We start from the raw sequence: 144,179 nt of genomic DNA on the forward strand, positions 1-144,179 counted from the left end.
TTGCATTTTTGTGGGCAGAACCTCCTCCCAGCTCTCCTTCCGCAGTTGGAGCCATCCGGTCCCCTCAGGGGGAGGTTGGGAAAGACTTAGAATTTTGTCACGTCAGGAAGCAAAGGGAAATAAGTTTCTGACATCCGAAAGAGGATTTTGCAGTGGGACAAGAGTCTTGGAAACCAGACTTTGTAAAGATGGAGACATTCTTGAACATATTAGGAACGAAGGCTGGAGGACTCATATCCTCAAAATTTTCCCTAATTGTGAAGAGATAGACTTCAGCCAGACAGCTAGTCCTTGAGGCTCACTGTTCAAGGGCAGGGGGAAAGATATGATTTATAGGAAGGAAGAGCTTGAACTCATCCTACCGAGACCTGAATTGTGGGTGCAGAAGAGAAATGAGAAGGAAAAAGACTGGGTCAGGTATCAGGGATCTTGTTCACACACCTCTATCCCAAGGGACTACCAGAAACATCCAGATAGGCAGGGGCAGCCCCAAACCTCAAGGCTGCTGGCATGTCTCCCAAGGTGCCTTAAAGGGAGACTTCAGTCCTCTGAGAGAAACCTTGCTCTCGGCTACTTCCAAAATGGCATGGAAGGACTGGCAAAAGGTTGACAGTGGGAGGGGAGGCAAGAGATCACACCCCAGTCCTAACAGTATTCCCTCCCACACTCACACCCCCAGAGTTGACGGTGGTGGGAGGACTGTTGGGTAAACTGAGGGAAACACAATTTAGGACTCTGGGAGGAGACCATTTTACAGGCTGCCCCTGCACCAGCCTGGGGAAGACATCAATCAGTGGGTCAAAGGGGGAACCAGAGATTGGCTCGCCTCAGCTGTCTGCAACTCCAGTGTGGACGCGCTGGGATGCCCTTGAAGGGATAGGCAGAAGCTAGATAAAAAAATCTGGCTAAGGGAACTTTCTAGTAGGGAGGCTCAGAGATGCCTTTCCCTTCCTCTTCGAGGTCATGAAAACCCCACCTTCCCTCCAAACACTTAGTGGCCATATTGGAAAGGAGCAGAGCAAGAGGGCAGGAAATCTGAGTTGTCCGAAAGAGACGGTTAAGACCAGCCTGATGGGGAACTGAACTTTGAATAAACTGACTGAATATTTACATTGAAAGGAGACCGTTTAAATTGGAAAAGTCTGAACTATTGTTAATTGGCCAGTCTCAGTTGCTCCCACTGCCCAGCAGGGTGGCAGCTCATGAGGAATATCAGATGACGTTATAGAGAAAATAAAGAATCGTTTCTCTGAGGCTCTGAGTTGTAAGGTGAGTAAATCTGTGGGCTCAATATATTGGCCTTCGACATCTCCTCTCCTCCAGCAAATATTTCTGACAGGGATCCCACCCTTCTGCTAGCTTCTTTGAAAACTGGAAACTGCCTGACTGGTGTTTCTCCTCATGGTTAGTACTGTCCCGGGCTAAGGTGAAGAAACTGGCTGATTACGGTTTTCTATTTGAGGTTTCCATTTTCTCTTAGCTGGCAAAGGTTAGCTAGGGCGCCTGAACTTCTCGCAATTAAAGTCACATACTCCCCCAGGGTGGAAGAGAGGGGGACCTTCTGACACCCCTTCACCACCATTCCCCCTTAGCCCATAGATGAGGAAATCCCCATGAGTATGCCCTTCTGCTCACGCCTTTTACCAGCATCCCTCTGATGTGTTTTTTTTAGATCTCAGAAGATTAGAGAGACAATCTTTTACTAGCTGAAGACATTCCTTTGCCTAAAACATCAATGGGACCTGTGTTTCTTTTACTTTCTGTTTATTGCTCTTCCTATTTCCTGCACTTCCTGTTTCCCCTCAGCACTTCCTGTTTTCCCCTCAGCACTTCCTCTGGGCAGATCTGCCATTCTCTTCTATCCCATTCCTGTGGCTGGGTGGGTGGTTGGACCAGGGGCCCCTCTTGGGCATGGACACCTCTTTTCAGGGATTGGAAGTAGGAGTGACCTGGACCAAATGCTCCAGCTGTCAGGAGCCTGTCAGGAGTTTGATAGTCTCTGGGTTTGGGATATGACCCTAAAATTATATGACGGAAGTCAGTTATTCTCCATCCCAGCATCCTGTTTATTTCCTTCACTGCAGTTATCATGAGATATAATTTTATTATTTATTTGTTTACTTATTTCCCATGTAAACTCTATAAGGGAGGGTCCTTGTGTGCCCTGTTCATTGCAGTAACCCTAGTGCCTAGAACAGTGCCAGAATACATTTGGTACTTGATAAATATTGTTGAATTAATGTGTTGAGAGACTGACAGAGGTTTCAGCAAGTGGGGTGGGGAGATGGTGGTGGTAAAGACGTAAGACAGAGGAAGGGAAAAATGCTGAGGTAGCACCCCAACTTGTAGCTTGACTTCACTACTTACTAGCTATGTTATCTACTCAAGGGGAAGTTCCATCTCCGAGCCCCAGTAAAAAAGAGTACTTCTATTATAGGATATCTTTTATAACACATAACAGATATGCAAATGTATATAAAGTATTTGGCATTTGGTATTAGTGGTGCATTTGTTACAATAGATGAACCTACATTGACGACAGATGTGATTTTTACTGCACTATTTGTGTCAACCATTTGGGGCAGGCTACCCTGCTAAGGAAGTGCTGGCAAGAGGGGCTGATCAGGGAGTGGCAGGAAGGACCAAGAGGGGTCACATTGCCCTGATGCTGTGAATCCCAGATGCTGGCAGGTGAGCTTCAAATCCAGCTGCCTGTGCCTCTGTGAGACCCCCATCTCAAGGGGCCGACGTGGGGCATCTTTCTTCAATGGAACTACCATGTTAGAAGGCTGTGGGACTTCCCTCTCCTTCCAGTGCTGGCACTTGAGTGACAGCAGGGAGGCAAGCCTTGGCAAGGTGGCGACCCATCTTGTCCCACCATGCCAAGAGGTATCTGGGGGTGAGGGGGAGAGGAGAGAGGGCCTCCTACTTGCCTGCTTACGGGTTCCCATGTAAGATTCTGTTTGAGGAAGGTTTCCAAAGTAAAAACAATTTTAAAGTTTGAAAACCACAGACTTACATAATCTCTAAAATTCCTTTCCATCTTTGACATGGTATAGCCTTATAATCTTGTATGTCTCCAGCGCTCCAGCAGTCAAGGACAGAGTAACTGTTCTGAAAAGCACTCTGGTGCTATTTAGGGCCGTGGCAGCCACTTTCCCCTCTAAACTCCTGTAGAGTTTTCTTACTGAATTACTTTTCTTTTTCCTCCCAAGCTTCATGCTTGGTGTTGGGGAGACCACGACTCCAGGGCTGGCTAAACTGGGGAGTAAAACAGCCTGTCTACCCTCTCACCCTCCTAGGCCCTGGCTAGGCTTCCAGAAAGGTCCAGGGTGTTTTCTTGGGGTGGCCGCTCCCCAGGGCTCTGCCAGCAGCTGGGAATGCTCTACAGTATATAGATGAGGGAAAGCTAAATCCTGAATTAGTTGAAAGCTTGCACAGGCCTCCCAGGAATGCTGAGGTAAAACAATTTGGATTTAGCCCTTAGGCTGGGATTAAAGGTACAGTTTGTTATCATTCCAGTATTTGTGGTGAGCAGCCCTACCCTGGGCCATCATCATGGATGCTAAGCATAAGGAGTCCCAGCTGGTTGTAGTGCAGGGTTTTGATTTTTTTTTCCTTGTGAAATAGAAGTCTCTTTTGGATTGTGGACATTTACACATACAAAACTTTCAGAACAATGCCTGCCCCTAGCTTGATAGATGTTAATAACATATTCTCCAGCCTTAAGAGGTTTCTGCCTGGGTTGACAAAGTATAGTCGTGGGCCGGTAAAATTCAATCCTTATTTGCAAGGCTGGGTTAAAATGACTTCTGGGTTAAAATGACAGGAATCGACAAGCCTGAAGCACTTTCTCCATAGGCAACTCAGGTTCCCCTTGGCCTAATAAATGGGAACCTGAATAAATATTTTACTGTACTGATTAATGTATGTGGGGCAGGAATAAGTTTAAAATCCAGTCCTCAAGCAAGTATTTTAGAAAGGGCCCCTTGCTCTTAATTCATGTCAAAATGTGCTCAGAAACAGGCCTACCCTGTCTCTTGCCAAAACTCAGGGGCTGCCTTGGAGATATTTATCCCCCTTGGGAGCGTCTGCCAACACGCAGTTGTCTTTACCAAGCAGTGAGAATACCGCAGCCCCTCCGTGTCGCCAGCTCTGGTTGAGACAGACGGGCCTGTCTTCTGCCTCCGGGACTCCTGGGTCTCAGCCAGATCCTGGGGTGAGCTGGGGAGCGAGGGCAGGGTGGGCCGAGACTGCTTGGGGCTGGAAGATGAATGGTTTCATCAGTTTGACAGGGGAGGAGGGAGATGGGCTGAGGGACTTGCAAAACATCACATCTTGGCAAAAATACTTTGAAAAACAGGAGATTCCTGGAAAGCAATAATGCTGACAGCGGAGAGCGAGTTTGGGGCCTGCCAAAAAGTAGAGCAGAGCTTCGGTTTAGATGCCGAATAGGTGCTGAGTCTGAGAACAGGCTGGCCTCTCCCGCTGTCTGCAGGCACTGCTGTCGGCTCCCCGTTCTTTCTGGAAATTGCACCGTTCACACAGCATCCCCATATCTGCATGTGGAAAATTTGCCTTTGCCTCCCTCACTCAGCCCTCAGCACAGCTGGCTCCTACCTGAATTTGGTCCTTGTTCAGGCTGTGCCTCCCCTTTCTGGGGCCTCCCTCTGCCTGTGCTCAGCCTGGTTATTTTTTCCCTTCCAGCCTCAGCTCAGGCACCACCTTCTCCCAAGCCTTTCTTTTCCAGGCCTCTGGCTTTACCCTCCTCTAAACCATACCACACGTAGCTCCATCTTGCAGGACTTGCTCACAAACAGCAGTGTTTCTGTCTGGGGCAGATGTCGGTGTCTTTTTTTCCTTTTAGAGTGGATTTCCTGAAACGTTTTGGCGCATCCGTTGTGAGGACCAAAACAGTTCTCTTCAAACAGCTGCAGGAAGCCCCCAGGAGGCTCTGGCGGTGCCTTGGCCCATCTCCGGGCCCTCTGTCGGGCCTCCTCTGTCCTGGGAGATCACAGACGCTCAGGGCAGCCTGGACCTAGTGCTTGCATTCCCAGCAGTAACTAGAGCACCAGCGACACTAAGATGATGTCTGTCACCTGGGGTGTGTGTGGATCCTCCAGGAAAGAGCCTTCTCCGAAGGCTGGGGCAACAGCTACAAGCCAGAGGAGCTGACGTGCAGTCATAGTTAAAGGCTCTTGGTGACCCCCCGTGACGAAGGGAGATGGGTGTCTAAACAGGTAAGGATAGGGACCCCCCCAGTTATTGATTTCAAATACTTCCTCCCAATGAACTTTCCACCAGAGGTGAACCAGAAGCCACTGACTTTCTGAACTTCCCCTCCTCTCCAACTCTCAGGAGCTTGCAAGGAGTGCGCCGGTGGATAGTCTGGCTCAGAGGCAAGGAATGGGAGGGGTCGGACTTTTATTGGGTACATGCCGTGCTGTGTGATGGTTATGGACTGAATTGTGTCCCCTCCATAAGTCGTAGGTTCTAGTCCTAACCATGAGTACCCCAGAAAGCAATTGTGTTGGAATAGGGCCTTTAAAGAGGTCCTTGAGGTAATGAGGTCATTAGGCTGGGCTCTAACCCAGTCTTACTAGTGTCCTTATATGAAGAGATTAGGACAGAGACTCACAGAAGGACAACCATGTGAAGACAGAGGGAGAAAACGGCCACCTACAAGCCAAGGAGAGAGGCCTCAGAAGAAAGTGACCCTGTTGACACTCTGATCTTGGACTTCCAGCCTCCAGAATTGGGAGAGAATGAGTTTCTGTCTTTGAAGCCCTCCAGACTGTAGGACTTTGTTATGGCAGCCTTAGCAGACTAAGATAGTGACGTATGCATGTGTCAACGTGAATACTCCTGAATTGTCTCAAACAATGACATCCTGAAAGGTCTGTAAACAACACAAGTGCCATTCACCTCAACTCTGCACTCTTCCTGGCCTCCTGGGGGCTGGGGTGCTAGGAGGGGAATTCCAGAAAGGAAACACACAATCCCAGAGATCACAATCCAGTGTGGGAAGTGTGGGAATGCAGCTTGTTCTTCCATGTGCCCCTGAGACCCTGGTTGGGGAGAAAAGATGGGATCAGGGGGGCTTGGACCTGGGAGGTGCTGGGGAAGTGGAGTCACCGACTGTGTTGAGATGAGCTGGACTTGGCTGATGGTGGACAAAGAGTGTCTGGGGGGCCACTGAACCCTGTGTGGCTCCATGAGCTCCCTGAGACATACAGGAAAAACTTGGGCAGCCCGAGAGCAGAGCTAGCCTGGGGACTGATCCCCAGAGTGGATTTTCCATGGCTTCTGCAGAGAGCTCCTGAGGTTTAGGAGAGACGGGCGGAGTGGCTCATTCACAAGGTCCGGTGGGCAGGCTCTGAGCCTTGCAGGTATTTCTTTCCTCGTCTGCGGCCTCCAACGGAGCTGGTGCTCGCCTAGAGTGAAGAGTCTGTGGCCCTCGTATGACACCATAGTTTCTTGTATAATTTACAAAGATTGAGACCATTTATTTTCATTGAAATCCTCTAGATGCATTTCCGGCGGTGATATTCCCCAGATGACCCCCTCCGCCGGCTGCGAGCTAAACAAGAAAATGTGTGTATTTTAGAAAACCTGATGATTGGAGTTTCAAACAAGCCCTCCTCCCCTCGTCCTGCCTGTGTTACTGTGCAGATGAAAGGCCCCGGCTGACTTGGATCTGCAGACACTGTCAATGCTAAAAGGCCTTCGTTTGGTCTTAAAAGGTGTCCTTGAAATTACTCCCAGGTTTTGGCCCCGACTGACTTTCCAGTCAAATATAATTGGCCGGGTTTAGAACACAGCTGTGCAGATTTTGAAGCTGCCTTTGAGAGTTCACTGCTGTGAGCGAGCTCAGTGAGGAGATGCATGAAGTGCCCAACCAGAGCACGAGAGTAATATCAATGGGGCGCATTTTGGGAGATGCCATGGTAAGGTAGCCCTGGCAGGTAGGAGTCTGGAGCTGGATTTCACACAGCAAGGCTGGATCTGCAGGGATCCATTCGTCCTCCTCTCCCCACCTTCGTGTGACTAATGGCCTCTATCTGCAGCTGGCTGTTGGGTGAGGGGTGTTGCCTGTGGCCACAAGCAGAGAAAGCTAATAGACTCCCAGAAGACCTGTCCCCTGGCCTGAGCCTCATTAGTGTCTCTTGGTTTCTAAACCTGCACCTTGGCCATAGATTTTCAATGCCACGTAGAGACATGCTAACAATATATTGTTCCATACACCGGTCAGGGTGTCCTGTCAGTGCCTCAATTTCAAAGTGACCCAATGCAAGCTTATACTATCTTCTCTCAAATTGCTTTTTCTCCTGCCCTCCTGTTTCTGTCAATGACTCTACCATCCTCCCTGCCACTCTGGTCAGAAACCCTGGGCTGCAATTCCATCTCTCCTTTTCCTTCTCATCTAATTATTTGCCCCCTTCTAGACCTCCTCTCCTGTCTCCCTCAGCCCTCGTATCTCCTCTCCTTCCCTCTAGCTCACTCCCTTAGTGCCTCTCTCTGGAGACACTGCAGCCACCTGACTGGTTTCCACATCTCTCGTTTCTCCTCCTCCCTTGCTGATTCTCGAGTTCAGTTTATATCAAAATCTTGGTGGTCAATAAAATGTAGATTCCTGGGTCCCATCACCAGGGATTCTAAGTGGGGGTGTGGGGCATGGCCTGGGAATCTGTATTTTAACACACTCTTGGGGGATGCTAATCTAGTTGGTAGGGGACCACGTTTTGAGAAGTTCTGCTCTTATCTTTTTGGCCCCTGTGTTCAGAGAAGTCTTCCCATGGCCTTGTTGCTCCTCAGCTGTAAGCCACCTAAGGCTGCCCATTGCTTACGGGAAACTATTGGGTCAGGCTTCCAGAGCTTTCGTGTATCAATCCCAAGCAAGATTTCTAGCCTCATTTCCCACTTTCCCCACAAGTGTGTAGTCAACTCAGTAGATTTCAAACTTATTAAAGAGACAGAGTCAATTAAAACAACTATATAATTAGGACAGAGTCAGTGATCTATACTAAATCCTAATTTACCCAAATGAGAGCAGGAGCCAAAGATTTTAAAAAAATTATAGAGGGTACATATGTAAAATTAAGAAAATTCTATTATTTACTGTGGTTTGGGAGAAGAATAGTGTTGGCATTTTTCAGTTTTCTGTGAGTAATACTTGGGCTCAGTTCTTGGGGTACTGTGATTCTGAGATGTAGAGATTGGGGACTATGGCCTAACTAATCCAGGCTACTTGGTTTAGAGTTAACATGCCTGAATGCGAAAGGTATGGGCTTTGAGGCAGACAGTCCTGAATTCCACAATTTACTAGCCTGTGGCCTTTGGCCTGTGACCTGTGACCTGACTTCTCTGAGGCTATAAAATAAGGACAGTAACAGTCACCTTGGGGTAGGATGGGAATTAAAGATAATGTATGTAAAAAGCTGAGCAGACAGTCAGTACTAACGTGTAAAGAGAGGAGGCTAGAGATGGTGAAGAGAAGACCCTGGCTTAACCCTGTAGACGAGGAGTAGCTCTCTGAGCTGGGCGGATGTGATCAGCTGCGAGTCCCAGGGAGCATAACCAGCTGGCAATGTGGAGAAGGGGTTAAAGGGACAGGCTAGAGGAATAGCAACCAGTTAGGAGACTATGGCAACCAGCCCCACCCGAGGCAGCTAGGACCAACCAAGATGGCGGCAGTGAGCCAGGTAGGAGGGCAGGGCTCTGGAGAGACACTTCAAACTATTCTTTCTCCCACAAGGCTCAGGTTATGGGAGACCTCAGGCCTATAGCAGGTCATTTAGTAGATGATAACTGTTAACACAGAGGCAGTTCATGGCTCCGAATTATCCTCTCAGCCTCCCTTCTCTCCCAGGTTCAATCTGCTCTTCATAAAACCTAGAACGAACTTTCTGAAGCAAAAATCTTACTGGAACATTTCCCTGCCGTCGTCTTCCTCTGACTCCCCACTGCTCACAGGATAAGGTCCATCCCCTTTAGCATGACCTAGATGAGGCCTTTTATGACAGCTCACTGGCTTCCTCACCCACCATTTGCCTCACAAACATCCTTACCCTAAATGCCACAACTGTGAGAACTATTTGTTCTTAACTTTTGATGCCTTCAATGCCTCTGCACACGCTTTTCCCGCTCTGCTTGGAATGTCCTTCCTCCTTTCTCTTCTTTGTAAACCTCTTCTTGTCCTCTAGGACTGAACTGAAACTATGAGAAGCCTTTTCCATTTCCTTTAGAGAAATGAAAATGCTCTTTTTGGCTCCCGTGGTACTCTCTGTGTACTTCCATTTAAGTCTGCATCACAGGGAACTATAAGTATTTGTGTCGGGATTGCTTTCTCCCATGAGTTAACACCTACTCAATATTCAGGACTCAGCCCAAACGTCATTTCTTCAAATCCTGAAATCTAAGGTTCCATCCTTTGCTGTGCTCTTTCACAGTCCTGAATCTTTCCTTCAGAGTCCTTACCTCAGTTTGCAATGACGTGTTCATGAGTGGCATTACCTGACTCACGCCTTTCTCCCCTCTAGACTGGAAGCATCGGGAGACAGAGATCAGACTTGTCATTGAGTCCTCAATATCTAGCACAGTATGCCTGGCACATAGTAGGAGTTCAACGAAAAGTCTTGAAATGAGTGAAGGAGTGAGTGGCTGAAGAGATCCTCCTTTGGGTGCTGAGGAAATCAGCAAATCCCTTCTTCTGGAGCTACCTTCTTTACTAGATAGAGTTCTTTTGGTTGCAATTTTTTTTTTGACATGAGAATTTTTTTTCAATTGAGGATATAATAGTTTATAACGTTGTGAAATTTCGGTGGTACATTGTTGTTTGTCTGTCATATACATGTGCGCCCCTTTACCTCTTAGGCCCACCCAAACCCCCTTCCCCTCTGGTAACCACTAATCTGATCTCTTTATCCATGTATTTGTTTATCTTCCACATATGAGTGAAATCATATGGTGTTTGTCTTTCTCTGTCTGGCTTATTTTGCTTAACATAATACCCTCAAAGTCCATCCATGTTGTTGCAAATGGGCTTATTTTGTCTTTTTTTATGGCTGAGTAGTATTCCATTGTATATATATACCACATATTCTTTATCTAATCATCAGTCAGTGGGCACTTGGACTGCTTGCATGTCTTGACTATTGTGAATAATGCTGCAATGAACATAATGGTGCATAAGTCTCTTTGAATTGTTGATTTCAAGTTCTTTGGATAAATACCCAGTAGTAGAATAGCTGGGTCATATGGTATTTCGATTTTTAATTTTTTTGGAACTCTCCATACTGTATTCCGTAGAGGCTGCACCACTTTGCATTCCCACCAGCAGTGGAGGAGGGTTCCCTATTCTCCACATCTCTCCAATGTTTGCTATTTTTTGTCTTGGTGATTATGACATTCTAACAAGTATAAGGTGATACCTCAATATAGTTTTGATTTACATTTCCCTGATGATTAGTGATGTTGAACATCTTTTCATGTCTTTGTTGGCCATCTGTATATCCTTTGGTAAAATGTCTGTTCACATCCTCTGCCCATTTTTTGATTAGATTATTTGTTTTAGGTTACATTTTTCTTTTTAAGTTTAAGCATAAAGGGGAATTTATTGGGAGGTTACTTGGAATATCATGTAAGTCAGGGAAGAGTTGAAAAGTCAACTCAGGAAAGATAGGAACTGGGCTGCTCTATTGATGTGAACCCCAGGAGTTAATAGACCTTCTCTCTAGAACGTTGCTATTAATGCGGTTAGTTCTCATCTCCTGGTCTCTGTTGCCCTTGTTTAAATTCCAAATTCCCAGAAGAGAGAAGCTGACTGACCCAATTAGGGATGTGCCCCTGCCCTAGTTAGCCCTGAGGAGGCAAGCTCACACTTTATAAACATGACTGCCAGTAGTCAATTGCCCTGGTTCCCAGAGAAAAGGGAATCACTGTGAGCAAAAGACGTAGAGTTACTGAGTCAGATGTGTAACTGAATCTCCTGATTCACATCTAATATTGTATCGCCTTTCCTTCTCCCCACCCCTTTATATAATGTATATTGGTGGTGGTGGAGTCCACAGGCTGTAGAACGGGAAGAATGACTGAGATGGAATGGAGGGGCAGCACGAACACCAGTTGGAGTTTGGGAACACCCCGAACAGTGCACCTTTAGCATCACCCTCTGGATTGGTTAAGAAGACACTAGCTCCTGTAAAACCAATACCGAGAATGTATTAGGGATCAAACACCACAGAATTTTCTTTCTTGCTCTCCTAAAATCTCAAATGTGTTCCTGATCTGCTGGTCCCTCTCCTCCAAGAAGTGACTCGGGACCCAGGCTCCTTCCATGTTGTGGTTTTTCCATATTCAATTTACAGAAGTTTCCAAGGTCACTGTGTTTATCTGCATCAAGTCAGTGAATGTGGAAGAGCAAGGAGGATCAGACCTGGAAGTGATGCCCAACACTTCTGCTCATGTTCCACTGCCTAGAACTTGGTCACACGCCGCATCCAATTCCAAGGGAGGCTGGGAAATGGAGTGAATCCGTGAGCCCAGAATGAAAAGGAATCAAGTTTCATGAACTGCTAGTCCATTTACTAACTGTTAACTTAACATGACTTTTCAGTTGTTTCTGCCGGGGAGTGGATAAGTGTGCTTGTGTCTATGTTTTGCGCCATGTTACCCAAGGGTGTATCCGAATGCATAGGAAGGTCAGTGCGTGTTGGGCAGCCAAGGCGTGGAACATCTAGAGACTTGTTCAGCTACAAGGTGATTACCCTCTGTCTAGACATTGTCCCCTCAATCTATAAGATCAGGTCCCCATACACCTTGCTGATACTATATGATCTGGCCACCTTGACCACAGTTGGTTGGCAGAGGGTTAGATACCTGATCAGCCAATCAGATCCTCTCATCTGAGAATTTGAAATTTGATCAGAGACTCGATCTTGGAGGTTGGCTGTGGAGTCATCTTCATGGCAGCCTAGGGACGAAGACCCTCAACCCGCTGCAGGACAAGGCCCTGGAGGAGCTATGGCTCTCGTCCTCCCTGGCCAGTTGCTCATGGCTTCCTTAGCTGAAGAGATCTCTACTATTGAGTTATTTCATGTCTCAGTTATTCAAATTTGTGGCTATTTCTTAGAATCAAAATAATTTTAATCAATAAAAAAATTTGATGTTTATCTTTCCTTAGGCAAATCATTCTAACTGCCACAGATTCCTCCTTTATAAAATGAGGAAAATTTTATCCACCCTGCCTATCTCTTGGGACCGCTAAATGGAACAAAGTACATGAAGTGTTTAAAAAACTGTGAAAAGCCATACAAATATAAGTGGTGTTATTTGTCTATAGCAAGAAGAATTTTTAAGAGCTTTCTCCAAGTATGAAATAGAAGGCTTTCTTTCTTTTCGACTTGACTCTAATTGCTTTGTGGTCAATTCCTCTCAAGTGCAGGAAGTCTCCATAGTTAGAAGTTTACTTTTCCTCTCTTTTGCTAGATATTTAATACTTTGATTATTTCTGACACTGAAATTACCCATTATAGTGTTGCCTTTGCCAAACCAAGCCCAATTTTTGTGTTATTATTGCTATTTGGGGCCGCAGTCAGCAGCTCTGAGAGTCTGAAGCCAGCAGTTATTCTCACCCCCATCGTACTCAGGCCCCTCTTCTTGTAACATATCTCACAGCTCCTCTACTTGTCTGGGATAAAGTTGTATTGGTTTTCTAGGGCTGCCATAATAAAGTACCATACGCCGGCTGGCTTAAAAACCAGAAATTTATCGTCTCACCACTCTGGAGGCTAGAAGTCAAAGATCAAGGAATCGGCATGGTGGTTCCTGCTGAGGGCTGTGAAGGAAGCTCGGTTCCAGGCCTCTCTCCTTGGCTTGCAGATGGCCATCTTCTCCCTGTGTCTCTTCATATGGTCTTTCCTCCGTGTGTATCTCTATGTCCAATCTCCCCTTTCAACAAGGACACAAGTCCTATTGGGTTAGAGCCCACCCTCAGGACCTAATTTAACTTGATTATTTCTATGAAGATCTTATTTCCAAATAAGGTCATGTTCTGAGATACTCGTGGTTAGGACCTCAACCTATGAATTTGGTGAGGTGGGGGACAATGACACACTTCAACCCGAAACAGAAGTTAATCACATAATTTCCTCTATGCATTATGTTTGAAAAGGTCAACATAATGCTCAAACTTAAAAATAAGTGGAAAGTGATTTATAACAAAATAGTATGTGTTTTCATAGGTAAATGCTCAGGCAGCAGTAAGGTAGAAAATGCAATGCCCAAATCAGATCCTGGGGCCTCTGTGAAAGCAGCAGATTCAATGTAGCCTGTCACAGGTGAGCTGTGCTGGCAACTCAAATAGCATGGGGCACTGCCGCTGGTGACATGGTGTCCCAAATGGTAATTGACTCTTGGTAAACAAAATACAGCCTTGCCTCGATTTACATGGGAGTCTCATTCCTGGAAAATTCAATGTTATTTTAAACCTTCCAAGAAATATTTTGTGTTTACACATAAAACAGAACAAATAGAGTTTTTACCTACATGAAGTTCGGTGGAATGTTTGAAAATTAGGAAGGATATGAGACTCTTTACGACAGGGAACTGTCCTGGGCATTGCTGGATGTTGAGCATTCTTGGCTTCCAGCAAATAAATATCATTAGAACACCCCTGGTCATTGAGACAAAAATACCATACAAATTTCTGCAACGGTTCTGATCCATTGAGAACCAGGGAAGAAGAGAGGGCTTCAAACAGCCCAAGTGGAGTGACTGTAAAGATGAGATTGAGAAGCAATGGAGAGTGCCATTCTGAAGGGACCAAATCAGCCTTCCAGCCAGACAGCCAGCAATCCCCCGATCAGGAAGGGCAGGACAGGTTACAGCAACCAGTGCTCTCCCATCTGTCATCTCATATGCCTGTGTGCGACTTGCAAGTCCCAACTCTTCTTTCTCATAATGGTGTTTCCAGGGCCTGGCATAGTGCTGGTCGCATAGCAGGCATCCGATTCGTGTTTGTTGGGTATTGTTGAATGGCAGTCTCAAACTGGGATTACACGAGTGGAAGTGAGGAAGTTCATTTGTTTGTTTGATGTTTGTTGGTTCATTTACAGGTTCATTTGAACAGTTTGTGAACTATGAGTCAATACTGTGCTAATTCATGGAAAAACCCGCTAGCCCAGAGCCAGTCCCTGACTTCAAATTGTGTACAGTCTGATGAGGGAGAGAGACACATATGCAGGTACGTTCCAATTCATACAGAGGGAGTTAAGTGCTGTGGGAACAGGAAAAGGGGGGACCCCACCCAGGCTGGGATGAAGGGTGTAATAAGGGAATTCTGGCCAAATATCTGTGGTGACCGAGGGGTGCCCCGGGGAGTGCTGTGCTGCTGTGGTACTGCTTTCCTTCTCAACGGGAGCAGAAGATGATGGGGAAGTGGGAGGGAACTCCAGTTTTACAGCTGGAAGACAGGTCGTAGGATAGGGATCTAGGGGCGTCCACTTGTGCCTCATTCTAGATCCTGTTCCCACCCAAACTTCAGCCCACATCTGGAGCCTTCAAAGTCTCCTCACTCCAGTTACATCCCCTTTCTTTCTCTTCTTCTTTTGTCACCCTTTTAAACTCTGTCTTCTGGGTATAAACTCCGCCCTGAGCAGCGGAGAACAAGTGTTCAAGAGTCGCAGATCCTGAGGGCTCAATCTGGCTTAAGCTTTGAAGAAACTGAGCCTCTTGGGAGTAACAATAGGCTCCTGACCCCCTAGACAGTCCCCTAGGCCCATCTCCCCAGGGCCCCTACCTATAAGGGTGCTGGTATAGCATGCTGTGCCCTCTGATGTCTCCTCTGAGGAGAGGGCAATGAGCTGCCCCGTTTTTGGCCTGCCCCTGCCTCCCATCTGTCGTCTCCTCAGCTGCCCATGCTCCCAGCTGTGTTCACCATCATGGATGTTTTCATCCATGTCCAACCTTCTAACAAGGAGCTCTGGACTCCGGCTAAAATATGGGAATGGAGACATGCTTAAATGCACTCGTAATGTCAACAAGAAGAATCGAATTAAACAAAAAAGCTTCTGAGTGGGATCCAGAGCCTCAATAAAACATCTTTGTACTGGAGAAGACTTTGATGAAGGGAACAAATGGGAAAAACGTGGTCCCTGCTCATCCTCTGTGAATCTGAAGGCAGTGTAAACACTTCCAGGCCTTATTTCTAGCCAGGGAAAGAGGCTAAGCAGTTGTCTGGAGCCAAAGATTGCCAGGAGTAATAAGAAAACACTTTAAGTGAGTTTTCTCCATCTGTTTAGTTTCTTAATGCTGAAAAAAAAGAAAAACTATAAATAAAAGATTCAGAGAAATGTCACATGCAATCACCTCCACCACAGAAAAATAAACAAGGCTTCATTTCATCAGGAAGGTTCTCATGTGACCAGTATATTCTGATGGATGCGTTTCTTGGCTAGAGGTCTTCAAACTTAGGAATTTCCAAGTTGGGTTGCTCAAACACCACTTTGGCTGAAACTTGGTTCCAGCAGCCAGGCATGGCCATCTCTAGGTATCTATCCCACTGGGCATTTCCCTCCCTCCTCAATCACATTGTCTGAAGATGGAATCAAGTTAAAGAGAGCATCTGGGTATCCTGGAAGATGAAGAGTCGATAAAGACCCTGGCCTTGGGAATATGTTGGTATAGGGAGGTAGGAGCTCACCCTAGGAGTGTCTGCACCAGTCTTCTATCTTTTTTAGCATCAATTGTGCTAACCAGCTTCCAGTCACCCACTGGCTTCCCTGGGATCACTGAGAACAAATTACAGCATGGCCTCAGTTGGCAAACACCTTGATGTGCCATGCCCTTGGGGGTGATTCTGCCCAACAACATCAGAGCAAAGAAAGTTGATTTGGACCTTTAACTTTAGAAGCCAATTTTTCTAGGATGGTCAGAGTGTCTGCTCTTGTAAGCCTCCAGGAGGGCCAGGGAATTTGGTCATTTAACAATCACCATAAAAACAATGTCCTTTAAAAATCTCTCTGTAGAGCAGTGAGCCCAGAGTCTTACATTCTTGGGTCTTCAGTGGACAGGATTTGGAGATGCTGAGTGTTGAGTGGTGATCTCTTCCTGTGCTGAGATCTCTGTCTCCACCTCCACCCCAAGAAGATGACCACAGCATCAGCTTTCCAGAAAAAGCCAAGACCATATACCACCAGCAACCTCAACTTTTCCATTCCATAATATTATAATATCATGGTTTGTCTAGAGCTTTCCTTTCCTTTTTCCTCTCATTCTCTTTTTATCTCAGAGGAAGGGGAGAAGGGTGTGTGTCTTCATCCCTCTCCAGATAAGACTTTAATCTATGTCTCGATCACATCTGCTCCTTTCTCATTTGGAATCTTTCTCCAATAATTTATTTCACTTCCTAAAATTCTCCTTCTCTACCACCTTCCTCGTCTTTGTCTATAAATGTCTCTGGCATTCCCTTCACATCTCACACTTGGCTTATCTAAAAATGTGGAAGTTTTTTGTACTTCACAAAACCGACCCATCCTCCCAGGGGGAGAACATTCTCCCAAGCAACTGAGACCACCTTTTGGAGTCATTTTTGATTCATCAGCCTTCCTTGCGTATCTCTTGCATTCAGCCCTTCTTTTCCATTATCACTGTAACAAACACAGTTCAGGTCCTTACTATCTCATATTGGGAATACAAATAACAATGACTGTTTATTATTTGCCAGGCACTGTGCTTCATGCTTTTTATGCATTATCTCACTCTTCACATCAATCTTATGTAGCACCTTCTGTTATTACCCACTTTGTTCAAATGGGGAAACTGAGGCTTAGTTAATTAATCAGCTTACCCATGGTCAGTATAGTTGACAAATGCAAGAGCCAGGATTCACACGCAGGTCTGCTGACCCCACAGCCTGAGCTTTGAACTGGGACACAAGGCTCACCACTGTGGTTGCTTCTTAATCAATCTCATAAATACACAGGTCTTCCTGTGCTTCCTCTAGTCTACCTTCCTCACTGTTACTAGGGTGATCTCCCTAAAGCACCAATGGCACTGCATCTTCCCCTACTCAGAATTTCTCATTGGCTCTTCCTTGCCTGCAGGATCAAGTCAAAACACCTTAGCTTGGCATTCAAAGTCCTGGTTCCACCAGGAGGTCACACCTCTCTTCCTTGAGAAGACCCCTTCTTACCTCTACTGAAATCTTCTCTGTCCTCTAAAGTCCAGTACAAATGTGATCTCTGTGGAACGTTTTCTGACCGTACTAACTGGAATGGTTGTTGTCTTTGCTTAAACTCCCATTGTGCTCAGTTTGGGCCACTCTCATGGTGCTAGTGCTCTGGATTGATTCATAACGTGATTATTTGCATGCACGTCTTAGTTATATTCTTGAGGTCAGGGATGTGTCTATTTATGCTAACACTGGCTGCTGCAACATACAGCCCAAATATTAGTGGCCCAACAAAACAAAAGTTTATTTCTCACTGATGTCAAGTTCAGTTGATGGTGGAGGGGTGAGAGTGGTGCTCTACTCCACATAGTCATTCAGGGGCCCAAACAGACGGAGACTCCACCACCTTCAACATATGGCTTCCAATTTTTCTTTGGGCGTGGACATTCAGACAGCAGATGTAGCACTAGAAAGGAAGGGGAGAAAGACTGCATGGGAGGTTTCATGGTCCAGGCCTGGAAATGACACATTCCGTTGGCTAGAACTCCGTCTCATAGCCATTTAAGCCATATAAGATTGGAAGTGTAGTCACTGTGTTAGGAAGGAGAAGAAATGGGTTTGGTGAATAGCTAACCGGTCTATATTTGTGGAATGAATGACCAAGATATTGCTACTTATTTGTCAGAGAAGTGGGTTAGGAAAGGTGGTCTCCAAAGCAAGGTACACACACCCCAGGTTGTACCAGACGATCCACTGGCATAAAGAAAGGTATATTAGAACGTCTTTTTAAAAATCTAAAATAATAAGAAAGAGCTTCAGCGTTGCTGATATTCAGAATACAAAATGACACTGGTGCCTAGATTTGGTCCTTATGTCAGACAGTCTCAAGTCTCATCCAGCGTGTGAGTTATCTTGAGGGAAGAGTGGCATCCCCAGTACGTGAGGTTGCCAAGAGCCCCTGCGTTCATTTGAGTTCAGGGTGATACGACAAATCGCAAATTATGTGAGCTTAGCTAAGTGGATTTATGGTTTATATTATCACACTTTAACAAAACCAACCCCTGCAAAGTAGACAAGTGGTTTTAAATGAACCTGTTGTGAAATTGCTGGTTACAGATAATACTGATAATGTGACCAGTGAGGAACCACTAGAAAGATAGCAGGGCTGACCCTTCTCCCGACGCAAGCACTTTTTTGGCCACATTATAAGGCAAAACAATGATAATCTAATCAGTTCTGGCAACAAGTTACCAAAAAAAATAAAACATCGAAATGAGAAAAACCTGCTTGAAATATGAATTTTCATCATCTACCATTAACTATGAAACTCAAGCTAAATACACATTGCAACTTGGATTATTAACTAAAGCTGGTATGAAGCCAACACTATTTACAAAACATTTAAAAACCTATTATCTAGAATACGAAGGTAAATTTTTGCAATTTTTTAACTTTTAGAGCTATGCCCTTCCCAATCCAGTGCTTTACAAAAATCACAATAAATTTGATGATAAATGTTTAGAAGCCCCTATGGAAGTTTCTTATTTAATAGTAAATGAGAAAAAGCTACATATTATGAAGGAAACACTTCATTATTCCTTTTTTGGTGACAACAGCTGGAAAATAATGCATGGAACACAAATTGGTGACTAAACTAAAATGCTTTCCTTTGTCAGCAAATACTGTTGGAAGATGCCTTGAAAATATCATTGAAGATCTGAAATAAGTACTAGGAGAAATTAGACAGTGTGGGAGGTTTACCATACAGTTGGGTCGAAGTACAGATGTTTCTAACATGTCTCAGCCTATGGAATTTGTTAATTCTACTCAGTCATGGAATACATCCAGGACTACTTTCTTTGTAAACTTCTAGAAAAAAGATGGACTGGAGAAGCTATTTGTAATTCGAAGTGACTTCTGTAACAAGAACAATGCTTTATGAGAAAGCTGTATTAGTGTAACACTTGATGTGGTGGCCAATCTGACCAGAATATAAAAGGAATCCCAGGGTAGCCTCACATCCAAAGGTGGCTTTCATTTACTGCTCCCTTCACAGACAAGGCTTCATCAGGAAGAATTTGTCACTGGAAGGTACAAAGTTTTAGAAAATGACATTGAGGCTAACTTTCAAAACAAAATATAGCAATAAAACAAACACAAAAAACACTCTAAAATATACAAGAATCTTTATTCTGTAATGGAAGGGGAAGTAATTGTGAACATATTTGGTATCACATAGAGGTTTGCTGGCTGTCTGTTGTAAAATCCTTAAAAGAGTCGTCCAACTTAGAGAAGAGGCATCTCGTGCTTTTACACAGATGAGTGGTGCAAACTTAGCCTCTGCCAGATGTGGCTATCAGTGGTTTGCAAGCTGGCAGATATTTTTGAAGTAATACATCAACATAATCTGTAAAGGTAAAGATTGTATTTTATTTATTTATATATTTTTAAAAGATTGGCACTTGAGTTAACATCTGTTGCCAATCTTCCTCTTTTTTTCCTCTCCCCAAAGCCCCAGTACATAGTTGTATATCTTAGTTGTAGGTCATACTAGTTCATCCATGTGGGATGCCGCCACAGCATGGCTTGATGAGCAGTGCGTACGTCCGTGCCCAGGATCCGAAACTGTGAACCCTGGGCCGCCGAAGTGGAGTGCACAAACTTAACCACTGAGCTATGGGGCCGGCCCCTAAAGACATGCTTTTAAGTATTCTTTTGTTATCAGGCCACATTCTACGGGAGAGGAGTGACAGAGCTTAATTCAGTTTATAAAACGCTTCCAAGCATGTGACCACATGTCTTCGTGGCATCACTTACCAGGTAACCGTGGGGTCACAAGCGAAGACAAAGTTTCTGAGAGATTTGAGGAATTTGAATGATAGACAGGCTTCAAACCAGGGACAAGAAGTTGTCATTTAAAAAAAGCCACCCACTGGCTTACTTGTGCTGAATTAACATTCAAATAGTGCCTGAAATGGTAGATGAGCTGGTTAAGAAGAAACACTCAATGAGGCCTCCTTCATTCATTCAACGTTTATTGGTTCTCTACCATGTGGCAGACACTCTGTAGGTACAAAGCCACTATGACAATGTCCTCAAAGAATTTGGAGCCCAGATTCCACCGATGACCAAACGTGACAGCTGTGTCAAATGCTAACTCAAACTCTATCCTCCTTTTTCTCCACTTTCCTCTGTCAAGCTTCTTTCAGAAAATGACTTAACTCTGTCTCTCCTCCAAATTCCTGCCATTGTGGTCTTGGTTTCCCTGACGAGAACCAGAGAAAGGTCTGTCATTCTAGAATCTTGAAACTTTGCCCTAATTAATTAAGGATCTTCCAACAGCTCGATTAATCCCATCTGCTTTCAACCTGAATCTTCTTTTAATCTCGAGATTTGTATTTCCGGCTCCTTTGTCACTTTCCTCACAGCTTCTTATTAAAACCCCATCTTGGAGCTGTTGACAGCTTCCTCTTATTTTCCCCTAGTAAGAAAATAGAGTGACACATTAAACTGACATAAAGGGCTATGATAGTAAACAACTATGATGCCCGAGTATTGATTGTGTTTTAGGTAGTAGGATGCACACTTTACACACATTGTTTAATTTAATCCTCACTTCGACCTTTGAACCTCATGGGAGAAAATTCAGACTCAGAAGGTCATCTAACCGGCCCAAAGTTACACAGCTAGAAAGTCATATCCCACATTTCTGAGATTCTAAAACCCACGGTTGGACCACTACACTACCCCATCTTTCCTCTTTAATTGTACACCAGCCCTAAGATAATCCCACAAATAACACTTAAATTAGTTAAATCAGGCAACAAATATTCTCAATAACGAGCTGCTCCCAGACTCCTCTATCATCCAACCAGTGGGTCAAGGTTTTGCAATTCAAATGTGTAGGAAAATGGGCTTCAGTTTTACAAACGCTGCCCTTGACGTTTCTGTTAGACTCTAAGGGGCTGTGCCATTCTCGCCACCTCCTCTTGTCTACTTCCCTTTATCCCCTTTGCGTTTGGCGTTGGGCCAAGTCAGTCCGTGATGTCTGGTCTTTTCAGCGGCAAAACTTATTCTCTGCCTCTGCCACACTCCTTCCCTGCCTGCTTGTTAAACCCTGTTGATCCTCACGACCTAGCTGAAGGGTCGTGTCCTCTCTGAAGCTGTCCCTGAGACTGACTCCAACCAGCTCTCGGCAGAGTGGATCGCCCTCCTGTGGGACCCCACATCTCTGTTAGAACACACTGACCACGCTTTTACTGTCCATCTCTGCTGCACAGAGACAGAGGCTGTCTTGTTCAGCATTTCATCCCCAGTGCCTAGCACAGCATCTGGCCCTGGGAGGTGGTTAATTAGTGTCAGTTGAATGAATGAATGAATGAGAAGAAATATGGAATGGGGACAGGGATGCGAGGATCTGGAAGTCTCCTGGCCACCTCTGTGGCTGGAACGGTTATGCATTCCAGAACTCTGTGCAAACACTCAAGTACGACTCAGCCAGCCAGTGTGGGTGGTGTGTCTTGGAGCAGGGGAAGAAGAGGAGAGAGATCTCCCCTAAGTATCTGCCAGAGTTGGGACCCCCCACAACTTGGCCTGATCCACCAAGTTCAACCCAAAGCCAGGAATTCCAGAAAACATCCCAGTCCCCTCTACATGGTTTCAGCCCAAAACAACAAGGCTGTTGTTTTTAGGATCTAGGATGTTATAAAAAACTACAGGGGAAAAGTGAGCTGATCACACACCTAAAAGTAACACTTTCCTGGGGTAGAATGGGGAGCTGGCTAGGTCAATGAGCAAAATATCATAGTGTGCAAGAACTGGAGATGGTGCAGGGAGGGGGGTGTATTAGTTTCCAATTGCTGCTGTAACAAATTATCACAAACTTAGTGGCTTTAAAACAACACGGAGGTCAGAAATCCTAAATCAGTTTCCCTGGGCCGAAATCAAGGTGTCGGCAGGTCTGCATTCCTTATGGAGGCGCCAGGGGAGAATCCGCTTCCTTTCGTTTTCCAACTGCTAGAGGCCACCTACATTCCTTGGCTGATGGCTCCTTTCTCCATCTTCAAAGGGCGTCACTCCTATTCTCCTTCTCTCCTTACATCTTCTCTCTCTCATTCTGGTCCTTCTGCCTCCCTCTTATAAGGACCCTTTTGGTTATATTAGGCCCACTCGGATTATCTTGGAGAATCTCCCAGTCTCAAGATCCTTAATATAATCACAGCTGCAAAATCCCTTTTACCATGTGAGGTAACATTTTCATAGGTTCCTGGGATGAGGACGTGGACATCTTCAGAGGACCATTACTCTGCCAACCATGTGGGTAAAGAGGCAGATTCAGGAGTCTGTGCCCTACGTCCCCAAGGGATTTTTTGTATGTGTGTAAAAAAAATAAAAGGAAGAACAGTCACACTAACAAAACAAATGCAACTCTCAATATAAAAGGAAAATCAAGTAAATATTTATTTTGACTTAGTCCTGAACAAAGCAGAGAAAAATTCGCTTAATGTACAAATAACTGAATTAATGTACAAATTAACTTTGGTTGAACTGCAACCCTTCCATTGACTAGCTCTGGGACCTTGGGTGAGTTACTTAATTTCTCTGATCCTAGATTTTTCTGTTGAAATAGGAATACGCATACTTATCTCACCAGCTGTTAAAAAGATAGTCTTTTTAATGAGATATTCTTTTAATTTTAAATGAGATATTCTAAATAAACCATACAAAGCATAAAAAATGAATTGCAGGGGCTGGCTCCGTGGCCAAGTGGTTAAATTCACGAGCTCTGCTTCAGTGGCCCAGGGTTTCGCTGGTTCGGATCCTGGGCGCAGATATGGTACCACTCGTCAGGCCATGCTGAGGCGGCATCCCACATGCCACAACTAGAAGGACCCACAACTAAAATATACAACTAAGTACTGGGGGGATTTGGGGAGAAAAAGCAGAAAAAATAAAAAGAAGATTGGCAACAGTTGTTAGCTCAGGTGCCAATCTTAAAAAAAAGAAATGAATTGCATTTCTTCAACTGTAATACACCTTAATTCCACTGATTAAAAAATATAAAAATGTGTATCCACTTGACTCACAAGTCAAAAGATGCACACAAAAACATAAAGGGCCTAACCAGCTACACAACTGGGACAGAAATACAGCAAATATACTCAGTGACATTGTCCATATAATAGGACAATTCTCAAGAACATTTCCTGATAGTTAAAATACACACCTTTTTTAAATTTAAAAGTGTTTCCAGCTTTATTGAGATATAATTGACATATAACGTTGTGTAAGTTTAAAGTGTACAATATGTGGTTTTACACGTGTATTGCAAAATGATTACCACAGTAAGGTTACTTGACACCTCCATCCTCTAACATAATGACCTTTTTGTTTCGTGTGGTGAGAACATTTAAGACTCCTCTCTTAGCAACTTTCAAGGATGCAATCCAGTGTTATGAACTGTAGTCACCATGCTGTACATCACATCCCCAGAACTCAGTCATCTTATAACTGGAAGTTTGTGCCTTCTGATCAACATCTCCCCATTTCCCCCTCCCCCAGCCCCTGGTAACCACCATTTTACTCTCTGTTTCTGAGAATTTGGCTTTTTTAGATTCCACATGTAAGTGAGATCATACAGTATTTGTCTTTCTCTGTCTGACTTATTTCACTCAGCATGACATAGGAGTCCACTTGGGTATCCCTAGTCAATAGAGAAAACTCAGGCAAACCTAAGGTTCCTGGACAGGCAGGCATGGGTTTCATGGCTGGGGTGGTTGTGGTAGATGCGCTGCCATATTTTGACCAAGGTTCTGGAGCGCCTGGTGGAGGAGGAAACTCTTGGACCTTTCCTTCTGGGCTTGGTGGTGTCAGAAAAAGCAAATATGTTAAGGGAGAGTTGTTGCCTGGGAAAGGCCAGCTAGTTTGCAGCCTAGGGGTCTTCCAAAGAGATACCTTGTTGAGGAGCTCAAGCCTGGGAGAATGGCGTGCATTCCTTGCATCGTCATTCCAATTCATCTCTGGATCTACAGCATTTCAGATAGTGCCCATTCCCTGTGGCTTGTTGCCAAACAGCTCAGTCCATGGGAGAGACACCCACCTTCAACGTAAGTGGTGGTGACATTGTGGATGAGGGTGGGACATGTGCAGCTCACTCGCCACGGGTGTGGACAGGTGAGAACACACACATCCCTGCGGGGAGCCTGAACATTTCTTCTCCCTACTCTTGTCATCTCCTGTCATTTTGTGCCTCCCCATTGGAGGACAATATATGGTGATTAGTCATTGTTAAATAACTAAATGACTTACATAAAATTAGCATTTAAAAGCAATTTAGTGGAAAAGTAATAAATAAAGCCAACAGTTACTATTCTTTAAAGAAATAGTGTGAACAAAGACTCAAAGACTGTCAAACACTGGACATTCACAGGACAGCCTTTCCAAAAAAAGAGAAGAGAGAGAGAAGGATCAGAGCCAGGGACCCTCCCCAAACCAATTAAGTCAGAATCTCCAGGAACGAGGCCCGGGCACTGTGATTTTTTTAAATAAGCTCCCCTGAATCATTCTAATGCCCAGCCAGGGTGAGAACACTGAGCCTTGTCAGTTTGTATTCCAGCCTCCCAGGGAATGCACTTCCGGAACTGAATTCCCAGTCCCCACTGGCCACATCCCCATGATGTCCACTGCTTAGTCTAGCCCACTCCCAGTCTGTACCTGTCTTCCCTGCCAGGTCTTCATCAAATGCCTTGAAGAGGTACCAGCCCTTGAGAAACAGTCTAAGGGAACTCCCAGTCCGTCCATGATGGTCTGGGCTTCTTTGAGCCCCAGAGAGAACAGACTTCTGGTGGACTTGCCAAGGAAAGTGCCTAGTCTCCCAGGGACAGGTCACCTGCAGCTGGCCTCCCCTGGCATCAGTGATCCTTGGGGACAAGTCCCAGCTTCTGCCTGACCAGACCTTGTGCAAGGAAGCTCCTTACCCACCTTCAAGCTCTCTCTCTTTACACTGCTCCATACACTGGGCATTTCCCAACCCTGACCCAGTGAATGGTCACCCTGCATGACCCCTACACCTCCTGCAGTTGTCCTGAACTCGGCCTTAGACAAAAAGACTAGTTTGAGATCGGCTTTCTGACCTCAGTTTCCCTGGCCTCCTGGACCTGAGTGTGACTCCTGGTGTGAAATCTCCAAGCAGAGATCCTTGGCTTCCACCAACCCTGGGGGTCTGCCAACCTTCCGGTTCTGGTTTTCTCCAACCCTCTCATTCCCTCTGCTGCCCAAGCCTTGCTTATGACAATTATTTTTCTCAATTGCCTCATGTAAGGTTTCCATGGGGAGCCAAATCTGGTCCGCATAAATGTGTGGTGAGCTTTCAACAAATACTCACAGTGGCGTTGCAACAAGGTCCACCAGATATAGCTCCAAGGGAATGGGTGGAAACTCAGAGTAGATGAGAATGTGGTTTCCAGCATCGGTCTTTTAAGTGCATTAGTATCTTGGTGAGTGGTAAAAGAACCCCAGCTGTTTATTTTACTTCTCCCTCAACTCAAGTTGAAGACTTCTTGCCTATAAACCATGAAGATGCAAATTACTGTGGCCATTTTGTGGGCTTTCCTATTATAAAAAAACCACTTGTTTTCATGGTAGTTCTACATTATGCTATTTTGAAATTTTATGTGAAGAATTTGATCAACTCTCAGCATTCCTTTTTATGCAAGTGGAATTTTGCCAAGCTCGGGAATGTCAATCCTTTTTTCCTTTCTCCCTGAATTTTACTGTTGTCTATCAAAGAAGCCCGTGGTCCAAATAACCCCTTTCAGGCAAAAGCTAAGAAGATGATGGTGATTTGATGTCACCTGGTTCTCATGTTGTGGCCCTGCCTGCCAGGAGGGCTACTCTTGCTGTGACACTGTAAAGAGGGTGAGTGTGGGTGGGGCAGGCCTTCAGTAGACGCCATGCCCAGGGGGCGGGTCCTTCAGCATAGGTCCATGTCATCAGAGGTGAATAGAGAAGATGTCGGCCTTCCTTTTCTGATCCTCCACATTTGTGAGAACTTTAGCATGAACGTGTCCCCTTCTTGTCCTCTTTTATGGACCACACTACAGAAGACTCTCTGGGTTGAGGTTTCTTAACTCATCAAGTCTCAGGTCCTTCTTCTCATGTCAGTGTAGTTGGGCATTATCAAAACTCTTCATTATCCTGACAAAACTGACTGTTTGTGAAGCTTGCTTCTCCATCCATTCAAATGGATTGTTATTTGGTTATTTCAGTTATACATAGTTGCTCTTCCAGGAGAGACATGAGGGGCATGAAAGGAAGAGAGGATAAGACTTAACTTCAGCTTATTTGGCTGGTCCAAATAAGTCAGCAAAATCATTCCTCCCGATCCCCAAGTGTCCCTTGTTCTTATTTAGTCTGCATAATCAAGAATACCATACATGACATGGACAAAGCTTTGGGAATTTGTCAGATTTTCTCCATGTCCACTTCACTATCAATAAAAGAAGGAAGGCAGCAACATGTAATTCAGTGGCTCTCACCTGAATGAAGGTTGGACTCACTGGGGGAGGTTTTAAAAAAGGCCAATGCCCAGGCCCCATCACCATCCTATTAGGTGGGAATCTTTGGGGGCGAGACCAGGCAGTGGTATTTTTTACAAGCTCCCCAGGTGCTTCTAATGTACAGTCAGGGTTGAGAACCTCTGGTCTAGTAGATTAGTCAAGACCAGTGGTTCTCAAACATTAGCATGCATCTGAATCTTTTAGAAGACTTGTGAGCTCAAGAAGTTGCATTTTTAACAAGTTCCCACATGATGCTGCTGGTCTTTATTCTAGGACCAACTCTGAAAACCATTGGTCAAGAGATCTGAGGTAAAATCCTAGTTACTCTGCTAATTCACCATAAATTTGAATCATCATTTAATATGTTCTCTTTGCTTTGATGCTCTACAACAGGAGTAGGCAAACATTTTCAGGTAAGGGCCATGTAATAAATATTTCCAGCTTTGCTGACCATATGGTCTCTGCTGCAATTACTCAACTCTGCCGTTGTAGCACAAAAGGATTTGGCCCATGGGCCGTAATTTGCTGACCCCTGTTGCACGGTTTTACTACCAATGTACCTAAGTGAGGATTTCTTTTCATTTATCTTGTTTGGTGTTCTTTGGGCTTTCTGAATCTGAGGATTGATATCTTTCATTGATTCTGTAAAATTCACGGTTATTATCTTTTAAAACATTGCCTCTTCCTCATCATTTCTATTGTTCATTCATGACGATCTGAGATGATAGTATGTTAGAGCTTCTCACTTTATCCTCCATACTTCTTAACCACTTTTATATTTTCTACCTCTGTTTCTCTGTGCTGCATTCAGATCAATTTTTCATTTCTAATAGTACTTTTTGGCTCCTTATCAAATCTGTCTCATGTTTTGATAGTCTCATATCTTCAATCTCCTCATTTATTCTTTAAATATTTTTATGTAAACTAACTTCATACTCTGGGTTGATATTTCCAATTCCTGTGATCTCTGCAGATCTGATTCTGTGGTTTATGATTTCTCTTGATTTCGTTCACGACAGCTTAGTTTATCATGAGTTTGGTGAATTTTGTTGCTGAGCTCATATTGCTTAGAACTTTTTCTGTGATAATTCTTTGAGGCCTAGGTTCAAATAAGGTATTGCATTTGTTTCTGTCAGGTGCCTGGGAGTACTCCCAACCTGGTATCACTTTAAATAAATTTCTGGCTTTAGGGCTACCCAAGTAATATGAATTTCAGCTCGCTATTAAAAATTCTCAGGGGACACTACTTTCTGGCTGTTTCCTGGAGAGAGGAACACACTTCCTGGGCTCCTGTGAGAGTTTGGCTCTTTTCCTCTGGTCCAATTTTCAGGGTGATGTCCTCTGGTGGTCTTGGCCTTATGTAAAGGGATCTCCCAATGATCTCTTCACCCTAGCTGTCCCTGGTGCCTGCATGACCATTAAAACCTGGGTTAGGCCACCAAGAAATGGCTCATGCCCTCATAGGCAATCACGGCCTTGAGCATTAGCTTTCCTTTGTGGATTCACGCTTTCTCAAGGTTTCTGACCTTCTAGGAATCACTTGTTCTGATGCCAGATCAGCTGTGCTTTACAGAAATTAATTTAATTAATATCATCTCTAGTATTTCAAGTGGCCTATTTAAGAGTGCTGTTACCATATTGCCAGGAACACCAGTAGGTAACTACTTCTTATCTCTATTTCCTCATCTGCATGTGGAGAAGTTCAGAACCAGGACTCAATTCATTTTTTAAAAAAAGAATGGGTCAGAGATTTTTATATTGTTCCCAGCCTTCTTGTGTTATCCTGTCTTTATGCTGCTGTGCTATTCGAGGACAGACTAATGAACTAGTCCTCAGATTGGACCAGGTTACTAACATGAATCTATTTCATAGGACCCTTTTAAAAAGGAAATGCATGGAATTTGTGGACCCATCCCTTGAAGTTTTGAGTTTCCCTGTGTGATTCAGAAGGCCCCCAGAAAGCTGCAATTTGTCATTTTGCTGAGGCACCAATATGAACCAACTATGCAGTGAGGCTTGTATTGGGAACAAATAAGGTGGCTTTGTGAATGTGCCTAGCCCACCACCAGCATCCTCATCCCAGGGCAGTGTGTGATCGCTGCTCCTTGACTTATACTACAAAGTAAGTCTTTTGAAATCATAAAACAAAAACAAGTAATTTTCTTGCATGTGAAAAATGGTTACCAAGTGCAAGCTAGAAGTTTTGTAAAAGTTGAAGAGGCAGTTGGATTGTGGTGTGCATAGACGCACAGGAAGCACTCAACTCCCGATGGAAATGTGATTCGGGAAGACGCCAGGAGCCTGTACAAATTTTTCACATTCTTGAGTTGGGGAATTCTGGAAGAACCAAGAGTGCCATCCCATGAGGATTTCAAGCGCCTACTGCATATTAATAAATCGCTTTGTGAAAAATAAAGTTAGGCAGAAATGCTAAATTTAAAAAGAATCTGCACACTCTGGCAGTTTCTTACAAAACTCAACATACTCTTACCATATGATCCAGCAATCAAGTTCCTTGGTACTGACCCAAAGGAGCTGAAAACTTATGTCCATGTAAAAACCTGCACACGGATATTTATAGCAACTTTTTCATGATGGTCAAAACTTGGAAGCAACCAAAATGTCCTTCAGTAGGTGAATGGATTAACTGTGGTACATCCAGACAATGGAATATTATTTGACAATAAAAAGAAATGAGTTATCAAGCCATGAGAAGACATGGAGGAAACTTAAATGCATATTATTAGGTGAAAGAAGCCAATCTGAAAAGGCTACATACCATATGATTCCAACTGTAGAACATGCCAGAAGAGGAAAACTATGGAGACGGTAAAAAGATTAGGAGATGCTAGGGGTGGGAGGGATGGAGGGATGGCTAAGTGGAGCACTGGGGACGTTTAGGGCAGTGAAACTATTCTGTCAGATACTACCGTGGTGAATACATGTCATCATGCATTTGTTGAAACCTGCAGACTGTCCAACACCAAGAGTGAAACCTGATGTAAACTATGGGCCCTGGGTGATAATGTTGTGTCAGTGTAGATTTATCAATAGTAACAAATGTACCACTCTGGTGGGGATGCTGACAGTGGGGGAGGCTCTGCATCTGTGAAGGCAGGGCTTATACAGGAATTCTCTGAAATTTCTACTCAATTTTGATGTGAACCTAAAACCACTCTAAAAATTAAGTTTATTAATAAAAAAATTTTTTTAAAGCCTGCAGAATGTAATGAGTTTGTATCTTACCTGCTTCTTCAGAGTGGCTATTACCCCCTGAGAAAAACAATCCACCTGAATTAATACACAGGACTCAGGCCAAAGTGTCTGCTCCTCTTATGTGTCCCTATCTGGCTGGGGACGTGATCTTGGGCCCTGGGAAGGAGATATGAGCAATGGCATCTTGGGGCTGGGGGCGTACAGAAGGAAGTGAGCACATTCTCCCACAAGCCCAGAGGGCATGTCTTCAGAGAGGTGAGAGCAGAGCCATCTGGCGTTTCCTGCCTTCTCAAGTGTTGTGGAGTGGCTTTCTGGGAAGGCTGGTGTGTTGGGCACAAGCATGCGCTTCGGGGAGAATCCGAGTGAGCCGGGAGAGGCTGGAACGGCAGCTGGAAGATGTCGCTTCTGACCTCCCCTGATTTTTAGTAAAAAGCAGGACTTCCACATACACCTACACACACTAGCATATCCAAGAACAAGTGCACAGATGTAGACAGATGGACAGGCATACATTGATGCGCACATAGCCAGTGCACACTTGCACAGTTACATGTGTGTGCACATTCAGAGTTCATATCTGTTAACGGATACACACAGACGGATGATCAAGGCAGCTCGCCATTCTGCAATACAAGCAGTAGCAGCTGATAAACATGCTCTCGCCATAGCCTGGGGAGTTAACTGTTCTAACACACGTCCCCTGGGATTGCAACAGCCTTCCAGAACAATCAGCCCTCCCTCCTCCATCTCTCAGCCGCACGTGGTGGAGCTCCATCTGTATGGGAGCCTCCCAGGATGGTTTCTGGCAGATGCACATGTGTGTCCATCTCAGTCTGCTTGCAGGTGGCCTTCCCACCCACGCATCTTCAATGTCTGAGGCAGCTTGCAATTTAGTGCTGTTGGTTGATGACACTCACTTCACTCATATGACTCTGGAGGTCTTGGGGGGGCAAGAACGTGCTGCCTGCGGCTGCCTGAGGGGACCAGTGGCAGGAGATGTGAGGGAACTGAATCATGTCGGGCCAGAGGAGCGTTTCTTCCTTGCCGGCCCCAACAGCTCTGCCCTTCTCACTTGGAGCCTGCCTCTCACGGTTGCATAATCTGCCTGGAGAAACCAGCGGTGGGAAGGCGTTTGCAGTACTTTGGGACACTTCTGCCTCGAGGCTGCTCCTGGGAGCCATCTCCTAAGTAGAAACAGGCGCATTTGCACATTGGCACTGGAATCCAACTGAATGTGGAAAAATGCTCAACAGAGGGCTCAAACCAAACAAAAAATTACCCAAAACAACACCTTTTAAGTTTAACAAGGACTTAACCATTTTGAAAAACTTCTGGTACTAATAGACAATTTTTAAAAAATTAATTTAAAAACTCTTCTGTTGAGTTCAGAAGCAATGAGCCTTTCAATACTTCTATTCTTTTAAAATTATATACTTTTGAACATAATAGAATTATTTTCCTTTGAAATCATTGGACTGAACTATTTTGCAACCATGGTAGACAAAATAATGGCTACCCAAAAATGGTCACCTCCTGATCCCTGGGACCTGTGAACATGTTACTTGACGTGGCCAAAAGGGGCTGTGCGGATGTGATGAAGTTACAGATTTTGAGATGGGGAGATTATCCTGGATTATTCAGGTGGGCCCAATGTAATTATGAAAGTTCTTATAAGAGGGAGGCAGGAGGGTGGGGGTCTCACAAGGAGGGGTGAGGACAGAAGCAAAGGTTGGAGTGCTACACTTTGCGGATGGAGAAAGGGGCACAAGTCAAGGTGTGCAGGTGGCCTCTAGAAGCTGGAGAAGGTGAAGAAATGGATTCTCCCCTGCAGCCTCCACATAGGAATGCAGCCCTGCCAACACCTGGATTTTAGGCTTTCTGACCCCCAGAACTGTAAGATAATGAATTCGTTTTAACCCCCAAGTTGGTGTCAGTTTGTTTCAGCAGCAATAAGAGACTAATACAACCTATTGTGGTTGGTTAGATCCTGCCTGCCAGCTTGAAAAACGCTTGACTAATTCACACATAAATTAACCACTCCCTGGGGACCTGCATGCAGTTCTTGGCTGCCTTGCTTTGTTTGGGTGAGACTGTAGGATGAATTGTCCACATACTTTTCACTATGCTAAGTGAAAAATCCTTGTTGAGAAATTTTAAATCTAATTACAAGCACCTTCTCCCATCTTTGTTGGGGATTATCCTACTGTATGAGTTTTCTAGGGCTGCCAAAACAAAATGCCACATATGGGGAGGCTTAAACAACAGAAATTTGTTTCTCACAGTTCTGGAGGCTGGAAGTCCAGGAGCAGGTGTCAGCAGGGTTGGTTTCTCCTGAGACCTCTCTCCTTGACTGGCACATGGCCGCTTTCTTGCTGTGTCCTCACATGGTCTTTTCTCTGAGCTAGCACATCCTTGGTGTCTCTTTGTGTCCAAATTTCTTCTTCTTATAAGGACACCAGTCATATTAGATTAGGGCCCACCCTAAAATTACCTTTTTAAATTTAAAGATAAATTATCTTTTTAAAGGCTCCATCTCCAGTTACATTTGGAGGTACTGGGGGTTAGGGCCTCAACAGATGGATTTTAGGGGGACACATTTCAACCCATGACATCTACAGTGCATACAGGTGGGAGAGAGTCTGTGCCAGTGAAGCAGACAGTGCATACCACTTAAGTGATACGTCAGGACTGTTCTCTATAATTCCATGTTTACACTCGTGTGTACCATTGTGTGAATCAATTGAATCTATATCACCTTGTCACCTTCTGGCTCACAAGGAAATATGTTCCAGAGATCATTAAAGCAAGATGAGAAGAGGCCAGCTCTGGAGTGGCAGAAACAACCCCAGAAAAATCTTATGGGATTGGGAATTAGAGGAGGAGGGGAAAGGGTGATATAAATGAAATTAGATCCCTACCTCACACCATACAATTTACACATACATCAGATGGATTACAGACCTAAATGTGAAAGATATACTTCAAAAACTATTAAAAGTATATACATGATCTTCAAGTAGAGAAAACCTAAAAAAAAAAAAACACAAGAATGTATAAAGTCCAAACAACAAAGAAAAAGATAGATATATTCAACTACCTCAAACTTTAAAATTCTGTACTGAAAAACTTCTTTTACTTCCGTACAGTAAAAACTTCTGTTGGCAAAAGATTAAAAAACAGACTTGGAGATACATTTAGTAGACTAGGAATTAGTATAAAACAAAACACACAATAAGAAAAATAAAAGTAGAAAAAAATGAATTAGCTGCCCAAAGAGGAAATGTGAATGGCCAACAAACAAGCAAACAAAGATACTCAAGCTCAGAGAAGACAAATAAAAAGAACAAAGAGTGACCATTTCGCACCCACTGTATTTGTAAAATTAAGTAGTTAGTCTATCTTAACTCTTGGCAAGGGTGTAGGGGAAATGGTACTCTCAAAAATTGTTGCTGGAAATGTGAATTGGTAAAAGCATCTTGGAGAGAAATTTGGTGGCATCTAGAAAAATGGAAAACGTGCTTACTCTGTGTCCTAGAAATTATGCTCTAAGATACACACTGGACAACCTCTTGCGTAGTTCCCCATGGTCCTATATATAGCCGTGTCTGTTACAGCATTGTTTCTAATAGCAGAAAAAAAAGGGAAATGACTGAAACCCTCAATATAGGGATAAATAAATATAATATCGTATTCTCTTATGATGAAATACCATACAACAATTAAAAAATAAAATTGATATATATCAAGCATTAATAGATCTTAAAAACACAAGGTAGAGTGTAAAAAGCAAGATGCAGATTGATAGGATATATACAGATAATGTATTTGTATATTTTAAAACAAAACTGTGCAGTGTGTGTGCATGTGTGTGTGTTTTAATGGATGCATATGCATCTAGAAAATTTTTTAAGAAATAGAATGATACATGATTGTTTTAGGCTCTAGGGAGATGAGGAGAGGAATGAGTGGGAGGTTGGTGGTTCAGAGGACATTAGCTAATGTCTCTCCTTGACCCACCCCTCCACTCTCCCACTCCTCCCTCCTCCCCTCCTCCCTTCCTTCTTTCCTTCTTTTTATCTTCCTAAAAACTGACAAGAAACAGATGATGAAAAAGTTACCATTTGTTGATTCTACATTGTGGGAATATGGAAATGTAAGTTAGTCCTTTATTTCACTGTAACTTTTAAATCTCAGAAAGCAGAAACCAAACCAAACGTAGGATTTATACAAATAAAATCAGAAACTATAAAACCCTACTAAGAGAAGTAAGGAAGACTTGCAGAGATGAAGTAAAGTATTATTTTGAGTACCCTGTGTTCCAAAGCAGGTCAACTTCCTAGTAGCATAAACTGACTCCTCAAAGTTGGGGGCTCCCACTGGCTTTTGAGCTGGAAGGAACCACAGTAGTCATTTGGTGATGAACCCTTCTTTTTACTTCCCTCCTGAATGGCTCCAGTCTCTTGAAATACTGTGTTAGGAGTATCTTGTTCTAGTGCCAGTAACTGGCCCCACTGTCCTGAAGTAAGTGGTTCCATTTTTCAGCAACTCAAACTATTAAGGAAAATTCGTCCTTACTTTGGAGAAGAAGTATATTCCTATAGACTCCACCTCTTGGTTTGGTTTCTTCTTTCTGGAGCAACAGATTAAATCTAGTGTCCCTTTAACAGGAATGTCCTTCAAAATGTGAAGGTAGTTATCCTGCATTTATAAGTTTTTTTTTCTAAAAATATAGAGGGCTTCTTAAGCAAATGCAAACATGTGAGCATCACGTGGGAACATCACCATGAAATATCAAAAGGGCTGTGACATCGCTTTTAAAATTCTCTTGGATAATATGGAAGAAACTAACCACAGAGCTCGGCCCATCTCAGGTAGTGGATTTTTCTCTGGGCTTGAAGGCAAAGGAGTCCTCCCTGGGAGGAAGTACATAATTGATGAGTAATCCTTATCAGACTTGAAAGGGCAAAGACACAAAGTGGCAATGGATGCCTGCTTAAGAACTGATACCTCAACAGACATAGGAGGAAGCTACATTATCCCTTATTAATGACACTGTATATTTTATGAGAGTAGCAATGCCTTGCCAATTTCAATGACAATGTGGGCTAACAAAGGGATCCAAATGCTGATACAGATAAGTTTATCTTAAAGATAAAGACCTCCAGAGATGTGCCCCTGCCCCTGAATTGATGTTTATTGGTTGGTTTCTTTCTCACCTCCTCGAAAAGTGACCAATGGACAAGAAGTGCTGTTGGCACTCAGCTGGAGAGGTTATTGGTTTATCCTGTTGGAGCTACCTGAGAAGTTATGTGTCACTGTGGGTAAGAGGAATGGGGAAGGGAGGAAATTGAAGCTCTAGCTCCCACCGTTAGTAGTGCAACAGGGATTCACATTCGGCTTCCTGGAACTCAAATGTGCCTCACTTTGCTTTGTTGTGTTTTATACCTTACCACTCTGAAAGAGACTGTGAAGGCATCGATAACAATACTAAAAGTACTTAAGGACTGGTATCAACCAATCAAAATGGACCAGATTTCTATGCCTTATGAGTATACTCTGGTGGGGTATCTGCACCCACAGCTCTAATCCATCAGGCTGCAAGAAACACTTGGGAAGGTGAAACAGAGAAGGTGTTGCTCTAGTATAACCAACTGTGTTGTCTTTGTCTTCTTTGATAAAATGGCTTTATTTCCACATTAGATCTCTCGGAAAGTATATTCTATGCTATTCTATTAAAACACTTTCTTTTAAAAAGTTCTCTTTCGAAATCACTTCTATCTGACTTTGAATGCAGAGGAAAATAAAAGAGAAAGGATATGGTGAAGGGATGGCTTAATTTTTCTGCACTTTGGGGTGACTGACATAGCTCGCTCCTTCTCAAAGGTCTTTGGGTTCCCTGAGCTAAGAGAGGGGATGTAGCATCCTTTAACCCCTCTCCTTATAGCCCTCCAGGCCCCATGGTTCCATCTTTGGAGAGCGTCCTCTTCTTAAAGCTCCATCCCCCATCTCCACCTGTTGCCATCTTACCTCAAATCGTTTCTAATATGGCTTCCAGCATGCAGCCTTCCTTTATTCCTTACCAGATTCCATTCTCCCCTCCTTTCAGTTGTGAGTCCATTTTCTAATCCTGACATCTCCCAAGTGGGTAAGGAAATCTTCAGATGGTAGTTCCCAGACAGTGTCCTTAAATTTAGGGGTGTTGACCACCTACGATGGAAAACAATTATTTCACAACCTTTCCCTCTCCCTCCTCCCCACTTGCTGTGTGTTTATTTGTTTTTGACTAGAGTGAATTAAAATCAGTTTTGTTTGGAGGATTTCACAACACTCCTTGACATTTTTGGAGATACGATAGAGAAAGATTGAAGACGGAATGAAAACCTCAGGGCTGTGCAGCATCTCACAAATTTGTGGGGCTTTTCTGTTTAGTTTTGCAAACTCAGTCCAGTGGGATGCAGACACGAATGCTGCAGGGAAGAATTCTTCTGTTTGCTAAAAAGCAGTGGTGTTGAATGGCTTGAAGGACCACAAAATTACATCTCTCCAGTCAACATTGGGAAAATTTTAATGGGAAAGCATATTACCAATTTGTATCACCTGGGTCTACTATAGCCAGAGGACAAGAGATTCCAACCTAGTCACCAATATGCAATGGATAAACCCCGTGTGAGTGTTTTTCTGGGTCTTTGTGCTGTCTTCTCATTCAACCACATAATCGCCTAAATTAAGCAGTGAGACTGCATGGCTTCTTAGTTCTTGGGCTGCCACCCCTTGAACCTGTATCATTCAGACTGAGGCAAGATGAAGACAAGCAGGAAAGTTCTGGATTGGAATTGCCGTGGACATAACCTTTAAAGTCAGCCCCAACTCTGCCCAGCATTTCAGGTGCATGAGGACTGGCTGGTTTCTCAAGAGTTCCATGGTCTGATGCCCACTGGAGAAATTTGCTCTTCAAAACTCAAACCTCAATAATTGTAAAAACTTACTGGAAGTGCTTTCAATATTTTCAAGCTGAAAATATGCCCATATATTTTAAACAACCCCAAAGGGATCAAGAATGGGGGAATGTCAGGGCTGGGTAGGAGGCAGCCTCGTGCTGAAGGCCCAGGTGGGAGTGTGCCAATGTCAAATTATTGGATGGGATTTCTGAGCAAGAATCAAATATTTCAGTCCTCCAGCATTTGTGGAAATTATTTTAACAGGGAACAGTGGTGGCACTAAGGCAATGATTTGTTTTCTTAAAGTCCAAAGTAAGAAACTGTATGGCTCCATGTTTACCTTCTAACTGTGAATTTAACCTTTTCTTTAAAATATTGTACCTGAACTATGAGAACTCAAGAGACAGAGCTGTGTATTTTAAGGTGACGGGGCTCTGAAGCTCCAAAGAATTCCTTAGTAAGAGATCGATGGTCTCCAGCCTCCAAAAACTTCCACATATATAAATTGCAAGCCAGAAGGAAACACTAAGGAGAAGAACAGAAGGGTCTGTTTGGAGAGTACCACAGATGATTATAAGTCATGGGAACAGAGAAGAAAATAAGACATGTTGATTAGAAACATCAGGATGAATTGGCATTGATTTTGCTGTACAATAGAAAATTGGTTTCAAATTTTCTTCCAACAGATGCATAGCATGGTGAGTGAGGAATTAAATTTTATTCCAGGTTCAAATTTAAGTTTGGAAGTGAAATTTGGGAAGGTATGCCTCATTTCACAGAATCTAAGCAAGTTGCTGAATCCTCTTACATATGGTATCCAATAGAGAGCTGATCTGATTATCCAGTGTCTGTAGGCTCAGAAAAATTGTTCTCTTGCTCTTGAGTTTTAATATATGTGTAGCTCTTTCTTGCTCATGTACTGATGCATTTGAATATTCTTCCTGGTGAATCTTTGCAGGTTCTCTTACAGCCTGGTTCTAACTGCTCATCTCTTAAAAACACAAGAGTATCAATAATGTCCCTGTGTGTTAAGTTGCTACAGAATATTAAAGCATCATTCTGCTCAGTTAAGCTGCAGCTATTAATTTTCGTTCAGGTCCTTAATCATTGGACTAAATACAAAAATCACATATTTTATTTCTCCTTCTAAATGGAGAGATGGTTAGCATCATCAGTTCTGTTCCATTTTCTTTTTATTTCTTTTTTTCTTTTCTTAAAGATTGGCCCTGAGCTAACATCTATTGACAATCTTTTCTTTTCTTTTCCCCAGGGCCCCCTAGTACACAGTTGTATATTTTAGTTGTAGGTCCTTCTGGCTCTTCTATGTGGGACGCCACCTCAGCATGGCTTGATGAGTGGTGCCATGTCCACACCCGGGATCCCAACCAGCAAAGCCTGGGGCCACAGAAGCAGAGTGCGTGAACCTAACCAGTGGGCCATGGGGCTGACCCCCTGTTCCATTTTCTTAAAGTGTAATTTGATTCCTTGTGGAGCTAACTTTTTTCTCAGAGGTTCAGGCCTGCGGTATCTCACGACTAGGTAGACCCATCACTTGGCCAGCCAGGGGTGCAGACACAATCCTGGCCATTGGCAGAAGTGGCAGATGGGATGGCCTCTGGGCCAAGTCATATCTGTTCCTCCAAACCTCCTGAGAGGAGCCTGTGAGCCAGAGCATCTGTCCCTACCCTGGGCTCCACTGGCTCTCTCCTGGAGCCATATCACTTAAAGGCCACTCATCCCTCACTCCATTGGCCTTCCTTTGCCCTAATCTTCAACCTAGCACCGTGTTAAGCCTTCCTTGTCGCTGCTCCCGAGCCTCAGAAGGCCCCTGCTCTTGGGTGCCTTCTTGCAAGGTCATGCTCGGCAATCTCTGCAGGGCTGGTGATCAACTCCGGAGAGCTCCCAGCCCACTGCCCATGGTGGTTACTCCTACCCTTGTGACTCCCCTGGGCCCTCAGTGCCCTCGTAACCTCCCATCTCACTCTCAGCCATACCTGGGCCCTACAAAGAAGACAGGCAACCCACGGGAAGGCAAGTACCATGAAGGATCATGATTGGGCTTACTGATGCCCCCGTCCTGGAAGTGCTCCTGAACAATGGCTGGCACAGAATCTGTACTGAACAAAGTGTAGTTTCACATTGATGAAGCCCCCTGCATTCTCCTTTCCTCCTCCCCTCCTTCCCTCCAGAAGACATGGCCTCTCTCCTAGTCAAGGATGACTTCCACCTGCCTTGTCATTCTTCTCCCTTCTAGAACCCTGGTCCTTCTCTGGCTTCCTTCCCAGAACCATCAACGTCATCTTCTTCTTCCCCTCAGCATCATTTCTAAGTTTCTATTTCTCATCTTTTTTCCCATTCCATACCAAAGGTTGAAAACTTGTTTTTATCAGGGTAAATAAAAGTAATACCACTTAAAGAAAGGCAGGAGCTCTCATAAGGAGATAAGGGGAAACTTTTTGAAGAAGTAACATCGGGCGATGGCTTTGAAGTGTCCTTAAAATGCTTAGAATTCATTGCCAATAGCAAAAAAATAAGAGATTTCTGATAACAATCAAGATTTTTGCAGGCTACCCCTGAAAAATTATATCTGGTAACACCATGCCAATATATCCACATCTCAACAGGCATCAGCCATTCTCTTCCGGAAGGCCTTGCACCAAAGACAGATGCAACACACATCACATCCTGCCTGCTCTTCTGTAATGTGGCCTTGCCACTCTGCCATCAAGGGATAGTGCCTAATTCCTCTCACCTTGAATCTACACTGGCCTTGGTGATTGGCTTGTAACCAATAGAATGTAGTGGAAGAGACGCTGCATGACTTCTGAAGCTAGGAAAGCTGACAATCCACCAGAGAGGGGAACTTCTTTTACGGTTGGCATGTAAAAACAATGCTTTTAAATATTGTTTACAAAGATATTCGAGGCTACATCATCCTTATGGACAGACGCCCACTCTGGTCCCTGTCTGTAGAGCTGGAGGGTTTTGTGCTGAACTGGGTTGTGGACTATTTGCGCTATAGGTGGAGAGAATAGAATGAACTACTACTTCATTCTTTTCAGTCTGTCCTTCAATCAATGCAACAACCTCTAGCTGCTGTCACTTTTCCCCACAACGATATCCCAATCATCTGAACAAAACCCACCTGAATTTCCCCAATACCCATTAAAACCACACTCCAAAAGGTTCAGAGCCAGGCAGAGACACAGACGCTTTGCCTTTGAAGCATTTCCTGACATATTTCTGAGAGACTGATTGGCATCAGAATATGAAGAGGGGCTGGGTGCAAAATACTCTCTATAAAAAATATATTTGAAAACATGCTTACAAACAGAGTTCACATTCATTGCAGAAAACAGAGAAGCACAAAGAAGAAAATTAAAATGACCTCTACCGTCACAGCAGGAGAATAGCATTATAAATATTTAGGCTACATCTTTCTCATTTAGTTTTTATTCATATAAATGGAACAAATAATGTTCCAAAGATCAGATCTTATTGTAACCCCCGTCCTGTACCATATACATACATTTATACATTATATACATTTTCTCATGTTACCAAATACTCATCTAAGGTGTGATTTATACTTGGTATTCTGTTGTATGAATGTATCATAATTTATGTAATCATCTGCTATTGTTTGATATTTAGGTTGTTTCCAGTTTTCTCCTGTTATCCATAACATAGCAGTGAACATCCATCCTTGCCCACAAGTTTTTTTACTTGTCCATGATTATCTCCTGGATAAATGTCCAGAAATGGGATCACTGAGTCACAGGTACAATAGTTTCAAGGCTTTTGATACTATTGCCAAATTTTCCTCTAGGATCACATTCTCTGCAACAGTGTATAGGCATGGTCATTTCACCAAACCCACACCAACTGGAAAACATTTCCTTATGGTTTGGCAAATCAACAGTTGTCGTACTTTGGATTCAACCATAATATGCCAATAGACAACTACAAACACTGAAAATGGTCAGGAGAGCTCAAGAAATCTCTGAGAATGCGGACTGGCTCCTTAGGGAGGAGGAAAGTGAAACCCAGAGAAGTAAGTGATTTGCCCAAAGTTATCCAGGTTATTAGTAGGTGTCTCATTGACAGTGGACTTGAGTATAGTCACTGGCCTGGTCAACGCAGTGAGCGATTCTGGTTGCAGTATTGGATCAATGAGTTAATGATTCCCTAGGCTTACCCGACTCTTCTTGTACCACCAGTTTAAAGCATTATGTTTAGGCAGCTGCCCATACTGCTCGTGATGGATCACGATGACTAGAATTTCTCTGGGACTCCAAAACTAGGCCAAATCCTCTTCATGTTTCCTTTTTAATATATATTCTGAGTCTGGTCAAACTTGCTGACAATGAGCCTTGTATCAGGCTCAAAGGAGGGCTAAACGGTCCTCGAGGACGAGCAGCCACTTTGCTAGAGGAGAGCGCTGGCCTCTCTGAAGCAGAGCACATGCAACAGGATCTCCTTGAGTTTAAGGTGCACGACATGCTGCAGACAGAGGCAGCTGGAAGGTGGAGAGAAGCACGGTATGTGTGGCCTCCGTCCCTTGAAAGCTGACAGCCTATTTCTCTCACAACATACTTACGGAAATTGTGGCTCATCCCTGGCTCTTTGGGAATTTGACACTCCACACCACCACCCATGCTTTGTGGCTCTCTTTTCTCCCCTGTCTTCTGTGACACCCATTCCTCCCTATTGGTTTTTGTCCTACTTTCTTGTGTCTATTTCTGTGTCTCTGTTTTTCCTTTTAGTCTTAAAGATGTGGCACAAATCTCAGATCGTGAACTCAGAATTGTTCGTTATTTTAATTTTTAAAACAACTGATTTTCTGTTGTATTTCAAGCTCTTACTTTGCCAGATGGTAACAACTGAAATGTCAGTGAACTCAGGGTCATCTCGAATTTTTCCACTGCCCTGCTCTTCCCTTCCCCTGGGATTCTTGTGCTTCTGGGGGGCATGGTGGGGGCTGGCATCTGGTTACCACTCATCATCTTCCACACACACTGGCACACCCTGTGGCTTCTGTCATTCCTATCAGGTCCCTGTCCTAAGCAATGTATGTCATCACAGTGTCCTCCTGGGCCCCACTGAGCTCTTGCCAGAGCTGGATCTCTCTCTAATACTTCTGTGCAACTCTGGGGAACACGGGAAACATCTAGCTACTCTCTGCAATGATGTGGGTGCAGGGAAATTGTGACATGTGACTGGACCACCTTCCTGGTGACATGCCACTGAACTTTTGCTTCTCTAGTACCCATACTTGGCATGGAGGCAGCCTCCCAGGCTTGCCCTCTTTCAGGAATCCTTGTAAGAAGTAATTCTTCCTAAAGAGAGTGGTGTCTGGCTCATAAACTCCCCGTGTCTTGGGCATTTCTGTCATTCCTATTCCCACTGCATGCCCCACCCTCACCATCACATAGCTCCACCTCCTTCCCAGTTTGGCTGGATCAGATTTAAAAAATTCTAACTTTGGAATGTCCTGATTTATAGACTAAGAGAAGTAGTTGGTGAGCAGAAAGGAATGTCTAGAACTAAAAACACTACTTTTACATATCACACTATTATTGTGCTGCCAATGGATCTATTCTGAACCCTTGACACCTTGACATTCTTTCTGTGGTTGCCCTCATTCAGCTCTGCTCTACTTGTATCATCTCTGAATAATTCTACTCTCAGCAGTTACCCCGGGTGTGGTGGTGCCTCACACGTAACATGGCCAAAACAGAAATTAATTTCTACCTCTCTTATTATGTTGTTCAGCCCAATAGAATAAGAACACATCCCCTACCTCCACACATCTTGACTCCCTAAGCTCTATCCTGCCACCCTACCACTTCTTTCATGGAACTTTCCTTGATCACTTTGTTACTCAGTGATGGCTTCCTTCTCAAGTCCTAGAGTGTGTACTGTCACTCACTCACATCTCACTGAGCCCTTGCTGCTTGGTATTGCTGTTTTGTGAGATATTGACTAGATCATGACCTTCTGAGGGGCGGGGACTCTGCCTCTTTCACCATTGTATCCCCAGGACCTGGTATAGTGCTGGGTACACAGTAGGTACTCATCAGATGTTTTCTTAACAGATGAATTCTGTTAACAAGGTTTGAGACTCTCCAAAAGGAGAGATTTGTCCTTCTTTTCTGAAGAACCCCACAGCCTAGGAAGTCCATGGTGCTGAATGGGTGTTTGTGCATGCTGGTGATGGGCAAAGGGTACAGTGGTCATTCTAGAACTGAGAAAGTATTTTTAAGTTGTAGAAGTTCTGATAAAACATTCCCCCTACTAAATACTCAAGCCAGCCACATCTGGGTCCTCTAAAAGATACCCAAATTCAACTCCTTCCTTGACAAAAACTTTGATTTCATTTATTGGAGTATCTGTAGTGTAACAGAACCATTCCATGCATGTCTAAAAACAACAAACCAAATAACGAGCATGCATTGAGGACCTAATATGTGTCTAGCACTGGCCTTGGAGAAGTGGAGGATGGAGAAGAAATGAAGATTGTTTCAGGAGAAGGGCTCGTCCCCCAAAGAGTTTACAGTCCAGTTGGGAAGTCAAGGGATATACGCCCCAAAAAACAAGAGGACAAGAACCAGCTGCACAGCAGAGACACAAAAAAAGGATCAAGCAGCTAAAGAATTAAGAGATGAGACAGCCCTGGAGGGATCAATGAAAGCATCCTGGACATGATGGGGCTTGGGTTGGACCTTATGTTACAAGGTCTATAGTAACACGAGGACACCCTTGCGAATGTCCCAGGGCTTTAAGCATAAAGAGCAACATTCAATACTACGGGTGCTTAATCTAATGCACCATTTATTAATCTCATAAACCTACTAAATATTGCTCTTCTTCAAACACCACTTACCTAACCAGTAACACAAAATGTAGGAATTTACAAACTTAAAATTTTCCTGATATTTAAATATTGATTACAAACCTCTTTAATTAAATTTTCTTAATCATTCAATTAAAATCCCAAGTCTACTATGTTGGATTCTTTTACACGTTTCAAAAAATGTGCATATTATCACAATGATAGGGATACTTTGCTATAATTACACTTAAAACAATGATACAAGCACTACTGTCATCGACCTAATTTTTTTCTTTATTACCTTTCTACGTATTTTTATTTGTATCCATTCCTGAGATGGCAGTGACCGTGGAGACAGTAATTACTATACCTTCCTAGGGTTATGATGATTATCGGACCCAAAGTGAAAGTATCCTCTGGACCTAGTCAAGGCAGCAGATTCTAGGTTCTTCACCAACTGATTCTTGTTGGGATATAAGGTGTGATTATAATGCCCAAGCAAATTCAATTCTGAACTTCCAAGCTGGGTACGTTTTAATAATTGCATTTTGATTGTTTTGTTTGTGGAATATCTTCTCTTCACCCTGCAATATCCACGCTCTCCCTTCCTCCACCCTGCTGTCTGTCCTGGTGGCCTGACTTGCATGAGCTCATGGATGGGATCCTGAAGTCTCTGCCTTCTCTTTGGGTTCAGCTAGAGGGATGCCCAGCCTGAGATCAGAGCAGGCGGTAGGGTGGCACCATGGTCTGACTCCCCCTGACCCTCCCTGTAAAGTAGTCTTGGCTGGTTGTGTCCCTCACAGCTCCTCCCAAAGTGGCCTGCTCTGCACGACCCTCAGGTCCCATGTTCTGGGGGCCTCTCCTTCCTCCATCCAGTCAGGTGGATGGAGGGGCTGTGACAGCACCAACACTACAGGCTCTGGATTCCTGCACTACCCAGTGGGGCTCCGCTCAGCCGGCCCACACCTTTGTAATTATTCTCTCCTTAAATGGTCCCATTTTGCCATGCCACTTGCTTCCTCCTGGGGTCCTGACTGTGGCTTTGGTAGTGGTGGATATGTGCTCATATGCTCTGGACACCCCAGGGGGTTAACTCTGCCTGGATAGCCGGGAACAAGGAACAGGAAGAGTGTCAGAAGAACTGCACTGACTTTGCAAGACGGTGTCCAGTTGGGTCAATCTGGCCCAGGTGGCTGACCTCAAGAACTGATCTGTGTTAGACACCCCAGCAGTGACAGGACGGGAGATCTCCCGGCAAGGGGAAAGACATCCAAGATGACAAGCTTGGGGATCAAGATGATCTTCAAGGTGGGAATTACACCTTCCAGAATTATCATGGACAACTAGCAACAAGAACATTCATCAAACCCATGGCCAAAAGGAAGTCCTTAAATGCAAATCCTTAACCACCAGGCTGTTGCTGCAGCCAGAAGCTCAGCAGAGCCTGCGCCTTCTTTTATTAAATTGGCATCATGACTATCGTTGCCTGAGTTTGAATGTGCTTGCTTAGGTGAGCTGGCCATTTGCGAGGTCACATCTGCATGGACAAACGGGAGACCTAAGGCAGTTAAGCAGATAATTCAAGCAAGAGCCTGGCTTTGGTTAAGTTCTATAATCACCTGAAGAGCCTGTTTTTCAGAGTGTCTCCAATGGCACATTCAGACAAAAACAATTTTGTTTTCTGGATGATTGCCTCATTCTCTTGGCCGTGTGACTCTAGCCCCAGTGGAAAAGTGATATTCATCATGCTCTGATCCTGGAGCCTGTGGAATCAATAAACAAGACGTCACGATTGGGACTGCTAACAGCTCCAACTGTGCATGGACAAAAAAAGGGGGGAAAAACCCAAAAAACCAGAGCTGTTCATTCTCCGTCTGCATAGCTCTCCCCTCGCCCTGCTCCCCACCCCGTGGCCAGAATTCATGCAAAGCCTAGCAAGCCGCTCTGGGGCCAGGCCCTGGCCCTCCCTCATTTCTCCTCTGGGGCGATGGTCACCCCTCCAGAGGTAAATCTTCCACTGAGCTCATGTAAGTAGCACAAGAACGCCCCCTGCACATCTGATCAGTGAAACCTTGAGTCAATGGTGGCGAGAGGCGATGGGCCACTTTGTGCAAATCGACTTGGTGGCTGTTACTTGGGCCATGAATATGGTCAGGACATGTGGGCAGCTGCCTGGGTGCTATGATTTAGAGGGTATGAAGAAAGACTCTTGGCCTTCCAGGGTGCTTGGAGTTCTCCTGTTAGAGATGTATTTCTTTAGCTTTTCAAGTGGTTTCCACCTGTAAGAGCCTTCTATTGAAATATTACCTCTAAGAAAAGGGCTATTTTCTTCGAGTGCAAATAATGAGAGCAAATGCTTATTCAGTGCTTACTCTGTGCCACTTCATCCTCACAGCCTCTGAGGGAAGCAGGTACTGTTAGCAGCCCCATTTTACAGATGTGGAGTTTGAGGCACAGAGAACTTTAGTAACTTGCCTCAAAGCAGAGAGCAAATAAGTAGAGGAGCCAGGATTGAACCTGGACAGTCCACTTTGAGTCCGTGGCATAACTGCTCCTCTCTTCTGCCTCTTGGGGACAAAGTCAGGTGCCTCTCTAATGGTGACAACTCAGCAGAAGTGAGTGCAGCATGGCCGGCTTGGAGTAGGGAGGAGATGGAGAAGGAGCAGAATCCAGGAGGGAGAGCAAGGTGTCGGGGCTTCAGCTGCCAAGGTCAAGGTCTTCTGCAGATGCTCGGGGCTCTCTGGAAAAGGGCAGAACCCTCTGGTCTGGGTTGCCCTGGGCAGGGGCGTCTTCCTTGCCCAGGGGCCATGCAGTGGACACAGAGAGCAAGAGGGAACAGATACAGACATGAGGCAGGACATGCTTGGTTCAGCCTGATCTCTTGAGATTGAGTTCTGGTTCCCTTAAAAAGGAGATCCTGCAAATACAGTTTGGCCTCTATGGGACTCAGTTTCCTCACCTGTGAAATGGGAATGAGGATGGCAACCATATCTAACTCATAGAATTGTTACAAGGACAGAATAATTAAGTGATGGCCTGGCCCATGTTAAGTATACAGTGGTGCTCATCAGTGCAATGGGTGGGGGACTGCGGGGGTCTCTGAGGGATGTGGAAAGGTGCTGGGGGAGGGACTCGCTTAGACTGGGGGAAGAGTGGGGAAGACCCAAAGGAGATAGGAGATGAGTGGGGTGGCCTAGCACATTTGGAGCGGGGTGTTACAGGTGGCAGAAGTCATGGACACAGAGAGGGAAAGGAGGGGACACCTCCAACAGGTAGGCAGTGGACTAATGGGTGCAATCTAGACTGCCTGGAAGTTTGCTGTGTGCGATTCTGTAACTTTCTGACGAGGAATGTCTCAGCCAGGCCCGGCCACTGCTCCTCCTGCTCGTAGCCTTGTGCTTCTTCTGCCCCCCTCCCCAGAGTGTGAGCTCGTCTAGGGGCTCCCTCTTTGGCCTTGGGACTGAGAGTTTTGTTTAGTGGACTGGTTGGATGGCAATCAGACTTCAGAAGTTCAGGAGTGAACAAGTGGCTATGAGATGTGGTGGTGAGTGAGGACCTTGTGATCAAGAACCTTGGTGTGAAGAAGACATAGCATATATACATACAGTGGAATATTATTCAGCCCTGAGAAAGAAGGGCATCCTGCCACTTGCGACACCATGGATGGAACTTGAGGGCATTATGTTACGTGAAATAAGTCAGAAAGAGAAAGACAAATACTGTGTGATATCACTTATATGTGGAATCCAAAAAAGCCAAACTCATAAAAACGAGAGAGTAGAATGGTGGTTACCAGGGGTTGGAGGTCAGGGGAGTCGGGGAGATGTTATTGACTGCTACAAACTTGAAACTAGTAGATAAATAAGTCTTGGCGGTCTATTAGATCAGCAGAGAGATTATAGACAGCAATACTGGATCATAAAGCTCAAAGATGCTAAGTGACTGTCTCTTAATTGTTCTCACCACAAGAAAAGAAATGATAGAGGTGTTGGCTAACACTACAGCGGCAATCACATTGCAATATATAAAGATATCAGATCAACATGTTGTACACCTTCAACTCACACAATGTTATATGTCAATTATATCCCAATAAAAATTTAAAAATCAAAGTAAATTTTTAAAAAAAAGAATCTTGGCCATGAGAAATCGTCGGCTGGGGAAGGGTAGTAGTATGCTCAATAGAAGAGGGTTTTGTGGTGTCAGAAAGGAGCCTGTGTGTCGGGAGGGAGAGGCTGAGAAAGGTGTGAGAAGAAGGTCCTTTGAGGTGAGGGCGGATGCTGGACAAGAGTTCCGGCAGGCAGCTGGCCCTAGGGAGACTCAGGGACGCTGCTCTCCTGAGGCCGAGTGGAAGGAGGAGACATCAGACATGGAGGGAAATCGTTATCAAAGACAGATAGCAACAGCTGGCATAAATAAACACAACTCACTTTTCATGACCACAGCCTTCTTCACAATCCAGGGGGGTGAGGTTATCAGCCAGGAATGAGAGAATATATTTAAAGTTGAAAAATAGTAATTAAACATAAAACCGTACATTTATCTCTGATGTTACGGTTCACCGAGGGCATGTTGTCCTCCTGCTCATTTAAATAGAGGGGAGAAATCAGAAATAGCCCTGGTGGTGAGCCAGCTTTGCAGGGCCCAAGGGTGTACAGATAGATTTGTCTAAAACAAGAACCCAGGCGGAGAACGTCCTGCCATCAGAAACTGAGGGCTCAGAGGATTCCTTCATTTAGAGACGTTAAGGTAGAGAAACGGTATGTGGCCAACCAAGATCCGTGCCAATGTTGGTTGGGAGAACCTTTAGGGAGAGTCTAATTTATCAGATTGGAGGTTTAAATTCAGAGGTGGTCAAAGTGCAGTATTTTCAAGGACTAGCAAACTAAATGGAGATCAATGGCCAGGACTGTTGGTGAAGGATGTAACCCATCATTACATGTGGTCATAGTGTCCCTGGAAACCCTATGACATAAAAGAAAGCTCAGTGTACAAGCCTGCCTTCTCTTGTGTGTCACACAGGAGGGGTACGAGAGAAGACAGAATCACCAATACTTTAAAAAAAATATTTCTTTGGGGTAAAGAAAACAGATTACATCATGGCAACACTGTGCCTGACCAATTTATTAGAGTTTGACATGAAAGTGAGTAGCCTTGTGGGTATAATTTATATAGACTTTCAACAATGCTTTGTCTTGTCAATGGATACTGTGAAATACTGACTTTCTGTGAAGTTTGGGAGTGTGTAAAGTCATGAGGAGGGAGTTGGCTTAGGGGCAACAAATGCGGTGAATGTAGCCCCTGGAGTTGTCCAGCATGGTGGCCCAGAGAGGGTGAAATCTCCAGAGTTGCCAAAAATACTAAATTCTTTGGTACTAAATCATCAAATCAATGGAGAGAGACTCTAGGAATGACATTTGGTAAGGAGTCATAAATAACATATAAACGTTGATTGGTCTCTAATAAGCACAATTTTAACCTTCACAATTACGTAGCGAGTGCCTGCTTTGTCAGACCCTGCTCCAGGTGCCCTGTCTTCTGTAATCCTGACCCTTACAGGAGCCCTGCAAGGCAGCCATTTCTATTTCACAGAAGGGGAGACAGAAGCTTGGAGAAAGCTCCACGGTCTCTGTTCTTCTGACAGTGTATTAAATTGCTAAGGCTGCCATAAAAAAATACCACAGACTACGCTGCTTCAACATCATAAATTTGATTGTCTCATGGTTCTGGAAGCTGGAAGTCCAAGATAAGGTGCCGAAAGGTTTGGTTTCTTCTGAGGCCTCTCTCGTCGGCTTGTAGATGGCTGCCTCCTCCATGTGCCCTCACATGGTCCTTCCTTTGTGAGTGCGCTTTGCTGGTCTCTCTCTGCGGTCCAGATTTCCTCTTTTTATAAGGAAACCAGTTAGGTTGGATTAGGGCCCAGCCTAAAGGCTTCATTTTAACCTGATCACCACTTTGAAGGCCCTGTCTCCCAATACAGCCACGTTCTGAGGTACTGGGGGTCGGGGTTTCAACATACGAATTTTGAAGGGCCACAATTCAGCCGGAAGCGGACAGCAAGTAGGGCGAACCAAGGGAGGACAATGGGATTAGCATGGTCGTCGAGTCTAGTTAGACCCCCTCTTGGAAGCAGGGAAGGTGTATTTTCCTCATGTCCAGGCCTGGGGGACAGATGGAGGGGGAGAGGTCAAAGGAGGACTTTCACAATAAGCTACGAGGAGAGACAACACATCTCTCGCCCTCCTTCCTGCACGCCCTCCCTTCCATCCCTGAGTGAAATGTCTCTATGGGTCAAAAGTACCGAGTTGTTCTATTCATTTCCTTCACCCTAGGATCTAAAATATAGTTATTGTGAGAGACCTGCCCATCCCACACCCCCACCCCCACCCCACCTCAGGGCCAAATCAGAGCGAGGGAGAGCCGCTCCAAACACAACATCATTCCATAGCACATAGTTGAGGTGGAGTCTGTGGAATGGGGCTGAGGTTACTTGAATTCTTTTCGAGACTGACATCTCTGCAACCCTAGGCACAAAAAACCCTCTCTCTGCATTCAATTTGTAGCAAAGTAAACAATTTGTAGCAAGTAAACAGGGTGTCCATTGTGTCCATGTTCTGCGGACTGGGTTTCAAAGAGGCCTTTTGTTCTAAAGGATATTTTAAAATTCTTCATTAGCTATAAAAAGTTATTTTAAAAACTCTTTCCCAGACACCCAAATACTTCTCCTATGAAAAAAAAGCCCCACAAAATTTATGAATAACAAGGAATGGTCATTTGCGGCCCTCACTTCTAGTCTGGTCAAGTTGGCGGGGTTTGTGGAACATTTTGGGATGTCCAGTCCTGTGCAATGCTCAGAGAGAGATGAAGACAAAGGAGATGAGCTTCTCGCTGTGAGGGAAAAGGAGTGCCCATGAGGAAAACGAAATTGTCTGCAGGGGACTATAGAACTCTTGGATGCACAGAATATTGCTTGGGAAGAATTTGAAGGAGAAGGCAGGGCCACTTCCTGGCACAATCCAGGGTGCGTCCTTCACCCTGGCAAAGCGCAGCCATTTGTCTAAACTGCAGTGTGAGTGGTACCCCCGCAGGAGAGTAAAACTGAGATATGCCTGGGCCAGGCACCCAGAGAGACATAGAAGGGAGGAGCGGGGCTGAGGGAATGCCTTGTGGAGGAGTTAGGAGCTGAAGGAGCGGCCTTAAGGAGTCTGGGGAGGGTAATTTACTGTCCCGGGGACACGGGAGAAGCCCCAGCATGTGTACTATCAACGCATCCGTATGACCCTAAAATGTTCCCCAGGTACTGTGAGAGTGACAGCTTGTGCCCTCTTCCTCAGTAGACCCCCACGGTCAGCTTTCCTGAGGACTGTGGCAGGCTGTTCCACAGAAGTGGTGCAACATCTCTTGGGATTGAAGAAGCAGGTGGAATCTCTACATCTTCATAAAACATGCCCGGTTACTTTTAGGGGCTCATGAGAAGCTCCTGCTGTACCTGGGCCGGTCATGATCAAAAGAATGTTGGTGTCACCTAAGTCATGTTCCTTCTTACACAGAGGAGGAAACTGAGACGCAGAGAAGCAAAGGGCGGAGCTGGGTGGTGTCCCTCCTTTCTTCTCCAAAGCATTTTTGGATATGTCCTTGTGACTCTTGCCTCCTCCTGCTCTCGGCTAATCCCTCAGTTTCCACAGTGAGAATTTGAACCCTTTATCTGATGGCGTTTACTCTCATTATGATGTAAACACATTAATGCTTGACCTGTGATGGGTGCAAAGATCGTTGTATCAGATCCTTTCCTAGGAGCAGATGTTGGCTGGGGAGAAGGGAAGACCCTAAGCTGTTCTTGGTGGTGGTGGTGGTGGTGGAGCGGGGAGGCATGGAGCAGCAGGAAGATGGGCAAGAAGCAGGGGCAGGACAGAGAGGAGCCCAAGACAAGTTTGCACGCTACACAGTATTGCCTCCATCTGGCCCGGCTTGGATGGTCTGAATGATTTTGATATTATCCAGAAGACTTAGGATGCTGACCAAAGACTTCTCCAGATGCTCAGAAGTTGTACTTCCAAGCATAATTCTTGGCTCTCCGAGAACCACAAGTAATTGATGACACCCCCCGCCTTTTCCACATCCTATTCTTTCCAGCTCCTGGACAGATAGATTTTCTTGTTTGTAGGCTTGTTCATTCCAGGCTCTGCAGTCATCTCAGATTTGACAAATGCAAGCGAGTGTGGTCGCCTTCATCCGTGGTCACCTGGTCCTCGTTAGAGCTGCGGAGGAGGCCGGTGCCTGGTTTTGTGATTAGCCGTTCCTCCTCCACGTGGGCTTGAAAGCGCTCAGCAGCCTTTTGTGTTTGCGTGAAGGCCTTGGAGGACTCTGCCAGGCTCAGCTCAACATTTTCCACATGACTGATGGCATTCAAAGCTTTGCAATCCCAATAGGCAAATTTCTTGACTGGCTTTGTTTCTCGTTGGTTCAGGTGGAATAATAAGGCTTTTCTCTGCCAGGAATGTCGGTGTTTGGTTGAGAAGTTGGCATTTTTCTAGAAGGAGGCAGGGAAGCTGATGGGTAAGTGTCTGGCACCAACAGTCAGAAAGGTGGTTTCAGTACTTCTCCTTCTGAGCGAGACAGAGGTGGTGTGCCATTGGGGTAGGTGGGCCAACAGAAGGAGTCTTCTTGGGGGTCTTGTGAACGCCTCATGCTGCCAGCCAGGCTGTTGTTAAGCCCTGCTTCATGCACTCTCCTAAGGCCCCACGGGGGCTGGGGTTGGGGTGGGATGACGGTGATCTGGGATTCGTCTTTCATTTCTGCAGCTGTGAGAATGGCTTGGCCTCTGCCAAAGCCTTTTGTCCCATTTTTTTCTTGCTTCATTGGGACATTTCCGGAACCAAATATATTCAACTAGTCCTCAGCTTCAGGAGGTAATTGAATATCCAAATGCTGGTGCTTCCATTGTCCGATGACCAGAACCAGCTGAAACACCCAATTTTGCAAAACATTGTGTTCCAGTCATTTCTCTAATTATCTCATCCAATTATAATGTCTTCACATCCTCTTCTTATTGAGGTGTTTGAGGCCCACATGGATTCTGAGAATTTGTATGATAAATTGTTCTTCATGCACCAGAGTTATTAAGCAAAGTCGCTTTTTCTTAAAGTGTTTTATTCTACTGTACTTTGACATGGATTCCAAAGTCTGCATCTTACCGAAGACAGGCTATTGTTATAATTATTATTTTGAAATGGACACATTGCTGAGCTCCTGGATCTGAGCCTGAAGATAAATATGGGTACTCAGGGGCCTTGAAATCCATACTTGCGACTTGCTGATCCTTGCAGGCCTGTGAGATCAGTGCCAGACTAAACAGAAAGCTGGCACTCCCTCCGCGGGCCAACACTTTGGGGCTTTTGTCAACTGGGCAGGAGTGCAAATCCTTGAAGATACTCTCCATGGAAAGGCTGTTTCTTTATGTCCTTTGGCTCAGACCTTGGCCAATGCTGGCAACATGGCCTTGAGCTGCCCCGGGGTGCCTTGACATTTCCTCATTTGGGCCTCTGGGATCTTTGCTCCAACTTAACTGCATATCTCAGGGAACAGGAAGGAGGGCTGACCCATGGTCTTGTTTCTTGGCCTCTGGAATTGAAAAGAAAGAAGCTTTGGGGTTAAGAATAGTCCCCAGCCCCAGGCCTTGGCCAGTTTCTGACCAGACAGGTAGAGGGAGAATCAGAGAGGCAGGCTTTGGAATGGCAAGGAAGGGAGGAGAAATGGCAAACCAGCAGGGAGTGTGTGTTTATTACCGTGTCGAAAGGCCTATCTGGTGTCACTCAGAGTCATTGTGCATCTGGGAAACTGTACCCTTTTACTCAACCAGGTGCCCCCAGACATGCGAATGCATTAGCTCTGAGCCACATATGGTGATTGGAAACCCTACTTTGTCCAATACAGTGACATTCCAGCCCCACTGAGTATCACTTGCAGCCCTCCCGAGCTGTCCCCTGGCAGCTGGCACTGCAGTTCAGTGTCCCGGGTGGTGGCCCTCCACAGTTCTTCTATAGAGGTCACCTCTTCATTCCACCCTGCCACTTCCCCTACTGACTTCCCTTTCCATTTCCTGATCATTCTCCCCTTAACAGAAAGTCACCAGAGAAGAGGGGAGAAACCCTCCTACTCAGGGAGCTCCCTCTTTTAATTCTCTCCTTGGTTTTTAACCTCAAGCAGTCCCTTGTCCCACTTGGGTGACACTGCTTCAAGGTGGCCTGCATTTGGGGACTGTTTTCCATTGTCTTTGGAAAGCAAGCCCGGGGGCGAGTTGATATTCAGATATAGAATGTGTTCCTGAGAATAAGGGATCCCCACATACATTGTGACTGAGGTGATACGGGGGACATATGTGGAGGGTGGGAGCAAGGAGAGGGGAATGGAGCTGGGATGGGTGCGGGGCGGCCAAGTCATCCGTCTTGTCTCAGAAGAACCTGAGCTGGGTCACGGGAAATGCCATGCTGGGGTTGTCATGGAAACCACAGGGATATAGTGTCAGCCCACCTTCCTTTGAAGGAGGTCCTAGGCAGGCTGATGGAAGAATTGTGCATGATCTTTTATGATCTCACCACATCCCCTGGGCTTGACCAGGAGTAAACTCAGCTCAATCCTGACTTATGCTCCTTGAGCGTAGGAACCATGTGTATTCATCTTTGCATTTCAGTGTCAAGTACAGTTGCAGGCTCAAAGTAAAGGCACAAGAAGTGCTTGCTGGTCTGAAGGAACTCAGGCTGGCCAGGGCCCAGGTGTGAGGAGCAGAGCCAAGAAAAACAGGACAATTAGGAATTGGGTCCAGATGCTGAGCTAAGAGGGCCCATAGACAAATGAGAATCACGAGAAGGCATTAAAATATTTTTCTTTGTCAATTTTAAAATAGTGAGTAATCATTTTTACTAGTGAAACAATGTAAAGACGTAGCAAGAAAAAGTTGCATCTCCCTTGATATCTCTTCCATCTCTCTCATCTTGGTAAACAATTTTCTTTATCTTTAGAATGCCAAGATTTCACTGAGTTATATCAAGGTGTGTCTGTCTTTAAAAACATAGTCCTGCCTAGGGCTTGAGCCTTTCAATCTACAGTCTTAAATCTTGTGTCAGATCATGGAAATTTTCTTCTGTTATTTGTTTGAATATGACTTCTCCTCCATCTGTTCTTTTCTCTCTCTCTCTCCCCTTCTGAAACTTCTATTATTTGAATGTCATATCTCCTGTTTTGTCCTCTACTGTCCCTGCCTGTTTCCTCCTGGTTTCCATCTCTTTGTGTTTTCCTATTATGAGCTATCTCTTTCACTCGATCTTCTAGAATTCACTGTTCAGCAGTGATATCCTCCTTTTGGTTTATTTCTTAAGTTTTTAAAATAAAAGGAAGTTTTCTTTTAGTTTCAGGAAGTCCTTTTCTCAGATACCAGTCATGTCCTCTTGACCATTCTTATTACCGTTTTGTTGAAACCTCTTTCATGAGTCCTGCTCCAATAAGGGCTGCTTGGGCTGGAGGCTTGGTCTTTCCCCTCCTCACCACAGAGACCCTTAAATGCTCCTGATTTTGTAGTCTGCTGGCAGGGAGATCAGAATGAGAACATTTATCAAGCAGTGGCAAAACCAGCAGGCAATGGAAGGTTCAGCAACTTCTGCTCTTAGGAGCCAGCAATAAAACAACTGGTCAAGCACTTCTCTGTAGATCTCAGCAGGGCATCCTCTCTTTGAGCTCCTGGAATCAAGATCTAGATCTTGAAGAAGGTGGAGGGAGGGAATTATGAGCAAAGGTGGGAGAATTAGCTTCAAAGAGGAGGGGATGTACCTTCTTCTGATCCGCAAGACTGGCAGGGAGGGGTTTTAAACAAAGACCCTGGATACTTGTCAGTTTGTGGGAAGTAAGTTGGGGGAGTTCATGGTCAATGATGGAGATGGAAGTGGCCATTTGAATTTCTTCTAATTCAAAGAGAAATAGCCATGGAGCTATTGCCTTTAACCTCCCAGGGTTTTCACCTCTCATGATCAACTCAAGCAATGGATGGCTTGAGCACCTCCTCTTTGTCTAATACTGTGTCAGGTGCTGTGACGAACAAAGGAGACTCAGATGCAGAGTTCCCCCCCGAGATGCTTCCTCTATCCTTCAAGCACCGATTTGGTTGCCACCTCCTGCATTCTCCCTCCTCTAAACCACAAGAATGCTGTCACATCACCTTGGGTCTCTGGGAGGATGCCACCTGGGGGCAATTCCTGTGTGCAAACATGGTGGTGCGGGCTGGTTCGGCAGGATGGCCCTGAGGCTTTAGCTTTCCTGAGCTGTCCTTGGTTTACCTGTGGTGAAGCTGAGACTCAGGAAGAACCAAGCTTCTGGCTGGGGTAGGGTGGGATCTCTGCGAGGAAGGCACAGGGGAAGTCACAGCCAGATCTCAAAGGGGAGGCTGAGTCACTGGGGACAGGTGCTCTCTGATGGAGCCAACAGGAGAAGACTGACCACATGACCACAGCCTTTGTCTTGGTGAGGGTCAACCAGCTGACAAGAGACATGGCCCAGGAGTCCAGAGCAGGCAGAAGTCACCACATTAAGGATGATGCTCCTCTGCCTAGAGGTTACAACCATCATCACCCCATACTCTCAGAGGCCATGACCACCTTGGGGCCAGGGAAGAGACATCTCAGAGCCTTATAATTTGGGTTTGTTTTGTTTTTCCAGAAAGACTGAGCATAACTGGGAGGCAGTTTAAATTTTCAGATATAAGTTATAAAGCAGATCAGATTAAAAATTAATCTTTTCCCTATTAACGAGCAGTAAAGACCCAGAAGGAAGACAAATAAGCTTTAGATAAAATAAAGGAACTAGCTTTATTCCTTGCACATCCAAATTGTACAGGGAGTTTCAAAACACACACACTTTCATGTCTTTTGATTCTTTTTCCTGACCTCATTGGTTAGAAAACGACCTAAAATTTATAGGAGAAACCACAAAATGACAAACAACCTAGTTAAAAAAATGAGTCAAGACTTGAATAGACATTTTTCCAAAGAAGATATACAATGGCCAACAAGCACATGAAAAGATGCTCAGTGTTATTAGTCATCAGGGAGATGCAAATCAAAACCACAATGAGGTACCACTTCACACCCACTTGGATGGCTAGAATTTAAAAAAAAAGGGAAAATTGCAAGTGCTGGTGAGGATGTGGAAAAATTAGAACCTTCATCCATTGCTAATAGGAATGCGAAATGATAGAGCCACTGTGGTAAACAGTTTGGTGATTCCTTAATAAGTTAAACATAGAATTACCATATGACCCAACAATTGCACTCCTAGGTATATACCCCCCAAAATTGAAAACAGGTGTTCAAACAGAAAGATGTTCATGAATGTTCATAGTACACTTTTCACAATAGCCAAAAGATTGAAAGAACCCAAAACCCTTCAACAGATGAATAAATTAACAAAATATGGTATATCCATCCAATGGACTATTGTTTAGCCAACACATGGAATGAAGTACTGATACATGTTACAGTATGGATAAACTTTGAAAACATTACGCTAAGTGAGAGAAGCCAGTCACAAAAGCCCATGTAATGTATGAGTCTATTGATCTGAAACATCCAGAATAGGCAAATCCACAGCCAAAGAAACCAGATTAGTGGTTGCCAGAGGCTGATGAAGAGGGATTGCTTAGCAGGAACAGAGTTTCCATTTGGGGTGACAAAAAATTCTGGGGCTAGATTGTGGTGATGGATGCACATTGTGAAGACACTTAATGCTGCTGAACTGTACACACTTCAAAACCGTAAATTTATGTTACATATTATTTTACCACAATTTTTAAAAATCCATAGGAGAGATGTCATAGCTGAAATATCTACTCTGTATTAATAATAGCTTGCATCCATTGGGTGCATACTGCATGCTAGGTATTTTGTGTAGACTATCTCATTTGGTCTTCATAGCAATCCTAGGAGGTGGTATCATTATTCCTTTTTTTTTTTAAGGAAGATTAGCCCTGAGCTAACATCTGCCGCCAATCCTCCTCTTTTTGCTGGGGAAGACTGGCCCTGAGCTAACATCTGTGCCCATCTTCCTCTCCTTTATATGTGGGACGCCTACCACAGCATGGCGTTTGCCAAGCGATGCCATGTCTGCACCTGGGATCCGAACTGGCGAACGCCGGGCCGCGGAAGCGGAACGTGCGAACTTAACCGCTGTGCCCCTGGGCCTGCCCCCTTGATTATTCTCATTTTTATAGATGAGGAAGCAGACTTAGAGAGCTAAAGTGACCACCCAAATCCCAGGGAGTATGACCAGCAGTGAGGTGAGAGAGAGGAGGGGACTGCCAAGGTCCCCCTCCTTCTTAGGGCAGTAGAAAGAGCTGGGGACACAGCACCCAACTTGAGATGGCAGAAGAGGCTGGGCAACAGGAGACGCCATTGTCATTGCTTCAGGCTTTGGTCTCTGGCCTATGGAAAAACAGGAAGGCAAAAGGGAAACGAGAAGCCCATTGGAATGAAACCCAAGGTCACAAGGACAACTGTCCATGAAGGAACAGTTGGTGTTACCTGGAGCCTCCATGGAGAATGTGGGCCTGACCCCAAGGGAAGCCACTTAGTCAACATTTCCCAGCCCTGGAGCCGGAGTCCTCCCACACCAGCACTACACGCTAGTTTTCTACAGAAAAGGGCCCAAACAGGCCTTCTGAGAAAGTGCTGGGGAGACACATGCTCAGGATCCACGGTGGATGGGGCAGCTGGCCAGCTCTCCCTCTACTGTAGCAGATTGGTGGCAAAAACTCCCATTGAAGGACAAGCTTCAAGAGCAGGTGCGATGAGCAGAAAGGATGTGCCCTTGGCATTGGCTGTCTCAGCCCTGGGCCACCGTGCCTGGGTCTCCAGTGAAACCCCATCCAGTGTTCCCCTCCCCCAGCATCATCATCAGAGCCTGCTCTTCGGAGAGCATAGACAAGGACTCTCTGTTTGGGCAGTAAGTGGCCTCAAAGCCACAGCCCTGCCATAGGACATCACTTGACTCCTGTCTTCGCAGAAACCTTCTGATGAGATTATAACTTTGGCCTCTTCTGAGTTACTAAAATAGAAGTGGCAAACACGTTTCTGCTCTCATGCCAATTCTTATTAATTTGTAATGGCTTCCTTGGGTACAGTGTTGAGAAGGATTCTGAGTCCATGTCTGAGGCTTGGTAGGAAAGATAACCACTGTTGACTGGCAATGTCTGCCATGGGCAAATAACAGGAGTACAGCAGTAGAGGTGGCTTTTTCCTGTCCTGTGGGCAGTAGATGCTATGAAGTGCTGGCTCCGTTGTGAGCTGGGATAGGCACTCCCATTATCATAGGTATTCATGTAAAGAATTACAAGAGCATCAAGCCCTGGAAAATCTCTGGAGGTGGTGATCACTCCCTTTCTTCCAAAAAAGAGAAAAAAAGCTCCCAGAAAGACTCCTTTCTTCTCCATTATCTTGTGCTCCTGAGAAGGGCAGCAGGTCAAGGACTATTTCCTCCTCTTTCCCCAAGGAGCGAACTGATTCTTGGCCAGAGGGGGCCTCTCTCTCCAAGCCGGTTCTGGAGCTCTTGTTTGCCCAGGGCAGCTGCAGCCACACAGTTTGTTTCTTGTCATGGAAAGCTGAAGCTGCTCAGAGCCCAAGCTAAATACTGGCTGCGGCGGAACATCCAGTTTTTTTTCATGAGCCCCTGGTGAATTGAAACCCAGAAGCCAGCAGCCCACCTGCCAATTATTACAGTTAATTCTGTGCAGGCTTGACTCAGGAACCAAGACAGAGAGTTCTGTTTGCTGCTGGAGGTGCATGGGGCTGGCAGGAGGGGCCGCGGCCACCGGGCTGTGAATGCCCGCTGTGTGCGCCCGCGCTGTCCTGGCAGCCTCGGTGCCCTCCCTCGCACCGTGAGTCTGGCATCCAAGTGTGACTTCACCAGGGCCTCCTTCTCCTTGAGTCTGCATCTGAGATCGGAGATGTTGACTGTTGAGAACGTTTCTTCCTCCTGCTCCGTGCCACAGCCACCCACTTCTCCCTTAAGAACTCAGTGAAGAACACTTGTGTTTATTTTTTCCAAAGAAAAAGAGAAAACGACACACCACTTAAAACTGTAGGGTTTTTCTGTTGCCTTTTCTCCTCTGACCATTGCCTTATAAGATCCTGTTGATTTGCGCAAAGAACGGTTACTCTTTGTTCTCTGGAAACTCCTCTTATGGTGGGCTACCGTCGAGTTCCAGCTTGGTCTTGCCTCAAGGTGACCTCGATTCTGGTTGCTTAAGGCTCTCTCTCCTAAGTTATTCCGGGCCTCCTCTGGTTGATCAATGAGTTCATCCATTCATCAGTTCATTCATTCCCGTTAAGCCAGACAACTGGGCTGGGCATTGAGAAGTCAGCGGAGAAGAAGATGGATTTTCTGGCTTTTTGAGAGTGAAAGAGGAAAGCAGGCAGTAAACAAATAATTACAGAATAATCGAGTACTGTCGTGGTAAGTCTTAGGAGGGGATACACGGGGAGCCACAACCAGATGCCCCGGGATAAAACCCAGCTCTGCCCCTCACTAGGGGAGTGAGCACACACAAGATGCTCCAGCAGCTCCTGGTACGTGGTACAAACATATAAGAAGGGGACCTAATCTAGATTGGGGGGAGGTGCTGTCAAGGAAGTCGGCCCTAACTTCCTTGGCATTTAACCAAGACTAACTTCTGCTCCTGCTCTTGTCCTATGGCCCCTGGATGTCGTCTTCCCATGACTTAGAAAGACAAGCCATTTACCACCACGACTGCCCATGCTGGGTTCTATGCGAGGGTCAAGGCTGGTAGAAAGATGACGAGACACAGACCCTGACTCCAAGGGGCTCCTCTGCGAGTGGGGTGGGTGGGTCTACAGATGGGTGGCCTCCATGTCTGGAGGAGGCAGTCACGACTTCTTCCAGGTGGGGAGGGGTTAAAGAATGTTTGCAGAGGAAATGACACTTGAGCTGCGTCTTAAAGAATGAGTTTCATGGAGGAAGGCTGTTCCAGTCACAAGGCTGGGGGTCCAGGGTTGTGACGGGCATGGTGAGTTTGTGACTAGGGTTTGGAGGGAATCTTTTATTGGGCTGTACATCTCCTGACCTTAGAACATTCGAGCCTCCTTATTGACCGAAGCAGTGGGTGGCTGATTGGAACCACATGTTGGAACAAGTCTTCTCCTGGTGGTGAAGGATGGAAGCTTCATTCCAAACACCATGCTGAGAAAGAAGCTGGCTGCTCTAGGCCCTTTAGTGCCCCCAGCTGGAAGGGGACAGTGCTGGACTGGTCCCTTTTAGATGAAGAACTCCATCTTCTGAGGCTGACAGTAAACGTAGGATGTCCGGTTATGACTTCTCTTGGCTCTCCCTGCATCTTAGACATGCCTACCCTGGGAGATTTCTGGACCAGAAAACTAGTCCAAAAAACTGCATACCTGCTCAGGGTCCCAGGGGGTCCTGTGTCCTGCACTCCTTTCTGGCCTCAGCTGCAGCAAATGGCTCCTCACTGTGACCCAGCTCCCAGTACCACCTTAATCGCACGGTATAAGCGTCTATTTTAGTTACATAAACAGAGTTGTCTACATTTGGATGCCGGGCCTGGCTGCAGGAATTTGTAAACAGCGTGGTGTACGCGTTTCACAGAAAGTTGCCAGGACATGCTCCTTCCCCACGGTCTGTTGTCCAGTTTTCCCTTTTATAGAGAGTCTGGCTGGGAAAGACAGACAGAACTTATTTGGGAATAGAGGACAATCTCTCAGGAAAATTCCTCTCCCCCACGCCGGCAGCCACTACCTCCTCTTCTGAGATTTTGAGGTCTGGGGCAAAATGAAGACTGCTCCCGAGTTATGAGTCCCTCCTAAATGCTAGCTTCTCATCAATACAAATATAAGCCTCACAGAAAACAAACTGGAGAAGATTTTATTCCCAGAAAAGTTGACAAGGAATTTTGAAGTTTGAGGCAGGTTCTAAAAGCTGTTGGACGCTGCTGCCCCTATCAGAGCCAAGACCCCGTGTGACATCATGATGTCTCCTTTGCTACTCCCTCCTAAGAACTTTCTTTAGCTTCCAGGAGGGGCTTATAAGGTCCTAGGCTGATGACATACTTAGAACCAGAGAGAAGCAGTAGCCATGACGGAGAAGGGATGTTCATTGTTTTCCTTTCATTTAATAACCGTTAATGAAGCATCTATGGAATGGATTAGATGCTGTGTTGGGCACTGTGCGTCTTAGCAGATGTGTAACACAAATTGTCGGTGTCAAAAAGCTGCAGTGAAATGTGGGAACCTTAAGAGTTACTTAGATGGATTTGGGATGGCAGAGGGAGTTGAGTTTTCTTTTTTTTTCTTTTTTAATTAATTAATTAATTAATTTTTAAAGATTGGCACCTAGGCTAACAACTGTTGCCAATCTTTTTTTTTTTTTCTGCTTTATCTAACCCCCCCCCCCGTACACAGTTGTATATCTTAGTTGCACGTCCTTCTAGTTTTGGGATGTGGGACGCCGCCTCAACGTGGCCTGACAACTGGTGCCATGTCTGCGCCCAGGAGCTGAACCCTGGGCTGCCGCAGCGGAGCACGCGAACTTAACCACTGGGCCACGGAGCCGGCCCCCTGAGTTTTCTTAATATATGTTTGCTGAATGAATAAATGAACGAAGAATAGGTCTATGATTGAGAATGAAGCTCGCTACAGTGGTCGAAGTTAAATCTTCATCTTAAATTCAATGCAAGTTAACTTTACTCAAACTTAAAACTGTACTCAAGTAAAGTTTTACTGAAACTAAAACTCACGAACTGCCCCACTCTGCCTGGGAGTAAGAGGATTCCCGGGATGCAGGATGGAAAAGAATTCCCAGGGAATACAGCACGAGTTGGTCACCCAACGTGAAACTTCAAAGAAAGGAGAACTAAGAAGAAGAAAAATTCCTGCACGGGAAATATCTGAATTAGGAAAACGGGAGGTTGTTGGGATATGAAGCCTGTATGAAGTAGTAGCCTTTCTGCTTTCGTGTTTTAGTACAGGCATATGAAGAAGTAGAAAAGAATGTATCCACGTAGAAAGAAACAGGGAAATTAGCAGGTTATGAGGAGTTCGGCACTGACAAGCAAAACAAGAGGTCTTCAGTTCTTAAAATATTCTCCAACAAACCCAGTTGTAAAGAAAACTGCGGCCATGGTTTCACTTCATCTCCACAGGGAACTGCAAAGAAATTCGTGGCTTTTAATCACTCGAAGTGAGGGTCTGAAACATTTTTCTGTTTTTCAGGAGCATTCACATACAGAAAAGTCCAAGTTAGAACAAACAGCGATTTGAGACAATTGATGCTTATTGGAAAGGTTCTATGTTCTACCTGGCTGTTGTATTTCTTTACTTTTTGCTGTAAAGTGTAGCCCTTTTAAAAGATGTGTGGATGTTAATATTTAGCGATTTGATTTTTAAGAAAGCAAAAATGCCTGCTATTTTAATAAAGAGCTTAACGTGCTAGAAAATCCTATGGTTGCGATGGAAGCACGCACGGCGATATGAGGACTCAATCCGGGGCTTCTGGGAAAGGTCTAGCTGGTCCGCGCCATGGAAAAGCTCAGCTTTGGCGCCATCTGGTGTCAGCTACCTAAGTTTCGGGTACAAAACCTAGGAAGAGAGGCACACTGCACACTTCAGCTCAGAAAGTGACAGGAAAGGCCTCTTTGATCACCAAAAACAATATTTTATTCATTTTGTACTGTGAATGGTTGTGCAAAAGAACGACTTAGACCCAGTTCTTTTATTCTCAAACTTTTGAGTCTGAGATTATGACTTTTGTAGCCATTTTTTCTCATCGGCAGATGAGCTCATTGTACTAATCTTGCAGATAGGAGTAAAGATGGGAAGCTTGGTACACAAAGTGCCTCCCACATTGCCTGGCACACAGCAGGTGCTCAATAAATGGGAGTAGCTGAGCTAGTAGCAATGGCTGTTGACATTATTGACGGGCAGGGGCGGGTGAACCTGGGGAAGCTGGCCACAGGCTGCAATTCAGATTGTATTAGAACTTTGGTGCTGTTAGGAATTTCCTGAGAGAAGATGATGCAGCGGTGCACTAAGAGCAGCGCAAGAATCTGAAAGTGCAGCGGGATCCTGGTTTCTTCAATGGCAGCAAAGCACAAGATCAAATTCCCCGGTAAGATTTTCCCCTGACACTTAAACAAGGCCCTTCGGTCCAGCCTCACCTTTGACCAGTTTTCAGAGACATCAGAAAGAGGAGACGGCTCTGCCTGAGGCCAGCAAACAGGAAAGGTAGCAATAATAACAGAAGAATTGAGTGAAGAGAGAAAATGACGGTCAGATCTCTTCTCAGCATCTTGGGCCCTCCCCGGGTAATCAATGGGCTGGACTGGATCATCTTTAAGGCCCCATGTCGGTCTAACGTTTTGAATCCTAGGGGTTCCTAACCACGGATACAAAACATGAAGCTATGCTGGTGACAAAATGAAGCAACTGGAGTTATCACTCATTGCTGAATGTAAACTGGGACAGTAACTCTGGAATCTGGCAATTTCTTAGCAAACGAAACATGCATCTACCGTATGACCCAGCAATTGTGCACTTGAGCATTTATCTCAGAGCAATGAAAACTAGTGCTCACACCCAAACCTGTGGGTAAATGTTCATAGCAGCTCTGCTCACCATAGCGAAAAATGGAAAACTCAAATGTCCTTCAGCAGGTGAAAAGTTAGACATTTGTATAATGGAGTACTGCTCAGAAATAGAAATAAACTAGCTATTGACATACACAACAATTTGGATAGAGCTCATGGGCATTATGCTGAGTGGGAAAAAAAAGCCAGTCTCAAAAGGTTCTGTGCTGCATCATCCTATTTATAGAACATTGCTGAAATGACAGGTTAATAGAGAAGGCGACCGGGGGATAGAGAAGGGGTGGGGGGGTACAAGTGTAAAGTGGGGTAAGAGGGAGTTCCTCAGTGGCTAGGGGGCAGTTCTGTACCTTGATTGTGATGGCTCTGTGAATGTATACATTAGATGAAATTGCATCAAACTACACACACACATGCAAATGAATGCAGGTAAAAACAGTGAAATCTGAATAAGGTCTGTGGTCTAGCTAACAGCATCATATCAATGTCAATTTCCTGGGTTTGACAGTACCTTATAGCTCTGTAAGATGCCACCACTGGGGGAAGCTGGGCGAAGGGCACGTGAGACTCTACATTTTTGCGATTTCCTCTGAATCTATAATGATTTCAAAATTAAAAAAATTAAACTATATAGAATGGTTGTATTCATCACTCTCTTAAAAAAAAAGAAATTAAAAAGGAAATAAGCTGGCAGCCTTGCTAAGGGCTGTTGGCAGCTAGAGCAGGTGGGGGGAGACTCCACCTGCCAATAACCCTGCAAAGCCACTTTTACATGCAGAACTGACACCTCCAGACTTGGCTGCTTTATGAGCCGTGCCTGATCGACAGCCCTGTGGGGACACAGTGTGGTGGCTTTGAATACCACAGCCTCTGGTTTAGGTTTTCTTTCTCTAGCCCTGGCAGAGGGGAACCTATAATAAAAACCCTGAATAGTCAGGCTTGAAAGACCAGAAACCAGAAAGTGGTCCTCAGGAATTCTCCAGAGAGGGCAGCAGGTCCCCCCTGGCCATCCCTTTTCTGGATACTCAGTAAAGTTGTGCTGTCTCCCTGGGGTTGTGGATCTGAAGCAAAGTCTTTTGTTTTAATTTCATTGCATTGTGGCAAGAACGCTTAGTGTGAGCTCTACCCTTTTAAGAAACTTCAGTGTCAAATACAGTATTGTGGACTCTGGGTACGGTGTTGGACAGCAGATCCCTAGAGCTTATTCATCTTGCTTGACTGAAAGTTTGCCCCTGTTGATTAGTAACTGCCCGCGTCCACCTCCTCCCAGCCCCTGGTGACCACCATTCCACTCTGATTTTCTGAATTTGACTATTTTAGGTATCTCATAGAAGTGAACTCAGGCTCTGTTTGTCTTTCTGTGCCTGGCTTATTTCACTTAGCATAATGTCCTCCAGGGTCATCCATGTTGTCACACATTACAGAATTTCCTTCTTTTTAAAGGCTGGATAGTATTCCATTGTATGTATATGCCACATTTTCTTCATCCGTTCATCCACTGATGGACATTTAACTTGTTTCCACATCTTAGGTATAGTGAATAGCACTGCAATGAACGTGGGAGTGCTAATATTCTTCGAGATCCTGATTTCAACTCTTTTGGATAAATACCCAGGACTGGGATTGCTGGATCATATGGTAGTTCTAGTTTTAACTTTTTGAGGAACCTCCATAGTGGTTCCATAGTGACGGCACCATTTTGCATTCCCACCAGCAGTGTGCAAGGGCTCCAATTTCTTTACACCCCCATCACCACTGGTTGTTTTTTGTTTTTTTGGTAATAGCCATCCTAAAAGGTGTGAGGTGAAGCAAATTCTTAAAGCTACCACACTTTGAACTCAGGAAAGACTTGGAGATAGTTTTCTCCAGGACAAGGCAAGGAACCATGGATTTGTTTCAAATTTTCAAGGAGAGGGAAATCTTAGAGAAGATTTCTTAAGGGAGCAGGTGCTTGGGTTTGGCAGATGTGCCCCACTGAGGCCAAACCTGAGTGCGCCAAGAGGGCTGGGAGCCCATGGTGATGGAGTTGGGGGGTGGGTGTTCCCAGGGAGCACACAGGACTCTTCCTGCCCCGGACACTCTCCATCCCTGGCTTCTGTCTTTGAATCAGACACAGACGCTCCAGAGAAAACCCACTCAACCATCTGCCCAAATGAAGGGCTCAGGAATGAGGAGAGCTGTCAAGAATACATCTGGAAAGAGTTTCACTGGTTGCACTAACAGGAACCTGGATTCTGAGCAAAGACCAAAAGGCAGGCCTGATTCTTGGCAAAACTAGAAAGCAAAGTTTGCTTGTGACCCCTCCTCTGTTTCCCTGTCTGGGTTGATCTTCTTTTCCCTACAAGGGCCCATGGGCCTCCCACAGCTCCTGGGGGACAGGAAGCCCCACGCTGTCCCTTGAGTTCCGGGCCTCCCTTCTCATCTTTCCATCCTGTTTGAATCCCCACATGCCTGTAGCCCTCATGCTGCTGATTCTCTTTTGTTTGTTTTGATCCTTTTCTTCCTTGAAAATCATCTTTATCAAATGGCCTCATATAATGGCAAGGTCTCATTCACTCACTCCAGATTAATGCACCTGTGGAGAAATGCTACCAAGATAAACAGAAATTAAGACAATACCCTGCCAGTAGGTTATGCCATGTGTCATTGTGCACTTTGGTCCTTGCTGGAGGAAAATAGAACATGATGATGCTGAGATGTCCTTTGGCTTGCCATTGCAGAATAGGCCTGCTGCTTCTCGGTGGCAAGATTCTCATCCCCAAAAGCATGAAGCCAGAAAAGCTGGGGAAGCACCTCGGGTGAAGGCTCCATCTGAAGAGGATAAACTTTAACAGAATTTGGTTTGCTCTACACTAAAGCAGCGTCTCAGAAGCATCCTACAAGGTTGCTTCTTTCATTGATAAACAAAAGAAGCCCATGTGTCTGGGGGGTCCGGGTGAAGCCATATTTGTCAGAAATGGTTGAGCCTGAGGGCCAGTCCCATAGCTGAATAGTTAAGTTCGCATGTTCTGCTTCGGCGGCCCAGGGTTTTGCAGGTTTGGGTCCTGGGCATGGACATGGCACCGCTCATCAGACCATGGTGAGGTGGCATCCCACAGAGCACAACCAGAGGCCCTCGCAACTAGAATATACAACTATGTACTGGGGGGCTTTGGGGAGAAGAAGAAGAAAAAAGAAACAAACAAAAGATTGGCAACGTATGTTAGCTCAGGTGCCAATCTTTAAAATAAAAAAGAAATGGCTGCACTTGTTTGTGGCTTAGAGAAGAAGACAATTCCGGGAGTTCCTCAGTCAGATAATGTCGTCCACTCTAGAATCATTGTCATCTCTTCTAATATTCTAAAGCTGGGCATAGAGAAATTAGAAGCTCAGTGTGCAGTTGCATGAAACTCTCAGTCCTTCCCAGCACAGCCAGCTCCAGCTTTTCGCAAAACCATCATGCTTATGCTAAGACCGTCAAACAAGCTTCCTATTTTATGAGCCCCATTTGGAAACTTCAAGTGCTATTAATGTTTTTGAAATGATGAAAGTTTCTTTTCCAAGCATGTTTTTGATTGAAAGAATAATCTCAGTACCTTGTAAATCGATGAGGTTGTTGATTTCATCAGAACTGGAATCTAGAATTGCTACCTTTCCCATGAATTTGGGAAGCAGCGAGAGCTTTTGTTTCACCAGACTCAAAAAGGGCAACGCAAAGTTTCTGCTGTCAAGAAGCTCAAGTTCTCCTCAGAGATAGGAAGAAAAAAAACCAAGCAATAAAACATGATTTTGGAATTCAAACATGCCATGTATGGCAGTGCAGGCTGCACACAGACTCCATTCACACTCTAGTCCAAAGGAATAGTGGTCCCTGGTTGTGAACTGTCCAGCCTATGCAACCGTATGTGGCGGCCCCGCACAACTTAGATAATTAAAAATGCTCTGAGGAAAATAAAACAGTGGCTGGTCACTGGGGTGGACACCAGTGTTACAAATTGAATAGGCAGGAAAAAAACCTTTCTAAGAAGATGTCATTTGAAGTAAAGAAGAAGTGAGTTGTGCTAAGATGTGTAGGAAGAGCATTCCAGGCAGAGGAAACAGCTGATGCAAAGATGCTGTGGTAGCTGAAAAATGGCCCCTCAAAGATGTCCACGTCCTAGTCTGTGGAGCCTATGAATTAAGTTACCTTATGTGGTGAAAGGGACTTTGCAGTTGTGATTAAATTAATAGCCTTGAGATGAGATTATCCTGGGTCATCTGGGCAGGCCATGTACAATCACAAATGTCCTTATAAGAGGAAGGCAAGAGGGTCAGAGTTGTTAGTAAGAAATGTGATGATGACAGCAGAGATTGGAGTGATACAAGGAAGGGGCCATGAGCCAAGGAATACAGGCAGCCTTTAGAATGTGGAAAAGGCAAGGAAACAGGTTCTCCTCTAAGAGTGTCCAGAAGGAACCAACTCTGCTCACACCTTGAATTTAGCCCAGTGAGACCCACTTAAGACTTCTGACCTCCAGAACTTTAAGATAATAAATCTGTGTTGTTTTAAGCCACCAAGTTCACGGTAACTTGTTACAGCAACAATGAGAAACGAATACAGTTGCTAAGGCAGAAAAAAGAGGAGCAGGGAAGCAGGATCAGGCTAGGACCGGAAGATGAGATTAGAGAGGGCACCAGGGGCTACGTCCTGGTGGGCTGCACTAAAAATTCTGGATTTTACTCTGAAGGTGCTGGGAAAGCCATGGGGAGTTTTAAGTAAGGGATTAGCATGTTCTGGCTTATGTTTCTAAAAGATCTTGCTGGTTGCTCTTAGAGGTGGATGAATGGGGACAAAGAGTGGAAAGCTGAAAGCAGTGAGCAAGTCATGACACAGTCCAGCCACGAGCCAGGGTGGTTTGAAGAGAAGCAGACTGAGTTGGGATGTGTTTTGAAGTGTCAAATGAAGACAGAAAACCACCAGAGCAGTCGGAAACAAAGCTGAATTTATTGCTTGCCAGGCGAAAAAGACAAGTCAAAGGGCCTGCCTGTGCAGAAATGGAAAGAACTAGGTTAAGGGCAGCAATGAGAAAGTACAACAAAGAAAAGGCAAGATTCTGAGAACAGGTGTCTAGTTGGCTCATGAGAAGGATTGTAACTCTTCTTTTCAATTGACCATTATGCTAATTTTTGACACAAAAGCGTAGGCACAGTTTTCAAAGAGATTGGGGTAGGTTCTATGGTTCTGGTAGGTTCATTGCCAGTGGGAATGCTCAAGGCTTGGAGAGATTTCTCTTTCATGAGAGGCAGTCAAAAGTATTTTCTAGTGGATTAGATGTGGGAGGTGAGGAAAAGAAAGAAATCAAAGCTAATTCTTAGGGTTTTGGCCTAAGGAACTGGGAGGATGGTGAGGCCACTTTACTGTCACAGAGTACAGAGGAGGAGCAGATTTGGTGGGAGAATTGAGTTCTGTTTGGACTTTTGAAGTTGAGATGTCCATTATACATACAAGTGGAAATGTCAAGTAAGCATTTGGATATTTGAGTCTGAACTTTAGAGGAGAGGACCGGGCTGGAGATGTGAATTTACAAGTCACCTAAATAAACATGGAGTTTTAAGAAATCAACTCTATCGTGGTATAGTTTACATAAAATTACATGTACCCATTTTAAGCGCATAGTCCTGACAAATGCATGCCCCCAGGCAACCACCACTAAAATCAAGCTCTAAAACAACTCAGTCACCCCCAAAAAGTTCTCTCTCAATCCTTTGCAGTCAACCTTCCCCTCATCTGGCCCCAGGAAACGACTGATCTGCTTTCTATCATGATAGATTACTTTTGCCTCTCTGGAATTTCTAGAAATGGAATCATGCGGTACGACCTCTTTTCTATCTGACTTCTTTTGCTCAGATAACGTTTTTGAGATTCATCCGTGTTGTTGCACGTATCGTTAGTTTATTCACCTTTATTGTTGAGCAATATTCTATTGTACGGATATACCATAATTTGTTTACCCATTCATCTGTTGAGGGATATTTGGATTAATCCCAGTTTTCAGCTATTACGAATAAAGCTATGATGAACATTCATGTGTAAGTCTTTGTGTGGACATACTTTTTTCACTTATCTTGGGTAAATACCCAAAAGTGAGATTATTGGGGCCACGTAGTGACTTTCTAAGAAACTGCCAAACTGTTCCCACGTGGTTGCACCATTTTACATTTCCACCAGCAAGGCATGAAAGTTCCAGTTACTCCACATTCTCATCAACACTTCGTGTTGTCCGTCTTTTTAAAATTTAGCCATTCTGGTAGGTGTATAGTGGGTATCTCATTGTGGTCGTAAGTTCATTTTCCTAATGACTAGTGATGTTGAACCACTGAGGAATATAGAAAGAGATACCCCCTATCAAAGGTAGCTTTGATGTCTAAGAGATCAAAGGTAGCTAAGCAAAGATGAAATAACTATTCACTCCATGAAAAACAAAAACTTGTATAGGAGAGATGTAATTACAGCTCACTACTTGGGACATCAAAGAACAATATTTCTATCATCATAGAAATGCAAACTCTGAAGTTGGACTGAACCCTAAATGGTGACACAACTATCTGGGAGGGTGCGGAGGAGGGATGAGGATATGGATGTAGCGTCATCAATTCTGTTGCCTTACGGTAACAGTAGGTCCGTGGATAGAGCCCATGCGGGGTATCTCGTAGCAGGATTCGCTTGAGGCAGAGAGACCCTAACTGATTTGAAGTTCTCCAAAGGCAATTACCCCCAGTTTCTGCATGCCCCATCATTTATCATTAGCTGCTGTGTTTCAATTAAGGAGTCTCGTTAGCCTGCTGGTTTGTATCCATCGTGGGGCCCTAGGAACAGTTCTGGCAGCTTGAAAGGCAGACTCGATTTTAAACAAAGTCTCCCACAGCTCTTCTCTTTTGAGGGAGTTTTGGTTTTTGTTAGTGCCGGATGTCAGAGTGAATAACATCCAATTTCAATCCAAAGGCAGACTCGGCTCTCTGGGTTTGAAAGACATATGCCACGTGTAGGCAGAGGAGCTCTGAAAAGACGCGGGCTGCAATTTGATTTTCAGAGAGAACATTTGCCTTTATCTACCTTGCTTTCTGGGCAGACACCATTTTACTTTCCGGCTGGGGGCGATGCAGAGTGAGTCTGAGAGCCTTCTGCAGAGGTCAGGGGGCTGACGCCTGTCAAGGGGAAACGTGAAACAGTCCATTCCCCCTTCCGTTCTTCTCCAGCTTGTAACTATACTTGGATCATATGTACACTTGCTTATGCATCCATTTCCTCAGGTCCCCATCTCTTTCCAGTCATGTGAATTGCATATCAGGGCATGGGGAAGAGCTATCTAAAAATAAACCATCAAGGACCTACTCTTCACCCGGCGCTAGAACATTCTTTTCCTCGGTGAGGTCTGGTCAAGCTCTGCCTCTCACTGCCATGTCCTCTTGCTTATTTCTCTTAAAAATAATAGCAAAAATTAATATGTATGGGGCACTTACTTCCCTACTATGTGTCAGGTTCTGTAATAAGTGGTTTATATCCATCATCTCATCTAATTTTTATGGCTATCCACTAAGGAGGATTCTTACAGATGAAGGATTCAAAGATCAGAAACGCTAAGTAATTTGCTCACCTGGTTTTTCAGCCTCCAAAGCCGAGCTCTTAGCCTCCAGGACATATCGCTTTCCAATTCTGCCTCTAGTCACCGAAGTGTAGACTTGTGCACTCTTTTGATTCTCCTCACCTTTGCCCTAGGAGAATTCAAGACGTGAAGTCAAACAGCCAGGGCTACTTGAAGAGTGAGGGAGATGGGCCTCTGTTCCTTGTTTCCACCAGCAGGTGGCATAGTCACCCCAGTAGAACTTCCCACGGAGCCATTTGAATGTCTTCCTTCCATTTCTGAGGAGACACCTTCAGCCCAACTGGACCGTCAAACCATTCCTTTCTTTCCGGTTGGGTTTGCCTTATCTTGTTCAGTGAAGACAATCGACGAGGACAAATGGTGTGGAGTTATAGAGGTCCTTACTTCTTCAGATCATACCTACCATGTTAACTACCATAATTTGGAGATAATTTAAAATCCTAGACACCCAGTGTTCTTCAAACCACATTGTTCAGAGCACCACTTAATGAGGAAATCCAACTGTAAAACAAAGTCAACCTTCCTTTACACAGCTTCAAGGTCACGGTCATGGCCAGCCCTACGACCCTCCAGTGATTTTAGAGAACTGTAACTTCTGCAGCCGCCATGCAGGGTTGAATTCAAATCCTGGCTCTACCTCTATCATCTTGAGCTCTTGACCTCTCTGTGCCTGGATTGCCTCCGCTGTCAAGGTTATAGTACCTTCTCCAGCGGGTTGTGGCAATAACTACCTGAGGCTAATACAATAAAAGCATCTGAGAAGGCCCTGGCACGTGGTAATACTCAATAAGTGTTAGCTCTTATTAAGCACCGCTCTGCCAAATTCCAAGGACTCCCACCATGATAGAAAAGGATCTTTTGGTAAGTAGAGTTTGGTTAGCTCTTTTGAGGTGTTTACATACTTTGCTGGACTTGCTTCCATTTCCTCCGTATAGTAGCCAGTTTCTATTTCAAAAGATGATAATGTTCTTATAAAGTCATTTGGAAATTGTCCAAGAGAGGCATATTTAAACAAAATTTGCCTTATGCAGAGGTGGTCAGAACAGGGTCACTTGCCTTGAATCATACTGGCCTTCCTCTCAACCTACGCCAACCACCCAGGGATGCCCACGTTCGTCTCATCTCTCTGGGATGCTTTCCCTCCAAGCAAGTTCTGGCAAGAAATGGTGCTGCCCATTGAGACTTTTCCTGGGAGGGTCAGTCACTGTGCCCAGGCACTGTGCTGGATGGAGCTGGCATTACGGGGCCTGAAGAGGGAACTCGTGCTGCCTCTGCCCAATGCCAGACTCCAAGCAGGCACAGCCCATCAGGCTCCAAGGTTAATGCCCAAATGCCGGTCAGTGTTTGACTCTCCATATAAGATTAGATTAAACATTTGGGTTCATAAAAGCCTAGGATTGCCGGCTGCATCTAGCAAGGGCTTAATTGGCTGCGAGTTGAGAGTGCCCAGCCCACTGAGATTTATGCACAATCCTAAGAGCTCGACAACACCAACAAGAAGGTTCAGATCAGCCTAGCTTTTAGCAAGGAATTTCCCACTGCCCACACACTGCCTCGGTAAGTTTCCATTGCAAATTCTTTATTTTTTGAGGAATTAAGTAATGAAGCTCTCTATTTTCCTTTTCCAGAAAATTATAAAAGGAATGATTTTTGTGGCATAATACCTAGCCCTTCGTTTCTTCCTCCCACCCTCCCTCCCTCCTTCCCTCCCTCTCTTTCTTTTTCCTCTTCTTCTTCTTTTTTTTTTCAGTAGTATTTCCTTACTCATTCCTTCAGTAATTGCCTTTGGATGAAATTTTGGAAGTTTTTTTATGGGAGTTTCATGGTAAATGTAGATAAGTGTATCTTTTTTCTATTCTTGATATAAAAATGAAAGACTTTGCTGCCTTCTGCAGGCTCAGGTGATGCTAATGATCCACCATGTTTCGAGAAGACAGAACTTTGGATCTGGGGATCAAGTGGGTGTTACTTTCCTCATAGTGTCCAGATTGCCCTTGTTATGAATTACACACACTGTGACAGGCACAGCTGGAATAAGGGAATTATTATGTGTCCAAAGAAAGGGCAGAACTAATTGACGTGCATGAGCTCACCCATGGTCTCGGTCTCATTTCTTTTGCCCAGTTGAGCTCACCAGCCACAGGCTATATAAACAGGGAGTTATTGGAACGTGTGACCTCTGCTAGGACAGAGAGGGTGCTGGGTGCTAAGCTGGGTGACTTGGGTTTCTAGTCCCCAAGTTGCACGTGGCCAACATGCAAACCTTGTGACCTTGGGTCAGTGATTGAAGCTCTGTGGGCTACAGTCACTCCACCTGGCAAGTGAATAGTCCAGCCTAAATAATCTCTTGGGGCCTATCCTGGTTTTCGAGCATGAATTATTTATTGAAAATGCCCCAAAATATAGGACTATATATATTAGGTCAAACTATATGAAGTTGCCAGTATTTGACCATTTTTAACTTATATAAAGAGCAATTTAATATGGTTTAATGGAACATTAATAATAGTTGCCTTCACATTACTGAAGTAAACACCAATTATGGTATTCTCTCTATAGGAGGGAGAAGTATGTATACCAAATATGGTCAAGGTCTACCAGCTAAACAGTTACTCTAGATATCAGAGATGTAAATTTATTTGAATATGTTTTAGCATAATGTCCACCAATGAAACTGCTTTCACACACTGTGGTTTGCTTTTTTGTGTGCTCCTGGAACAGACAATGGACTGCTCAGTCATGTCTCATGCAACAGAGTTCAAAAAGCGAATCCCCCTTGGACTTGACTTTTTCAGCCTGGCCAGGGGTCAGCACTTGGGGACTTAACCCCCTTAGGACCTTTTCGGCTCTGTGATTAAGCCTCTCCTGATCTGCCTAGCAGGGGCCTTTGTCCACGTTAGAAGAGCTAAGAATCAGCGGTATTAGCGCCAACAGGTCGGTGAATGCTACCACACCCGCACCTTCAAACAAACCCAAATGACTCCAGTGGAATTGGGCACTGACGTCCCTCATCTCAGCGAGATTTTTTTGCAGAGATTCTGGAGGGGCTTTGGGAGGCCCAGGAGGCCCCTGAAAGTGAATGTAGAGCTTCGTATGTGCATATGTACACTTTTCAAGGGATCTGTGAACTCTTCCTCTCCCCTCCCCTGAAAATAAGTTAAGAATCACTGTTCCCATAGTTTCCAGTCGAATTCCACAGGACGCGGAGAGAAACACTCATTCATCCACCAAACATTTAGTAAAGGCCACTATGTCCCAACCACGACGTTGGGCCCTGGGATTCAAAGACAAATAAAACAGTCTCAGCCCACCATCAGCTCAGGCTCTCGTGTAATGATGATTCTAATGACTGACGCTCTCTGAACATCAGTTTCCTTGTCTCTAGAGTGGAGGTAATAACCCCAATGTCATAGCGTGGTTCTGAGCATCACATGAATGAGCACACAAGAAACAGGTAATTGAAAACAAGCAAGCAAACATGGCAGTTTGCAGAAGAAGCATAGACAAGGGGTCTCCAACCCAGACTGGGAAGCCAGGGAAAGGCTGGGGGGTGAGTTTTCTGAAACTACAAGAGCATACCACTTTCTTGTGCATGTGAGTCAGGAAACATTCAGCTCCTTTGTCCTGGAGAAATTGTATTTCCTTCTTCTTCCGCGGGACAACACAGGCAAAGTCATTCAGAAGACCAGGGTTACTTCAGTGCTCCCTCCCTTCTCCTTTGGGACCCAATTCCCTCCCCCTCAATATTTAAAGTGCCCCATCCTCATTCTGGCTGTGGACTCTCAGCCTTCCCTTGAGGCACCCAATCCCAGATGGGCTTGCTAAGCATCGAAACATACCTCTCCATGTCCCCATTCCTCAGAGCCCTGAAGGAAGGGGACTAATGACTGAGCACTTCTTATGAGTCAGGCACTGACCTGGGTTTTCCACAGGTGGTGAAAAGCTAACCAGCTGCTTTGATGAAAACATTCGCAGAAGGATGTTGGCAGTGAGTGTGGCCTGTCCTATTGCCCATCCCCTATCACACTGGGACCTTTACCTCCTCCACTCAGAGGAGCCACTGGTGAACTCCAAGCACAGCTCACAAAGGAGACACATGGGAGGTGGGGTGGGGAGAGAAGCTCAAGTCACTTAGGAGCTTGTAGCGCCACCCCCTCTCTGGGGGAGCCCAGATCCAAGGCAGGGCCTCATGAGGCCCAGTGCATACTGGAGTTGCTTCAAAGAAGTGCTATCCAACAAGTGAAAGTAGCTAGAATAATTCCAATATTGACAGGATCTCAGAAAGAACCCTACAAGGGATCTGAGTCTCTACCTGGAAGAGGTTCGTTCTTCCCCTTCTTGGTTTCTTCCTCCTCCACAGTTGTTCAGGACACGCCCCCACACCAGCTTCCCTCAATGCCCATCCCTGTGACTTTCCTCTGCCCCATTACCAGCCCTTTATTTTGTAAACTTAGATCTTCTGGTTCTTTTCCAGTTGTCTCTATGTTCTACCCATTTTCCAATTTGGCTTCACAAAAGGAAACTGAAATCTCTCTGGAGGGTGAGCAGGGGGACAGATAAGCTGGCAAAATCACAATTTGCTTCATCGGATGATGAGGTGGAGAAGGGTTGGCCGAGACGGAAGGTAGGAACGCTCGCAGGTGAAGTCATCCTGCCCCGTAGCGTTTGTAAGACCAGACCCGACACAACACAGAGGGTGTGGGTAGTTGCCTTTCAATTGATGAAACAAGGGTGAACTCCCCCAAAATGAGTAGACTTTGTCTCTCCAAGGGTTAGGAGCCAGTGGTGAAGTCTTGAGTAGGATTAAAGCCACTTATCTACACTCTTTCAGTGAACTGTATTATTTTAAGTGGGGAAAAGCATGTCTCTATTACATTGCTTGGAATATGAGCTTGGCCTGGCTTTGAGGCAATCATCTACTTGTTAAGTTTCTTTTCAACCCACTAGGCTTTGCGTGGAGGTGAGAAGGAGAGGAAGATCTTAGAGTTCTTTGAATAATAGAACTTAAAACAGACTGAGAAACATATATTATCTTAGTGACAGTAACTCTCAATGTGGGAAATGTTGGGAAGGCATGTTCTGTGGGAGAAAGACCTGGAAGTTTGTCTGTCCCCCTTTCCAAGGCAGGGAGGTCTGAAACATCTCTTTTCATAGGAGGAAAGGAAGACACATGTTAAAGAGAGGGGACACTCCTTTCAGAACAGTATCAGGCAAACCTGTGGTTGGGTCCTTTGGGCTTGTATTGACTGGGTGGACCTGCAGGTCCCAGCCAATCACAGGTTTCCTTCCTGCCTGTAGTCCTTCTGGTTCTGTTCACACCTCCATGCCCATTTATGAACCAGGTTCAGCTCGGTCCTCTGAGCTCCTTTATCACTTGTTCATACCTGTCACAACTCTTGGCACTTCGCATTGTCATCTGTTTGCATCTCTCCCACTACACTGAGCTTCCACAGACAGAATGCTCGTATTCATCATCTCGGCATTTCCAATGTCTAGCATGTCCCTGGCACATTAATTTATTCATCAGACATTCATTGGGTGCCAACTATGTGTCAGGTTCTGTGACCGACATTGGGCTGGGCCAAGGTAGACAAAGGGGATTTGAGGCCTGTCCTCACGGAGATGACAGTCAAGAAGGAAAGATGAGACCAGAAGCCAATAATCACACACACACAGACACAGACACATACCAGTGATAGATATGCACAACTGCCACATATTGCAAAGAGTGCTTTGAGGAAAAATAACAAGATGCTCTTGGAGAAAAGCGGTGGTGGTGATGGTGGTGGTGGGAACCAACTGAGAGCAGGGCCAAGGAAGTTTTCTCAGAAGTGACAGTTAAGCTAGGACTGTAAGGGGCAGAGGGTAGCAGAGGGACGAACAGGGCAAGAGTATTCTACTTTGAAGGAATAGAATATGCAAATGTCCTGAAGCAGGAGAATGTTTATCAACTTGCAGGAAGGAAGGCCAGTATGACCAGATTTCTGTGAGTGTGGGGTAAATGGGGAGGTGGTCAGGGGTCAGCTCAGGCCTGGCCAGGTACACCCCGATAAGAAATTAGGATTTTATTTTAAGAACAACAGGAAGGTGTTGCATTGTTTTAAAAGCAAGGGAATGATACCACCCTATTTCTGTCGTAAAAAGAGCATATTGACTGCTGTGCAGGACAGACGTGCCCCCCATAAGATGGCTTCGGGGAGAGCTGTGTTGGATTGCGTTGTATCATCCCTGTGAGAGATGTTGGCAGCTGGGCAGTGATAGTGAGGATGGAGAGGAGAGCTGGATTTGAGAAATACGAATCATCTCTCAGGTTGTTTCTTTGTATCGCTTACCTAAAATACTTCTTTCAAATTTGGATGTACATACTCATCTCTTTGGGATATTTGGAAAAAGAACTGCCTAGACACAGGAGATGAAACAAACCACAAAATCTGTCAATGCTCTTGCAATCTTCTGCCCCGTAATTCTCTAAAAACACGGGACATACATGAGTCACTGTTTCATTCAACTGGTGTTTGTTGAACGCCTGCTATGAACAAGGCATTGTGCTAGCCATTGTGAGGTTACTGATCTATTTAAAAACAAAGTAATGCAAGATTAGTGATGAAAATTTGGAACATTAGAAAAGTATAAAAAAGAAAAAGAATTTTCTTTAAACATACCTCCCACTATCAACATTTTGAAACGTTTATTTCCAGTCTTTTCCATTTTCATAGGCATGTACACATTTATTTACGTATATAAATTGGGAGCATACTATATATAGTTTTATCTCTTCCATTAAACTTTTATTGCAAGATGTCAAGTATGCAAAAAATTCATAAAATGCATACGAAACATTTAAAGGATAACAAACTATGCACTCAATCAATCACCAGCCAGGTTAAGAAGAAATAATATTACTTCCCCACGGATGCCCCTCCCTCCATCCCTTAAGGTAGCCAAATGCAGAAAGGATCCGTTTTCTTAACCTTGTTCAACTATCTTATGATTTAAATTGCAGCAGAAGGGCAAGATGCCCACTTTATCCAATTTGACACAGACCCTGGAAGATGTCTTCAAAAAGATTTTTATTACCTATATGAACAATTGGCGCAGGAACACGACAGCTGAGCAAGAGGCCCTGCAAGCTAAAGTGGACGCTGAGAATTTCTACTATGTCATCTTGTACCTTATGGTGATGATTGGAATGTTCTCTTTCATCATTGTAGCCATCCTGGTGAGCACGGTGAAATCCAAGCGACGAGAACACTCCAACGACCCCTACCACCAGTACATCGTAGAGGACTGGCAAGAGAAATACAGGAGTCAAATTTTGAATCTAGAGGAACCAAAGGCCACCATCCACAAGAACATTAGTGCAACCGAGTTCCAGATGTCGCCTTGATAAGCAAGAGAGCCATAAAGCCAACCTGTGACATCCAGGCACGAAGGGATGCCCGTGCCATGGAGCAAATTCAAATTGTCATTGCTCAGAAGACATTAAGTTCCTTGGTCTTTGTTGAGAATTTCCATGGAGATCATGTGGTTGGTCAATTAAGACAGATGACATTTCAATCTCAGTGATTCGTGCTTCTCGGCAGAGCAAAATATTTGATGCCGAAGACCTCTTTTACTTTCTGTACAATGTAAATGTCATTTTAATCAATGTCAACAGTGAAAATAAAGCCAAATTTGAAGTAAAGTGCCTGGGCAGTGGCAGTGAGGGTAGAAAGGAGAGATTAACAAATCACTGGACGTTCTTTCTCATGAAACGTTATTTTGTCTGTGACTAATTCAATTTATAAATAACCCAGATGTATTACCCAGAAGCTGAGGTTCAAAAATCTATCACTTGCTACTGGATTGACACAGGAGCATTTCTTTATTAATTCATGAACGTATATTTTGAAATGATGAATGAACAGAATCATGGGGTTACTTTATGTGTATTGTTTTCCTGGCATTTAGTTTATCTGGAAGTCCGAAGATAGGACAAACATTTCACAAGGGAAAATAGTCCACACCAGAGATGCAGAATCTTTAAGAACTACCCAGTGCAACAGAAACATATTTTTAAACGAATACTTAAAGTTTTAGAGAAAATTAACTTTTAAAAGTTCTCATTATTTTAGAAAAAATATGAAGTTGTAACATTACTTTATAAACAACCTATTCTTTTCACTCAATTTATTTTCTATTTACAATTACTTATTTCCACTTATGTTTTGAGAGACGAAAGGTATAGAAAGTGTCTAAATTGCTGATGTCTGTTGAAAAGCTAGACAGTATCTTCTTAATATTTTGCACCTTGGGGTTCACGATATCATAGGATGTCAGGGGGGCACCTCATATTCTCATCATATCATTTCATTTATAAATGAGGAATCAGCAGTCCACAGATTAGGTGCCTTCATTCATTAATTCGATAAGCAACATTTAACATTTGTCTACTTGGGTCACTGGCCTAGACCCCAGAAATCTAGAGATGAACGAGACTCCCTGAGCTGGAGGAACACACTGAGTAGAGAGGGAGTCCTATACATAAACACCATGATGACATAACGTGACAAGGTTATGAGAGAGATCAACACAAAGTGGGCAGAACTATTGCAGGGAAACGAGGGGAGGCCTAAGGTGGGTCATGGTCTACTCAGCAGCTGAGAGTAGGAAGTCAATGCAAGACAGGGGTATGTGGCTATAGCTTCGTGCCTCCTAGCTGACCCTTTTCTCTTCCCCCATGTCCTCATCTGCTCAGACAAGGCAGAGCAACCGTGAGCAGGGCCTCAAGTCTTAGGGCACTAAGACAAAATTCAAAATTGGAGCCCTTCTTCAAGGCATGCTTGTAGGACATCTTACATCGACTACAGGCTTTATCTGTTGAGAGTTGAGAGATTTACAGTATCTGTTTCCTAAAAACAAACGTGCAATTATACTAACACAAGCCTTAAATACAGCGTTAGGGAAAGTCATTCATATTCCAAGAGCAGATATGGCAAGAGTGGCTTCCTTAGATCAGAAACCCAGAAATGCAGTTCCACAGGGAAAATTCATCCCAGTGCGCCCCGAGCAGCAATCCAGGCTAAAAAATCCAGGCCTTGGGTTGGATCCCAGACAGGGATCCGAGGTTTCCACCAGCTGACAAAGACTGTCTTCTTGACCAAACTTAGTCACGCTCCTCTGAGCACTCTTCTCCACTAGGCCTCAACCTTGGCCTATAAAAACTGCAGACTCGGGGCTGGCCTGCTGGTGCAGTGGTTAAGTTCGCACGTTCCACTTTGGCGGCCTGGGGTTCGCCAGTTTGGATCCCAGGTGCGGACATGGCACTGCTTGGCAAGCTGTGCTGTGGTAGGCATCTCACATATAAAGTAGAGGAAGATGGACACGGATGTTGGCTCAGGGCCAGTCTTCCTCAGCAAAAAGAGGAGGATTGGCAGTGGATGTTAGCTCAGGGCTGATCTTCCTCAAAAAAAAAAAAACAAAACTGCAGTCTCTTGGCACAAATGGTTTCATCCTCCTCCCCACACTAAGAGACTGGAACAAATACTAGCATAGTTTCTAACAGCTCAAGGTTACATCTCTAAGAGGATCCTGCCCCCCTTAGAGTATCTGCCTGAGAAAGCTCCATGCTGCCAGAAGAATTTACAGTTCATTCCAGCCAAAACCTGGTGGTAGGCAAATCAGCCCCCTAAACCCCCTCTTGGAGCAGTTACTTTAGAAAGCTTGCCATTATAAATCCTTTCTCTCCCACTTTTGAGACGTAAATCTTTTATCACCCAGAACCATCTTGTCTCTTCGAAATGCCCGCATGCAAGGAGGGAACTCTCCCTGCCCGGTGGGCACCCTGCTCTAACTTGCACCACTGCCTCTGGTCATAAAGACAGAAATTCCTTTCTCCTCCAGGTAAGTGCCTATTAACAAACCCAGATGAGATTGACCAATTCCCCGCTTTTTGTAAGTTTCCACTTCCTTGATTCTGCTCAAGTGCCTCCACTCCCTCAGTCTCTCTTTAAAATTCCCAATTACTTCTGCACAAATCAAAGTCGAGTTTAGTTCATGCTGGACCCTCCTTCCCGTTGCAATAGTTCCTGAATAAAGTCTATCCTTAACACTTTAACTCGTGCCTGGCTTTGTTCATCTTTGACACACGAAAACAAATTGAGGGACAAAAATCTAGCTTTTCCCAATTAAGTTCATTTTATTATCATCACTGAAAGCATAGGGAGTGACACAGATGGTAATCAGCCATTTTACTTTTGGGGAATAGGAATTGCTGAATCTTTACAAGCATGTTGGGTATACAGTTGTGGAAACCATCTATCCTAGTTTGCCACTCCAGCATCAATTCCCCTCAGACCCAGGCTTGCCACTTTCAACTCGGCCACTAAGGATGCCAATTCAAACAACTTGCTGTTTTTCCTTTCCATCCCGTTTGCTTTCAGAGTTACTCCTGCTTGGTCTACTGGCTCCACAGGACCTGAGTTCTACCTAGTCCTTACAGGGTAGCTCAGAAGCGATTTGACGAAGTGCTCATGGTAGTGGCTGCCCTGATGGAGTCTAGATCCAGATTACTGAGACAGGTCCCAGTTCCGGCACTTGCTGACTTTAAAACCCTGGACAACTCCTTTAATCGGTGTCTCCATCTCCTCACCTGTGAAACGGTCATAATGACATTATGTCCTTTACAGGCTTGTTATGAGACTTCAGTAAGACAAGAGCCTCCAAGTGCTTAGAACAAAGCTATTTTTGTCACTTTCTCCAGGAAAACTTCGCTTGTTGACAGAACTAAACCCCCTACCCCTCGGTCTGTCCTTTCCTTTGCACTCCCTAGCATTTTGTACCTCATCATCACACAATGTCATAACGGGATCGGGAGTTAGACCGCCTGGGTTCAAACCTAGATTCTGTCGCTGCAATTCGCGCGTTGTCTTGCGTCAGCCACTTAACCTCCCTTTGCCTCAGTTTCCTCATCCACAGAAGAGTGAGCCGAGCCGTGGTAAGAGCTCTGTGAACATTCCTGCTCGTTCCCTTGTATTTGGGCGTCCAGTTTGCGCTCTCCCCGAGCAGGGACTGAGTATGCTCAAACTCCGCATGCGTTTACGAAACTTTTGTTGAATGAAGGTATCTGAGAACAGTACCAAGCACCTTGCCGCTATCCCAAAGGAAAATGCATGCATTTTGTCAGCGAAGATGAACGCTGTTTGGAAACTTCTGGGGACCCACGTGTGCTCAGACAGCTGCGAGGAGCACTCAGGGAATGAGGGACAGGCGAGGACCGAGGGGCCCCGCGACGCCCCGCCCTCCGCCAGTCCTCCTCCAGCTCGGATAAATTCGGAATGAGAACACACCCCAGGAGCGGGCTCAGGTACCCAACCCACTCCCAGCAGCTGCTCCCCACCGGGCCAATCCCCATCCGCAACCCGCGCCGCAGCTGCATAAAGGCCGCCCAGGCTACTGCGCCGGCGCGGGGTGGTGTGCCTACGAAGGCCGCTGGGCCCACTGCGCCGGCGCAGAGCGGTGCACTTCGGGACTGGTAGTTCCCCGCGGCATTGTGGGAGTCGTGGTTTGTCTGCGGGCCGGGCGCTGGAGCCTCCGCGGCCTGGAGCTGTAAGTGGATGCCGTCCGGGTCAGCGGGATCCTGACCCGAAGCAGAACAGCTCTTTGGGGACCTGGGGAGTCCGGCTGGCGGCTCGCGTTCGCGCTTTCTCTCCAGGACGCCCGCCAGCTGGCCCCCGGCTGTGGGTGGGGACCTGGGGGTTGACGGCCACCCCGGCCCGCACCCACGGAGCGCCCCTGCCTGGCCGGGTCATCCAGGCGCCGTGAGATCCGCGGACCCGGCCCCGGGGGCGGCGTGTTTAGGCCGGCACGCGGTCCGAGCGGGGCCCAGAGGCAGCCAGAGGGTGTTGGTGTCCGAAGGGTTTTGGGGGAGGAGCGAATGTTCTGGACGCCGTGTTCTGTGGAAGGGTGAGGGATGCGGTGGCCGCCCTTGGCCCCCATCCTGGGGTCTGAGCAGGGCAGGTGTTCCTCTCCAAGTGTCGGGCTGAGGCCCAGCCCCTCTGGCCCTGGGAACCCCGGCTGACCGGGCTGTGGGGCTCAGAGGTCCACCAAGTGATGCCCAAGCTTCGCATGGAACCTCCCCTCCCCCAACCAGCCCTACCTCAAATGATCAGGTGAAGAGTTGGGGAGAAAAGGGTAGAGACTGGGAATGAGAACAGCTTCGCAAAGTTCACACTAAGGACACAGCCTAACTAGTGGCTGGAATGAGCTTAGACACCAAGAGACAGACGGATCCTTGAGTTTGTTAGGTGTGCCAAGAAGAAAACATAGTTTGTGGCCAATCCATTCTCCGTATTGCTTTAATCGGCCTAACCAAAATGAGTGAATAATTTTTTTTCTGTTTTCTAGGCGAAATCTGGCAAAGGAAAAAATTAGGATTTTTTGCAGTAAAGGAAATAGAATGATTTCTATCTAAGCCATTGGTTCTTGAGTTTAAGCTGAAACTGTGGATAGTTCTGGGGAAGTTTAAAATTTCCTGCACTTCATAGATTTTATGCCTCGCCAAATTGTCCCCATGTTGTTGGTTTTTGCAGTTCAGCCCTCAGATGCCAGCTGCCTCCTGTTTCTAATACTGCATCCGGTGTACATATGGCAGCCGAGCAAATAGCCCGCGGATATTTTTAGCTTTCTCAGTTGTCCTCATTTGCTGAAGTCCTGCGGGGTGCTACAGAAATGGCTGAGTTGGAGCATGTAATTGAAGGGAGGTGGGGAAAGGTTATAATTTGGAGGCAGTGGGTGGAAATGAGCCAGCTTGCTCTGCCCTCTCGTCTCCTACCCTCACGGGACCCCTTTCACTACTTGGAGGTTGATATTAAATGTTTCTTTCCTGAAGAGCTTGAATTTATCGCTCTAGGTATGACGTCGAGGCAGCTGCCAGTGTATTTTTCCAGTCAGGTTCTGTGATATCAGAGACAGTGGTGACTTAGGAATTTCAGAGTTGTTCTTTGGATTCTGCTTTTAAAAATAAGAACGCTTTGTTTTAGAGAGATTAGTGACTTGCTCCAGGTCACATGCCCTGCCGTTGGTGTCACCAGGAATAGAGTCCGCATCTGCAGTTCTCCGGGTCCACAGGTGGTTCTTGATACCTTGTCCTTTTGTCTTGCAGTGACTGCTGTTTGCCGTGCATGCCCCTCATGTATGTTCTTCAGCTTGGCATGTCCATTAGTGGCAGGAGGGATATTTGTCATAACAATAATGGTTATTTATTTAGTGCTTTCTGTGTGCTGAGTGTATACAATCCGCTCTCTGAAGGAGAATTTACAGATGGGGAGCTGAGGCTTAGAGAGGCCCAATGGCTTGTCCAAGGTCACACTAGCAAGCATAGTACATGTTTGCCCAATGGCTGGACCACTGGGTGTTCTTTTAGTTTATTTCCTCCTCTAAGCTTTTTGGACCTATTTGTTGTCCTTGACCTTGGGAATTAATCTCTTACCTACTTCAGTTCGCTAGATATGTAGTTTGGCCTCAGAAAATTTGTCAGGAACAGCCAAACTCACTTATTGCATTTGTACAAAACTCAAAATAGAAGTTTTAAAAATAAAATTTCCATGACCTTAAACATTTTATTTTGATTTACAAATGGGTAAACCCTGAGACTATTAGAGATTACTCGAAGTGAAAATTCCAACAGCAGCTTATAACATGTTAGGAAAGTATTTCTCCAGTGCGCATCAGCATCTGCTGCTACTTAAAGATGAACAGGCCATTTATACACAAAGGTAACAGGCACCTTCAATCGCCGTCGTCACATTCAAACAGGTGTATGGTGTAAATTCCTGTCGTTGGCTTATCTGACTTTGAAAAAGTTATGGGGAAAACCTGGCTATCTCGTGCCACCTGCCAGTTTGTTTTCATGATCATGTGTGACCTTGAATAGATGAGGTATGACCTTTTTATATTCAGATGCTTTTGTAAGCGAAAGTTTTTCTACAACATCTTTCCTGAAGTTCATCTCATCCCCATTCTAAAGGTCTGTGGAATTTTCTGCTGCTTTTCTGAATTCTAAGTGCATTGAAAGAAGCTCCCTGGTGATTGTTGAATGCAGAGCTCTCTGCCTGCATCAGGTTAAGACTCTGGAGCCGCGTGGATGGGTTCGAATCCCGGTTCCCACCGTGTGACCCTGGATGCATTATGTAATCTTTCTGTTCCCTCGTCTCGGAAGTGGAGACAATAAACTCTCCCTCGTAGGACTGCTGTGAAGGCAGAACGAGTTCATGCATCTGTGCACTTCAGCATGCCCGCACGACAAAGGGAAGCTGTGATTATTGTGCTGTAAGTGCCGAATTTCAGAAAACCTAGGGGCCTTCGAGCCCATCTAGTTGACACCCCTTTCTTCATTTACAGATGGGACCGAGGCCCCCAGAGGGAAGTCACTTTCCAGAGTGTGTAGGTTCTCCATCCAGAGCTCGAGTCTTCTGAGTCTTGGGGTATGTGTCGTATTCTAAAAATGGTGGCATACAGGGCCTCAGAGCAGATCCTGTGCTCCGCTGTGTCCCTGCCGTGTCACTTCCTGCCTCACCTCCTCCTCGGTCTCCCTCACGTTTTAGAGGGAATCCTAGATAGGAATTTCTTTCTTAGGACAGTTTTTTCCCCCTGTCGTTTATTCCCTTCCCTCCAGATGTTTTTTAAATACCTAGATTAGCTTAATTAACACTCAGAGGACCTGAGCACCAGAAAGGCACTCAGCCACAAACCGGCTCGTAGGGCAGGAGTGGGTGGAGGAACAGATTCTGGACCCGGGCTCTCGTGTCCTCAGATGGATGGGAAGGAGCATGTGTCGCCTTAGGAGCAGCGCTGCCCCGTCCACTTGGGCCCAGGCTCCCAGCCCTGGTGAAGGGCAGCGAGGAGATCTTTCTGCCCAACAAGGGCCAAGGCTGTCTCAGCCCTCACCTGGGCCATCTGCTTTCCACCGGGCTCTGGGTCTTGTGGGAACCCTTAACCCTCCTCTCTACAGAGCTTGCTCTCTTTGCTCATCTGCCCTCTCTCCATCAAAGAGGAGTCTTCCTAAGGTGGTCTGCTCTAGAAAGCCCAGACTGACCTGTTTCTTCTCTTCTCCACCAGAGCAGTGGGTCCTGGTCTTCCAGCTCCCTCTGCTCGTTTGCCTGTCTGCGTGGACCTCATTGATCGGGAGTGAATTCACGGCTGGTCCAACATGAACTGGAAGGTGAGAATAGTTTTAAACACTTAGGGCTTGGCTTTGTTCTTTCTCCTGATTCTAAGAATTCAGAATGATAGTTTTGTAGAGGTAAGTTGATTAAAAAGATTAAAGCAGGAATCATAATAACATTTAATCTTTTAAGTTAAAACATATAAATGTACATTTGTTCATCAGACTTTTGGAGGCAGGCGAGGCCTTTTCTTTGCCAGGGTGTCCACTGCCTCCAGATCTGCCTTACTTCACTTGCAAAAACCACGCCTTTGAAGTTTCACCTACAGTGTCACATTTTGCTTTCTTTAAAGTGGATTAAGATCTTACAAAGCAATCTGTACACAAAGTCTTTCCAGATTGTAATGCTCTTCCCTAATCTTTTATATTTGTGTTGCCAACAGCATTTTTTTTCCAACTCAAATTAAGCCTTTCAAAGCATTCGGTTAGTTTTCATGGAAACAACTTTTTCTTTTATGTGGTCATATTGCATAAGTGTCAATGTTTAAATAAATTATCTGTTATAACATCAGGTACACTTAAACTGGCTGGGGAATAAACACCACTGACCCTTGTGAAACATGAGATCAGCTGGTGGGAGCAGAAGTTCAAGGGCAGCTGATGAGGTTCCCATTAACCATGGGCAGCAGTCTGCGGGTCTTAGAGAGGGAGAGGAGAGTGCCCCGTTAGATCTCTGAAGTAGCAGGGTGAGCTTGGGAAGTTGGCTAACAGAGCAGCCCCTAAAATATGTGTTTATTGTAGATTCTTTGAAAAGTATGAAATCAAATAAAAATCATACATCGTCTCACCATCCAGAGATGGCTGCTGTTAACAATTTTGGTGTATTTTCTTCCAGTATTTTTTTCCATATATATAAGTTTAGTGTGTGTACTTTCAAATTTAGGTTCTTGTTGTACATGTTTTTTCAATTATTATAAGCGTTTCCTTGTTCAAAACATCCACCTGCTTTCTGTTGCAAGAACTGGAAAGGTCTGGAAGCAGGATCCGGGAGCTAGGAGAGTACAGACCCTCCCTCCTTCTCCAGCTCCTTGGGGCACGGGCTTGGGGTCCCTGCAGGAGGGCTGTGGGGACTTCTCCAGAAGAGCCTGGTTGAAGTGAAGGAGGCAGAGCGAGGATTCTGTGAAGGGTTGAAAATTAGGTGCATTTGTTAATCAGGTAGTGGGGTTCCAGAGCTCACAGTGAGAGGGTGGGAGAGAGAGGGTGTAAGGGGAAGAAGCAGAAGCACTGGGGGTGGGAGTTAGGGCGGGACTTCTGCCCTCTGCAGCACCGAAAGGACGGCAGGCAGTAACTGTGCTACAGGCCCTGTCAGCAAGGTCAGAGCGCTGTGCTTGGTGCCGCAATGGCTCTCACACTTCAGCATCAAAACCACTGTGTTAATAGGCCTCTTGTGGCTCCCACCCCTGCGTTTCTGATCGCGTAGGCCTGGGGTTAATGAGTTCCCAGCTGATGCTAATGCACACTGGTCTAAAGCAATGCACAGAGGAAGCTTTCTTTTTAGTGGTGGAGTGACATCAACCCACTTGACCCCCCAGTCCAGTCCTGCTTGTGACAAAAGGACTCCTTTCTGTATCAGGAACAAAATCCACCTGGACCTTCCCAGCTTTAGGCAGACACACAGCACCATGGCTGCCAGGGAGCAACGTCATGTTTAAAAAGGGAGACCTTCCCTTTAGCATCGGAAAGGAGTGGCCTCTCCTTATGCCCTGACTGCTCGGAGCCCCAGGAGGCTGGAGGATTATGTAGCCCCCGGTGCATTCCCTCTCTGCCTTGGGGGCCTGTGGCCGTCAGTCAGCACTGCCCGTGCATTGGCAACAGAGTGTAGCCTCATTCTTTAAAGGGTCAGCCATTCTCATTACGCAGGTGTTGGGGTTTTGTTTAAAAAAATTGGTGTAGATGTAGTCCACCCCAACAATATTTTATTCATTTACCGCCTTGAGGGTTTGCATGTTTTGAAAGTTAATGTGAGAAGGGGTTTGTTAGAAGGAAATCAAAGGAAGAGATTCAACACCACTGAAGCCTGGTACCCCAAAGGGCAGGACCGGGGCCCCTTAGTACGCAAGAAGGCCCCTTTGCTTCAGCCCTTGTAGCATCCTTGACCTCTCCTGCCTCTGCTCTGGCCCCCTCTCAAACCTGAAACTTCTGCCTCTTGTCACCTCCTCTCCATTACCTTTAAAAAGAAAGTAAATACCAAAACCTCTTAGCTGTGCCCATCTGTGGATGTGTTACCATTTCAGTGGATTTTCTAACTTCTGATTGAGAGAGACATTACTGTAGCTGCTAAAGCTAAGTTTCGTGTTTAGCTCACGCGGGCGACACCCTGGGCTGTGATGTGGGCTCCATCACGGTAGGACTCTCGTGGCTCATCCGTAGATCGAGAGACTTAGAAGATGGTAGCTCTTCCAATATGAACAGGGCTCAGTTAGCCTAGAAAATCCTAGTGAACATAAAAAGAGGTGTATTTCAACAAACTCGTGATTTTTGCCTCCAAAGAGACAAATAACATTTAACATTCTTTTCTTTCATAGCTGATTTATAAACGTGGAGTCAAGCCTCTTCTCTCTAAAATGAGAACCTTCCAGAAAGTAAATGACTTAGAGGATGATTTGGAGGAGGTGGGGAGGTTGGCCATGGGTCTCAGGAGGAAGGACCTGGAAACCAAATCAGCGTTCTAAGCTGCTTATGTTTGTCGAGATAGAAAGTTTCACTTTTGTAACTTTTTTAGTCTTTTGTATTGTTGCCAGAGTGATCTTTCTGAAGTGCATATGTTCTGTTTATTCTCGACTGTTAAAATGATTTTGTGGTTGAAAACTATTACCTAGTGACTCCGAGTGTTCTTGTGTTCCTATTGTTTTAGTTAAATTAAACCAATTTAAGTATTTGGAGTCCTCCTTTTGATACCTGTTACGTTCCTACTGCGTCACATTGCAGCCTTCCTCAAATGTCGGTAAGGAACCCGTTCAGTAACTTCAGAGGTGGTGGTTCCAGCTGCCTTTGGTAGGGTCAGTAGCCACGCCGTCGTTGATTTGCATAATTTACTTGTGAAATTGGTGAGGATCAGGGAGAGCGGCATGTCTTACAGTCGTGTGTGGTGATGACGACTTCAGGCTTTGGGGCAGTCGGAGCACAGTCAGACCCTCACCTTTCTGGACTTGACGTTCTCTCAGCCGTAAAATGAGGACAGTCTGTCCGCCTCGTGGGGACACTCTGAGGATTAAAGGGAGAAGTCTGTGTGAGGCGCTTAGAGCACAGGAAGCTCCCAGTGGGTGGTAGCTGATGCTACAGCTTCCATATGTGAAATCTTCGTCTAGGTCTGAGTCATAAAGAATTAGAATAAAACTATAGGAACATACGTGTACATAATTTCTCATTTCATTAATGCCATTTCATTGAAAATCAGGAATCAGTGGAAAGAAGCCTGGCACGGGGGTTAGAATGTTCTGTCCCAACTCTGGCCTCATCAGGAATTAGCTGTGTGATACTGATTGATGTCTCAACTGCCAGGAGCTTTACTTTCCTTGTTTATAAAACAAGGTGGTAGACTGAGTCATCTTTAAAATCCTTTCCTGCCGTTCAGGTCTGTGAGCATATTGTTCTCAGCTAAAGTTTTCACTAACTAGTTTCAGATTAACTGGAGCTACACTGTTAGGGGGAGGACAAGTGTACTCCCTGTAGTAGAATCTCATTCTGTGGGTGTTACATATCATACGTGGTGTTTGGCAGTTTAACTAATGATTTCATTAGAATAAGTCCTACCTAGTCCTTTAGAATAATGATCATTCAACAAAAGTGTACCTTTTTGCTTTATTTGGGAAGGTTTTTTTTTTTTTTTGCTTTAGGAAGATTCACCCTGAGCTAACGTCTCTGCCAGTCTTCCTCTATTTTGTATGTGGGCCACCACCACAGCACGGCTGCCAACGAGTGGTGTAGGTCTGTGCCTGGGAACCGAACCCAGGCTGTCAAAATGGAGTGCACTGAACTTAACCACTAGGCCATGGGGCCAGCCCCAGGTAGGAATTTTTAATCGCACCAAAAGCTCATAATTATCCTTCAGGTCATACTAATCATGTTGACAAATCTAGCATAGTATTTGCCTTGAGATACTATTGTGGTAGATAGAATTTCATAAGAAAGCTCACTCGCGCAAAGAGGAATTCAAATCCCTGCTTGTTCCCCAGACTTCATGTTAGCCAATGGCTTAAAACTTCTCTCCAACAGAAAATTACAGGAACAGTAAATAGTGGCCATGTTTTAATGTTTTAAGTTTTATTGTATTTTATTTTTGTATTTATTTTACATTCAAGTATGAGTGCTGATGGGTAGCTGGAACCAAGAGGAAATTGTGTACTAAAGTAGAAGAATCCAGAAGGAAGGTCTGGTCCAGCCTTCCTTCACAGGTGAAAAGGAGGAAGCTCAGAAAAGTCAAGTGACTGACCCAGGTCGCACAGTCAGTTGGTGGCAGAGTGGAGCCGTCACCCAGGCTCCCTGGCTCTGGCTCCTTGCACTGGACCACGCTGCTGCATCAGAAGCAGAGGGCCTGGGTGATGGGCAAAGTACATGGTCAGGTCGCGAGAGACCAGCGTTATGACGTCTGTAGTCTACTGGTGGTCCTCTCGGTGAAGCCAGCAGCCAGGGGGTGATGAAAGGCAGAGCTCAAACCAGACTGTCAGTGATGTGGGGACAGGCACCGTGTCTGTCCTGCTCACCAGTGAAGCCCCAGCACCTGGCCTAGTGCCTGTTACATAAGAGGTGCTCGGTAAATGTTTGTTGACTGACGGAACATAAAAGAAACACTCCTTATCAACTGCAGAACGTTGAGAGTGGTTTCTTTCTTCTTTAAGGTGCTTGAGCACGTGCCCCTGCTGCTGTATATCTTGGCAGCGAAAACATTAATTCTCTGCCTGGCATTTGCTGGAGTCAAAGTCTACCAGAGGAAGAGACTGGAAGCAAAACAGCGACAGCTGGAAGCTGAGAAGCAGCAGCAGGCGGAGAAGAAAGACAACTAAAGGGAAATCAGAGGTACTGGGACTTTGCAAGTGTGAACTGTACGGTGGGTCAGGGTGGGCCGTCCTCGGATGTGAGAGCTCAGAGAACCCCACGTCCCTCGGGTCTGGAGGCGGCTGAGGGCTCGGGGCCCCGCCTGTCGTCTGAGGTCGAGCTGCTGTGGATGAGGGGAGTGCAGATCCCAGCCCTTGAGCCAGGGCACATGTGTGATCCGTCCGCACCTCGGCTCTGAGCCTGCCTGGTTCTCCCTTAGCGGGAGTGCTGGTGCTTTCCAGCTGCTGGGCCACAGCACTCCTGGGAATTTCATGAAAGCGGTGGACCTTCTCCTCGGAGAAGTGCACATACTAGAAATACCTACAAGTGTGTGTAAAATTCCTCCCGGGTCATTTGAAACCCCTGCCTGTGCCTGAGATCAGAAACCCTCTGTCTTCAGGATGAAGTCTGACTCCCGGGTACGGCGTGTAAATCCCTTCCCAGTCCAGGTCACATTTGCGCTTCTGCAGCCCTCTCCCCGTGCTCCTGCAGGCCACTGCTTCACCACAGTAGACTGCCAGGCCCCTCTGCCACTGCTTGTTGGCTCCCTGGCCTAGAGGGCCCTTCCCAAAGACGACCTCACCAGGCGCGAAGTCTTACTCCTCGTCGTAGCCCAGTGCCCACAGCGCACACAGGGTGCCCGGAACGTGTTTGTTAAGTACATCAAGGCACCAGGAAGTTGTTATTAAGCCCAGTGAGAGAGTTATCATATGACAGTTAGCGGTCTCCTTAATTCTGGTGTGCTGTCCAATTTTTTCATTTATCAGGTTGAATTCTGTGCTTCTCTAAAAGTTAGAGGATTCAAATATCATGGTAGGTGGTTCCAGATCAGTGATTCCCAAACTTGGCTAGCAGTCAGAATTGCCTAGGGTGCTTGCTAAAAATTAAGATTCCGGGGCTGGCCCGGTGGCACAGCAGTTAAGTTCGCACGTTCTGCTTCCGTGGCCCGGGGTTCGTTGGTTCGGATCCCTGGTGCAGACATGGCACCGCTTAGCAAGCCATGCTGTGGCAGGCGTCCCACATATAAAGTAGAGGAAGGTGGGCACGGATGTTAGCTCGGAGCCAGTCTTCCTCAGCAAAAAGAGGAGCATTGGCAGCAGATGTTAGCTCAGAGCTAATCTTCCTAAACAAAATAAATAAAAATGAAAATACAGATTCCCAGGCTCCAGCCTCAGAGAGATTCCGTTTGCCTGTGGTTGGGTCTGGACATCTGTTCTTACGTAGTCCTCTTAGCAACAGGTCACTGTAGGAACCACAGGGCTGGTGACATCCAAAACCCCACCCACACTGAGCTTCCATGCTTCTGGAAAGGTGACCTCCCTTACAGTACCTGCAGACTTGTCGAGGGTACGGGCAGACTTGTTAGTCGTAATAGTGGTACTTACTGAATGGTTATTCTGTGCTGGCGTTTTGCTGAGCGTTTCATACACAGCGGTGTTGTGTCGTATCCTCCTCCTGACAACTCTGTGAGGTCCATGCAGATTGAGAAAGTGGCTCACACTGTACACGGTGAGGAGCAGAACCAGAACTGGCCCAGGTCACACACCCCACCACCGGGCCGCACCCCTGGCCGCGCCGCCTCGCTGAGCGCAGGGCCGTGAGCTGTGAGAAGGCCCGTGGCTCCCTGGTGCTCGCCGCCTCTGTCACCCGCCCGGCGCCACTCCCTGAGCCTCGGGGAGCTGCACACTTGTGCCAGGCAGAGAGGTTACTGTGGTGGAATCTCGCCTTTCTTTGTTTTTAAGATGTGTTATGGACTGAAACTCAAGAGTAGGCACTAGGGTGATGGAAAAGGGAGCAGTTAGAAATTAAGAAGGGTGAGGGAAGGCGGTTCTATTGAAATCTTGACTGAATTTCCGTTCCAGACATCATTTTGTGTGTTAACCCAAGAAGAGGAACAAAGATTGGGTGTGTGGTCATAAACGCTTCTTCCATCCCACAAACACCCACAGAGGCCTGCAGTGACATGGGGACCATGGCTCACACAGCTGCGCTTGGAGCTGGCCACGGGCTTCACATTCCCTCCCAGGGGGCAGCTCCTCAAAGCCTGGAGCCTTGTTTTAAACAAAAGGATTTCTAGATGGAAGGAAATTATGACACTAAAAATCTATTCATTAATAAATGAACTTCAGTGGTTTCTGTTAGTTAATCTAAATGGCTGAACACAGGGGCTAACGCTGAGCAAGTGAAATGTTCACTATTATTTTATTAGACATTTCATGCTATCCCTTTGGTCTTCCTTTCTAGATTTTGTAATTTAAATGTCAGCTTGAGGGGACTCCAGCTGAGAAGAAAGAGAAGAAAGACTTAATTATTGAATCATGGGTCAGAGGATAAACTCCCAAACTATAGCTCTAACTTAAAATAATGTGAATTTTTATGTGCTTTTGAAAGAAACAGTATTTTGTTTACTGAAATAAAATACCTTTGTAAAAAAAGGTGTCTCTGGTCTTTGGAATAAACCAAAGTCTGTCTCTCTGTCTGTCTGTGTGTGTCTCTCTCATACACACACCCCCCTCTATGTTGTGAGAGGAGGGACTTCTGCAAACTCACCCTCTTCCAGCATTTTCTCACTGTGGGTCCCAGATCACAGGTTCGCCTCCACAGAGGACTGGGCCGCAGGAGAAGTGGCGTTGGCCACGGGGGATGGAAGCCTCGGCCTGCTCGCCGTCCCCCACCCCTCCGTCCCTCTAGTCTGCCCCCTGCCATACACCCCTTTTCTTCTCTTCCCTCCCACAAGCACTGTCACCCTTGTGCGCGTGTTTTCATTGTTGGGGGAAGGAGTTTGTCCAGGAGCGTTGATGCCTCTGCCGATCTGTGAGGGTCTGTATGGAGGATCACCGTGTGCCCATCTGCCACGATGGGTCCCAAGTCTTGAAGAACCCCTTGCGCTGAGTCCTGTGGTGAGGGAACAGGAGGAACCCATGAGCTTTGTCCTCTTCCCGCCGGTTTGCTTGTTGGGGTTTGCTGAGAAGAGAGGAAGGGTGGACACACCGAAGGGACTTTCAGATCGGAGAGCAGGGGGCCTGATAAGACTTTTTGACTTGGCACCTAACAGACTGAGGTCTCTATTAAAAGGTTCAAGTTCTCTCACTTTTCGAGAAACCAGAGAGGATGGGGAATGAGAAAGCAGTCACCAAAGCTGTGAATGCAGTGGAGTGTTGGGTTCCATTGCCACTGGCCATGTGGAAAATTTGTGTGACTGTGTATTAATAAATGTCTACTGTGTCCCGGCCCAGATTGGTAGAAGGTGGAATTTTAAACGTGAGAAGTAGAGGGAATTTTATCTTAAATTTTCCTGTTTGCTGGATGCTGTTAATCACAATTTAGAGAGCAGGATTCACATGGAGTCAGAATTATGAGTGCAGAATAGACCCTGACCCTACAAACTGCAAATCCCAAAATAGTCAAAAGGGGGCTTTCCGTTAAGCTTGCACCCCAGCCTCCCCGCGGGTCTTTGCCCGGGAGCCTCCGTCCGCTGGGGGTCTCGTGGAGTGTGAACGAATGGCCAGAGCAGAGGAGTAATGCCCTTGGGTTTCTGTGACCTGGCCCCCAAGCTTCCCTCATCTGCTTAGGTGGGGCCCAGAACGACCCTGGGTCACGGCTGACCCTCCTGTCGTCGTCAGAGCGCCCTCTGCAGCCTGGCAGGTGACCCGCCCGCCCTGCTCTAGAGACGCAGCCTCTGCTTCCTCTCTCTGCGGGACTAGGGCGTCACCGGTTCCCAGCACGCCTGGCATAACCCCCACCTCTGGGCGCCCTTTCCTCCCACTGCGCTCCTGCCCGTGTGCCTCATAAATCCGAAGGGGAGGGGCTGTTGGCTTTTCACGAAGAACCTTAATATGCCTAACCAGTAGATGTTTATGTTTATTTTAAACACAGGTGCTTTTCTAGGCTTTGGGACTTAAAACTCAGTTTTGGAATTTGCGGAACACCTGGCCGTCTTGGAAAATTTGTAGAGGATGACCTAAGAATGGGACTAAACCGTTGACCACATCCGTGGGTTTCCTGGAAACAGTGTGTGGGGGTTTTTAGTTACCTTTCTTATACGCTTTTCCACCACTAGGGGGAGGTGATCAATCACCAGTTGGAGTTATTGATAGCATTCCACTCCATAAACATGAAGTCAGTCGATTTGCAGTTGACTTTAAATAATTGGTAGGATACACGCATGCGTGGGTGGATGTAGGTGGGTAGATAGATGATAAAGCCCACAACTAGGACTCCATCTGGACTGCACCCATCCGGCCACTCTCTGACCATAATCGAGCATAAGTCCACAAGAAGGAGGAGACCCTGGGTGGCTGAAAGGTGTTTCAAAGACATAAACGGAAATCCATGTCCTCCATCCACAAGAGGGGCCTAGGATCCCACATCCTATTCAATCTTAGTGGACACGTTCCTAACACATTTTTTGGATTTTCAAGCTTACAACATACTAGAAATAAAAAGGAAGAAAGGCTGTTGGCAGCAGAAATACCTTAGAGCAAGAGAGACAGTCTTTAAGCAGCAGACTAAGAGAACTCATGGCGTGATTGCCCAGTGCCGGATCAGGAACACCACATATTATGACGTGATGTTCGTAATGATGAGCTTAGTCATTAAGAAAAAGGTTAGGTTGTGTTTATATACTTTGCTTAACAAGGCAGAGACACATGTAATGTATTTCAGGAACTGAATAGTTCCAACAAAAAATCTGGGGTGCTTTAAAAAGGGTCACCTCCCCCCAAGCTATGTCCAAATTCTCATTCTAGGGAAATGTGGCTGTCTGCAGGACGCATTCCTAACGGTTTTCAGGCCAGTCTCCCTGGCTGGATTCCGTGGACGTTCGTTGAGCTCGGCTCTGTGGAGCAGGTCTTGTCCTTGTTGGACTGAAGCCGGGGGTCACAGAGTCTAGAGGTGATGAGGATTTTTAGGCTGCTTAATTTTAAAATGGTTTATGACGAGGATTTTTAGGCTGGTTACTTTTAAAACTACAGATAAGAAGCAGGCTCCGAGGAGTGGAATTTGTTTGCCCTTTGATCAGAGACAATTGCATTTGTGAAGGAAATCTCCATGCCTCCCTCTCTGCCCCAGGAGGAAGGGGGGATGGCCTTATCTCTGGAAACTCTTAATGGGGAAGGCAAGAACTTAAGTTGTTTACTGTCTGGCAACCTCATGTAACTGACCCCCCACCCCAAAATCCTCCTTTGTCTTTAGTTGAAGATAATATTTGAGCGGTGACTTCTGCCATTTACTCAATCCGGTTTGATTCTTATCTAAAAGTTGTGGGACCGCCCAATGTCCGGACCCTACCGGCACTGGTACCATTTTAACTTTTTTTCCTTTGTCTTGTAAAGAGATGACTCACATACCCATGCCTTAAATTTAGCCCTAACCCTCAACTCGGAGCTGCAGCAGGAGCTCTGACTGCCTGTGGGTCCTGTCCGCACGCACCAGCTCTGCCTGCCCATGGGTCCTGTCCCCATGCCAGCGGGGGCAGCAGAAGCAGCAGCAGCAGGAGCTCTGACTGCCCGTGGGTCCTGTCCCCACGCACCAGCTCTGCCTGCCCATGGGTCCTGTCCCCATGCCAGCGGGGGCAGCAGAAGCAGCAGCAGCAGGAGCTCTGACTGCCCGTGGGTCCTGTCCCCACGCACCAGCTCTGCCTGCCCATGGGTCCTGTCCCCATGCCAGCGGGGGCAGCAGAAGCAGCAGCAGCAGAAGCTCTGACTGCCCATGGGTCCTGTCCCCATGCTATTCCACACTATTCTCTAAATAAAAGAGCACTACTGCCAGATGTTAAGAGTCCAAGAAATCTTTCTTTCGACTCCTCGGCTCACCGACCCCGCATCAGAGGGAGAAGAGAGTTGAGGCTGGGGTCTAAGGCGAGCACGCACGAGAGGCTGTCTAAAATGCAGACCCCTGGGCTGGATTCCAGATCCACTGCATCAGAACCTGTCGGGGAGAGACCAGGAATTTGCGATTTGATCACCCCCAGGGGATTCCGACCAGGTGGGCCTTCGACCTCCTTTTGAGGTTTAAACAGAGGGCAGAGGGAGATGAACCAGAAGCTGAGAGCGGGAGGGTGCAGAGCAGGAGAGCGTGAAGGTGGCGTGAATCCTCATTCTGCCCTTGTCCTTCCAAGCACTTTATACCTGTACCTCCAACAGTTGCTTCATCCCTTCTCACAAGTAAGGAAACTGAGGCACAGAGAGCTTAGTCACCCTGTCTGTCGTCCCCCAGCTGGCGAGAGAAAGAGACAAGATGTAGGCCTGGTGGCCCAGCTTTTCACTTCTAAGCACTGAAAGGGAAGACGGGCAGGAGTTCTTGTTCTTCCCAGTTGTGAGTCATCAAGTCTTCAAGATGGCGGCGTGAGGGCCACAAGGACAGAGGCCAGGCTGGGGCGAGCCGAGGACCTGGGAGGACATGAGGAAATGGAAACACTGCCATTTGCGTTATTCAAGAGTGTGTGCATGTGTGTGTGTGTGTGAGTGCACGCGCAAGTGGTTGTGTCTGCAGAGGCAGGAAACAAACTTTTTTTCCTTTATTTTGGTGAGGAAGATTGGCCCTGAGCTAATGTCTGTGCCAATCTTCCTTCACTTTGTATGTGGGATATTACCATAGCATGGCTTGACGAGTGGTGGTAGGTCCAAGCCTGGGATCCGAAACTGTGAACCCTGGGCCACTGAAGTGGTGCATGCAAACTTAACCACTATGCCACGGGGCCAGCCCTGAAACAAACTTATTTTTGAACACTGTGTTAGTTGCAAGTAACTGGTTAGTTTTCAAATGATTGGCTTAATAGTTTCCTTGTGTTTCCAGATGATTTGGACACTCTCTAACGTATCAATTGTGCTTTTTTCAGATTCACAATCAGCCTCATTGAATTAAATTTGGAGGTACTTCACCTAGAAACATAATGAGCTGATGATTTGAGAACTGTAGGAGAAGTTATCCTGTTTCCCCACTTTGCAGACGCTGCAAACCTCACAGGAGGGGAGAGACTTTGGTGTCTCAGGGGAAGGCAGGATGGAGGGCAAGGTTTACTCCAGAAGGCGGGAGCTTGAGCAGGATCTTGAGCAGAATCAAGGTTGAAGGCAACAGCAGAGGAAGGGAGACCGGCTGCCGGAGGAAGTGGGGAGGGAAGCTGGGGGCCATCTGGGGCCCGGGCACTGAGGCCCCTGATAAATGCAGGGCAAGGGGAAGTCGAGGGAAGCCGTGCTGGTGGCCTCAGTTTCCCTTTTGGCTTGAGGCAAGGCCTTCTGCTCCAAATGGGAGGGGTGTGGGTGCGTTGGGCAGAGCCCCTGGGGCTTGACCAGAGCCTCGAGGAGCCCAGCTTCTGCAACCCCCTCCCCTCTCCCTTCTCCCGTCAGGTGGAGCACCGTCCTCCCAGCCCCCTCCAGTGTCCAGTGTCCCCCCGCTTCCAGGTGCTTGTGAGTGTCAGGAGGCTGGCTGAGCTGGGAGAGAGAGAGAGAAAGAGAGCCGAGCCATCAGGTGTCAGAAGGAGCAACAAGCCAAAAACGAGGGTTAAGCCTTTAGCCACTTGCTGCCAGGGCACAAGACGGTACAAGCAAGAATCTAAACCTGAGGACACCCCGGCTCTTCCCATCCCACTTCCGTGGAACAGCGCACCTGTCCAGGTCAGGGGGCTCCGTGCAGACGGGGGTCATCTCCCTGTTGACTGACTGCAAACAGAAGGCCCTGTTTTATGGACCCTGGCATGGGGGTGGGAGGCAAGGTGGAAGGACTGAGACTGGAAAAGTACTGGGTGCTGAGTCACAGCGGGGCAAAGTGTCTTCCAGGTGTCCCCTCCCCTCTGTGAGGAGGTGTCAGCAGAGGAGCCTGAAGACCCAGCCTCAGATGGAGATCCAGGAAGGAGGGCGCCGGGCTGGGTGTGCAGACGTGTAAGCGCTGGGCCAGCCAGGGGCCTGAGTCCTGACTGCCCCTCCCATCAGAAACCGCAGGGCCCTGGCTGCCGCCACATCTGCTGGGGGAGGTAGCTTGTGTCCCTGTGGGTCCCGTTCACTGCCTGTGGTCCAGCCTGAAAACTCACCCAGAGGGTTCAACCTGGAGTGGCCTCCTTGTGGGAAGGGCTGTGATTCCACAGCCGAACTGAAGGGGCGTCTTCCTGCTCAACACCCTTTGGGGTTCCTTTCCCTGCAGAAGAAAGCCTGGCCCCCCGCACAGGACGCGCTATCGTTTCCTTTTCCCCTCCCGTCCCTGTCCCACTGCCATTCTTCCTCTCCTTCCGCTTGCCTTTCTCACTCTGCTCCCCACTCTCCAGCTAACACACACACAACGTTCACACAAGGTCACACACACACACACCTCTCACAGTCTCACACATGCAGTCTCTCTCACACACACACTCACACGCCTGTGCCCCAGGAAGCGGGGAGACTTGAACGCTTGCACGAGCCCCTGCCTCGAGGGCCCTCCTGTCCCCCTCCTTTGCCCATGATGAAATCCTCGCTCCTCCTCTGACTTCTGCTCCAGTCTCTCTCTTCCTGTGGCTCTGACCCCATCTCCCCAGCACCAGGCACTAGACTGGGAGCCCTCACCACCCTGACCTCCAGCCTCCCACTGACCGAGAGATGCCCCGCCCCCCAGACCCTGACCGCTGTGAGGGCCTGAGCTCATCTTCTTTGGTACATCTGTTCCTGGCACACTTTACCAGGCAGCTAGAAAGTGCTCAAATGTTTGAGGAGTGGATGAGTGGTAACACCAAAAGGAAGGAGAGCAGGGAGTGTAGCCGAGACTGCCATTGCCACCTAAATATTCCTTCTCCTCTCCTCCCGACTATTAGAACCCTGACTTTTAGCTGGGGTCACACTGCCACCCAAAATAAAAGACTATATTTCCCAGCTTCCCTTGCAACAAAGTCTGGCCAATGAGATTTAAGTGGAAGTGTTGTGTGGGACTTCCTGGAAGTTCCCTTAAAAGGAAAGGAATGAGCCCCTCTTCTTCCCTTTCTCCCTCTCTACTGCCTGGAATGCTAATGCAATGGCTTGTTCAGCAGCCATTTTGGACTATTGAGTGGCTTTGAGGATAGAACCAATTCTAGGACAGTGGAGTAAAAGATAGGACCCTGGGTTCTTGATGAACCTGGATCCATCTCATTAACAGTGAACTGCCACTTTAACACTTCTTGTTTTGGGTCTATTTTGCTTAAATCTCTGTAGTTACATCTCCAGTACTCATAGCCCAACCCAATCCTAACTGCCCATGGAGCCAGCTGGAGAGGGGTGCAAGGGCTTCCCAATAGGAAGTCGTGGATTCTAGCCCTGAGCCACCTGTCAGTACGGGTATGCGTGCCCCAGGTGAATCAGTTATGCCTGGCCTTGTCTTCATCTGTAAAACGAGCTTAAAGGTCACTGCCCTGCCCATGTACAGAGTGGTCGTCTGAACCTAATGAGATCAAGTATGTAACAATGATTTGTATAGCGCTGGCCTGGTGGCGTAGTGGTTGAGTTCGTACACCCAGGGTTCGCTGGTTCAGATCCTGGCCGCAGACCTACACACTGCTCATCAAGCCATGCTGTTGCAGGATCCCACATAGAAGAACTAGAAGGACATACAACAAGGATATACAACTATGTACTGGGGCTTTGGGGAGAAAAAAGAAAAGAGGAAGATCGACAACAGATATTAGCTCAGGGCCAATCTTCCTCACCAAAACAAAAGCATACCTTGAAAAAAAATGATTTGTATACATAAAACCTTCACAAATAGAAGGAGTGTGAACTGCCTGGATGGGCAGCTCCACCCCCTGCTGGGCCAGACGCGGCTCCATCAACCCTGCTGAGCTTGGACCTTCCTTGGATGGACAAGGCCAGAGCCAGGGGTATCTGGCTTCACTTGACACATTTGGGCTCTTTCCAGGGCTGCACCATTTTCCAACTCACCACCGACTTCTCAGGAGTCGCCCTGGCCCACGGGAAGAGAGTGGGATGTGGTTGTTGGTGATGGCGAGGGCCAGAGAGGGCGGGAGTTCCGTCAGCCAAGGTCTCGGGGGAATAGCGCCGCCGACATCGTAAAGTCTCTCCCAGAGGACGTGTCCAGACATGCGGGGTTGCTGGGCACTGTCACCCACTTTTTATTTCATGCGAATGCCACACATGGCTGCTCCCCAAGAGATTCTGGGCTGCACGCACCATCCTCCCTGTCCACTCCACAGGAAGAAGCCTCTTATTGTCATTGACTTCCTAACCCATCACAGATGATCTCAGAAGAAATGCCAGAGAACGGAGTTTCCTTTGATCACAGTATCTTAAGATGTGTCTGCTCTTATTATGCCCTGATGATAAAAAGAAGCAAGAATTTTCCTCAAGAAGAGAAAAGGAAATGAGGTCAGCGACATCAGGTATAATTGTAGCCATACTTGCTGGAACCTGGAGCTGGACAGTAAGAATAGGAGCTTCAGGCTCTTGGGCCCTCGGGAGGCGCCAGACACGATGAGGTGGGTTGGCGTGTGCTAAGAATTTTAAAGGCCTCAAGACTAGTTTACCAGTGAGTTAACTGAGTCTCCGGGAAGGAAGGTAACTTGTCCAAAGTCTCAAAGTTAACGAGCTGGAAACTTGAGATTCCAACTAGGTCCACCCACCCCCGCCCCTCCAAAGCCCAGCGCCCTCTCCGTTACTTTCTGCTGGAAGTTTCCATGCTTAGTATAAAGCAGCGTCTCTTAGTTGTGAAGACAATCCAAATTGCACATTAAACATGGTCCTTTTGGTCTCTCTGGTTGTATGGACCTTCTCTCCCCCTACTCGCCTGCCTGACAGTTAAACAAGGCCTCAGAGGGTTGGAACCCTAAATTCGTCTCACTAGATCGTTTCGGTTCTCAAACAACAATAGCTCCAGTTGGTTTATCTTGTTCATCTGAGAACCTAAAGACATTCCATTGTTTCCTCACCGCCAAGTAACGTGTCTTCAAGAGGTATTCCGCCTCTGGCTCAGTGTCCTGCTAGAATACGTTTCTGTTGTGGTGTCCAGTTGGAGATGGCTGCTTTGCCAGGAGGTCTGGTCTGATGTCAGAGGCGGCCCTTCCGCCGTGTGAACTGTAGGAGTGAGAAGGGAAAAGCTGGCCTTCGATAACTAAGCCAGGCTCGGTGGGTAGGCTCCTGGGCTCTGGAATCTGACTGGCCAAATGAGCTCCTGATGTCTCAGTTTCCTCTTGTGTAAAATGGGAAGATGGTAGAACATACCTGATGGGGTTGCAATCAGGATTAAATGAACCGCTTGTTAGTAGAGAGGCAGTGTGAATAATGGCTCTAAGCATGAACTCTGGCCTTGAACCACAGCTCCTCTGCACAGGAGCAAGTTACATAACTCTGTGCCTCAGTTTACCCCATCTGAAAATGGAGATAACAGTAATTCCTACATCACAGACTATTGCAAAGATTAAATGATTCAGCAAGTGTAGCTGTGAGTGCTTTACTCTGGGTAGGTGTGTGATAAATGTGATGCTGGGGCAAAATGCACTCATGTCCCCAAACCCGGGCCACCCACACTTGGGCCTGCACAGTGCCAGTGCAGTGAAGTCAGCAGGGAGGGTTGAGACCTCCTACTTGCTCTCAGGGAACTTGAATTCTAAAACATACGTGACACAGGTGGTGAAAAAGCCCACACAAGTGTCCCACGCGGTGAGGGTTATTTCACCCGGTTAACTGCTGATGGGGAATGTGGTAGTTCAGTTGGGAGAAGAAGACTTTCTTTACCTGTGGTCAGCTGAGAAATGGTCCCCAAAGGTACCCAGGTCCTCATCCCTGGGCCCTGTGAATGTGACCTTATGTGGAAAAAGAGTCTTTGCAGATGGGATTGAGTTGAGGATTTTGAGATGGGGAGAAGATTCTGGATTATCCAGGTGGGCCCTAAAATGCAATCACGAGTGTCTTTATAAGAGGGAGGTTTGACACAGAAGAGGAAAAAGTAACATGGCCAGGGAAGCAGAGGTCGGAGTGATGTAGCCACAAGCCAAGGAATGCCGGCAGTCACCAGAAACCAGAAGAGGCAAGGAATGGCTTCTCCCTTGGGGCCTCTGGAGGGAGCGTGGCCCTGCCCACATCTTGGTTTTGGCTCAGTTGAACTGATTGTAGATTTCAGGCCTCCTGAACTGGGAGAGAATAAGTTTTGGTTTTTTCGAGCCACCAAGTTTGTGGTAGTTTCTTACAGCAGCCACGGGAAACAAATACAACACCATGGGCTGTAAAGTGGGCTGTGCAACAACTGACATGGCCTGGTTCCATGTGGTCGGCTGTTGTAGGCACAGTTCATCCCCAGATAAAACACATAAGGACAAGATGCTACGGAAGTCCACCACTTGGTGGCCGAAAAGCATTGAACATCTATTTTCATTGGACAAAGTGTTTCTGAATAATGTGGGGAGGTGCAGAAAGGAAGCAGGGCAGGAAGACAAGCAAGGAATCTGATGCTTTCAGCACTGGGCCAGCAGGAGCCCCGCTCATAATCCTGTAAATGGGCAAGTCTGTTAGGAGTTGGGTAGAAATGCTCAGAAGTTATTTTTATTTTTTTAGAGCCTCCCCTTAGATCGTTTATCAACTAGTCACCCTCTAGAAGAGATCTTTAGTTGTTTTTTTTTAAAGGTATGCTTTTTCTGTTGCTGAGGAAGATTGGCCCTGACCTAATACCTGTTGCCAATCTTCCTCTTTTTTTTTTCTCCCCAAAGCCCTAGTATAGTTGTACATCCTAGCTGTAAGTCCTTCTAGTTCTTCTATGTGGGACACCACCACAGCTTGGCCTGACAAACGGTGCTAAGTCCACACCCAGGATCTGAACCAGCAAACCCTGGGGAGCCTCAGCGGAGCGCACGAACTTAACCACTATGCCACCAGGCCAACCCCAGAAGTTACTGGGGAATAATTACACCCCAGAATAATTACTTCCATTGTAAACTTACTATCTGAACAGATATAAACAAGAGTGAACTTCATGATGTGTTTAATAGGAGGCAGGCCTTTTTCTATAAAAGTGAAAAATATCACCATAAATCCTTACAATCTACATCAGCAGCAGCCCCAAACTGGAACAGGGTGCTGCTGCACCAACTGCACGTGGCTTAGCTCTCAGGGCGCTGAGATGCGACTCCATGACAAAGTTTTATGACCTCCTGTTGGGATTCTTGGGTTGGGATGGGAGATGAATTGGGTAAGGGGGTTCCACAGACCCCGTTCCCTCCACCTGTTCACCCATCAAGTCCCCCTTGAACCAATCACTGTGATAGCTTTCCAGGTTCTTATTGGGACCACCAAATTGCCTTGGAGCATCTGGATGGGATTTCACCTCCATGGATGCTTCTTGCCTTGCTTTCACGCAATGGGAAGGAGAGAGCCTGTCTGGACCACATCTCCAGCTGCTGGCAAGCTGGCTTCCTGTGGATTACGTTGGTGGGCTGAAACTGGTTGGCACACTACTTAATTTCAACTTTTTTGTGATTACGCACTTGGTTCTATTTGTTTCTCAGACCAAAATTTTGAACACACAACCTTTAGCTCTGCTCACTGCCAAGCTGGTTTAGGCTGGATTGCCTCTAATCCTCCCTGTGACATAGCCCTCAGAGAGGCCTTAACGGGATGGAAGTCGAGATCCCTAATTTACCAATGACCTTTAATGAAACCTCCAGTGAACCTAAAGTACTTTGCCAATGCCTTTAGGAGCCTCAGTCCTCACAGCATCCCTGCGAGGTCACTGTTGGAGTGTCTTTGGCTGCAGTGGTCCAGAATCGAGCCCAATGGAGTTGGTAAAGACCATGCCTGTAGCATAGTCCCACCACTTGTTGGAGGAATCACCCTCAAGAAAATTTACCAAGATAGTAGTTTTCCCATCTCCGCACTTTGTTAGTTAGTGTTTTCCATTTGCTTGGGTTTATCCTGTCAATCCCTTTGCTAATTAAATCACTTAAAAGTATATACTGGTAAGAACAGACACTGTCAATGGACTGCAAACAAAACTCCTTTCTGTTATTGATGATAAACCATTTCAGAAAAGACCAGGCTGTGTCTAAAGGGTTCAGGTAATTGTAAGGGGAAGGCAGAGAGAGCAGTTCATGGCCACAGGACTTGGCCACCTCAGGGCAACACATGATGCTCGTTAAGTTAATGACTGACTCTTTATCTTCCTTTGGCCCCATCTCATCCTGCAGCCTTCTCTCTTTGACCACAATGGCGCACCTCCCATAGGCCTTCTTTGCTGCATCACAGAACTCGAAGAAGAGGTTGTCTTCTTGTTTGACGCATAACTCATCTCTTAGGAACATCCGATATTTCCAGGGCACCCATCCTTGACTACCACCGGCATGCACAATACACCAAGTTGGAGTCTGAATGTAATATCCGTCATTAAAATCTTCCCCAGTGACAAGGCTTTCAGGGATTTCAGCTTCCCCCAAATATATGGTCTTAAATCCATCGTATTGCAGCGTTCTCAGGGTTTTCAAATACTGCAGGCATTGCTTCCTCTTGGCGGTATCAAATAGATTTCTGCTAATGATGTTTCTCAAAAGAAGGTTTGTGAAGTGAGGCATGATGGCTCCTCAAGGGTCTTTAAAAGCTGGCATGTCTCCCTCCGTGGAGATCTAGCCAGAGTGGAATGATGACCTCACAAAGGGCACTCTTACACTGGGCCAGTCCCATAGATACACTTTGGATTTCCAAGCATCATGGAACACATACTCGGAACTATTCTCTCATGGCTTATGCCGTATGGGAATGGAAATGCTATCCACATAAAATGTTTCTTTGACATCACTTCTGCAGTAAGTCTGGGACGGAGATTGGCGATTGTATTAGTTTGCTAGAGTTGCCATAACAAAATACCATGGGGTGGGTGACTTGAACAACAGAAATTTATTGTCTCATGGTTCTGGAAGCTGGAAGTCCAAGATGAAGGTGTCAGCAGGTGTGGTTTCTTCTGAGGCCTCTCTCCTTGGCTTGTAGACGGCTGTCTTCCCTCTGTGTCCTCACGTGGCCTTTCCTCTGTGTCCATGTATGACTCAGCCCTAATCTCCCCTTCTAACAAGGTCACCAGGCCTGTTGGATTAGGGCCAACCCATACGACGTCATTTTAGCATCATCACCTCTTTAAAGCCTCTCTCCAAATACAGTCACATTCCGAGGTACTGGGGGTGGTGGTTAGGGCTTCAGCATATGATTTTCGGGGGACACAATCCAGCCCATAACAACAATCTTTTCAGAGTGATGAGCCAAGTTTCTGACTCCTCTCCATGTGGTTCATGAGGATGGAGAGGAATATTTGCATCCATCCATCCAAAATATATTTACTGAGCACTTACTAAGCGCCAGGCATTGTGCCAGGCACCAGAGGTACAGCCATGACATGTCCAATGAGGCCTGAACATGTGTGTGGCATATGTCTGTAAGCATGGAGTTCACACCAGCTGTCTGCCCACTCTGACAAGCAAGATAATTTTTCCAGGTGGCAGAAGAAAGTACAGCAAATAGCAAAAGAAAATCAGCCTGCGTACCTACTTTCACTGGGGCTGCGAATTCTTGAGCTAATTCAATACCCCATCTGGAAAGCAGGTTTAATTTCACGTACTCAAGGCCAAATGTCAGTTTGCTTGAAATGCTAGCAGTCTCCTCAATTTCCTTTGTTTGTATTTTCCTGCCCCCTTACGCAAAGTTAGTGATGTTTCATAAATGTGCATAATGGATTCCCTCAACTGAAGATGTGGACAAAATGATTGATCAGGTCCTTTGCCCAACTGTTGAATGGATGAGAACTTTTCCTCCCACAAGGGCTTTCTTGGGATTAAGGTTTAGGCAACCCCAGACAGTAGGACTTCTCCAGCACAGCAAAGTTAACACGAGGCCTGTGCTCTCCGAACAGCCTCTCTCAGAGGCCAGGATCAGTGGTTTGGGTTGACAATTGGCTTGTGGCCATTTTCTCTTGGGATTTTTCTTTTGGTAGCGGGAATTCTTTTTCAGACCAAATGAGACATGGACGCCAAATATGTAGAACAGAAGTGGCTGCTTCTGTGGCTGCTCTGGCTGGAGTGGTAATGGTGGTCCCAGAGGCCCCCTGTTCAGTCACCCCCTCCTCCCTCTTGCCCCAAGGGACCCTGTGGCCTGGAATGGCAGTGTGAAAACACCATACAATACAACGAAGTCAATTTTTTTGCATGTGTGTGTGTGTGTGTGTGTGTGAGAAAGATTGTCCCTGAGCTAACATCTGTGCCAGTCTTCCTCTATTTTATATGTGGGCTGCTGCCACAGCATGGGTTTGATGAGCAGTGTGTAGGTCCATGCCCAGGATCTGAACCCGTGAACCCCAGGCTACTGAAGCAGAGCACATGAACCCAACCACCACACCACCAGGCTGGCCCCAAAGTCAATTTTAAGACAACGGTTTTTTGCTTCTCTCATCCAATTTTTAGTTATGTATGGATATGAGAAACATGTTCAGAAGTATAGAAGGGAATGTATAATATGTTATCCTTTGTGTAAATATATATCTGTATGTAAACAAAATATACATATGAAAATTTGCTATATTTTCAAATATAAACAACGGAAGAATAAACCACACATTACTTAAAAATGCTTACCTATAAGAAGAGGGCTAGAACAGGAGAAATGAAAAAAGCAAGAAATCTAGACTTTTCTTTGTTTTTTTTTTTCAGGAAGATTAGCCCTGAGCTAACATCCACCACCAATCCTACTCTTTTTGCTGAGGAAAACTGGCCCTGAGCTAATGTCTGTGCCCATCTTCCTCTACTTTATATGTAGGATGCCTGCCACAGCAAGGCTTGACAAGCAGTGCATAGGTCTGAGCCCAGGATCCGAACTGCGAATCCTGGGCCACGAAAGTGGACTTCACTGCTGCACCACTGGGCTGGCCTCTCGGCTTTTCTGAATGTATCTTCTTTTACAGTTTTGACCAGAAAATGTAAGAATTTTACATTTTTTTTTTAAAAAAGCAAAACAAGAAAATGATCTCTAAGATACACAAATAAAACTCAAACTAATGAGCCTAACTGCTTATTGGGTCAGTAACAACAACAACAACAAAAAACCCTCAATCCAGTAGCAATGTACACTCCTACCCGCTAGGTTATGGTCTCTAAATATTGTTTCCTACTATAGGAATCAGAGATCCTTTCATTCTAGGCCTAGGGTAGGAAATGTACAAGATGAGGTTGGGACATCAAAGACTACCAGGTCTGTTGAAAGGAACTAAGAGTCAATTAAAGAAGGCTCCCATGGCCAAAGATGGAAGAATTTGAGCATCAATCAATCAATCAACCAATCAATAAACAATGTGATAAATTGAAGCAGAATGTATGTATAAAAATCTTTGCATTCACAATGGTACTCAAACAAACGAATACTCAAAAAACTCAGTGACTGCCTTTGGAGGTGACTATGAAGAGCACCATTGCATTATTTTGCCAATTAATAAGTAAAAGAATCAAATGCTTGTCCGGCCTTTCCTTGTGTGGATTCCATTTCAGAGTGGGTATCAATGACCTGGAAGAGTGTCCATGACTTATCGTTAGGTTTACAAAAGCAAGTAGACGCAGAGTATGATTCATTTTTAAAAAATCAAACATCTATTTAAGGATCTGTATCTACCTTTGCGGATCCAGATAGACAAGCGTCTGGATGACACAACAACTCTAACAGTGTTTCCTCTGGTAAGTGGAACAGAGGTGTGGATGGAGGAAGAGCCAGTAGCTGGAAATTATTCACAACACACAAGCGTTGTGTTTATACCTTAAAAGGTAACGAGAAAGTTTTTTTTAATTTAAATTCTGACAGGTTAAGAGATCCTCTGTTTCCCACTGCCCGCCCCTTCCCAGCCCTGGAATAGGAGGAAGTACTCTGACCACCCAGGTGCGTGTAGAGGTTTAATTAACAGACCACTTAGCAAACAGGAAGTGTGCAGATAGCATATAAACAGTGTCCCCGTGACCCCACTCTCAATGCCGTTCTCCCACGCAGTCATCGGTTCCTCCTCCTTCTCCTGCTTTGCATTCACGTCTTTGTGTCTCTGTTCAGCCCATCCATCCCCCTCAAGAGAGAAACTTTCGGATTTGCCAGGTGCAGTTCTTCTGGAACCGCTGGGAAAGGCCCTGGCCCCTTTGCATGAAGCATCTTAGTTAATCCTCGCTGGGACCCGTGGGGTTGGAAGGATTGTCGCCCCATTTGCAGGACGAGTTGCTTAGGGAGAGAGGGCAGAGGGGCCCCTTTTGTCTCCTTGCCAAGCAAGAGAAGAGTCCCCAGTCACCTCTTTCTCTGCAAAGGAGATTCTTTTAAAAAAAATCCTTCTAATGTGCTTTCTAGAGCCACGGAGAGTTGACCAGGACAAGGGGGCTTCTCACATTCCTTGACCCTCTCCAGAGCTTCTTTTCCTTGCGTGCAAGATGAGAGAATTGGACCAGGCAAGGGCTGAGGTTCATTCACCCTAAAATTGGATTTTTTTCTTTCTCGTGGAACAAAAAAGATATATATATATAAGTGTGGATGTAACTGTGTGTGTTTGTGTGTGCAGACTCATGAGAGTGTGTGTTTGTGTATACGTGTGTGGGATGTTGCATATGTGTGTGAGTTTGCATGTTTGTAAAGGGTGTGCAAATGCATGTGTAAATGTGTGTGTACATATGTGTCTGTATGTGAGTGCATGTGGCCTGTGTTGTGTGTGTGTGTGCGCACGTATGTGCATGTGTGACTTTTGAATACCTGGGACCTGTGGGAGGACATCCCTCTCCAGATGTGCTTCCTGTTTGCTCAGCAGCCGAGCTCCCAGAGAACGCCCTCCTCAGGCCTGGCCCGGAGTGACAGCACTTCCCACTGGGCCCGGAGCTGGAACCATTAGTCAGAGTAATTACCAAATTCTCTTCAGTCTCCTGCGGCTCACTTCTTGCCTTGTTTGGCTGAGCCAAGACTTCCATCTCTGGCTTCTCCTACGGCCCTCCCCTGGGAGGTAAAAATAACCCACAGAGCTCAAGGCTTCTTCCGAGCTCTGCCTGGGACAGTGGACCCCAGCCCAGGTGCATCCGGGAATTGCATGGGGAGCTTTACCCCATTGCTTGTGTCTGAGCTCCAAGCTCGGAGGTTCTGATTGAATTGGCCTAGGGTGAGGCCTGTGCATCATGGAGATTTTTACAAGCTTCTTCGTGACTCTGGGGTGAAGTCAAGGTGAGAACTGTTGTCTTCAAGTAGGTTCTAATCAGGGCCCGTGGGGACCTGTAGGTGCAGGATGTTAGAGCTGCTGGGACCTCAGAGTTAGTCTTAAAAGGAATAGAACACAGGGGCTGGCCCCGTGGCCAAGTGGTTAAGTTCGTGCGCTCCACTGCAGGCGGCCCAGTGTTTCGTTGGTTTGAATCCTGGGCACGGACATGACACTGCTCATCAAGCCACGCTGAGGCAGCGTCCCACATGCCACAACTAGAAGGACCCACAACGAGGAATATACAACTATGTACTGGGGGGCTTTGGGGAGAAAAAGGAAAAAAATTAAAAAAAACAATCTTAAAAAAAAAAGGAATAGAACACATTCTTCGTGTAAACATATATAGACTTTTTAATATAGAAACATTTGAGTTTTATATAAATAAAGATAGAAGGTAGGGAATGGGGTTGGGCTTCTCCTTGCTCCCTGTGGTGGCCTGAGGAACCTTCATGGAACATGGCGTCTTAGTCCATTCCAGCTGCTGTAAGAAGTTTCCAGAGACTGGGGGAGCTTCAACAACAGACATTTATTTCTCACAGCTCTGGAGGCTGAGAAGTCCGACATCAAAATGCTGGTGGATATGGTATCTGGTGACAGCTGTCTCTCGAGTTTGCAGACAGCTATCTTCTCGTTGTATGCTCGCCTCGGGGAGAGCAGAGGGAGGAGGCAAGCTGTGAGTCTCTTCTTACGAGGGCAAGAATCCCGTCCTGGGGGCTCCACCCTCATGAACCAATTACCCCTCAAAGGCCCCGCCTCCCAACACCATCTCACGGAAGCTGGGATTTCAACATACGAATTTTGGGGAGACACAGACATTCAGTCCATAGCACCTGGTCTGAGAGCCTCACATTTGCTTCAACTCTGGTAGCCATCACTCCTCTGCCCCAGATGTTTTGGCTCTGGGCCTTCCAGGCACATGGTAGGTAGGATGGCTTGTGATGGGAGCAGCCATGGGCTCATTCTAGCCAGTGAGCGGCCAGCGGAAGTGATGGTGTCCCTTCCAGGCTGGAACATTTAATTATCCGAGTGAGACCCTCCAGAGTTTTGCCCTCTGGCACTGAGACCAGCGATGGTTCCCAGAGTGGCTGCTCCGGAAACCTGGCTCTCAGGGTGCGGACAGCAATGACATGGAGCCGAGCCTCAGCCGACCTGCTGTGTACATGTGGCCTGAGACAGCAATCAACCCAGCCCAAACTTGTAACCTTCCCTCTCCTCACCTTGAATGAAAATAAAAGTATATTTTAGACAAAGACTTAGTGGAAACATCACGTGGACTTGAGAATCTGGTAGACTCAACTTTGAACATCTTGCCAGCTGTGTGACATTATACAGATTTCTTAACCTCTCTGAGCCTCAATTCCCTAATAGTACCCACCTCGTGGAGCATATAAGGGGATCACCAGGCTAGTATACTCCAAAGCACTTAGCATTTGGTAGCGTTCATTAAATGTTGGTTTTCTTGCCTTCCTATCGCACTTTTAATGGACATATGTTGCCTACCCTGCTTCCATCGCCCTCCCTCCCTCCTGATGTTATCCTGAGTTTGGTTCAGGTGTTCACCTGTCTCCCGTGAAGCTCAAGTCCTCTTGGAGGAAGCCATGACCACTCCTGCTCCAGATTTAAGCTGATCAGCGCATTCCACTGCTGGGCCCACCGCATGGTTCGGGGTGCTGTTGTGACATAAAGAGACCCAGTCAACCTCGGGGTTCTTGCTTGGACTTCTGAGCACTCAGCCTCCAAGAGAGGGGGCCAAACTTCCTTCCTTGCCTCTGTCTTTCCCTAGGAGGAGAGCTGTCCTCTGTCCTTCATACAAAAAGCCTCTCCAGCCAACACTTGTTCAGACACATCCAACCCCCGGCAGGGGACACAGCCTGGGTTCCAGCTGGGACCCCTACTTATTTGTTTTCTGCTAATTAAACTTCCTAATATAACTCTGTGCTAAGTGGGTTTGCAAGGCAGGGGGTGTGGGATAAAGGGCCCTGCCTGGCTTGGAGAGGAGGCAGTCCCCTCTGCATTTCGTACTAATAAAGAGACACATGAGTGACAGTACTTGTCTGGGCCATGGTGGCAGCTTCCGGCAGAAGGGACGAAATAATCAGGATTTCAAACAACCAGGAAGACCGTGACTGGGGGTCAGACAGCTCAGCATCTCCCTGGCAAGTAATAATTACAATAATAATCATCTCCAAAGAAGTTTAGGATTTGTGCCCACAGGAAGGCAACGCAGAAATCCATGTCATGGAAATGATGTGGCTTAAGTTGACATTTATGACTTTTATTGAAGACTCATCAACATAATCCCGCTAGTTGGTTTCACTTCATTAAATTTGCCAGTGTGTCGAATTATATTGCTCTGTGCGGATGCTGGATGACATAAATCTCTTTTTCTGCCCTGACCTGCGGTTTATCCATCCATTTTTCAGTACTGTTGTAACATATTGTTCCGAATTTCCAACACTTTATGCATGCTCTTCTTACAAAGAGGTCACAGACCGTGGAAGGTTTTCCTTCTGTCACACACTGAGTGGTCACCCTGCCAGGGCTGGGAGGAGGGGTCTAATTGGAGGGGATGTCCATATGCCACAGGGAACCCAAGAGAGGTCATGACCCCTTCTGAAGGTGATCCGCCCTGAATCTCTCCCTTTATAGGAGGTGTTTATCACAGGCCAGGTCCCTGAAGGGTGGTTCTTCTCCTGCAGCCCATCCTTACTTCATCCCCCCAACACACTATATCTGTCCAGGCTCACTGCCCCCCTCCCTACTCCTACAAGACCCTGGCTCACCTCCAGCTTTGCTCCTTTTGCCCTGCTCCGTAAGTGCTCCCTTGACACTGTCTTCACCAGGAGACTGTGTTTCTCTGCATCTCTGGCCCTAGCACAGTGCCTGGGCCTTTGAGTGCCTGTGGTAGAATAAGGAACGTATATTTAGTCTTTGTCCCCAGTTCCTAGCACAGAGCTTCTAAAACCCTTGGAATTTCCTGAGTGGTAGGAGCATCTTTTATTATTCATCACAAGCCCCTTTCAACCATACCCAAGTTTATGCTGATAAGGTGACTCTTGGTGGTCCCCTAGATAGCTGCAGGATGGGGGCTGGTTGCCAGAGGAACGAACCCTGTGATCAGAGTGTTGGAAATTTCACCACCACCCCTCAATCTCCGGGGAGGGGAGAGGGACAGGAGAGCGAGTTAACCAGCAACGGCCAATGATTTAATCAACCATGTGTGTGTAATGAAGCCTCCATGAAAACTCCTAAAACATGGGATTTGGAAAGCTTCTGAGCTCGTGGACACACAGAGGTGCTGGGAGGGTGGTGCCCCAGGAGAGGGCATGGAAGCTCAGTGCCCTTCTCCCATTCCTTGCCCCGTGGGTCTCTTCCCTGTGGCTGTTCCTGAGTTGTGTCCTGTGTAAGAAACCAGTAATCCATTAAGTCAAGTGTTTTCTGTGAGCTGTTTAAGCAAATTATGGAACCTGAGGAGGAGGTCGTGGGAACCCCCAATTTATAGGTGACAAATAAAAATGGCAAGCAATAGGATATATTGGAGTATATGAGGAAGCCATTTGGTATAAACCTAATTTGGCCTGACCTTGTCTTTCCAAAAGGGCCTGACCGAGGCCCTTGAGCGTGCATTGCATATCTGCTTTAGAGATTCCCTATGGCAAGAGCAAAGGCCCTTGAGATAAAGATGCAACTTCCCTCCCCCTGCCAACGTTGGCATCTCCTTAAAGATTAAGCATCTTTCTTTAGGCTGGCAACCGATTGCAGCACTCATCTGTGACCCCCCAGCCGGAGGCAACACACCTGCCACCCTGCAGCGTTCACTGAGACAGCAGACCTATCTGCCATTTCCATCAATTGGTGTGCTAACAGAGCAGCCTTGTGACTATTGTAAAAGGGACATTTCAATCATATGTGAAACACCCTCTTTGAGGATATATAACCACCTTGTGTACCCCCACTTCTTTGGAGTGCTCTGTTCCTTTGTGGAAAGACTCTCCCGGGTTATAATCCTAAGATTTAAGCTCAGAATAAACTCACCCAAATTTTCATTTATAGATTGGTTATGGATTATTTTCGTCGACATAGGCAATTGGTCAGAAGTGCAGGTGACAACCTGGGACCTGAGACTGGCATCTGAGGTGGGGGCAGTCTTGTGGGATGAACCCTTGGCTTGTGGGGTCTGCACTCACTCTGGGCAGTCAGTGTCAGAGCAGAATTGAATTGGGGTCTGGAGAGTGGGAGAACTGATTGTTGGTGTGGAAAACCCACACATTTGGTGTCACAAGTGTGAGTAAAAACAGCTCAGAATTTCCTTTGAAAATGTCTGGGGAATCATATGACCTCAGGACAAGAACGTTGTGCACCTTGCCAATATGCAGTGTTACTTTGATAGGCCTGCTACAAAAAGATGAAGTTAAGACGAAGAGCAGAAAAGAGAGGGAAGGAAAGAAAAAGGGGTTATAAGTCGTTGCTTGGGAAGCAGCCTTAACACAATAGATGTGTGGCTTTTCCCCTCCTGACCTCTGAGCACTCACCACCACCCATTTTATAGTTATAAATATGCTGTCACGTAGCACCTCTTGCCTGACTTTTGTATTTGTAGTTAATCTTGTATGATTTATACCCTCCGGGCTTTAACTACGTAAGAGGAAGCTGTCTTAGGCTTTATGTAGCAAAGCGTCATGCACAAAGTAGGTGTTGTGTACATAGCAGCTTATTGGTCGATTTAACTAGAGTAATAGAAAATGAAAAAGAAGTAAAAGGCTCACAAACGTGGAGGCTGTCTCTTGGTTTCCATGACAATGTTTTATTGTCATGGAGCCAGTCCCACACTAAACATTAATCCTTGGCCAAGGTCAATGAAAGAAGTGGCCCATTGTCTGGTTAAGGCTGAAGGATATATTGAAGTCTCCCGGTAACCACGGGGTCCAGAAGCCTGTTGAGCTTCCTTTCGTCCACCATGGCCCAAGTTTGCTTGGCTGTGGACTTTCATTGTTTGTCAGACCTTGTATCACTCTGGGTGCAAAGCCCCTTAATGAGCGGCGAACATTTAATGTATAGAATTACTATTACTAAACAGAGAAGCTATAAAGATGTAAAGAGAACTCTAAAGGTGCCCAGGTCTACGGGAGAGTGCCCAGGGAAGGACAACTCTGAAGCGGGGGGGTCCCCACCCCAAGCAGGGGTTCAGACCTGGTTAGAGGAGGTGTGGTTGCAGCCACAGGGTAGAGGAGAAGTTTGTGGGGTTGCCTGGGCCAGAGCTGGGCCACAGTCTTCCGACAGCAGGAAACAATTTCCCAGGGCACAAGAGGGCCAAGCTGGTGGGCGGGGCAGGGATCCCTCCGGGGACGCTGCCGCTGTTTCCCGTGGCCCTCCTGATGGGGAGACCATGCGCCCCAGGCTGCACGGAGCCCTGCCAGCGAGCCGGCTCCTGTGAGCTCCGAACTCCACATGGCACAAAGGACGCCCCTGAACTCTGTGCTAAGAGGTTCGACCAAACCGTAGCCTGGCTTCCACCTGCTCTAGGCAGTGTCCATAAAGATGACCGCACACCCACGCTGAGTCTTGGCTCAAGAAAACACAATTCTGCGAAACCACGAAATGTACATTGTCCCACAACATACACGTTGTGTACAACCCACCTTGCCAAACCGTTTTCAGTAATTCTCCACCTCCCCCTTCTGGAATCTTCCACTTCCGCCCAGCCCCCAGTCCCTTATTGTGTCTTCTCTGTTCTCCCTTTAAAAACCTCAGCTATTTGTCTCAGTTGGAGTGCAGCTCAGTCTACACCGGTGTCTCCCTCCCCTACTGCCCTCATCTGAACATGATCTGTCTTGCCTCCTTTAACGAGTGTCCAGTGCTGGCTTTTCTTGGACACTCCATCTTCGTCAGCTGGGACTGCCATAACAAATATCACAGACTGGGGGCTTACACAGTAGACGTTTATTTCTCACAGTTCTGGAGGCTGGAAGTCCAAGGTCAAGGTGCGGGCACATTCAGCTTCTGAGGGAGACTCTTCCCGGTTTGCCACCTTCTTGCTGTATCTTCACAGGGTGGAGAGAGCGAGCTCTGGTGTCTTTCTTCCATAAGGACACTAATTCCATCATGGGGGCTCCACCCTCTTGACCTCATGGAAACCTAATACCTCCCAAAGATCTCGCCTCCAAATGCCATCACACTGGGGCTAAGGCTCCAACATATGAATTTGGAGGGGCCATAAACACTCAGTCCACAGAACACTACCAACCCCTGACCCCTCTACCTGACGTCCACCAGCCTTGCTGGCCTCTGTCCTGGATGGTTGTTTTCCGTAGCCTTTCCATCCTGGGCACAGTGCACACCAGACTATGTATCACCCTGCCAGCAAGTGGGCTTCCTACATCCTGACTCTCTCTGAGCCCCCGCCCACCAGCCTTGGCTCTCCAGGGCCCTGAGAAATTGTTTTCTGCTGCCCTGAGACTGTGGCTCAGCTCTGGCCCAGGCAACCCCATGAACTTCTCCACCAACCAGTGGCTGCAAACAGAACTTCTCTGATGAGGTCTAAACCTCAGCCTTAGGGAGCGGACCCCCTTCCAAGTCTGTCCTCTGGACACTCTCCCTCAGCCCCGGGACATGCTTTAGAGTTCTCTTTACATCCTTGTAGTTTCTTCCCCATCACAATTTAGTAATTCTTTATGTGACACTCCCTCTGTTCAAATGACTGCGTGGTCTGTCTCCAGCTTCATTTGTGGGTGTCACCAAAGACGCAGCATAGGATATAGGGGTACAGAGGATGGGCAACAGGCAGCTGAGATAGCGCATGTAGCACACTCAGTGCCTGGCCCTACCAAGTCCTTTCATTTTGGCTTTTATTGTTTTTAAGTGAATTTTTTTTAGCACATCTGCAGGAGGCTGGGCAACAGAAGTCTTTCTGGAGGAAATGATGTCTGAGGTGCTTTGAAGACAGAGAAGCGAGCTGGGCACATGGGCGGAAAGGGAGGCGCCAGGGCCAAGGCTGGAAGCTCGCCCACCTGCCAAGGACTGAAGTGAGATAGAAAGATAAATGTACTTTGTAAACATAGAGAGAGACTGTAGACAGTAATAATCCAACTATCTTTGCTTTCTGGAAGTGGACCTAACTCCAACCAATCCCCTTGTTCAAATTCCATGCTTATTATATTTTCTGGGGACTAGACATTTCCACCAGAAAGAAGTGCCTCGTGAAAATCATTAGGACCTACCATCCCAAACGAAAGAGCACCCACTGTAAACAATTTACTGACGCACTAGTGTTACATCCTTCATTCATTCGGCAAATACCTATTGTGAATTTCGTAAGCAGTGGGTCATGTCAAAATTAATAAGATGTTGTCCTTACTCTTATTCTCTTCCCTACACCCATTCTACAGATATTGGGTTAAATCTGGTACCATCCTTCCAATGACTTTTGTGACCTTTAGATAGTTTAGCTGAAACTAAACTTAAACTAGACTACAGCATTTCTGTCCCCAACATCCCGTGTCTGCCATCTGCTTCAAATTCACTGGCCACTCTAGGAAAGGCTGAGCAAATACTCACAAATGTTTCGTCTCTGAATTCTTTCTTTCAATCTTTTTTTAAAATGTTATGATAATTATATCACACCAGACAACGATAATGCAGCTGAGCCGATTAGAATTTTATTTAGAATAGACGTGTTCCAATCACAGAGGAAGTCTCCAGTAACCTTGACTCGATTTGGTACAAATCCTGGTACCATCAGCCACAAGTCCCCAGAGGAGCCATTCCCGGAAACAGCCAACTGGATCCATTCTGCATTGATCTTAAATAATTTCCATTTCAGAGGAAGGCCTTATCTGACCTGATCCCCTAACCTTGGGGGAAACTTATAGGGACAAAGAAAGAAAAAGTGTCTGGAATGTTGGGAATCAGCTGCCTCTGTTCCTGTCTCCACCAGGGTTGGTGGAACAAGCAAATCTCTCCCCCACTCTCTGAACTGAACACACGCTGTGCCCAGGCACCCTCCCCACCAGTCCCACTACATGGGGTTTGCCAAGACAGCGGTTAATTGCTCTGCACCTGAGCATATTAGATTTAAGGGATTTTGCATAAACTATCCATATAACTTGAGATTGCTTCCCACGCGTCTTGCTTAAAATGGAGACTATGCAGATGCAGTTCCCATCCAAGAACACATCTGCCAGGCAAACTCTCAAACTAGCTCCCCAGAAGGTGGGGGAAGTTGGATCAAGCAACAGTTAGGTGACTTGGAAAAATGCCCTTGGATCTCATGTAACTGTCTGGGTGTCAATGGGAAGACAGTGGCTTTTGCTCCTTAGGAAAGACCTTTGGAGTTAGGCCTTGACCACGTGTCTAACATGACAAGCCCTCCTTGGGGTTTCCATAGCAGTTTATTGACAGAGTCAGGGCTTGGGGATTAAAGAGAACAGATTTCGTTGAATGCTTTTTGAGAGGTCAAGCAACAAGAAATCTCATAAGTGATCACTGAGCTGACATAAGAAGCATATGAAATCTATGTTTTCCCTATAAATACTAAAATCCTATAAATATGAAAATCTTGATGAAAGAAATATCTCAACTTACCACATCACATAGCTTTTCTTTTCAAATTCCACTCCAGAGCCCATTTTTTTCAGGAAGTTATTTATCCAGTGGTATCATTTAGGATACTCTTGGTTGAGGGGGACAGAAAGCCTGCCTCCAATGGACTTAAGAAAGGGAATTTATTGGCTCACAAACTAAAACAATCCAGTGGTAAATTTAAGGCTATAGGCACAGTTTGATCAGGACTTTAGTCTCTAGAATTTTCTCAGCTCCCCTCTCTGTGTTGGCCTTTGCCCTCAAATTGGCTTTTCTCATGGTGGCAACATGGTTCCAGCAATTCCAGATCTGTGTTTAACACCATCCAGAGCAAGAGAGTGTTTTCGTGTCCCAGAATTCCCCCTTAAAGTCTTCCAGGTCATTCCTATGGGGTGGGCTTACTTAGGTCATGGGTCTGTCTTGGACCCGATCAGTGAAGCTGGGAGATGGAACGCACTGATTGGAGTAACCTAGGTCTCTTATTTCAGCCCATGAGCTGGGAGTAGTTCCAGCTTCCCTAGAGCCACATGGATCCCCAAACGTAAATTAGAGGCTGTTGGGTTAAAGAAGGGGGAAATGCATACTGGGAAAGCGACCAACAGGAGAGGATCATATCTTTAAATTCACTTAAGTTCTGGCCTTTCAGTCTCATTTTAACACATTCTGCATTCTTACTCATTATGGATTACATTTTGTCTATCTTTGTGTCTTCTGTTTTGTCCTGCCCTTTAACCAACTCAAACATATGGAGAAAGCCCAGCCATAACCATATAAACAAACCAACACTTTGTTGGAGAACCCGTGAGATGATGATGTAGAAAATATGGAAACAAAGAAAAATACTTGGAAGTCTATCCCACCTTCCAAAAACAAAAGCTTGGGGCTTAAGTTTGAACTTTATGAAATCACGGGGCTGGTGTAGACCACTGTCTGCAGGCAGGGAAAAAAATATTTCACTCGTAGGGAACATCCCCAAAAGCCAAACTGGTTGAACTTCACAGAAGTTGGTATAAGATTCAATTTTTCTCTTTGCTTGCTGAAAGCCACTTGTAGAAATTCAGCTAATCCCAATTGCTCTAAGTTAATCAGTCATCTATGCCAGATCTTATTTCTTTTTTTTTAGGCAGAGACACGTATATGAGTAATAGATATTTGTAAAACATTTGAGTGAATCATACTGCGCCTAATGTAACAAACCTAAAAGTGGCTGTTCTGTCTACACGTAAAACTTGAATCTCACGGACTTGATTCAGAGCACAGGTCATCACCTGTTATGCAGATGGGTTCTCCTGTAGGACAAGGGAAGACAGCCATTGCTTACAGACCAATTGCCAGTGGACTAGTTGTTTCCTGTTCCACAGTAGCATTACCACCGCCACCAACATCAACCATTCCAACACCACCACTGTCAACATCAACCACCACCAACCATCAACTATCACCATCACCAACCATCAACATCAACCACCATCAATCACTACCAACACCACCACCACTAGCACAACCATCCCTACCATCACCACCAACCCCAATACACCATCAGCGTCAATCATCATCACCTCCACCACAACAAGGCTTATATTTACATATTTATTTTACTTTTCAAAATATATTCATATGCATGATCTCATTAGCTCTTATCTACTTTGTAAGATTGGCAGAACTGGCATCATTATCCTCACTTTGTCTGTATGGAAACGAAGGTCCAGAGAGGTGAAGTGGTGTGCGCAAGGACACCAAAGTGGTTGACAATCAAACACAGACTAGAGATTGGTTCTTCTGACTGCAAAATGAACCCTTTTTTTCAGTGGACCCCATCCTCCCAATGAAAATGAAGAACTTCTGACTAAATTCTGATATTAACAACTTTGGTTCTATGCTCCAGTCAGAGTCTTTGAATGAAAGGTCATTTGAGACCATATATTGCAGCCCTCATGTGTTCCAGGTGAGCCACTAGCCACTCAAAGTTCATATGACCCCCTAGAAGTTCAGTTTTCATCCAGGGCATTTGACTCCAAATTCAGCCTTCTTTCCACGACCAGAGGCCACCTTTCCATATACCCCTCAGGAGTCTCCTATGTTCCTCTGGGAACACTGAGTGCCCCATGCCCTTCCCTGGAGCACAAGATTTTCCAGTGAAGAATGAATATGACTGAAAGCTGCTGCCCCTGCTTTCTCTTCTCAAAGTGCCAGAAAGTCTGAGAAGGAAACGGGATGCTGGCTTTCAGTCACATCCCTATCAGCCAGAAGTGCCCACAGCTCAGAGATGCTCTTCCAGCCCCATTCAAGGACCTTGACTCCTCTCTCAATGTTCCCGATAAATCCAAAGCTGTTCCCCGGCAAGAAAGTTGGCCCCTGTGGAGGCCTGCCTGTCTTGACTTTCAGGGGTCCCTTGGAGTTCGGTTTGGGGCCCGCTATTTCCACGCTCTGGCCCCACGCTGCACTGGCTGGGCGGCAGGACAGCTCTGTTGCTAATGGTCAGTGTGGAGCGTTTGGCCACCTTGCTCTGGAGCCCTTTCTTTTTGAGTTCAGAGGTCAAATTTGAGTAACACACATCTTCCAAGCACTTATCATTCTTTCTGAGGATGTCGCTGGCCAACTGGAAGAGGAAAATCACTCCGTAGATGCCAATGATGGTGAGGATGTACCAGGCAGCGCTGGTCCCATCTGGAAGGTTCAGGGCCCTGGTGGAGTTGGTGCTGTTGCTCCCCTCCATGTGGGCCTTCAGCAGGTGCCCAGGACAGTGCTGGTCTGGGTCTGGATGGGGCCTCCCGGAGAGTCCACTTGATCACTGAGAAATAGAGAGGTCTGGATGAGACCCAGCATCCTGGGCTGAGGGCTGCCTGGCTCAGCCAATGCCAGCAGGGCCTCGCAGTAGCAGGAAACGTGGGACTGCTTAAAGACACTTTCTCTATTGAATTGGCAGGAACCTAATAATATATATGTTGATAAATTCTTAAAAATCAAGAGTTCAAAACACCAAGTTCTTGAACAGGACATGCAACATCATAAATATGTCAATTGTCCCTAAAATAATCTATGTAACTAACAAAATTGCAATAAAAATAGAGTTGCTTTGTGAAATAGACAAATGATGCATATTGAAAAATCAACCATCAGATTAACTATGAAAACTCTGAAAAAAATAGTGATGGATGGAAATGAGCCAAGCCAAAGATTTAAAACTAGCCAGCTAGAAAAATAATTTACAGTTGTCGGAATAAATGAATGCCTTATTTGCCCACAGCCCAGCTGTGGCTCATTGGACTTTGCAAAGGGTCTGGGGGCTCTTCAGAACCAGGTACAACTCTCCCTAAAAAGTCTCCCCATAAGACTGCAATAGCTAAAAGAGTGTGATGCTGCTGCATAGACAGGCAGACCAATGGAATAGAGGAAGACACCGTCGGAAAGCTAAGAATTGGAATTGGTGGATAAGAAAGAGGCATTTCTGCCCAGTAGGAAAAAGATGGATTATTCAATAAGTAACATTGGAGCCACATGCTGTTGGATTCACATCTCTCACTTTATGTCCCAAAACAGTCCAGATAAATCAAAGATTTTAACATAAAAAAATGAAACAATTTAAAGTACTAGAAAAAAGCATGGTAGATTTTTTTCTTTCACCACCTCGGAGTGGGACATCCCTTTCAAAGCATAAACAAAAATTGAGAGGGGGGCACAAAAAAGAAGGAAGGAAGAAAGAAAAAAAGACAGAAAATGTTAAATTCAACTACATAGACAATTTTAAGGTTATTATATACCATAAAACCAAAAGACAACAAACGAGAAAAATTGCAATTTTATCACTAAATTTCTTAATAGCTTTCAAGTCCAAAATCTCAGTAGAAAAGTACGCAAAGGATAATGGACAATTAGGTCAGAGGAAAAAAAGCAAACCTTGAACACAGAAAAAGCTTCTTGTATGATTCACAATAAGATAAACGAAAATTAAAATTACAAGATAAAATTTTGTTATCTGTTGGGTTTGCAAACTCATGATGCTTCAGAAAGCACTGTGTGGATGTGTCTGCAGGGCCACCAGGCCTTTGCTAAATTGCTGGCAAGAGTGCAAATTCATGCAACCAATACGGAGGGCAGGTTGACAAAATCTAGCGACATTACCAACGCACTTACCTTTGATCTAGTGATTCCACCTGTAGGAATTGATCCTAAAGATACTCTGAAACGTGTCCAAAACAATGCATGTTTAAGGTTACTCATTGCAGCATTGCTTGTGATGACTAATGCTTGAGAACAGCCTGAATAGCATCAATTGGGAGATGGTTTCAGACATTTTGGAACCTCCATGCGGTGGAATACTATGCAGCCCTAAACAGCAATAAACAGATTTTTGATACTAAATATTAACAAATGAAAAAGTAACCTAACTGTGATATAGTATGCAATCATATGCATAAATAAAGGAGGGAAGTGTTATTTGCAAAATATTTCTGGGAGAATACACAAGAAATTGGTACCTATGGTTGTTCATGGGGAAGAGAATTGGGGGAGGGAGATGTCCTTTAGTACTTTTCTTGATGCCCTTTTGTACATGTTGTCCCATGTGTATTTATTTTCAAAAAGAAGTTAATTTAAAAATGAAAGACTACAAGTGGACACTTTTCTGGTCTGCTTGGAAATGTCTCTGGGTAAAGATACTGTGTGACCTTCCAGGACCAGAAGATTAAGATCTTAACTACTGTTTAATTCAAAACTGTTTTCTCTAGTAGGGGAGCCAGTGAAAATGAAATGATAACAGCCGAAGAAGTGGTGAAACTGGGAGACATTTTTAGTTGAGCCTCCCTGGTTCAAATCTCTATTTCTTGTGCTCTGTGAGCACAGCTAGATTAAGACACATCAGGATAAATCCCATAGCTCGCTGAGTATACCAAAGGTGCTCCATAAATGCTTTCCATGGGAGATTTGTTTGCTGCTAGTTCATTTTGCTAATGCAAGATTCAGAGAGGCTGGCATTTTTTATCATAGTTAACTGTCAGGATGAGTGAATAATCTTATTACTTTTAGATGAAAAGAGAAACCACTTAAAAAAATAACTCTACAAATCACATGTGACAAAACCCCAATGAACAGATTTAATTATACAAAATTGGTCATGCGTAAGAAACAACAAAACAATCAGGAATTTTACATCACTGATGGTGCAATGGTTTGAGAACTTCACGTCAGGAAGGGGAAAAAATTCCCATAATTATTAAAAAACAAATCAGCCAACAAGAATGTCATAAACCTTAATGAAGGCAAGAGAACTTGTTTACACTTGGAACACATACCTAAACTCATACACCTTTCTGGAATTGTTATAGAAAGATGTGATATGTTCAAATACATATAAAACATACCCAACTAAGAATGATAGAACATTGAATTATTTTAAAACCAGTTTATTTTCCACATGAAAAAACTCACTATATTAATTATTGCAGTAAATTGTTCTTTACCTTTTTTAAGAAAAATAAGAGTAAATTAGATTATATCTTACTGGATAAACACATCCTGTAGAAGAGACAACCCTTTGTGCCATTTTGCATTTGCCATTTAACAATGTGAAATATACAGGTAATTCCACAACTGCCCGTCCTTGCATCATAGCAGAATATACTCACATTCCACGAGTTGGTCTTTTCCTCAACTCTTGGGGAGGCAAGTTTAAGCGGCTGCCATGGAAAGAGAAAAGGATAAAAGGAGAACTCCTTCTTGCAAATGATCACAGTCCTATTGCGTTTGGTCTGCACTGAGGGTCCTGAGCAGGGAGTAACATGATACCCTGAGAATTTTACAGCAGTATCAAATAGACACTTAGCACAGAGGAATTGGACTAATTCTCTCTCATTCAATCAATCAGAGGATCGATGTCAATCTGTCTTGTTGAGAAGTCTGGCTTGTTGAGAAGGTCTGAAGCAAAGGAATTGTTTCAAAAACGCTGTCACCAAAGAGACTCCAGCCCTCCCAGGTCCCATCCAGGCCTGTGGTGGTGGAAGCTCTCCCTGAGGCTGGCTCACCAGCTTATAGCCTGGATGGCTCCTGAATTCCCCTGCTCTGCACCTGTTGCAGGTGTGGCAGAGGCCCATTGCCACAGGGCCAGGAAACTCCACGGTCAAGAGTCACCAGTTTCCTCTTGGAATGTCTCCCAGATGAGGAAACCCAGACAGGAAGGAGCAGGCACATGAGGATGCAGCTGAGGGGCTGAAGTTTGCCCTCAGGGATCAGTGGGCAATGGGCTCACAGGCCAGGCTGTGGGGAAAGGTGCTTCTCTTCCCCACAACCCTGAGTCACAGACCTCATTAGAATAAAAGCAGGTTTAACTGGAAATTGCCAGAATAAGAGTCTGGAAGAAAAGAGAACACGGAGAGGAAAGGTTGGAAGACTCTGGCAGGTTCTGTAAGGCAGCCATCCTCTCCAGCCCCACATCTCCTGACTCCTCACTAATATGATCATGACCTGCTAAACTTGTGAGGGCTGTTGGCTTTTAAGATGTAACTTGATCAAATTTCCATCAATGGGGGACTAGATAAGTAATTTATAAAACAAGCTATGTGATGCAGCAATTCCACTCTGAGGCATATACCCAGGAGAAATGGAAACATACATCCAGACAAAAACAAGTATATGAATGTTCACAGCAGCATTATTCATAACAGCCGAAGAGTGGAAATAGTCGGAACGTCCATCAATAGATGAAAGGATAAATAAAATGTGGTAGCTCTATGCAATGGAATACTATTTGGCAATAAAAAGGAATAAAGTGTTGACACATGATCCAGCATAGATGAACCTTGAAAACATTATGTTAAGTGAAAGAAGCCACTTACAAGGGACAACATATTGTATGATTCCATTTATATGAAATGTCAGGAAGAGACAAATCTATAAAGACAAAAAGTAAATTAGTGGTTGCCTAGGGAGCAACCCTAGGCAGGGAGTTGGAGGGGTCATTACTAAGGGGTACAGGGGGTGGTAAAAGTCTTCTACAATTAATTGTGGTGCTGGTTGCATAACTCTGTGAATACATAAAGGTCTTGAATTATAAACTTTAACGCAGTGAATTTTATGGTATGTGAATTATATCTCAATAATATAATACAGGTATGCAATGGAATACTATGCAGCTGTGAAAAAGAATGAGGATGCTATTTGTGCACTGATGTGTAAAGATCTCCAAGACGTACTGTTGAACGAAAACAGCAGAGATTATTTTACCATCTATGTAAAAAAGTAGGGAGAGAATCAAATGGATCTGGTTTTGCTTGCGTAGGCATTGAAAAGCTGCTTTAAGGACAACAGAGAAGGTAAGAACAGGAGTTCCTTGAAGGAGGAGAGACCTGGGTAGATGGAGAGCTAGAGTGGGAGGGAGAATTCTCACTGTCTATTCTTTATGAATATAAAGAATTTTAACCATGTGTGTGTTGTCTATTCAATGATAAATACATCCATCAATTAAATGTAAGTCTTTGTCCAAATTCTATTTAGGCTCTTGCTGTCTCTTGCTACGGAATGGCTGAACTGTGGCTCTTCCGGCTCTGCCACACAGATGGGGATTTCCAGCAATGACCAGGTGATGTGAGAAGGGGCAGAAGGGAGGCCCTGGGTGATAAAGGGCCAGTGGCAGTGACAGGGCTGGGTAGGAGTCAGGGCTCCGGTCCCAGCTGGGTCCTTGCTGTGTGACCCCAGGCAAGTCCTGTCCCCTCCATGAACCGCAGTTTCCTCACCTGTAAGGTGGAGGAGTGGCAGGATCAGATACCCTCTGGTTCCAGGAAGGCAGGTGGGAAGGCTGGGTGTGGAGGTGGCTTCACGGGAGCGCTGCCAATGCGGCCGCCTCGGCAGAGGGAAGACACGCCCTGGCGGCTCTCGGCCAAGAGGTGGAGGCCTCGGAGAGTGTGTCATCTGTGAAGTCAGCTGTCATCCCTGAAGGTTTCTGCATTCAGCTCAGCAGGATGCTGGTGTGGTATGTGGGGAGTGATAAGCTCCCGAAAAATGGGGGGCTGTTCCCCCTTAAAGATCGGGGGCATCTTCAGGCTCAGAGAATTGACTTGCCCAATGTCACACAGCTCGTAGGTGTCAGAGGTGGGATGTCTGACACCAAAGGCATTCTCCTTCCACATCCTGAATGTCACCTTCAAGCTGCACCCAGGGTCCCATGAATTCTCCCGATTGCTTGTCCTACAGGTGGAACTGTGTACTGTCACTGCTAGGGCATATGCATGACCTTGAAACCCTCTCTGTGGCCAAAATCAAACTATGACATTAAAAGTCAGCATAATGGATGTCCTTCAGCTAAGGGCAAGTGACTAGAGGGGGCAGGAGGGGATCCTCAGGTGCTGGTTGTGTTCCATTTCATGGTTTGCTCACTTTGGGGCACTTCATAGAGCTGCACACTTAGGCTGTGTTCACTTTTCTGCGTGCATGTTACACTTCAGTGAAAACCTTCTCCTGTTGTTTCCTTAACATGGAGAGCCCTAATAGGCAACGGGAAAAAAAAATTAAGGTTTATATAGAAAAATACAAATGCTATTTTTATAGGATTCTGTATTCTGTCGTGGCTGTGGCCACATGGTACCTTCTAATGAAGAGTGTTCTGTCCCTGGGGGTGGGGGACGGTCAAGCTCATGGTCACAGGGGGTGGGCAGCTGCCTGCCTTTTTATGCAGTGTGGCTGACGCTCACTGTTTGTCATTCCGGAAAGCTTATACAACAGTGAAATGGAACAGCTTGTACCACCACGAAGGCAGATATTTTCTTCCTATGTGTGTATGTCTCCTTAGGCCTTCTGGTTCAGTCCAGACCAATGTTGACCTAAACGCAATCAAGCAAAACCGCTCGCCCAGTAAATATTTGTCTGAGCTACAGCCCTGGGAGAAAGGACTCCGATACCCTCTGGCTCCTCTCACATCAGAGACTAAACTCTCCTGGAGGGCCGTGGACATTTTTCTGTTTTGGGTTCACTGAAGAGCCAGTGGGCTTAGAAGACGTCTAAATTGGGAGCAAAGGTGGCCATGATGTGGACTTGACTCTCCAAAAAGACAAAAAAGGAAAAGAAACAAGGCTTTTGCATTTGAGGGTGCCAGAACTGATATTAAAAAAACTGTCAATATAAATGCTCATATCCACAGCTGGCATTCTTTCTAAGGAGTATTTTCTAGAGAGGGCACACCTCACCAGCCAATTCGGACATCCCACCATGCAAAGGAATATGAAAAATGACGGTTCAGGAGCCCTGTGGAGGGCCTGCCCTGCTCCAGCAAAGGGCTCTCAGAGCTCCTCCTGGCCAAGAACACAGATTCTGGATGTTTCTGCCTTTGCAGGGGGTACAACCTTCCAGAGGACATTTCGAAGACGTTTTACATATTTTAAAAATCTTTCACTTATGCGTCATTCTTTCTTTTCCTTTTAACTTCATTGTTGTCGTCTCCAGCATTCAAGGACGTTAACTGTCACTGCTTGTCTCCAGGGAGGGGCAGAGGAAAGCTCACAGCCTTGGGAATGGGAGGACCCAGCTTCCAGTAGGGTTTTATGGCTTGCTAACTGAGGGACTGTGGGCAAGTCCCTCCACTGCTCTGAACCTCAGCTGTAAAAAAAAAAAAAAAAAAAAAAAGAGAGAGAGAGAAATTGTGACGACATAAGTGACTCCACAAACCCAAGGGGCAAATACAGTCACATCTCATTTCTTCTCCCAACCGATGGCTTGAGCCCCTGGTTGCCTGGTTAACAGGACATCTTATACTTATCTCCCTCTTAAGACCTCCTGCGTTGACCAGGACTCCCAGGTACTTTGTCCAGAGCCGGCAGGCTGGGTAGTCTGGCTTCCTCCGCGAGGCCCACAGGACCAGACGTATCTGAATAATCCTCTGCTGCTGTTGCCTCCAGCCGCCACATGGGGCCGCTGTTGAACACCGCCCTTGCCCGCTCTGACGGATGATGCTGAGGAAATCTACAATGACCTCAAGACAGTGCCCCCAGGAGAAGGCATTAGCTCTAAACGCCTGCCTGTTGCTAGTTTACACTGCAGAAGCGACAAATAAGACTGTTCCGCTCCATTAGCTCTCTCTCACTCCCCTGCTTCAGCCCTGGGGAGGTCAGACACCACGGTTAATCAGTCGAGGGAGTCAAAGCAGAAGAGCAGGGGTGGAAGGCAGAAGCACGTGCAGCCGCCACTTTCCCGCTGCAGCTCTCTTGCTCCTGCAGCCTGAGCTGGGAGAAGTGAGGGGTCTCCATCTTAAATCTAGTTCAGAATTTTGATTTTGATCTGGGACTGCATAGTTTAATTACTGAATTAGGACCATTTTCCCCAACCTAACATGACCATAGGGGCAGGGAAAGATCAAACCTTACATGGGTAGAGTCCACAGAGCAGAATGAAAGAATTAAACAAACGGCAGGAGCACAAATAAGGCTGAGTTATTACGACATCCCGTGAGTCTTGTCTGTCACGGTGATGGCTACCATCAGCATGCTCTGGGACGCACATTCAAAATTACACAACAGTTAGCAGAAAGGGAGATTTTATGGGCTCAAGTAAGCAAGAGAGAGGCAGGGTAGAGGTGGCCTAAGGGGCCCAGGGACGAGGACCCATGTCTGTCTTCCATCTTTGCCTCTCTTTGCACCCTGTCCTATGGTAGAAGGATTTTCTCCACATAGTGTAGCATGTGACACTCAGACCCACATCCCAACAGTCTACTACCGAAGGGGGAAGAGGCTGCTTTTCTGCCCGTTTAGCCAGGAAAATCCCAGGGAATGGCTCTGATTGGCTGGAGTCAGATATGTGCTTCAGGAAATCACTGTAGAACTGGGGTTGGGTCCCATGATGGAACCAGTTGGTAGCACATCCTCCAAAAAAGAGAAAAGCTACCTGTCCTACATGGCTTGGGCTGCAGAATAGAGCGTGGATCGAAGAGGGACAGGCGCAGAGGCAGAGAAATCAGTCAGGCAGCTGTGGGCATAATCCAGGCAAGAGGGTAGTGAGAGCAAGACTGGAGGGAACTCAATGGGTTCGAGAGATATTTGGGAAGTAGAACGTACAGAACTTGATTAGTTTGTGTAGTGAGTTGAATGATGTTGGCTATGAACTGAACTGTGTCCCTCCAAAATTTGCATGTTGAAGTCCCACCCCCCAAAATGATGGTATTTGGAGGTGGGGGCCTTCAAGGGGTAATTAGGATTAGATGAGGTCATGAGGATGGGCCCCCTGTGAAGGGATTAGTGCCCTTATAAGCAGCGAGCAGACAGCTTGCTCTCCCCCACCCCTCACCGTGGAGGACAAGGTGAGAAAGGGGCCATCTGTAAGCCAGGAAGGGAACTCTCACCAGACACCGAATCTGCTGGCACCTGGATCTCAGACTTCCAGCCTCCAGAACTGTGAGAAACACATTTCTGTTGTTTAAACCAAAATACTATGTTGTTTGTTATGGCAGCCTGAACAGACTAAGACAGTGTTGCCCCAAAAGATATGTCTACCTGGAACCTCAGCATGTGACCTTATTTGGAATAATGGCCTTTGTGGAAGTAATTAAGGGAAGGGTCTCAATCATCCTGGATTAGAGCAGATCCTAAGTCCAATGGTGAGTGTCCTTATAAGAGACAGAAGAGGATACACAGTGACACAGGGAAGAAGGTCATGGGGTGACAGAGGCAGAAATTGGAGTCACGCTGCCACAAGCCAAGGAGTGGCTGGAGCCACCACAGCTGGAAGAGATGAGAAAGGACTCCTCTCTAGAGCCTTCAGAGAGTGTGTGACCCTGCTGACACTTAGATTTTGGATTTCTGACCCCAGAACTATGAGAAATTAATTTCTGCCACCAAACTTGTGGCAATGTATTGCAGCAGCCCTTGGAAACGAATACAATTGGATATAAATATGTCCTTATAGCCATCGTTATCATGATTATCATATAGGAAAGCATTGTTTATAAAATTGGACTTCAGTTCACTCATTCAAATATTCAGGGGTCGGCCTAGTGGCATAGTGGTTAAGTTTGTGCACTCCGCTTCGGCAGCCTGGGGTTCACAGGTTAGGGTCCGGGGCGCAGACCTACGCACTGCTTATCAAGCCATGCTGTGGCAGGCATCCCACACATAAAGTAGAAGAAGATGGGCACAGATGTTGGCTCCGGGCCAATCTTCCTTAGCAAAAATAGGAGGATTGGTGGCAGATGTTAGCTCAGGGCTAATCTTCTTCCAAAAAAACCCCAACCCCCCCCAAAACCAAATATTCATTCAAAAATGCTTATTAAGTGCTTACGATATGCCAGCAGACACTGTACTAGATGAGTGCTGGGTGTCCAAAGGAGAGCAAGACAGACAGATCCCACAGATCCCCTGCCTTCAAGGAGCTTATATTTAGTGCAAGGAGAGGCAAAAACAAATAAGCAAATAATAAAAAGTAATATAAACTGGTTTTCGAACCATAAAGGAAACAAGATGCTGGAACAAGGAATGAAGAGATGGAGGAGGAGAGGCTTCTCTAGAAAGAATCACCAGAAAAGGTGGCCAGATGGGCAGCACAATTAGTGGTATTCTAATTTTGTCTTCACCCGTATTGGACAGGCAGTAGATATTGTCTGAGACGTCGAGGATTAACCATATTATAAAAAGTTGTTTAAAAATAACCACGAGAACAGATGGCTAACAAGCACATGAAAAGATGCTCAACATCATTGGCAATTAGGGAAATGCAAATCAAAACCACAATGAAATAACACTTCACACACACACACACACACACACAAAGGAAATGAACTGGTGAGGGTGTGAAGAAATTGGAATCCTCCTACACCCTTCGCATCTGCTGTGGAAAAGAGTAAGGTGGTTCCTCAAGAAGCTAATTGTACAGTTGCCATATTATCCACCCCCAGCTATATAACAAATATTCATACACTAATGTTCAGTAGCACTATCCACAATAGCCAAAAGGTGGAAACAACCCAAATATCCACCAATGGATGAATGGATAAAAAAAACATGGTATTTCCACACAATGAAATATTATTCAGCCAGGAAAAGGAGTGAAGTAGGGACACACACTACAACATGGATGAACCTTGAAAACATGCTAAGTGAAATAAGCCAGATGCAAAAGGACAAATATTGTGTGATTCCACTTATATGAGGCACCGAGACTAGTTACATTCATAGAAACAGAAAGTAGAATGGTGGTTGCCAGGGGCTGAGGAAGGGGGAACCGGGAGTGACTGCTTAATGGTTATGAGATTTCCTTTGGGGAGAAGAAAATGTTTTGGAACTACATGGAGGTGGTGGTCGCACAACACTGAGAATGTACTAAATGCCATTGAAGTGGACACTTTAAAAAGGTTAATTTTATGTCATGTGAATTTCATGACAATAAAAAATTTAAAAGAATAATAACCACTGGGAGAAACAGAATATAAACATTCCAAATTATCAGAAGGAGCACACAAGAAGGCAAAAAAAAAAAAAAAAAAAAAAAAACCAACCAAATAAGAAAAATTAAAAATTTAGAAAAAGCATTAAAAACAAAAAGCATGCTCTAAAATCAGATGATGAACCAAAGACTAATTAGATTTGTCTTATTCATATATTGTAAATGGAAAAAGAAAGTCATCACAAGCAAAAGCCAACTATACTCTGTATATAGGAGAAACAAAAGGGCTGTGTTTGTTTTTACTTTTAGCAAACATTTAATTGGCACTTGCCATGTGCCAGGCACGTTAGAACAGCTTCCAATTATTAACCAATTTAAATCTCTTAATTATATTGAAAGTATAAAAATGAGCATAAATAAGTAAAAGCAAATACAAGCGTAAAGGAAGCAGAAATCTCCATGTTAATATCTCTTATGTTGAATTCAATACAGAAAGCTCTAAATGAGATACAAGGAGTCACTTCGTATCCACTCTGATTATCTTACATCATGACTCTGTATGCACTAGATAACACAGCATCAAAATTCATCAAGCAGAATTGATAGGACATAAGAGATGACAAAAAAATATTTAGAAGCAGGAAATTTTAATTTACCTCTCAGTCCATAATAGAACAAATAAACAAAATATTTTAAACTAAGGTATCGAAATCCAAATATATAATGGATACATTTAATAAGGCAGAACTAATTTGATATGTATTGAACTCTATGTCCTGAAAATACAGAATACACTTTTTTTTTTAAAAGAACCATGGAATTTTCACACTCACAAAAGATCATATATTTGGTTGTAAAGGATACCTCAGAATATTTTTTTTAAAGTAGAAATGTTCTCTACTAACAATTATTAAAAATAGAAATTAATTTTTAAAATTGAAAAATGTCAGTCTTGCTATCTAGAAATTAAGGCTTACAAATTCTTGAGTCAAAAAGAAAATAAAAGCCAAAAGTAAAATGTTATCTAGAAAATAAATTAAAAACAGTACATATCTGAACCAGTGGAATACAGTTAACATTAGTAAACAATAAAAAATAATAAAAATAGGTTTACAAAAAAAGAGGAAAGGACAGTCTTTTCAACAAATGGTAGTGGAACAATTGGATATTCATTTGCAAAAGCAAAACAAAATAAAACAACAACAAGAAAACTGAGACCCTTCCCTCACACCATATACAAATGTTAACTCAAAATGGACATTTAGCTCAACCTTACTCTAAGACCTAAAACTACAAAACTTCTAGACAAACGCAAAGAAGAAAATCATTGTGACCTTGGATCGAGCAAAAATCTCTTGGATATGACATGGAAAGCACAATTCATAAAAGAAAAAAACCCTGATAAATTGGACTTCACCAAGATGTGAAACTTTTGACCTTCAAGAGACACTATGAAGAAAAGGAAAAGACGAGCCACAAAGATTGGGAGACAATATTTGCAAATCATGTCTTGATAAAGGACTTGCATCCAGAATACATGAAAAAGCCTTACAATTAAATAATAAGACAGACAACTCAGTAAAAAGTCGGAAAAAGATTGGAACAGACACTTCACCAAAGGTATACAAGTGGCTAATAAGGAAAAGATGCTCAACATCATTAGTTATTAAGGAAAGACAAATCGAAACCACAGTGATATACCACTACACACCCACTACAATAATAATTTAAAAAGCAGACAATACTGTATGTTGGCAAGGGTGGAGAAACTGGAGCTCTCGCACATTGCTGGTAGGAATGTTAAAGGGTACAGTACCCTGGAAAACACTTTGGCAATTTCTTAAAAAGTTAAACACATACTTAACATATAACCCAGCAACTCCACTCCTAGGTATCTACCCAATAAAAATAAAAATGTATGTCCACACAAAGACTTGTACATAAACTTTCATATCAGCACCATTCATAATAGCCCCAAATTGGAAATAGTCCAAATGCCCATCAACTGGTGAATGGAAACCAAAATGTGGTATATCCTTACGAAGGAATACTATTCAGCAGTAAACTTGCATGCATGCACCTTAAGAGCATTATTCTGAGTGAAAGAAGCCAGACACGAAAAGTCATGATTCCATTTACATGCAATTTCTAGAAAAAGGAAAATTACAGAGACAGAAAGCAGGTGGGTGGTTACCTGGGGCTAGAGGCTGGAGCAGGGACTGATGCAAATTAGGACGAGGGAACTTATGCGGCTGATGGAAATGTTCTAAAAACGGATTGTGGTCATGGTTCACAACTGTATAAATTTGCTAAAAATCATCAAACTGTACCCTTACAATAGGTAGATTTCATGGTATGTAAATTATATCTCAGTAAAGTACCTAATCTTAAATTAAATTAAGCACCTAGTTCCAGACGTTAGGAAAAGAATAACAAAATAATCTTAAAGAAATCAGAGAGAAAAAAACGATGAAAAAGAATGAGAGTAGAATTTAGAAACCAGAAAAACAGTAACACTAATAACACTTCTAAGAGCTGGTTCCTTGGCAGGGGGGGGGGGGGGGGAAAGAAATAAAAGAGATAAACCATTAACGACCCTAATAAAAAAATAAAGGAGAAAAAGTAAGAACTGTAAATGAAACAGCAATAGATACAGAGGAAATCAAAGAAATGATTCCTTAATTCCTCTCCTCAATTCTGGGCAAATAAATATGAAAACCTTGACCCAATGAGTAATTTCCTAAGAAAATATGAATGACCAAAACTCACCCTAAAAGAGATCTTAAAAATCAGAAAAATATACTACCATAGAAGATGCTGAAAAACTTGCTAAGGAGTCATCCACCAGAGAAGCATCTGGTTCAGACGGTGTCACCAGTGAATCCTGCTAACCCTTTATGGATTAAAGAATGCGGTTTTTAAACTGCTGTAGAGCGTGGAGAAAGAAGAAAACTTCCAAATGTTTCTGATGAAGACATCAGATCAATAACAACCCAACCCGACAAAAGCACCACAATAAAAGGAAACCACAGACCAACTTCACTTATGGATGGAGATGTAAATATTCTAAATACAATATTTGCCACTAGATCCAGCAGTACATTAAAAAAATAATATGCCACAAACAAATGCAGTCATGCCAATTATGGAAGGGTAGTTCAATATCAGGAAATCCATTAGTGTGATTTACCACGTGATTAAGTCTAAATAAAACTTGCTCATCTTCACAGAGGATAGGTAGGTATTTGTTGAATTTCAATTCCATCTTGATTTTTTAAATCTTGATAAATAAAAAGAAAGATACTTCTCTAATGTGTTAAATTAAAAGTATTTCAAGTCAGAAACTAGATTTATGCTTAATGGTGAAACACTAGAAGCTCTCCGATATAGTGAGGAATAAGACACAATCACCCATTATCATGGCTGCCATTTATTATTGTCCTGGAGGAATTATTTGACTCAATTAGACAAGCTGCACACAGACTGGAAAGGAGGGGGGCAAAAATGATCCTTGGTTGTATGACTGGAAAAATGCAGAGAGTCAATTGCAAAACTATTAGCCACAGAGGGATAATTTAAGCTGAGGGGTACAAAATAAACACTAAAAAATCAAGATCCAAGAATTTATGTTAACAGCAATATTTTGTAAATATAATTGAGAGAAATATTCCATTTACAAAGGAACCCAAAAGATAAAACAGCCAGGAGTACCATAAATGCAGAAGATTCATACAAAGAAAAATTTTAAAAACACAGAGACAAAAAGGAAGATTTGACTAAATGCAAGCATTTCCTCTTCTTAGATGGAGAGTCACTTGTGTAAAGACGACAGTCCTTTGCAAATTAATCTATAGATTTAGTGTAATTCCAGTGAAAACATCCACAGAGCTTTTTCTTCGTTTTTTATGTCGTCGCTCTTGTTTGTCTTGTATTCCAGAACGACACTGAATGCCAAATTCTCCATTTGTTAACATCTTATTCTTCTCTTTTCCTTTCCAATGACCTATTTTACGATTGTCAGGCTCATCCTGCTTTCTCTCAGTACCAATGAAGATAATTCCAGCTTTTAGACTTGAAAAATCACAGCAAAATCACCACAAAATCAAAGGGAGAAATTATTCCTTCTTCCCCTGCAGCTGCAGAGCAGAGCAGAGCAGAGCAGCATCCTGCACCATAAAACTCTCAACCTGGCAGATGTTATTCCAACAAAGGAATAGGTAAGCCACCTGGATTTCCAAGGTTGCTGCTATGCCCTGAGGAAAAGAAGCTTCCACAAGAGGCTATAATTTGGATTGCTCCTCTTACCTAATTACGTTGGCCCTGGCAGAACTATTTAGATGGATGCCTCGTTTCCTCAAAGGTTACAAGCATTTGCGAACTTTCTTTGTTTGGCTTCCTTCTCTCACAGGAGGCAGGAGATAAATAAACCTGCTAGATTTCTTATTTAAGCGAAGACTTTGAGAGCCTTGCCTCATTCAAATGAAAATAGAGCAGCTGAGTCTAAAATTTATATGGAAAATCGAACACGCAAGAAAAGCCAACAAAATTCTAGGGGGAAAAGTATGGAAATATCCCTGCAAGATGTGAAAACACATTGTACGGTCACAAAGTTCAAAGCTCTTGGTCTTAGAATGGAAACAGGCAGACAGATCCATGGGGCAGAATAAAGTCCAGGAACAGACTTAAAAACACTCAGGAAAATAGTATAAAATAAAGAGGATGTTTCAAATCAGGGGAGAAAAGATGGGTTATCTCATAAATGCACGAGACAATTGGGTAGACATCTGGGAAAGAGTAAAATTGGATCTTTACTTTAATACTCACACCAAAATAAATTCCAGATGGAGCTAAGTTGTAATTTCTTTAAAAAAAGGAAGCCATAAAAGAGCTAGAACAAACATGGGATATTTATATTTATGATCCCAGATTGTGGCAGTCTTTCCAAGCGTGACACAAAAGTCAGAAATGACAAAAGACTGATAAATCCAACTACATAAGAATTAAAAATGTCTTCGTGGCAGAAACAAAATCCTCTCATCAGAGTTCAAGACATAAATAAATGATAAACTGGGGGGAAGCATTTGCAACACATATAAAAAATGTCAAATTTTTTAATATTCAAAAGGCTTTTAACATTAAGGTCGGCAACTCAATGGAAGGATGGTCAAAAGCCGTGGACCATGAGTCACAGAAAAAGAAGCACAAACGTCTTTTTAAACAGATAAAAATATGCTCATTCTCACTCATAATAATATAAATATACATAAAATTATAACGAGATCTCGTTTAATACAAAATGGTCTCTCCACAGTGCCTTTGCCGTGGTTTAGTTGATACATCCAAAGCTGTCAGCACATCTCACACACAGTGACAGCTCATAGAAGTCAGTTATTATTATCATTATTAGGGATAACTGGCATTACTGAAATTTGATAACATACATCCCTTCTGAGCACTCAGTTGTCTTCTAGGAATTTTGGGGACTTACGTGTGAGTGTATTTCCGGGACATATGTACAGGTCTAGTCATTGCCCCATTGTAACAGCAAAGATTGGAAACCATTTAAATGTCCATCAAGAGAGCTGGTTAAAGACAGCAAGGAATTCCATCCAACGGGATCCTGTGCAAGTAGTAAAAGGAGTGAGGCTGATGTCTATGCACTGGTGAGGAACAATCTTCAATATATTGCTAAGTAGGAAAAAAAGTAAGCATGGTGCAGGTTGGCGAGTGTCGTATATCATTTGTATATAAAAGCTGGATATTTTTGTATGTGTATAGAACATCTCTGAAGGAGATGTAAGAAGCCTTTTATGGCCTCTGGACAGCATCCTTTGAAATGACTTTTTTTTTTTTTTTTAACCATGTGTCTATTATCAATTGAAAAGGCAAATCCATTTTTTTAAGAGTGAAGCATTTGCAAAGAACATTAACTCTTTGCAGGGAATCAGCCGTTTCTATCCTAGCATGTTTGAAATTCTGGCTTTCAGTAATTTTAAAGCCGATCCCCTAGACTTCCGTCTGGGCCCCTGGTTTGCATCTTCTTGTAGAAATGTTCCGCTTTGTAAGAGAAATAGCCTGCTTCACAGTAGAACCAAATGAGGCGTGAAAACTGTAGACGGGGTCTCTCTGACGAACCAAAAAAGCCCGTTGACATTCAGTAATTCGTTCTGCCTCTGATCCAGCGCTGCCGGTAATGACTTGGTTCAGTAATTCAGGGGAGGCTGTCCTGAGGCTAACACCAGTAGCCCTGCTCCCTGCAAGTGCGCTCCAGGAGCCACGTGAAGCCTACTCCCGGGATGCCGGGATTCTTGAGCCGCCGGGCTCAGTGGTACCCGGGGATGGTCTGCTCCCCTGTGGCAAGAGGCCGCTATAACAACCAGGCCGTCCCGCGGCGGTTTCCCTGCGTGTCCAGCCCAAGGGCTTTCCATAGAGGGCGCTGATGAGACAGGCATGTTCACCCGCGGGAGGTGCACGTGTTTTCTAGCACAACAATGGTTAAGTATGTGGATTTTCCACATACACGTACAAAAGCAGCAAAAAAAACTGTAAAGTGCATAATTATGGGCCTAATGATAGTTACTAATTCTTTTAAATCCAAATTCGAGAATTCTATATTTAGCAGACAAAACTGCAAAGCTTTGGAATATGGTCAGCCTGGGCCCGCCTCAGTTTGACTTCAGAGAGCGACCACAGCGTCTCTCACGTGTGGCTCTTGTGGTTGCATGCTCTGGAATGTGCAGCCATGGGTCGTAAGGGCCAACTTTTCCAAGCTTGGCCACACAATCAAGAAATTCAAGATGGTTCTAGAACAGGGGTCAGCACACTTTTTTTCTGTAAAGGGCTAGATAGTCAACTTTTTTTTGATTTGTGAGCCATATGATCTCTGTCACGAGGACTCCCCTCTGCCTCTGGAGCATGAACGCAGTCTTAGGCAGCATGTAAATGAATGTGTGATTGTGTTCCAATAAAACTTTATTTATAAACACAGAGGGCAGGGTGGATTCAGCCTCTGGGCCATACTCGGGTCTAGAATGTTCATCCCTGTCTCCAAAATCCACTGATACTGTCCCTTGTTGGCAGTGTGATGTTTTTCGGTCTGCTCTCACAGAGCTGAGGGCAGGCCAGCAGTGGGACATGCACAGTCGATGGCTTCTCTTTGCTCAGTTAGCACGTCCACTTTGAGTCTGTTCCAAGTTCAGTACGTCCAGACAGCTTGTGACCTAAGTAAATGTACAACCTTTATGAGCTTTGGGAATTGACACATTGAATGTCTCAGGACTGTTTGTTTAAGGCCCCAAAGTCTTTGATCCAGGAAATTGGCTCAAAAAACGCAGTCATCAAATGTTCTCATCCTTGTCTGTCTACGTCAAAACAGAATATTTCCACACTTGCTTCAGGTTCTCCCAAAGATCCTGTGACCACACGCACACAAAGATGATGCATCTTCTGCCTCATTTCCTCCTCGCCCTGCGTGCGGCTCCCGCATCCCCTTTGACCTAATTAGGCCATGATGCCAGGACGCCTTTCTTTCCCCTCTTTCTTTTTCTCTTTTAATGCAGCATCAGCCCTGAATGCCAGCCCACTGCTTCCCCCTGAATTCACAGCTTCCCCTCTGGGAGTTCGGTCCTGCCAGCTCTTGGGCACTTGCTTAATAGCTGAAACTGTGGAGTTTTTCTTTTCTTTTCTTTTTGCCACAAATATTTGAAAGGCCACTCTGTAAGGTAAAACAGGAAGCTTCGATCTATGTGTGCCCAGCACACAGCTTTGGAAGGCAGGCTCCGCCCTCTCAGGAGTGGCTCACTGGGATGGTTTACGCTTAGGCACTTCCCACAAGGAAAGGACAGGGTAAGGAGATCCACACCCTTTTCCTTCTGTTCTGCTCGCTGGCTGCTCCCTGCAGATGGTATTTCTGTGTTTTCTCAGACTCTTGTCCCTTTTTGGCCTCTTCAGTTCAACACCTGTTAAACCAATTCTTCATATTCGTTCCTCTGTGAACATAAATAGTGAGGTTTCTCTTTTCATGATCAGGACCCTGACTGATGGCTGCAAAATAAGTGACTGGGCTCGTTTGTTGAAGGACGAGAATATGCAGCGAGACCCTCACTTGGGAAAAACCACAACTGGGTTTATAGCAGCAACTTTCCTCTGGTGAGAACAGAGGAGCCTGACCATGTATGATGTGCTTAGTCTGTGCCACACACCGTGCTGAAGGCTTGGCCTAGAACCACAGAGGTGGGCAAAGAGAATCACGTGCACCCAGGTTCTCAAATGTGCCCTTACTTGGACATAGAGTCATCGCAGATGTAATTAAGGTAAGGGGCTTTCAATGAGATCATCCTGGATTAGGGTGGCATCCTAAATCAGAAGGTGAGTGTCCTTCTAAGAAGAGGAAAAGACACATACACAGAGGAGAAGGCCAAGTGAAGACAGAGGCAGAGATGGGAGGGATGCAGCCACAAGCCAAGGAAACCTGGAGCCACCCCAGGCTGGAAGAGGCCAGGAAGGAGCCTCCCCTCGATTCTGGACTTCTGATCTCTAGAACCCAGAGGAATAAATGCCTCTTGTTTCAAGCCATTGGCTTTGGGGTAATTTGTTATGGCCGCCCTGGGGGACTCATATGATCACTCAGTGAATTCTCACGCCAAAGCTGTGTTTAAAAAGCAGTCTGAGAACCTGGGGTCCTTTCTGTGGATATCCGGGGTTTTCCCCAAAGCGGGCACATTCTCCATTCTTCATGCTGCCTTAAGGCCTTTCATGGCCACGTGCCTCAGAGCTCCCTCCCTGGTCCTGGGGGAACAAGGGAACCAGGGGTGGGGCCGGCCGGTGGCCTCAGCCCTTAGCTCGCCTGCTTGCCCTCCCTCCCGCTGCAGCGTATCTTTGAAACTCCAAGAGAGCAGCCTGTTTCTGGGGCCCATCTAGTGTGAAGGGGGCAGTCCCAGTGGAGAGAGGGGGTGGGTGAGCAGGCGGGGAGAGTGGGGCACAGAGACTCAGACCCTGCTAAGGGTGAGCCTTAGATGAGCTGTAACTCATTCTATTCCTCTTCCCTGTCACACTCGAAACAGTTTGCTATTACCCAAACTTGCCGAGTCTCTTAGGGAATGCAGCTTAGAATTTTTTCTTCTATTAGAGGCCAATTATCTTCCTTTCTGTTTTTTTTCTTTTAATTATTTTATTGAGATCATATTGTCTTATAACGTGTAAATTTCACGTGTACCTTGTTATATATCAGTTTCTGTATAGACTGTGTTGTGCTCACTACCAGTAGTCTAACTTTTATCCGTCACTGTATCTATGTGCCCCTTTACCCCTTTTGCCCTCCTGCCACTCCCTCCCCCTCAGGTAACCACTAATCTGTTCTCTTTGTCTATGTGTTTGTTTGTTTATCTTCCACGTATGAGTGAAATCATACTGTATTTGTCTTTCTCTGTCTGATTTATTTTGCTTGGCATGATACCCTCAGGGTCCATCCATGTTATTACAAATGGGATGGATCTGTCTTTTTTTCTGGCTGAGTAGTATTCCATGTACATACATACCACATCTTCTTTATCCATTCATCCATTGGTGGGCACTCGGGTTACTTCCATATCTTGGCTATTGTGTGAACAATGCTGCAGTGAACATAGGGGTGCATAAATCTCTTCAAATTAGTGTTTTTGTGTTCTTTGGATAAATACTCAGTAATGGAATAGCTGGATCATATGGTATTTTTATTTTCAGTTTTTTGAGGAATCTCCATCCTGTTTTCCATGGTGGCTGCACCAGTTTGCATTCCCACCAGCACCGTATGAGGGCTCCCTTTTCTCCACACACTCTCCAGCGCTTGCTATTTCTTGTCATATTAATTGTAGCCCTTCCTCAGCTTAGATTGTTAACCTCATACAAGATGAAAAGGCCCACTGCTGCCCTGTTCTCTCCCCCGCCAGGCGTCTGCAAGGCCATCAGAAGGCATGAAATTGCTCCATGGGGTCACCACATGTGCCCCTCTCTGCCCGTTCCTGGGGAGGCCCCAGTGGTGACTGGGCTTGTGGGACAGTGCTGTGTGTGGGTTGGGTGCTGAGCATCCTCCACATTCAGTGGCAGGTGTGAAGGTGCAAAGAAAATGAGAGTCAAATCTGGTTAAGCAGCCCTAGGACGCCATAGAGCGTCCTTGGAGCAAAGCGGAGAAGGCACCCCTCCCGCTGGCAGCCACAGTCCCGCTCCAGGTACTAATGAGACCAATAAACTTCCATGGATCTTACCTGTCCAGGGTTGGCTGTGGGTGTTCAGCCATCCCCATAAACCTAGGGTGGGAATATCTCCCTCACCAGTGGGATGAGGAGGAAGTGATGGAAACATCAAAGCCCCCCCGCCCAAGGCTATCCAAGTGTGGAATCCCTTCTCCAGGCATTGCATGGGTGGTCCCAGCCAGGAACTGAAAGGCGCTTACGTCTGGATGAGAGGTCATTTTCCAAGGGCTGGAAAGGATGATGAAGAGTTATTCCTGGAAAGGAGAGAGGGATGAGCAGGTTCTAGCACAAAGGAAAGGAGAAGGGGTCCTAACAACTCCCCAAGAATTCTGAGCCTCTGGGGCCCCTGCTCAGAGGAGGTGACTTACAACATACTTCCAGAAGCCCGCTTTGCTCTTTCTAGGCTTTCGTCCTCCTGTTTCATAACTGCCCCCACGCTGGGCCCTGTCTCCCTGAACTTGACAGGGGAAGAGAACTTTAGCCTCCTGACCGTGTCTAAAACCCGCTCAGAGAACCTCACCTAGCCCCAAGCAAGCACCTGCCTGTGCCCAGGTGCCCAGGGCACTGTGTGCTTTGAGAAATATCCTTACTGTGACCACCAGGGGGCAGCCGCG

At 45.5% G+C, this 144,179-nt stretch overlaps 4 protein-coding genes across 9 annotated transcripts; 2 read left to right on the forward strand and 2 right to left on the reverse strand.

Annotated features, from left to right (window-relative positions):
* Positions 1–14,121: 14,121 nt before the first annotated feature.
* Positions 14,122–79,519, forward strand: KCNE2 (potassium voltage-gated channel subfamily E regulatory subunit 2). Of its 2 annotated transcripts, none has more exons than XM_070597209.1 (2): positions 14,122–14,242; positions 78,995–79,519. In XM_070597209.1, the coding sequence occupies exons 1-2, from the start codon at positions 14,237–14,239 to the stop codon at positions 79,376–79,378; spliced, it is 390 nt and encodes a 129-aa protein (XP_070453310.1). In that variant the 5' UTR covers positions 14,122–14,236; the 3' UTR covers positions 79,379–79,519. The 2 variants fall into 2 exon arrangements, with proteins under 2 accessions (XP_070453310.1, XP_008515213.1); XM_008516991.2 differs by lacking the exon at positions 14,122–14,242 and adding an exon at positions 73,414–73,548.
* Positions 79,520–83,436: 3,917 nt separating this feature from the next.
* Positions 83,437–94,621, forward strand: SMIM11 (small integral membrane protein 11). Of its 5 annotated transcripts, none has more exons than XM_070597212.1 (6): positions 83,453–83,577; positions 85,011–85,098; positions 86,371–86,453; positions 87,093–87,190; positions 92,032–92,209; positions 94,472–94,621. In XM_070597212.1, the coding sequence occupies exons 4-5, from the start codon at positions 87,179–87,181 to the stop codon at positions 92,194–92,196; spliced, it is 177 nt and encodes a 58-aa protein (XP_070453313.1). In that variant the 5' UTR covers positions 83,453–83,577; positions 85,011–85,098; positions 86,371–86,453; positions 87,093–87,178; the 3' UTR covers positions 92,197–92,209; positions 94,472–94,621. The 5 variants fall into 5 exon arrangements, with proteins under 5 accessions (XP_008515169.1, XP_008515204.1, XP_070453313.1 ...); XM_070597210.1 differs by having other exon boundaries at positions 83,455–83,577; positions 87,088–87,190; XM_008516947.2 differs by lacking the exon at positions 85,011–85,098 and having other exon boundaries at positions 83,437–83,577; positions 87,088–87,190.
* Positions 94,622–105,857: 11,236 nt separating this feature from the next.
* C27H21orf140 (chromosome 27 C21orf140 homolog) lies at positions 105,858–106,806 on the reverse strand. Its single transcript, XM_008516925.2, has one exon. The coding sequence runs from the start codon at positions 106,734–106,736 to the stop codon at positions 106,005–106,007; it is 732 nt and encodes a 243-aa protein (XP_008515147.1). The 5' UTR covers positions 106,737–106,806; the 3' UTR covers positions 105,858–106,004.
* A 15,347-nt stretch (positions 106,807–122,153) lies between these two features.
* Positions 122,154–122,809, reverse strand: SMIM34 (small integral membrane protein 34). The gene is given in 2 exon segments (XM_070597709.1): positions 122,154–122,716; positions 122,719–122,809. Coding segments are annotated over 2 exon segments (519 nt in total). The 3' UTR covers positions 122,154–122,288.
* Between the last annotated feature and the right edge of the window lie 21,370 nt (positions 122,810–144,179).

The sequence above is a fragment of the Equus przewalskii genome, chromosome 27 (genome assembly GCF_037783145.1).
Source record: "Equus przewalskii isolate Varuska chromosome 27, EquPr2, whole genome shotgun sequence".
Lineage (NCBI taxonomy): Eukaryota > Metazoa > Chordata > Mammalia > Perissodactyla > Equidae > Equus > Equus przewalskii.

Coding starts and splice junctions, on each gene's coding strand:
- C27H21orf140 (XM_008516925.2), bottom strand. CDS start 106,736: ATGCCTCACTTCACAAACCTTCTTTTGAGAAACATCATTAGCAGAAAT.